Below are 121,896 nucleotides of genomic sequence, written 5' to 3'. Positions count from 1 at the left end.
ACCGGGCGGACACGTGGTAAATGTGGTCTCTTATGGTCAATCTTCCAATGATCTGCCTACAAATACGTCACAATGCTGCAGACACCTTGGGGAAACGACAGAAAGGGCAGGCTCATTCCTCTCGCATTCACAGCCATATAAGGAGACAATGGAAAATGGAGCCTCAAAAATCCTGCTCATTTCCTGGATGCCGTCTCATCTTGGTTTTGCCTGAAGCTCACGTTCTAGGGCACGCACAGAAAATATCTTGGTAGTTCTGGACACGTCAGAGTGTTTTCTTTCGAAAGCTATCAATTATATGCATAGTCGAGCATCTTTTTGTGACAAAATATCTTGTTTAAAACGGGAACGTTTTTTATCCAAAAATGAAATAGCGCCCCCAGAGCATCAACAGGTTAAGAGAAGGACAAACTAAACAAAATTGTTTTCATAGAAGACTGGCTTGAATTGTGAGGATGACTACGCCATTTATTTTCATCATGCGCAAAATCTATTGCTTTTCTACATTTACATTACATTTAAGTCATTTGGCAGACGCTCTTATCCAGAGCGACTTACAAATTGGTGAATTCACCTTATGACATCCAGTGGAACAGCCACTTTACAATACTCAGTTGCAAAATGTATTTTGTGATCTATTTAATAAACACAAGAAACTAGCAAAATGAACAAGTGTGGCAGTATAGCAGGAACAGCATCATCTAGTGGTCAAAGGCTGGTATTGTCACAATTTTATTGGTTGGTGGTGGCGGGGCACAATGCAGATAGCCCGGTTAGCCAATGTGCGGGAGCACTGGTTGGTCGGCCCAATTGAGGTAGTATGGACATGAATGTGTAGTTAGTGACTATGCATATATGATAAACAGAGAGTAGCAGCAGCGTATAAAGAAGGTATGGGGGTGCACACAATGCAAATAATCCGGGTTTTCATTTGGTTACCTGTTCAGGAGTCTTATGTCTTGGGGGTAAAAACTGTTGAAAAGCCTTTTTGTCCTAGACTTGGCACTCCGGTACCGCTTGCCATGCGGTAGTAGAGAGAACAGTCTATGGCTAGAGTCTTTGACAATTTTTAGGGCCTTCCTCTGACTCCGCCTGGTGTAGAGGTCCTGGATGGCAGGCAGCTTAGCCCCAGTGATGTACTGGGCCATACGCACTACCCTCTGTAGTGCCTTGCGGCCGAGCAATTGCAGATCCAGGCAGTGATGCAACCAGTCCGGATGTTGCTTGCCTCGAAGCGAGCATAAAAGTGATTTAGCTCGTCTGGTAGGCTCATATAGCTGGGCAGCTCGCGGCTGTGCTTCCCTTTGTAGTCTGTAATAGTTTTCAAGCCCTGCCACATAAGACGAGCGTCAGAGCCGGTGTAGTATGATTCAATCTTAGCCCTGTATTGACGCTTTGCCTGTTTGATGGTTCGTCGCAGGGCATAGTAGGATTTCTTATAAGCTTCCGGGTTAGAGTCCCACACCTTGAAAGATGCAGCTCTACCCTTTAGCTCAGTGTGAATGTTGCCTGTGATCCATGACTCATTTCTATGAACAGGGGGAAATAACGACCAGTTTCACAGGGAATATATTACGTGGTTTGAAGAAGCAATAAACCGACGCTTCATACTACTTGTCAGACACAGAGAACTGATACTGCATACTGGTTGTTGGGATGGGATTGGCTGGGTGAGAGGGTTCCGTGGGTGGATTTTGACCATTTTTATTGGATGTCATACTTAATGATAGGAAAAGTTTGGTCCAAATTGGATGTTAGGTACTATATTGATTTAATATTATCTGAATCATATTATTTAAATGGACAATTTGGGTACAATCAATTAGCTTCATTCATCTGGGCTCAAAATACATGCCAACAAAATGATGTTTCTGGAATGCCAATCTTGCCTGTTTCTAACAGGGTCGGCAGTGGTTAGAGCGTTGGGCCAATAACCGCAAGGTTGCTGGATCGAGTCAACGAGCTGACAAGGTAAGAATCTGTCCCTCTGCCCCTGAACAAGGCAGTTAACACACTGTTCCCTGGTAAGCTGTCATAATAAATAAGAATTTGTTCATTAACTGATTTGCCTAGTTAAAAAAAGTTTAAATTAACTTCAGAGATGCTGGGTGTCAAGAACAAGTGTTAATGTTTCTGGTTCTAAGTTTGTTATTTAAAAGAAAATGCTAGCTCCCTTGCCAAGCTTGCCTTCTTGGTGGTGCTTTCTGGCTTGGGCATCGAGACGCACCAATCTTCCAGGAAAACAGGATAACAGCAGGATACGCTGGTTAGGGAGAGCAGGAGAGAGAGCAAGGGAGGGAAGGGAGAGTGAAATGAGTGCAAGAGCGAAATGAGTGACTAGAGAGGCAAGCAGAGAAGAGAGAGCGAGGAAAGGAAGAGGCAAACAGAGAAGAAAGAGCTGGGACAAGAGCAAGTGAAGGAGTGAGCTGCAAGAGGCAGAGGGAGAGAGAAAGAGCCATAAGCGGAACAAAAAAATAGATCGCAAATGTGAATGAGTCAGTGAAGAGATGAGAAAGAGAGAGAGAGAGAGAGAGAGAACACATTGTGAGAGCAGTGTGAGACCTGGAGAGGGTGGCACACATTTTAAGAATGAGAGTACTTCTCTGCTTTCTGCGCAGAACTGAACTGAATCTCAGTTAGCTTTAATTTGCAGAAACATGTGCTTCTGAGAAACATTCAGAGAGACTGGACGTTAGAGGAAATACAGGAGAGAATACGCATTCTACTCCCTTCACTCTTTTTTTTTCTTCAGTTTTTACTCCAATGAGAGCGATTTTTAGGCTGTTCATTTAGTGTTTAACAACAAGCCAAGGAATTTGGAGAGAGCGGTATGGGGAGCAAGGAGGAGGTAAATTCAACAGCTTGTGCTTCAAAGTTTTAATTGTAACACATTGTAAAGTCTTGCATTTTTATGACGTTATATACAGTATATGATGATTGTGTATGACTGTGTAGTTGTGTGTGTGCGTGCGTGCACGCACAGTGTAGTGCATGTGTGAGGGGACGGAGCACAATGACGACTTCAAATATTGTCAATCAGCTTCTAACATTCATGAAATACTGCATAAGTAATGAATCAGAATTCAGAGGCCATGTGAAGTCTCAGTCGGAAGTAAGAGTCCAACCAGTGCTTTAGGAAAGGGGGATACCTAGTCAGTTGTTCAACTGAAATGTGTCTTCCGCGTTTAACCCAACCCCTTTTGAATCAGGGAGGTGCGGTGGGCTGCCATAATCAACATCCACGTCTTCAACACCTGGGGAACAGTGGGTTAACTGCCTTGCTCAGGGGCAGAACGACAGAGTTTTACCTTGTCAGTTTAGGGATTCGATCCAGCAACCTTTCGGTTACTGGCCCAACCCTCTAACCACTGGTATTGAGTGAATGGGGATAGCTAAAGGGAAAGGGTGTTACCTAGTCAGTTGTACAACTGAATGCATTCAACTGAAATGTGTCTTCTGCATTTAACCCAACCCCTCTGAATCTAGTGATAATTAGCTTGTGATTTTGCATTTGTGATGAGTGCACCAGGGATTGATCAGTTGGGCAACAATCTGGACAGGGTGGATTTTACATAGCTGGTTCTCTTGAAAAAGGATACGATCAGATTCGTAATTACTTGCTTCCTCCTTTTGTTCTGTCCTTTCCCTCGGTATTCCTCTTGGTGCCAACCCTAAAGAGCTGCATAGTGCAATGATGGCTGCTTACGCAGTCACAAAGACAAAATCAAGGCAGTGGTTTCTATTCCTGGGCATTTCACGTGTGTCACCACTGAGCAGAGCTATACAAGATTAGTCCACTGCATTCTGTGATCATGTGTTCTGTCTAGAGTTCAGGTGCAGAGGTGCCAATGCTAGCGGGTCATAAGGGACTGTGGGTCGTGCCTTTCTCAACATCATGCAGAGGCAATGGGGGAGAACTTGTAACGTGAATGTCGTCACACCATTATACTGTCCCTGATACATAGTGCCTTACTGCTTTTTGAGGTTGGTTCGATTATTAAAAAATAATCCATTTTTTATTTCGTTTTGGTTTAAAAAAATAAATAATAATAATAAAAACATACATTATGTAATAAAGCTTTTTAATGGAAATTCCGAAAGCCACAAAGAGTGAATATCCAATATCCAAACATTGAAAATATTAAATTGTCAGGTCCACTTTGGGTAGATATCAATAGGAAATTACAATGAAATAAGAAAATATTTAACTTCCTTAAAGTCATCATCTCATCTCTGCTCAGGCAGTAGCAGTCTGTCAGCCAGACCATCTAACGTCATCTCTGTGCTCCCCATACTGTACTGTCTTTAGCTAGCCTGCCTAAATAGCCTACGCTGCAGAGCTGTCTGACGAAATCATTTTATTAGTTATTCAATGTAGATAAGGCATACTTTCACCAACTGTCTCTGTCCCTCTTGTCATTGTGATCCATCTCCTTCCGAAACGAAAAAAGCTGGCGCAATGGATTATGGGATTGTACTTAATTACCACGTTTCTGAGCTGAACTACACTACATGACCAAAAGTATGTGGACACCTGCTTGTCGAACATCTCATTCCAAAATCAGGGGCATTTAAATGCCGTTGGTCCCCTCGCTTTGCTGCCATAACAGCTTCCACTCTTCTGTGAAGGCTTTCCACTAGATGTTGGAACATTGCTGTGTGGACTTGCTTCCAAGCAGCCACGAGCAGTAGTGAGGTCGGCCACTGATGTTGGGCGATTAGGCCTGAATCACATTAGCCCTGGCTCATCCCAATGGTGTTCAATGAGGTTGAGGTCAGGGCTCTGTGCATTCCAGTCAAGTTCTTCCACAACGATCTCAACAAACCATTTCTGTATGAACCTCATTTTATGCTGTCGTGGAAATTTCCTGTATTACCAAATCATGAGAGAGCAAACCACACAAAGTCAGAGTTATCATAAAGTCCATCTTTAATTATATGAGCTTTACCATAGCCCTGTGACTCTCAGATCAATTCAGTGTCCATAAATGAATTATCTGAGAGTGTCAACATAATGGCAACTGAGATCCTTTATAGCAAAGATCCACCCCCTAGTCGACATGACAAACCACAGGTCTTAGGAAAACTGCACAAAGGAAGAATTTTACTTGAGAGAGGAGCATCCCATCGCCAGACGATATTTAGCTATAAATTATCGTTCAGTTTGCCCTCTTCGACATCTCGACATCTCTTCCTATCTCGTTCTTGGTACCATTTAGGACCAAAACATTACCTTTTCCAATGGAATGTATCCATTGTCAATTTCTAGATACTCCCATCCCAAATACAACCCCCCCCCCCCCTCCCTGGACAAGCTCACGGAGACAGTGAGCCTCCAAGGCCATATACTAAATCAAGATAAGGGCAACCTCAGAGGGGACATGTAAATAGTTAGACACATTCCCATAAGAAGACAAGCCTAACCTCTCCCCAGTGGGAAAAGTAAATGTTCTCACATAAACTTACTTAAGAAAATTAATAAAACATCTTATTCATAAATGTTACCTAAAGGATTCTGATTCTGCCACCACAGTGCATGGGGGCATTGTCATGCTGAAACAGGAAAGGACCTTGAAGCACATAATCATTGTATGTTGTAGCGTTAAGATTTCCCTTCACTGGAACTAAAGGGCCTAGCCTGAACCATGAAAAACGGCCCCAGACCATCATTCCTCTTCCACCAAACTTTACATTTGGCACTATGCATTCGGGCGAGTAGCGTGCTCCCATTTCAAGAAGCTCTCAACAAACAGTTATTGTGCTGACGTTGCTTCCAGAGGCAGTTTGGAACTTGGTAGGGAGTGTTGCAACCGAGGGCAGATGATTGTTATGTGCTACGTACTTCAGCACTCGGCGGTCCCGTTCTGTGAGTTTGTGTGGCCTACCACTTTACGGCTGAGCCGTTGTTTCTCCTAGATGCTTCCACTTCACAATAACAGCACTTACAGTTGACCTTTGGCAGCTCTAGCAGTGCAGAAATTTGACGAACTCTTCAGTAAGGCGCCATTCTACTGCCAATGTTTATCTATGGAGATTGCATGGCTTTGCTCAATTTTATTCACCTGTCAGCAACAGTTGTGGGTGAAATAGCCGACTCCACTAATTTTAAGGGGTGTCCACATACTTTTGTATGTATAATGTATCTACTCCATTTTAGAATGGCCATCTTGTGACTATCCCACTACTACGAACACCAACATCTGAAAGTGAGCCTTTTTTATACTTCAAACATCCGCTCTATGGGGACCCATAATTATTCTATGGACTTTCTCTTCTGAATTCTCTGCCATTGAAACAAGCAGTCCCTACTGTACATACTGTCCATACAGTGTTCATACGCACTGTACATAGGGCTTAAAAAAAAACAAATTCTGTGTTTCGTGAGTAGCAAAGTTACTTTGCTGATCGGGAATGTGTGTTCATCATGTTTCAGGTCTGCAAACCGCCAGCAATGATGAGGGAAACCAATTGTTCCCTTAAATATGTACTCTTTCTCATAACTTCATCTCAACACTTAGACAATGTTTTTGTGTAGTATAATGATGAATATCTGGTCACAGCTTGAACGATTTTTCATTATGTAAGGCAGAACAACACGTTTGCATGAATTAATCCATGAATTTCTTTGCGTTTTCAGCCTTCATCCTTTGCCTAAACACAATTAATCACCGATTTTATTCTTTCCCCCAAAATAGTTTGGGAAGAATCGGTCGGGGCTGAGGGCTTGAAAGACCACCATTCTTCCTCTTTTATAGTACGATGTGCAGTTGCAAATCCCAGATAGCGGTGCACGGCTTGCCCATGAAAAATAACAGACAATGGCAGCTATAAAAAAATCTTTGGCATTTTAATGTGTGAGATTTATAGCCTTTTAAGTCCTCTAAGTCCTCCTTGATACGAGTGGATGCTGAGCCAATTAATAATAAGATAATAACAATCTAATTTCACTCCCACATTCCATTGCATTTGTTTCGACTCCTAGTCTCTTATCAATGGCATGTGGGGAACATACTATATCATACTCATAGTGTATACCCACAATAATCACTTGAATTATATCCCTTATGTTAATTGTAATCCTATGATTCCCAAAAGCACAAAGCTAAACCTGCTGATATACAGATCTTTATGTTAGATTAGTATGATGTTACGTCCAAGGAGGCACATAAGTTATATAGACCATGCACCGTACAGCCAAAAACAGGGGCCTCAGTTTGCCTCAAATATCTCCGATACAAACCTTGCCTGAACAGATTAAATCAGCCTCATACTAGCATGCGTGTTGGGCTCTGGAGGCATTGCTTTAGCATTGTAACAAATCATGCATACAGTACACTACCCTAGCTAGCTAACATACTCTTCGTGCTCTGAGATTATTGCTTTTTAGCATTGTAACAAATCATGCATACAGTACACTACCCTAGCTAGCTAACATACTCTTCGTGCTCTGAGAGCATTGCTTTTTAGCATTGTAACAAATCATGCATACAGTACACTACCCTAGCTAGCTAACATACTCTTCGTGCTCTGAGAGCATTGCTTTTGCAATGCAACCTAGGTTATTTGGGAGATTATTCTGCTAGGAAGGTTGTTTGCACAGCAGGTCTGTAACGGTGCAGCTAAGCGTGCAGTCAGGTCCGTAACGGTGCAGCTAAGCGTGCAGTCAGGTCCGTAACGGTGCAGCTAAGCGTGCAGTCTGGAGGTGTACGGAAAACATATTAGGAACTTGTCTGGCCAGTCTAGTCTGGTGTCACCTGGGTTGACCCTTTTTACGGAATACATATTAGGAACTTTGTCATTCCTCCTCCTGAGACCTCCTCTAGTCATGTCTCAATCCTGCATTAGTCACCCAGACTTGACTAATGCTGGATTGAAACTTGAGTAGGGGAGGGGTGACGGTTGACGAGTGCACTGTTGAGACATATCTAGGGGAGGGGTGAAGTCTGAGGAGGAGGAATGACCGTTCCAAATATGTATTCTGCAGGGATGGGATCAGTCCAGGTGATGCCAGACAAGACTGATCATTGATGAATCTCTTGCAGTCTGGCTGCGCTGACACACACACACACACAGCCATGATCCACCATCCATCTGGGGCATATTTGTGGCCAAATGTGGCTCAGGTGGTAAGAGCATTGCGCTGTCAATGCCATGGGCATGGGTTTGATTCCCGCTGGAACCACCTTTAACCTAAGAAGCTCTTAGAAATGTATCACATAGAGCAGTGATCATCAACGAGATTCAACTGGGGGCTGATTTTTTTATTTTTTTTTTTTTTTCCCAAGAGTGGATGGGCCGGAACATAATTACAAATAAACAGATATAACATTTGACAAAAACATGTATCTTTTCAAACCGTGCTTACATTTGTATACGATCACATATACAGTATCTCACAATTATGTGTGGGAAAACTTTGCAACCGAATCCCAAAACTAAAATCACTTGGAGCTGATTTGCTGATCTTTTTTCAGTGTTTTATGTCCAAACAACAAATCAGCCACCAGTTGGGGAACCCTGACCTTAGAGAGACAATTTTTTAACGTCAGCATGATTAGGCACTTATGCACAAGATAATTCTAATTGTTCAGTCGTTGAAGTATAGCAGCCTGCTTACAACCCATGTGGGTTTGATTCCTGAATTATAATACTGAAATTATTATACAAGTAATTTAGCAGATGCTTTTATCCAAAGCAACTTTCAACTTTCAACTTTCAACAGCAAAATTTTCTTTCAACTTCTTACAGATAGTCCCGCTAGTGGGACAACTTACGGTGAAACTGGAGGGTGCGTAATTCAAAAGAAATAATTATAAATATAATGGATTTTAAACATTTATGTACATATACATAGTCTTATATCGGTTGAAAGCTTACATTCTTGTTAATCTAACTGCACTGTCCGATTTATAGTAGCTATTACAGCGAAACATGCCATGTGATTGTTGGAGGACGGCGCCCCACATCAAAATATTTTTCCATCGGCACAGGTTTCATACATTCACTTATTAGAATAAAATATTCACTTACTTTTTGAAAATCTTCCTCTGATTTGTCATCCAAAGGGTCCCAACTATAACATGTAGTGTCATTTTGTTAGATTTAAAGAAGGATTTTATCTCAAAAAGTCAGTTTAGTTGGCGCTATCGATTTGAGTAATCCACTCGTTCAACTTGCAGAGAAAGGAATCGGAAAATCTACCCCCAAACCTTGTTTCAGCAAGTCAAAATTACATTTCTATCTACTCCTCAGATCCCCTAAAATGTCATCAAACTATAATATTTCTTACGGAAAGAAGTATGTTCAATAGGAAACCGATTTTAGCAGGTGCGTAGTGTCAACATGGCACGCGCAAACATGAATTTCCAAGACTGTGTCCCTCTACTAAAACTGTTATTTCTTATTTGTTTTTGAAGTTACAAGCCTGAAACCTTTAACATCTACTGCTGACACTCTGTGGAAGCCATAGGAATTGCGTCCAGGGAGCTAAATTTCAATGTGACCTTTCTCTTGAATGTCTGAGGATGGTCTCTCTCTCGAACAAAATTCTGGTTGGTTTTTCTTTGGATTTTCTCCTACATTATTTTAACATTTCTACAAACTTCAAAGTGTAAACCGGGCTGGCAAAATGCTGGCCCCATCCATGAGAGGCTATTGATAAAACAGATTCATTAATGATGCCCAATCCTCTCAGGGATTGATGTATGGCTGTTTGCTGGAATGAGGTCAACATAGCAAGCTTGTTTATGACTGGCCTCATTGCTCTTGTCAGCAGCACTGTGCCAAATACCTGTTTTGTGTCTTAATTGGCACCCTATTCCCTACATAGTGCACTACTTTTAACCTGAGCCCTATAGGCCCTGGTTAAAAGTAGTAAACTATTTAGGGAATATGGTGCCATTTGAGACATCATTCTGGATGCCTGAGCAATGCTAATTAATGCAAATAACTGGACAGTGAGAAGAGTATGTTTGCAGTACCCCTTTTGTTTCCTTAAAAATAAGCTGGCCTCTCAACTGTATTTTTGCATAACATGTAACTAAAGGAATAAGCTAAGTCTAAATGATCAGGATTGAAAAGTTTGAGTGACTTAAGAGGGGTGATGATGTGTTGATGTTTGGTTGGATAAAAGTTTCAAGAGAACTGATTCTTGAAGAATATGTATTTAAAAAAGCTTTACTCCAATGTTTGTAAACAACAAATGTAAACAAACACTGTATAACCTCAAAACATAGTTCAAATTATACATTTGTTTGTTGAGGAGGGAAATGCTTGACCCATGCTCTTACCACCTGAGCCACATCGGGACACAAATATGCCCCAGGTAAATGGTTGATCATGGCAATGTGTGTTTGTGCAGCCAGCCTGCAAGAGATACACCATGGGATTCAGGCTCCGAGTGGCACAACGGTCTAAGGCACTGCACCTCAGTGCTAGAGGCATCACTACAGACCCTGGTTTGATTCCAGGCTGTATCACAAGCAGCCGTGATTGGGAGTCCCATAGGGCGGCGCACAATTGGCCCAGCATTGTCCAGGTTAGGGTTTGGCCGGGGGAGGCCGTCATTGTAAATAAGAACTGACTTGCCTAGCTAAATAAAGGTTTAAAAAAACGTTATAATAATAATACATTACTCAAGCGTGCATGTCACAGTGGCTTTGTTTAGGTGTATTTCAGGCACACACAGACAGAGAGAGAGAGAGTGGGTCTGTTGGCAGAGTTTTTTTTATTGTGATGTATTTTACAGAGCCAAAGGGCCCATAATACATATGTCAGCTGCAACGAAGGCCGTGCTTAAACATAAATATGTCTGACTGCATTACTTTATCTTAGTCTGCTAATTTGGACATGGACGGTGTAGGAAGTAGGGTGCCATATGGGAGGCAGGTGTTTTCTTTCCCCATTGGATCTATACAGCCTGAAGGCAATTTAGTCTTCGGTGGTACTGATGGAAATTAGAGGGACGATATTAAAGTGTGCTTTGTGCATTATATGTCAGATCGAAGCCCTCGTGGGGGGGGTTTGAGGCTTTTAACTCGGGCAGCGTCCCCTCTGCATATCATCAAACACCCAAGAACAAAGTCTGCTGATTTTAAACCCCTCAAAAGATCAAGTGGAGAGGCTTTTAAGTGAAAATTAGTGAGGTGTCTGAAGTGAAGGTTAAGACGGGATACATCCACACTGCTGAGGAGATGTGGTTGGTCACTCATCTTGACATGAAACAGGGCCTGATTGTGGATGAAAGGTGTCATACTAAAGCAGGGATTGGACCGAACCAATGCATTTGGAACACAGCCATTTTTAAGTGGTATGCATTGTACAGAATATGACGTAGTGCACCTTTTGGTGGCACATGCAGATATTATCATTGACATTTTAGTTGCATCAGGATTGATTCAAATGATTATGATACTGTCGCATAACGCAACATGTCTGTTGTATCCATTTCCCTCAATCCTTGTCAGTATTGGTATGAAACCTTATGGCCTTTCTCTTCAATCACCGTGGGGGTGGAAAACGTACAGTGAGTAGCCTACTTTTCTGAGAGTGTGGTACAGTTCTATCAACTGGCGTTTCCTCACTTACACAGCCAACTCACAATTTATTTTCATCATTTTTTGGCTCAAACTTTTAAAAGACGAAACTCGACACTAAAGGCTATCCGGGTGACATCACTAAAATATATTTATTTGTGGATTTGTCCCAAATGGTACTCTATTCCCTTTGCACTAATCTTAACCAGAGCCCATGGGCTTCATAAGATATAGAGTGCCATTTAGGATGCAAAAGTATTTCACCCCTAAGTCATGTAACCAAATTCTTTGTCAGTCCCAACCTCTTAATGTGGCTCGTGATTGTCTGGCTCTAGGCCATCTTACAATGAGTTTATTTCAGCCTTATTTTAGCCATAAAGCAAATGCTAAAAATATAGATGAAAGAGAATGGCTAGGCAATAGTGAAAGAGCAACTATATGTAGCAGTATAGCTTAAGTCCCTCTCCTCGCCCCAACCAGGGCTCGAACCGGGGACCCTCTGCACACATCAACCACAGTCACTCACGAAGCATCGTTACCCATCAACCACAAAAGTCTCAGAGCAAGTGGCATCACCGACTGAAACACTATTAGCTCTAGCCATTTCACATCGGCCACATATACACAGCTGCTACTGTATGCTATTACCGTTTGGAAGATGCTAAATTAAATAATCTGACTCGATTTTCTATCACCATGTGAAACTGATTATCTTCATACACCATGAAGCATCGGTCTAATAGGTCATGATGAATACAATCAGACCATTTTCAGTAAAGGCTTTGCATTGTTTGTAGGCTGTGTGTTTCAAAAGGTCTTCATTATTTCGACTGCTTCTATTTCAAGCCATTGGGATGGTGTGATTAGTAAGGAGAAGGTATTATGCTCTGAAAAGGTGGATTTTAATGAACAACTATAGTACGCTACCGAAAAGTATCTCTGAGTTGTGAATAAGTAGCCAATGACATCATGAATAGCCAAATTGATAACTGCATTTGCGTCATTTGCTGTTACATGCTTGCTTGGCAGTGGCACTTTCTCTCTTCGTGGGACAAGTGGGACAGACAGACAGCCTCCTTCCGAAAAGCAGTAGGCTACTCGGAACTTTCTTTTAAGCCTGCTAAATTAACTCGGAACTCGAGATGCCCCGTTTGAAAGCGAAAGGCAATTCTGATTGCGTAGAGCGCATGCCAATCTAATGCGTTAACACTGGAAATGTATGAGCTTTTAATGCCGAAAATGCAGGGAATATCGTTGACAAAAGGATAAATCACGAATTATAGTTTATTTCTAATATACAACGTTTAATAAATAGTTGATAGTATATGCGTTTACTTGTGATTGATACAACCTACGTTTAATTTGTCAAAACTTCCCCCCCAAGGCTGTGCGTGGACACAAACGAAAGGAAATGTTAAAGCCATAGCAGATTATGGCTGTGACAATGTTTTGAAGGGGGAATTTGACAGCCGAGTCCATGCCTGGGTCTGAAAAGGTAGGAACGCGGATAGCAGGCGAATTGTTTTCCAACGCATGACATGTTGGTGTTTTGGGAAAGTTAGACATTTTTACAGCGTGGCTTTATGTCGTACCGTGGGAACTGGTGAAGCTTTTCTCCACTGGTTTTGTATGAAATACAGTAATTCACACACAGTATCTAATTTATTTGACATACTTTTCCAGTAGTATTACTTTCCTTGCATTAAACTGTTATATTGCGATATTGAATGGTCATATTTGTACATGAAACCTTTAAACATATGCAAATAAATAGTTTAAAATGTTAAAAGGCGAATAAGCAAAAATGGGCTAAGACCGGCAGTTGATAACACTTCATGTCCACCAGATGCGTCAAACCCTCTGTTCCAGCGGAAATCACGTATTGTCAATGGAGCAGGTGAGCAACGCCTGAGCAACGCTTCAGGTGATGAGGCACTAGGCCGTGGTGCATTTTATGTACCACATGAGTTCAGTATTTGCACCTCATTGCGTTGCTGTACCACGCAGTGGTACAAACTGAACTGTACACAGACTCCAACTAGGTAGTTTTAAGCTCAAGTATGGAAAATGTTGGCTAGACATCTGGCAAAACAAAATGCATCTGTTGGACATCGGGTGTAAGAATAGGGTACATTTATTTTTTTACTAAGAATACTTATTTAGGTGAGAAATGTGATTGACAGCACACTATGGTAGTCAACATATTGTTTAATTTAACCACATTTCATGACCCATTGGGGTTAATGAATCAATATTCAGACTTTGAAATGTTATTAAATATTCATTTTTGGACATACATAATTACCATAATCAGTCCTTATTTAACAATGCTTTCCTACCGATGAAAGTCATCTAAGCAGGCCTAAAGTCAATTCTGTAATATTATTGAAATGAGTAAAAATGCTATGCAAATTGCAATTCTAACATGGCATTACTTGGCATGACCTTCTTTTGACTTCTCAACCGTCTGGTAGAGCTCTGTTATTTCCAAAATAAACAACAAGTTGAAAAAAACAACAAAGTAATTGGAAGTTGAGATGTTAGTAATAGGAACGTATGTGTTTTTCAATTGGCAATTGGCAATGCTTATAGTTACAGTATAACAATGTGAGATGGAACACATTCTTGGCATTGTCAAAAAGAAAGTGTGTCACCTGGTAACATTTTGAACAGGGACTCAGCTATGGTTAAGTGTAGGATGTTAGACTATGTAACTTCTACAATGCCTAAAATAACACCAACACTCATTTTATGACAGTTTGATTTACACACCATGACCATGTATGCATGTTTTATGGTACAATGGCAGGCTCTTTTCTGCTGACTTTGCTGTTGTTGGTGCTTTGCTCTTCCTTTGACGGGAAAATGTGCACATTGACAGGAAGTAAAAGGTCTGACCCTTATTCTTTCACAGTGTGTCTTCTGATTATCTCTGTTGCTTTTCTTGTTATGTCCCAGACTAACTATGATTCTATGCCTCATAACCCTATAGGCAACTGTAGACCCTCTATATCTTTAACCTACTATTGAGTTCAAGTTATCATCTTTGTTCTCTTTCTTTCTGTTAGAGACCCATTCATTTCACTTTCATTATGACTTTGTGTAAATGGAACCTTTATCATTCTTAGTAAGATTTAACAGGGATTCTTTCCTGTCAGGCATCGCTTTGAAAATGAAGAATGGTTTAGGTTTCCTTAAAAGTATGTTTTTTTTTTTTATAGGGTTTCCTCAGACCACAGGACTTTTTCTTTTCACTGTCCCTAAACGTTTTAATTTTAGGACCTTGACCAAGTACCATCTTTCTGTTTATGACTCAAGAGACCAGGTTTAAGTTCAACTTTGAACAATCAAAGTAGACTTTTTTGTCAAACTGATGTAGTTTTGTCTTTGCCTCATGTTAACGGTTGATCCATATCATCGAAGATTCCGTTGATGTATCAGTTGAGCAGGACTGTAGTGGCATTGTATCCGTGGCCATCTTGTGAAGCCGGGAGCTTCCGAGGTGAGCTGGGAACAGGCTTCTCCTGTGTAGCCAGTTACCTGAGCCTATGTGAGGTAGGAGACTGAGTCAGGCAGTGGACATTCTAATATGAGGTGCTGACAGACAAATTGACCTGGGCCAATCATAAAGCGTCTCAGAGTAGGAGTGCTGGTCTAGGATCAGGTCCGCCCTGTCCATGTAACCTTATTCATTGTGAAATGTAAAGGCTAAATTGATCCTACTCCTACTCTGAGACACTTGATACATGCGGTCCCAGGGGTGAGTTTCCCGAAAGCCTTCGTAGTAGATGAAGTTGTATGTTATTTCTCTTGATGACCCAGACACAACATTTTTCATTTGACAAATGTCCCTCCTCCACTCACAGAAGATCAATTGACCATCAAACATTGATTTTACAGATTGTGGAGAGGCATAACCTAGGCCTACTGCACTACCTAGCTAGATTGCACCTGGTTACAGAATGAGGCCCCTACCACACTTCCCTCTGCTTTGCGGCCCATGTGATGTGAGCCTCAAGCAAACCTTCTCAATAAAAGCTTACATCCTTGTCTGTCACCTGAAAGAGCTTCTTTGTGTCCCAAGCAAACACTAAAGTGTACTGTATATGCACAGGGTTCAGTACAGCTGTTTTTATCGAAATATCAAATCATTTCTGGGTAACAATTAAGTACCTTACTGTGATTGTTTTCAATTTAAATGGTAAGAAAAAATAGCTTCTTAGCAAAGATACATTTCTCAATCAAGAATTTTGATAGGACTGTCTGGGAGTGATCTGAGTGGGAAGGGGAAGACTGACAATGTCGCCAGACAGGCCAAAACTCCATCCCACCAGAACAGGCAGACATTTCAGGTGGTCTTTTCAAACCCTTTTACACTAAAAGGTAATTATCATAATTTTCACAATTTCACAGTATTATTCGAACCTCATAGTGTTGAAATATACACTCAGTGGACAAAACATTCGGAACACCTTCCTAAAATTGAGTTGAACCACTTTTGCCCTCAGAACAGCCTCAATTCGTCGGGGCATGGACTCTACAAGGCGTCGAAAGCGTTTCACAGGGATGCTGGTCCATGTTGACTTCAATGCTTCCCACAGTTGTGTCAAGTTTGCTGGATGTCCTTTGGGGGGTGATACACACGGGAAACTGTTGAGCGTGAAAAACCCAGCAGAGCTGCAATTCTTGACACTCAAACCGGTGCGCATGGCACTTACTACCATAACCCTTTCAAAGGCACTTAAATCTTTTGTCTTGCCCATTCACCAACTGAATGGCACACATACACAGTCCATGTCTCAATTGTCTCAAGGCTTAAAAATACTTATTTAGCCTGTCTCCTCCCCTTCATCTACACTGACTGAAGTGGATTTAATAAGTGACATCAATAAGAGATCATAGCTTTCACCTGGATTTACCTGCTCTTTCCATGAGATAGACTGACTCGGTACATACAGGAAAATCACGTTTTTGACAAGAGAGAAAAATAGCGCGAGAGAGATTTGGTGTCTGCTCTACAGTGTTGTGGGAGTGAGATTGATAGGGGTAGGCTAACTACCTGCGCTACAGATATTGTGCCACGTGTTCTTCGACCGAGATTAAAAAGCAGAGGTTGTTGTTTGGTTTGACTGCTCTGCGGTTCCAAGTCAAATATTTGAACTTGACCTACAGCTCCACAGATCAGGGCAGAATGGCTCCTTATTCAGCCTGCATGACTTAAATAACTTCAGCAGGACTGTATAAACACAGCCAGGTGCTTTTTTTCTTCACCTCGTTAGATGCACATTGTGCGGCCAGTCTCAGGATGTGTCCCAAATGGCACCGTAAAGGTATTAGGCGGTGAAAACAACACAATGTAACTCCAAGTCAATCACACTTCTGTGAAGTCAAACTGTCCACTTTTGAAGCAACACTGATTGACAATAAATGTCACATGCTGTTGTGCAAATGGAATGGACAACAGGTGTAAATTCTAGGCAATTAGCAAGACACCCCCATTAAAGGAGTGGTTCTGCAGGTGGTGACCACAGACCACTTCTCAGTTCCTATGCTTCCTGGCTGATGTTTTGGTCACTTTTGAATGCTGGCGGTGCTTTCACTCTAGTGGTAGCATGAGACGGAGTCTACAACCCACACAAGTGGCTCAGGTAGTGCAGCTCATCCAGGATGGAACATCAATGCAAGCTGTGGCAAGAAGGTTTGCTGTGTCTGTCAGCGTAGTGTCCAGAGCATGGAGGGCGCTACCAGGAGTCAGGCCAGTACATCAGGAGACGTGGAGGAGGCCGTAGGAGGGCAACAACCCAGCAGCAGGACCGCTACCTCCACCTTTGTGCAAGGAGGAGCAGCTGCCAGAGCCCTGCAAAATGACCTCCAGCAGGCCACAAATGTGCATGTGTCTGCTCAAACAGTCAGAAACAGACTCCATGAGGGTGGTATGAGGGCCCGATGTCCACAGGTGGGGGTTGTGCTTTACAGCCCAACACCGTGCAGGACGTTTGGCATTTGCCAGAGAACACCAAGATTGGCAAATTCGCCACTGGCGCCCTGTGCTCTTCACAGATGAAAGCAGGTTCACACTGAGCACATGTGACAGACGTGACAGTCTGGAGACGCCTTGGAGAACGGTCTGCTGCCTGCAACATCCTCCAGCATGACCGGTTTGGCTGTGGGTCAGTCATGGTGTGGGGTGGCATTTCTTTGGGGGGCCGCACAGCCCTCCATGTGCTCGCCAGAGGTAGCCTGACTGCCTATAGGTACCGAGATGAGATCCTCAGACCCCTTGTGAGACCATATGCTGGTGCGGTTGGCCCTGGGTTCCTCCTAATGCAAGACAATGCTAGACCTCATGTGGCTGGAGTGTGTCAGCAGTTCCTGCAAGAGGAAGGCATTGATGCTATGGACTGGCCCGCCCGTTCCCCAGACCTGAATCCAATTGAGCACATCTGGGACATCACTTATGTCATGCAATAAAATGCTTATTAATTATTTAAAAATCATACAATGTGATTTTCTGGATTTTTGTTTTAGATTCCGTCTCTCACAGTTGAAGTGTACCTATGATAAAAATTACAGACCTCTACATGCTTTGTAAGTAGGAAAATCTGCAAAATCAGCAGTGTATCAAATACTTGTTCTCCCCACTGGATATATACACTGCTCAAAAAAATAAAGGGAATCCCCACTGTATATATACGTGTGTGTATGTATGTGTGTGTGTATATATATATATATATATATGTATGTGTATGTGTGTGTGTGTATATATAATTTGTAATAATGACAATTATTAATGACTTTTATTTTAACTTAATATAATACATACAATATAATACAGAAATATAATCAATATAGTCTCAAATAATGAGACATATTCAATATGGTTTAAATAATGCAAAAACACAGTGTTGGAGAAGAAAGTAAAAGTGCAATATGTGCCATGTAAAAAAAGCTAACGTTTAAGTTCCTTGCCCAGAACATGTGAAAGCTGGTGGTTCCTTTTAATGTGAGTCTTCAATATTCCCAGTTAAAAGTTTTAGGTGTAGTTATTATAGTAATTATGACAATTTCTCTCTATACCATTTCATTTACCTTTTAACTATTGGATGTTCTTATAGGCACTTTTAGTATTGTCAGCCTAATCTCGTGTGTTGATAGGCTTGAAGTCATAAACAGTGCTGTGCTTCAAGCATTGCAAACGCAGGAAAGTGCTGTTTGAATGAATGCTTACAAGCCTGCTACTGCCTATCACCACTCAGTCAGACTGCTCTATCAAATATTAAATGATAGACTTAATTATAATATAATAAACCCACAGGAAGATGAGCCTTAGGTGATTAATATGGTCAAATCCGTAAACTATCATTTCAAAAATAAAATGTTTATTCTTTCAGTTAAATGCGGAACTGTTCCATATTTTTTACACTGGGTGGCATCCCGAAGTCTAAATATTGCTGTTACTTTGCACAACCTTCAATGTTATGTCATAATTATGTAACATTCTGGCAAATTAATTACGGTCTTTGTTAGTAAGAAATGGTCTTCACACAGTTCGCAGCGAGCCAGGCGGCCCAAACTGCTGCATATACCCTGACTCTGCTTGCACAGAACGCAAGAGAAGTGGCACAGTTTCCCTAGTTAAAATAAAATCATGTTAGCAGGCAATATTAACTAAGTAATATTGTCTGCTAAAATGAACTAAATATGCATGTTAAAAAATATATATTTGTGTATTGATTTTAAGAAAGGCATTGATGTTCATGGTTAGGTACATTGGTGCAACGACAGTGCTTTTTTCGTGAATGCGCTTGTTAAAATCATCACCTGTTTGGCGAAGTAGGCTGTGATTCGATGATAAATTAACAGGCCCGGCATTATATGCAATGCAGGACAAGCTAGTTAAACTAGTAATATCATCAACCATGTGTAGTTAACTAGTGATTTATCTTAAGATTGATTGTTTCATACTAGCTAGCAACTTACCTTGGTTCCTTGCTGCACTCACGTAACAGGTGGTCAGCCTGCCACGCAGTCTCCACGTGGAGTGCAATGTAATCGGCCATAATCGGCGTCCAAAAATGCAGATTACAGATTGTTATGAAAACTTGAAAGCGGCCCTAATTAATCGGCCATGCAGATTAATCGGTCGACCTCTAATTTGGGCTGCAATCCCATGGATCTGTTTTGATGGTAGTTCGCACACATAGGCCTATGTCTCTTTGTGCGCTGGGCTTTATTTGAAATGACTTTGAAATAATTGAATTATCGCACAGAGGTTGTTATACCTTTTTCAGTTACTCTTTTATGGATTAAAGCATTAAAGAAGGCCATCCTGTTGCTGGAGCAGAACCATTGAAAGCTTTTTGACAAAGTGAAGATTTGTATTATACTGTACATATATTTTTTTTAAAGCTACATTCTGGGATTCGTTTTTTAGGAAAATGGCAGCCCAGCCACCTGTTCTGGTATACAGCTGAGGGGTAGGGCTGGGGATATGTACACTCCCCTACGTTTTTATTTGGACAGTGAAGCTAAAACGTTTAATTTCTCTCTCCACTCCAGCATTTTTGATTTGAGATCAAATGTTTCATATGAGGCGACAGTACAGAATTTCACCTTTTAAATGAGGGTATTTTCATGCATAGGACCATCTGTTTTACCATTTAGAAATGTTTAGACAGTTTTCAACAATTTTCCATTCCGAAAATTAGGAATAAGCAAAAGCTTTGGGATTGGCAAAGGACCGGACCAAATCTGAACCAATCATAGACGTCTATGTTTCACAAGTCTAGACAGTAAAGTAGAGTACATTACTGAACAGTACAGTAAAGTTAAGAACATTCTATGTTAACCGAATTGCAAGTCAAATATTACATTACTATGTTTTCACCACATCCTGTGATCACAACAATAGATGTTGCGCCACAGACTAATTTGAACTTGAAGCATTGTGTTCAAACTGAGAGATCTCTTTTCAACATTTCATATTACATTAGATGAGGGAATCTTATCTAATACCGAATCTGTAAGTAACCTGGAATGTGGATCAAAGGCTGTACACAGATGGAGTTTTTAACAAGCTTTTCAAGTTCAACACAAGTGGCATGATCAGTATGAAAAGTGGATACAGAAAAGAGGAATAAAGTTGCTGGATATTGGCGGGAACTGGAACAAGCTGTCGTGTGTCAATCCAGTGCATCCCAAACCCAATGGGCCTCATCTCGTCACGGTATCTCTGTGCATTCAAATTGCCATTGATAAAATGCAATTGTGTTCATTGTCCGTAGCTTATGCCTGCCCATACCGTAACCCCTGCTCCACCATGGGGCACTCTGTTCACAACGTTGACATCATCAAACCGCTCACCCACACAACGCCACAGATGTGCTTTATTTATATTTTTGTTCAGTAAATAAATATATACCTTATACACTATATGGCTAAAGTATGTGGACACCCCTTCAAATGAGTGAATTCAGCTATTTAAGCCACACCCGTTGCTCATAGGTGTATCAAATCAAGCACACAGCCATGCAATCTCCATAGAAAAACATTGGCAGTAGAATGGCCCGTACTGAAGAGCTCAGTGACTTTCAACATGGCACCGTCATAGGATGCCACCTTTCCAGCAAGTAAGTTTGTCAAATTTCTGCCCTGCTAGAGCTGCCCTTGGCAACTGTGCTGTTATTGTGAAGTGGAAACATCTAGGAGCAACAACGGCTCAGCCACGAAGTGGTAGGCCACACAAACTCACAGAATGGGACCACCAAACGTAAAAATCGCCTGTCTTTGGTTGCAACACTCACTACTGCGTTCCAAACTGCCTCTGGAAGCAAAGTCAGCACAAGAACTGTTTGTCGGGAGCTTCATAAAATGGGTTTCCATGGCCGAGCAGCCGCACAAAAGCCTAAGATCACCATGAGCAATGCCGAGCATCAGCTGTAGTGGTGCAAAGCTCACTGCTATTGGACTCTACAGCGGTGGAAACGCGTTTTCTGGAGAGATGAATCACGCTTCACCATCTGGCAGTCGGACGGACGCCAGGAGAACACTACCTGCCCCGATGCATAGTGCCAACTCTAAAACTTGGTGGAGGAGGAATAATGGTCTAGGGCTATTTTTCATGGTTCGGGCTAGGTCCCTTCGTTCCATTGAAGGAAAATCTTAACACAACAGCATAAAATGACATTTTAGATGTTCTGTGCTTTCAACTTTGTGGTAACAGTTTGGGGAAGATCCTTTTCTTGTTTTAGCATGACAATGCCCCCGTGCAAGAAGAGTTCCATACAGAACTGGTTTGGTTTGTCGAGATTGGCCTGCACAGAGCCCTGACCTCAACCCCATCGAACACATTTCATATGAATTGGAACGCCGACTGAGAGCCAGGCCCAATCGCCTGTTATAGCAGAAAAGGGGGGGACCAACTCCATATTAATGCCCATGATTTTGGAATGAGATGTTCGACAAGCAAACTTTTGGCAATGTAGTCAAAGGTTTGGACACACACTCATTCCAGGGTTTTTCTTAATTTTTTACTAATTTCTACATTGTACAATAATAGTGAAGACATCAAAACTATGAAATAATTCATATGGAATCATGTAGTAACCAAAAAAGTGTTAATCAAATTCAAATATATTTGAGATTCTTCAAAGTAAATCACTGATTGCATTGATGACAGCTTTGCACACTCTTGGCATTCTTTCAACCAGATTCATGAGGTAGTCACCTGGAATGGATTTCAATTAACAGGTGTGCCTTGTTAAAAGTTAATTAATGCGTTTTAGCCAATCAGTTGTGTAGTAACAAGGTAAGGGTGGTATACAGAAGATAGCCCTATTTGGTAAAAGACCAAGTCCATACTATGGCAAGAACAGCTCAAATAAGCAAAGAGAAATGACAGTCCATTATTACTTAGCCCTGAAAATTTCAAGAACTCTGAAAGTTTCTTCAAGTGCAGTAGCAAAATCCATCCAGCGCTGTGAAGAAACTGGCTCAAGAGTACCACCACAGGAAAGGAAGACCCAGCGTTCCCTCTGCTGCAGAGGATAAGTTCATTAGAGTTACCAGCCAAAGAAATTGCAGCCCAAATAAATGCTTCACAGAGTTCAAGTAACAGATACATCTCAACATACACTGTTCAGAGGAGACTGTGTGAATCAGGCCTTCATTTTTAAATTGCTGCCAAGAAACCACTACTAAACGATACCAATAAGAAGAAGATACTTGCTTGGGCCAAGGTACATGTGTAATTGACATTAGACCGGTGGAAATCTGTCCTTTGGTCTGATGAGTCCAAATTTGGCGATTTTTGGTTCCAACCGCCATGTTTTTGTAGGTGAACAGATGATCTCCGCATGTGTGGTTCCCACTGTGAAGCATGGAGGAGGAGGTGTGATGGTGTGGGGGTGCTTTGCTAGTGACACTTTCTGTAATTTATTTAGAATTCAAGGCACACTTAACCAACATGGCTACCACCACATTCTGCAGCGATACGCCATCACATGTGGTTTGCGCTTAGTGGGACTATAATTTATTTTTCAACAGGACAATGACCAAACACACCTCCAGGCTGTGTAAGGGCTATTTGACCAGGAAGGAGAGTGATGGAGCGCTGCATCGGATGACCTGGCCTCCACAATCACCTGGCCTCAACACAATTGAGATGGTTTGGGATGGTTGGACCGCAGAGTTAAGGAAAAAGCAGCCAACAAGTGCTCAGCATATGTGGGAACTCCTTCAAGACTGTTGGAAAAGCATTCCAGGTGAAGCTGGTTGAGAGAGTGCCAAGAGTGTGCAAAGCTGTCATCATGGCAAATGGTTGCTACATTGAAGAATCTCAAATATATAATATATGTTGATTTGTTTAACACTTTTTTTTGGTTCCTACATGATTCAATATGTGTTATTTCTTTGTTTTGATGTCTTCACCATTATTCTACAATGTAAAAATAAAGAAAAACCCTGGAATGAGTAGGTGTTTCCAAACTTTCGACTGGTACTGTATATTTAAGCAATAAGGCCAGAGGGGGTGTGTTATATAACCAATATACCACGGCTAAGGGCTGTTCTTATGCACGATTTACCGCAGAGTGCCTATATACAGCCCTTAGCTGTGGTATATTGGCCATATACCTCAAACCCCAGAGGTGCCTTATTGCTATTATAAACTGGTTACCAACATAATTAGAACAATACAAGTAAATGTTTTGTCATACCCGTGGTATATACGGTCTGTTATATCACGGCTTTCAGCCAATCGGCATTCAGGGCTTGACCTACCCAGTGTGTGTGTGTGTGTGTGTATGGACAGTATAAGAATAGAAAAGGTCTGTGTAGGAGTAGTTGACTAACATACAGTATATACACATAAAGTGGGTAAATCAGTAGGTAAACATGATTTAAAGTGACCAGTGTTCAATGACAATGTAAATGGGGCAAGGCAGTTTCTAAGGTGCAGGTTAGAGTACCGGGTGGTAGCCGGCTAGTAGGTTCGGTGCAGGTTATTGAGCGGAGGACAGCTAGTGGTGACTGTTTAACAGTCTGATGGCCTGAAGATAGAAACTGTTTATCAGTCTCTTGGTCACAGCTTTTATGCACCTGTACTGTCTCCACCTTCTCGATGGTAGTGGGGTGAACTGGCCATGGCTCGGGTGGCTGAGGTCCTTGATGATCTTCTTGGCCTTCCTGTGACACCGGGTGCTGTAGGTGTCCTGGAGGGGAAAGGCAGTGTCCCCCCGATTGATGTATTGTGCTGACTGCACCGCCCTCTGGATAACCCTGGGATGCGGACGGTGCAATTGCCTTTCCAGGTGGTGATACAACCTGACATGATGCTCTCAATTGTGCATCTGTAGAAGTTTGTGGGGGTCTTAGGACCAAAGACAAATGTCTTCAGCCTCCTGAGGTTAACCCTTTGACAAGTACGAGCACATATTTGTGATTATGGTTGAGTGGTCCTTGCAGCGTACCATCGCTAATACTGTATGTGATTGGAACAGTAGCAACCGAATGTATGAAGCAACAAATGTGTCTAAACAGCATTGTCTAAAAAGCATCTTGACAATGTTTTGTACTGATGGGAAATAAAGATATTCACAACTTTATTCCTCAATTTCACCTTTTTATTGTAAAAGATAAATATGAAATTCATCATCCAATCATCACACGGAACACAGTCACACCCAAATTCATTCCTTAAACCAGTCTAAATAACAGGCTGCGCTGACAAAAAAACAAAACACAAGTTAGCGACTTAACAGCTAGACTTGTTTACAATGCACCACATCTCTGGTGAGCACAAGGTAGGAATGTTGTTTAGACAAGAGATGCGTGTCAGCTAAGCTAACAGCAGCTAAATTCTTTATGATGGCAGCCATGTTTGTTTATGTTTGACAAGCGAAAACTCCATAATCTCAGAATGCCATTCACTATAAGACGCAAATAAAGAAAGTCAAAGTCGGATGCGCCCATTGCCCCGAAAATATGAACTTAGTTTAGCCCCTTTTCAGTATATCACAAGTCTTCGATGTACTTGTGACAATGTATACAAGAGTACATAAACAAGTCGTTTACAGTTTTTGACAAATTACCTCACAGATCCTCACCCCAAATACTGCCTAGTCTAACCTTAGCGCGAAAGCTAAACAGGGTTGCCAGATTTGGATGAAAACATTTTAGGGGGGTTTATGGGGGGGTTCATTTCATTTGTGGGGAGCTGTTGTGCCTTCTTCACCACACTTTCTGTGTGAAGGGAACATTTCAGGTCGTCAGTGATGCACGCCGAGGAACTTTAAGGTTTCAAATCAAATCACATTTTATTTGTTACATACATATGGTTAGCAGATGTAAATGTGAGTGTGGCGAAATGCTTGCGCTTCTAGTTCCGACAGTGCAGTAATATCTAACAAGTTATCTCACAAATTCATAACAACTACCCTATACACACAAATGTAAAGGGATCGAATATGTACATATAAATATATGGATGAGCAATGGCCGTGCGGCATAGGCAAGATACAGTAGATGGTATAGAGTACAGTATATACATATGAGATGAGTAATGTAGGATATGTAAACATTTTTAAAGTGGCATTATGTAAAGTGACTAGTGATACCTGTTATTAAATCCATTTTTTAAAGTGGCCAGTGATTTAGGTCTGGATGTTGGCAGCAGCCACTCTATGTAAGTTTTTATTTATAAACATTTTTATTTCACCTTTATTTAACAAGGTAGGCCAGTTGAGAACAAGTTCTCATTTACTACTGCGATCTGGCCAAGATAAAGCAAAGCAGTGTGACAAAACAACATCACAGAGTTACACATAAACAAATGTACATTCAATAACACAAAAGAAAAATAGAAAAATCGATGTACAATGTGCGCAAATGTAGAAGAGTAGGGAGGTAAGGCAATAAATAGGCCATAGAGGCTAAAATAATTACAATTTAGCATTAATACCAGAGTGATAGATGTGCAAGTAGAGATACTGGGGTGCAAAAAAGAGGGTAAGTAATAATGTGGGGATGAGGTAGTTGGGTGGGCTATTTACAGATTAGCTTTGTACAGGTACAGTGATCGGTAAGCTGCTCTGACAGCTTCAGAGATTTTTGCAATCCATTCCAGTCATTGGCAGCAGAGAACTGGAATGAAAGGCGGCCAATGGAAGTGTTGGCTTTGGGGATGACGAGTGCAATATACCTGCTGGAGCGCGTGCTATGGTGACCAGTGAGCTGAGATAAGGTGGGGCTTTACCTAGCAAAAACGTATAGATGACCTGGTGCCAATGGGTTTGGAGACAGTGAGGGTCAGCTAACGAGAGCACACAGGTCACAGTGGTGTGTAGTACATGGGGCTTTGGTGACAAAACAGATGCCACTGTGATAGACTATATCCACTTTGCTGAGAAGAGTGTTGGGGGCTATTTTGTAAATGACATCACTAAAGTCAAGGATCAGTAGGATAGTCAGTTTTACGAGGGTATGTTTGGCAGCGTGAGTGAAGGAGGCTTTGTTGCGAAATAGGAAGCCGATTCTAGATTTAATTTTGGATTGGAGATGCTTAATGTGAGTCTGGAAGGTGAGTTTACAGTCTCTAACCAGACACCTAGGTATTTGTAGTTGTCCACATATTCTAGGTCAGAACCGTCCAGAGTAGTGATGCTTGTCGGGCGGGAGGGTGCGGGCAGCAATCGGTTCGAGAGCATGCACTTAGTTCCACTAGCGGAAGGAGTGTTGTATGGCGTTGAAGCTCATTTGGAGGTTTGCCTAGCACATTATCCAAAGAAGGGCCAGATGTATACAGAATGGTGTTGTCTGCGTAGAGATGGATCAGAGAATCACCAGCAGCAAGAGCGACATCATTGCTATATACAGAGAAAAGAGTCGGCCCAAGAATTGAACCCTGTGGCACCCCCATAGAGACTGCCGGAGGTCTAGACAACACGCCTTCTGATTTTACACACTGAACTCTTATCTGAGAAGTAGTTGGTGAACAGGCGAGGCAGTCATTTGAGAAGCCAAGGCTATTGAGTTTGCCAATAAGAAAGTCGGTGATTGACAGAGTCGAAAGCCTTGGCCCGGTAGTGGCCAGTTAGTGATGGCTGTTTAACAGTCTGATGGCCTTGAGATTGAAAAAGCTTCCGTTTCTCTGTCCCAGCTTTGATGCGCCTGTACTGACCTCGCCTTCTGGATGATAGCGGGGGGAACAGGCAGTGGCTCGGGTGGTTGTTGTCCTTGATGATCTTTTTGGCCTTCCTGTGACATCGAGTGCTGTAGGTGTCCTGGAGGGCAGTTTGCCCCTGGTGATGCGTTGTGTAGACCGCACTACCCTCTAGAGAGCCTTGCGGTTGAGGACAGTGCAGTTTCCGTACAAGGCGGTGATAGACCCGACAGGATGCTCTCGATTGTGCATCTGTAAAAGTTTGTGAGGGTTTTAGATGACAAGACAAATTTCTTCAGCCTCCTGAGGTTGAAGAGGCGCTGTTGCGCCTTCTACATCACGCAGTCTGTGTGGACCATTTCAGTTTGTCCGTGATGTGTACGCCGAGGAACTTAAAACTTTCCACCTTCTCCACTACTGTCCAGTCGATGTGGATAGGAGGGTGCTCTCTCTGCTGTTTCCTGAAGTCCACGAACATCTCCTTTGTTTTGTTGATGTTGAGTGAGAGGTTGTTTTCATGTGCAGTGTAATGGCAATTGCATTGTCTGTGGACCTTTTTGGGGCGGTATGCAAACTGAAGTGGGCCTAGGGTGGCAGGTAAGGTGGAGGTGATATGATCCTTGACTAGTCTCTCAAAGCACTTCATGATGACAGACGTGAGTACTACCGGGTGACAGTCATTCAGTTCAGTTAATGTGTTTAGCTTGTCTGGAAGCAAAACGTTGGTGTCCATGACGTGGCTGGGTTTTTTTAAATTCTGTAATTGCCTGTAGACCATGACACGTACGTCTCGTGTCTGGGCCATTGAATTGTGACTCCATTTCGTCCTTATACTGCCATTTAGTTTGTTTGATTGCCTTGCACAGGGATTAACTACACTGTTTATATTTGGCCATATTCCACAACCTATTTCCATGGTTGAATGCGGTGGTTCACGCTTTCAGTTTTGCACAAATGCCACTGTCTACTCACAGTTTCTGGTTGGACTAGATTTTAATACTCAGTGGTTACATCTCCAATGTACTTCCTAATAAACTCACTTACCGAGTCAGTGTATAAATCAATGTTATTGTCTGAGGCTTCCCGGAGCATTTTCCAGTCCATGTGATCAAAACAATATTGAATCGTTGATTCCGATTGGTCAGACCACCTTTGAATGGTTCTAGTCACTGGTACATTCTGTTTGAGTTTCTGCCTATAGGGCGGTATGAACAAGATGGAGTTGTGGTCGGATTTTCCGAAGGGAGGGGCGGGGGAGGAAGGAAGTAGGAGTATCAGTGGTCCAGTGTTTCGCTCGAGCTGGTACTGCAGTCAATGTGCTGGTAGAATTTAGGTAGCCTTGTTCTCATATTAGCTTTGTTAATATCCTCAGCTACAATAAATGCAGCCTCATCATATCTGGTTTCCAGTTTACATAGAGTCCAGTGAAGTTCTTTCAGGTCCGTCGAGGTATCTGCTTGGGGGGGATATACATGGCTCAGACTATAATCTAAGAGAATTCTCTTGGGAGATAATGCAGTCAGCATTTGATTGTAAGGAATTCTAGGTCAGGTGAACAAAAGGACTTGAGTTCCTGTGTGTTGTTATTGTTAAACCATAATTTGTTAATCGTGAGGCATACACCCCCGTCCTACTTCTTACCAGAGAGATGTTTGTTTCTATCGGCGCGACGCATGAAGAAACCCGGTGGTTGTACCGACTCTGACACCATTTTCCGAGTGATCCATGTTTCCGTGAAACAGAGGATGTTACAATCTCTGATCTCTCCCTGAAAGGCAACTCGTGCCCTAATTTTGTCTACTTTGTTGTCTAGAAACTGGACATTGGCAACTAATATTCTTGGAAGGGGTGGGTGGTGTGCTCGTCTTTTAAGTCTGACCAGGAGGCCGTTCTGTGCAGAGACACCATTGTTTTGGGTCGGCCTCTGGGATTAGATCCGATGTCCAGGGTGGAGGTCCGAACAAAGGGTCGGCCTCTAGGATTAGATCCAATGTCCAGGGTGGAGGTCCGAACAAAGGGTCGGCCTCTGGGATTAGATCCAATGTCCAGGGTGGAGGTCCGAACAAAGGGTCGGCCTCTGGGATTAGATCCAATGTCCAGGGTGGAGGTCCGAACAAAGGGTCGGCCTCTGGGATTAGATCCAATGTCCAGGATGGAGGTCCGAACAAAGGGTCGGCCTCTGGGATTAGATCCAATGTACAGGGTGGAGGTCCGAACAAAGGATCCGCTTTGAGAAAGTCGTATTCCTGGTCGTAGTGCTGGTAAATTGACATCGCTCTTATATCCAATAGTTCTTCCCGGCTGTATGTTATAACACTTAAGATTTGCTGGATGAACAGCAAAAAAATAATACATAAAAATTTTTTTACTGCATAGTTTCCTCAGGGCTTGAAGCAAGGTGAGCATCTCTGTCGACACCATCTTGCTGTATTGTTTTGGAGAGGTTTTTTACCCTCTCCACAGCGGCCCCGTCAATGTGGATGGGGCCATCCTTTCTCTGCTGTCTCCTGTAGTCGACGTTTTAGCCTACAGAGAAATGGCAGGTTCTCCCCCTCAGGACCACTGATGATAGACGTGTCTCACTTATCTTAGACTTTGCATTCCAAATGGCACCCTATTTCCTACATACTGTGCTACAATTGACCAGGGCCCTATGTAGGGAACAGGGAGCCATTTAGGAAGCAGCAAGAGATTAGCCTCCCATCACAGGGGCATCAACAGTATTTTGCTCTGAATCGTCTCCCTGCTGGGAACGAGAGGAAACCAATCCCAATAACAAAGTCCTGTGCTCCCTGTGCGTGTGCGTATCTGCATCATTTAGTTTATCTGAGTGTATAATTGTGAATGGGAGCTGTGAATACTTGCATGCATGTGGCTAAACCATACTTAGCATACAGCACCCTTTCACTTTACTCTGACCTCTAGGCCATGGCTGTGATACCAGGGACTAGAGCAAGGGAGCCCTGAAGAGAACTCATCTAAGTGGGCTAAGAACACGCTGTGGCAGCTGGTTCAGAAATGCACAAGACCTCAATCCATAGAGCATAGATACCGGAAAGGATAACGACACAAGAAGATGCTATACTGATACTGTATACTCACTCTCACTCTGGACAAATCAGTGAGAGAGGCTCTCTCCACCTACATTAGTACAGCCCAGGAAGCATCCTGCCAGGCACACATTCCCTCTCTCTCTCTCTCTCATCCTCCCTGGATAGACGTGTCCGCCTGGGCTGCTGTATTCCTATATGAGCCAGTTGTCGGTGGGACAGAAGATCATGACCGAGACCCTCCGGCTCCCCTCCTTCCAGGTGCAGGCCCCGGGGGACTGGCAGACCCCGGATGGAGACCCAGGATCAGAAGCCTCCGCCGGGGGAAAGGTACCCATTGCGGGTGGTGCCTCTTCCGCCCTCTCCAGTTCTGTCACGCCGTCCCTCCGCCGCAAGCGCTTCAAGATGCGGCGCATGAAGAACGTGCAGAGCGAGAGCAGCGTGACCCCGGCTGTGTCTGCAGCGGCTGCCACTATGAGGTCAGAGGTCATGAGTAAGGGCCAGGGATCGCACTCCTTCTCAGGGGGCATGGAGTACTTACAGCTGCCGTCCATCGAGATTACACCATCCAGCGACGAGGACGCGGCAACCACCTGGTCCAACTGCTCCACACCCAGCGCTTCGCCGCGACGCAAGCGCTTCCTGCTGCACCGCTGGCTGAACGTGCGTGAGAAGAAGGATCACTACAGTGAGAGCAGGTAAGTTTCCCCTAGGTACAGATCTATGATGTGCTTCCCTTCCCCAATCTTAACCATTAGTGTGCAAAACTGTGTATAATGTAAAATACAGTGGGTTACCCATTAAGTGTTAGACATAAAGTTGGGCCAGCTTAAGGCACCCTTATGCATAAAAGTGTAGTTGGAACCATGTAGAAATGGAATCATATCAGAACTATATCAGAATGCCTCTTGTCCAGTTAATTGTATTGATTGTGATCTAAAAACTGATCCTAGATCAGCCCTCCAACTGATCTCAACGCCTTATGAATGCAGGACCTGGTCTGTAGTGGAGAGCTGGAATCCAGTTTGTTTTTCTTTTATCTTTGTGCATAATCCTCCTGCGAAGAAAATGACACCTACTTCTATCAAAGTTGATGTGGTTTGTTGATTTCTACAGCTTCCATCACTTGTTCACTTGAACAAGCCCCTAATAGTGATTAGTGACACGAAATAAAACTGCACTTAGTGGTTGAAGTCCTCAATGGGACCCTATTTGTTTATTGAATCTCCATCCCAGGTTTGTGTTTCTCATATATACCAGCTGTTGACGTCCACATTTGATAATATACATGTTCTGTAAACAGGTTATTTTCACCCCCAAGCTTATCTTGACTAAATAGGCACCTTGAAATGTTACATAACATGCACAGTGCAGAGTATGAATTGCATTATAAATTAAACCAGGCCCATGATACAATGCATCATCAAACAGCAGGAAATGGAGGAGTGCGCTTAAGAATAATGGATACAAATGTTTTATACATACAAATGCCATTGCTGCCAGAGTTTGGTCTTCAGTGAATCTGGATGATATGCACAGCACTGGAATGCAATAATACACCGTTTGGGAAAATAAATGGGTTGTATTGTTTTTAAATGGGGGTTTATGTTCACTATTGGAATTTGAAGTTTTGGCCTTTTGTATTTTATTAGCATAATATAATGTTAATTGCCTGGAATTGCCTGGTGTCTGTTACTAACTGCGTCTAAGTTGAAAGTGCATATTTTTGTTTTATGAGGACTATTGACTACTACAGTATTGTCCCTGGCTGTTCACTACTTTAAAGGATGGAAGATTTCTACCACTTGTAGCACTGGTTTGACTTTGATGACTAACCAAATCCCCTACTAAATTTTGTTAAGGCTGTCACAAGAGATTAGGTGAAACTGATCTCTGACTGCACATTACAGCCATTCTAAGAGACAAAGTGAGAACTACAGTCCATGCTTATTACTGTGGATAGTTCTGGAGTTGACCAATGTCCTAGTCCCATTGATATGTACAGCCTTACAACTGAGAGCTAAAGGTAATGGCTGTGTCCCAAATGGCACCTATGTAATGCACTACTTTTGACCAGGGCCCATAGGGTTTTGGTCAAAGGTATTGCACTATATAAGCAACAGGGGGCCATTTGGGACAAAGCCCATGTAGAAGTGCCAGGGGACAGCTGGAAGGAGTCTACAGGGCTATATGAAATATTCATAGCCAACACTGCTTTCTGAAGACCTGGCCTACGTCCCAAATGGCACCCTATTCCCTATATATTATACTACTTTTGTAGCCCCCATATGGGCCGTGGTCAAAAGTAGTACATTCTATAGGGAATAGGGTACCATTTGAAACACAGCTCTGATTTGCCTAATATAAAACAGTACTGCTGCTTATGTAGCCCAGTCAGCCTTGAGTTTCCAGTGCTCTGACACATAGCCTGGATGGCAGATTCATGCACCCACGCCTTATTGTTGTCATGGCAAGTCTTGCCAAGTTGGCTATCGCAGAAACCGCCAGGCTGCTCTGAAGGCATATTATTTGCTATGAGATGTGCCACTTTTCTGTCTCACTCTTTCATGTGGCACATGTAAGGCACATTGCGGTTGTGGCACTCTTGGTTATGTGAAGAGGCCTATCCGACCAATGGAGGCTCGTCTTTTGTTGATGTAGTTTCCGTTGTTGTTGATTTTGTCTGGATGCCTTTTTGACAGAAAATATCCCCACTGTTTTTACATACATGTTGCTGCCTCAACACTGGCAACAATGCATGGAAATACTTTCAATAGAACGAATTATAGCTTAGTGACTAGACGACCAGAGATACAGGATATGTCTCTACATGCCGGTTTCCCGGACACAGATTTAATACTAGTTCTAGACAAGAAAATGTTCCATGGATATACTTTTTAATCCAGGATTAGGCTTCATAGGGCCAGCAGTTTTTTTTCTTCCTCACTTGACCAACTAGCCACTCGACCCCTAGCAATAGGCTACTATAACTAGGGACTGGAGTCTTTCCTAGTCAGGTCACATTCAGGAACAACTCTTAACGTAACCATAACATACTTAACCTCACATTGCGTTCACATTGGCTAATATTGACTCAAACCCGCTTTCCTGATGTGGCATTTGGAAGCAATGCTTGGATTTTGAATCCAAGCATTGCTTGTGAGAAAGACCAGAGTGAGAAAGACCCGATCATGTGACGGAGAGCCATGTGAGTGACAGGTGCTTCGGCACGCAGCAGGGAGAAGGGAATTATGTGATTTATATTCAGCCCACGAGCACAATGGCCGCTGGTCGCAAAAGGCATGGATTTTTTTAGGGGGCATTACAAAGGGGATGCAGGACAGGAAATTCGAGGCATTTAACAAGTGCTTGTCAAATTGTGAATGAGAGGCTGATGAAGTGTGTACAGCCTGCGCAAAAAAAACTAAGCAGAGCTTGTGCTTTTCATGCAACTTAAAAAAAAGCATCATTAGAGTGGCATCTTGCAGCCTTGGAATGTATAAAAATCTAAACATAGAGCCCAATATTTGTATTACAACTTAAGTTCAATAAATAATTCTAAATGAAGCATATAGGAATACCTGTTTCTTTGTTAACTGCTCAACACAGAATAGTCGCATGTGCACACTCCCTCAAATCGTTTAGAGAAAATATATTTTCTATTTTATTCAGCTATATTCAATTGTATTCTTCATACTATAATATACTATAGAAGAATGCCACAGAATTCTAAGCAAACCTTGTCTGCTAAATGAACTAGTGTAGCCCACAGACATATGTCATAGCCATATCAGGGCCTAACATAAGGACAACTCAGAGTATGCAATTCTGTTCTTCTGAAATAGACTACATTTTCGTCATGTCATGTATCTCTAGACCTGTCTAAAATAAATAGTGGATTTATTGTGACGGTGTAGGCTATATTACATGGATTTATTAGACTTGTAGATGTTCCAAAGGTCTGCATCAGTGGTTTGTAGGCTCTGCGGGGAAGCCAGGAGATGCTACATTGTTTAACAAGGGACATAAATAAAGGGGTCATAGCTTTTCACCTGGATTCAACCTGGTCAGTGTATGTCATGGAAAGAGCAGGCGTTGTATACTCAGTGTAGCTTCAAAGCATGGTTAAAACTATAATTTTGACCTCATAGATGGCATCCATAGCTCTTTCTGTTGAGTTGTTACATTTCATTTAACTCTGAACTTTTCTAGTTGTCTCACACACTCACACACACACAGACAGATCTCTGCCGGTGTGTGTTAAATAACATGTATTACTCTCTAACACTGTACTGTGTTTCTCAGCAGGGAGAGCAGCCTACACAGCAGCCACGAGGAGGACTCCGCTCGCTTCTTGACCCCTCACAGTCGGGAGGAGAGGTGGGTAACACTGTGTGTGTGTGTGTGTGTGTGTGTGCATGTACTGTATGTGTGACTGCATACTGTGTGCATGCATATATGTGTTAACATGCATGCTTGTGGGCAGCTAGGTGAATGTGTGCAATGATAAAGCAAATGCAATGTCCATGTGTTGCTCATGAAGACTTTTGGAAGGCACTATGTTTTACATCTATCGCCTATCAGACAATTTAGCACAACTTGCTCGCGTGCAAAGAGATGTGGTGAGGATGATGTGTGAGGTGATAATTCCACTAGAGGGCAGTTCTTAACCAAAACCCTCAATGGAGGTCTACTTCACAGTAGTGCAGGGTGAGAGTCAAGGAGAGAGCGAGAGAGAGGGGACGTGTGAGAGAAATGATGAAGGGAAGATAAAGTGATGAGGGAGGGAAGGAGAGAGAACCAGAATAAGAGGGGGAAAAGGGAGAGGGGGACTGTTTTAAAGAGGGGTGTTAAAATGCTCAATTTTAAAGGGGAGGTGTTAAGTAGATGTGAAACGTGCCCGTTTTTTTTCACACAGCACAGCCTCAGAGAATTCCCCCCTTTTTTCACACAACACAGCCTCAGAGAATTCCCCCCTTTTTTCACACAACACAGCCTCAGAGAATTCCCCCCTTTTTTCACACAACACAGCCTCAGAGAATTCCCCCCTTTTTTCACACAACACAGCCTCAGAGAATTCCCCCTTTTTCACACAACACAGCCTCAGAGAATTCCCCCTTTTTCACACAACACAGCCTCAGAGAATTCCCCCCTTTTTCACACAACACAGCCTCAGAGAATTCCCCCTTTTTCACACAACACAGCCTCAGAGAATTCCCCCTTTTTTCACACAACACAGCCTCAGAGAATTCCCCCTTTTTTCACACAACACAGCCTCAGAGAATTCCCCCCTTTTTTTCACACAACACAGCCTCAGAGAATTCCCCCCTTTTTTCACACAACACAGCCTCAGAGAATTCCCCCTTTTTCCCCCTTTTTTCACACAACACAGCCTCAGAGTATTCCCCCCTTTTTTCCCACAGCACAGCCTCAGAGAATTCCCCCCTTTTTTTCACACAACACAGCCTCAGAGAATTCCCCCCTTTTTTTCAATCTCTCTCTCTCTCTCTCTTTCTTTCTCTCTTTCTCTCTCTCTTCTTTCTTTCTCTCTCTCTCTCTCTCTCTCTTTCTTTCTTTCTTTCTTTCTTTCAGTTTGATCTTCTCACACTGAGCACAGGTGACGTTGAATACACTAAAGATTCATTATGTCCACAACATAGCAAAACATTTCAAAATGCTGTGCAACAGAAAACTAAAATGAGTTTCTTATTGAACTGTTCGGAATATCACCACTCCATTTCAGACTGTATACTTCAGTTTCCTGCCTCGGGAGGACCCCCTAGCTGATGCTGATACAGGACTTCAGTTTCCTGCCTAGGGAGGACCCCCTAGCTGATGCTGAATCAGGACTTTAAAATGGCAAAGCAACTTTCACCCCCACCCCCAAAAAATCTATATCAGATATTTTCGCAAGAATTGCATTTATTCTTACCACCATCTGTGGCGAGAACACACTATTAATTTACGTCAATGGATGGCATATAATGGTGTAACGTCGTCTCTGTGCGCTTGCAGGTGTAGTAAGCTTGAATTTGAAATGGTATGACCTCCCAAAAAGGCTTAGCACACGCCCCCAGCAGCCCCCTGAGGGGTGTGCCTGCGAGCTCATTCCATTGAACTCAGGTCGGGAAAACATCAAAGGTTCCAACCCACCCACTTTAAATAGACATCCACTCCTCAGGTCATTTTGGCCACTGTCCCCGTCAGCATCACAATGTGCCAGTGTAACAGTGTAGTAGACAATAGATGTCAAATTACCTAGAAACACCAACACAGATACATTTTCAATGAAGCTCCTTGAATTATTTCTCCTCTTATCCCTTTTCTCATTAAACCCAACCAGTCTCCACTATATCCAACCAGACAGGTATCACTAAATCATTTATATATACACTAGATGTTTTGAAGCCACCTCTCCTCCATCTTGGCACTCCCCCAACTCTGTAAAAAATATTTAGGAAGTTATAGAAATGCATTTATTAATGTCTACTTTGGTTTTTGTCACTTGTATTATATTACAGACACCTTAATGCATACTTTTAATTATAATGTGAGCTAAATAAAAAAAAATATATGCAAACATTTTCCTTTTAAAGTATAATTTTTTGAAATTACTGATGTTACTGTCCCCACTACAACAAAAACATACTTAAATACATGTAATTTTGTCTTTGAAACATTTTATTGAAATACTATAGAATTCCATTCATTCCTATGGAGGACTGCACATTCTGGGAAGTGCCAATATGGCCTACTAGTGGCATCAAAGCCTCTCATTGGCCAATACATAGCATCAGCCATCCAGGGTTTTTATACATCATTGGTATCACTCAGTGGCTCACTGAGGCTAGATACCCATCTTTTATCAGCACTGGCCAGCTCACTAACAGACCGCCTGGCACACTGATGCATTTATTTATGGTCACGTAACCTTGAGGCTCCTTCTCTGGTGTGAAGCTACGGCTAACTATCACGTTAATGATTTATAACGATGCAAATGTGGTCTTGCTAGACTTTAGCATCCCCCTTGAAGGCGTTTTTCACAGTCGCCCTGAGAGTGAGTAAGTGAGTGTGTGTGTTCTTGTGTGTGACCTAATTTAATGCTCACGGAGCTAAGAAAAAATAGATATCTTTATGCTGGCTGTGGCTGTGCACCTGTCTGTGATGTTGTAAAACGGTAACAAGATAGAGTATTTGGGCTGGATCTTGTTACTCACATACTCATCTCAGATATCTTCAGGCCTCGGTTCAAATACATTTGGTATTCCAATGTTGTTGTTTTTTATACATATTTTCTGATATATATTTTTTTTATACTGCTCAAGAGATTAATCGGACTGGTTGGTGAACATTTCGCTAATGAATACGTATTTTTTTTAAAATATTTTTTGTATTCGAACCCGCATCTGTTGTGATGCTTCTAGCACTGCGATCCACTGCCTCAGACCATGGTGTACTGGGCGGTACTCACCACCCACTGTAGCGCCTTACGCTCGAGTGCCTTGCAGTCGTTGTACCAAGCGGTGATGCAGCCAGTCAAGATGCTCTCAGTGGTGCAGCTGTATGACTTTTTTTGAGGATCTGAGGGTCCATGCCCATGTTGTGTCCTCTTCACAACTATGTGGGTGTGTGGACCATGTTCATTTCTTAGTGATGTGGACACTGAGGAACTTGAAGCTCTCGACCCGCTCCACTACAGCCCCATCCACGTGGATGGAAATGCAAAACTGACACAAGATAAGCATCTAGGAGGAACTTCACCCTAGATCTCGACTCTCACTGTAGGGAAAAGCAGTCTAGGTTCCTAACAACTCATTGGAGTATTTCATTCAATTAGACGCTAGGCAATCTCTCCGGATGCTTATTTTACTCACACTGGGTCATACAGTATGTCACTTCACACAACAACAGAACACCTCGGTCCCCGAACACACCAGTTGCCGATTGGTGTCACGTGACTCGTGTTTTTATTGAAAGCGCACAGCTAAATTAGCTATTTTTGTCAAGGAATGTGATTCAAGAAATGTGTACTTTTCCATCTAATACATTTGAGATCATTTTTTGCCAATATTTTATGGAGCCGACAGCCACAGCAGCGGGTATCGACTGCACATGGCGCCCTGGTGGGGGAAACCCTGCTACGTAGAAATGTAGCACTTTGCATTCAGCAACGTCACGAGTCGGAGAGCTAGGCTACCAGCATCACTTTGCTCGTTGTATAATTCCTTCTGGTCTATACGCGCTCTTCTCCTCTCACCGTTTCCCTTCGATTGTGGACTTCAGTGCACAATACAACATCTGTCTCTGACCAGGCGCAAAAACCTCTCCAAGACAAACCTTCATACCATGAGTATTAACCGCCACACAGCCTGCATCGTTGTCACCAACTAACTAGAACTAATGTGTTATTAAAACAACAATCCAATCCATGTGTACAATAAAGCAGTACAGTGTACAGCAAGCAGTTTAGCAGTTACAGCAGCGGGCCCCGGTGACAATAGATTTATAAAACCAAAAGCTTACCTTGACTTGGAAGAGTTGCAGTGTTGGACATCCTTAGCCAGCTAGCATTCCTCTCTGTTTGAGCCAGGTTGTTGAAGTAGCTGAATTAGCTAAGTAGGTGAAAGGTCAACTATGAAGAAGAAAAAATACTATGAAATATAGCTACCTCTCACTCTCTGTTGCTTCTCCTTCATTTTTGAAGAAGTTAATTTGTTCAAAACTGTTCAACTATTGTCTTTCTCTTTGAGTCAACTACTCACCAAACTTTATACACTGCAGTGCTAGCTAGCTGTAACTTATGCTTTAATTTCTAGATAAATACTCAGAAATCATGTCCGTTCATACTGCAAGAGCTCTGTAAGGTTGGAGGGCTTCCTCCGAAAGTTGTCATAATTACTGTGTAAGTCTATGGAAGGGGGTGAGAACCATGAGCCTCCTAGGTTTTGTTTGGAAATAAATGCACCCAGAGGAGGACGGAAAAGCTAGCTGTCCTCCGGCTACACCATGGTGCTACCCTACAGAGTGCTGCTGAGGCTACTGTAGACCTTCATTGCGAAAGTGTGTTTTAATCTGTTATTTGTTGACATGAAGATATTTAGTATAGTTTTATCTAAAAAGGATAACTTTTTGAATGTTTCACTATTTTTATTAAATTCACTGAGTGGGATGGTCCTCCCCTTCCTCCTCTGAGGAGCCTCCACTGACACACACACACACACACACACACACACACACACACACACACACCCAACCCCCTGCATTACTTAACACCTGCAGGAACTGCCCTATGGGGGGGGACATTGAGCACTGCACACACTCCCTCATAGTTAACTCCCCAGATCCTATCCCCTTCTCCCTTTGCTCCCCCTCCCCAGTGGACAGCTCATTAATTATGTGGTGAATGTCTAGGCAGGCAGGCCGTTCCCATGGGGAGAATCATCCACACACTGCACATCGGGCTATAGCTACAGCCAGGTATACAGGTACAGGGTACTATACGCCAGCAGAGCTGAGCAGAGCAGGTGGAGAGAGGCAGAAGACGGAGAGAATCAGGAAGTGGGTCACCTTAGGAGAGGGCAGAGAGAGAGAGTGAGAGATATAGAGGAGCTGAGAGAGTGTTTGTGTGAGCGAGAAATTGATAGAGGGAATGAAATAGCGGTAGTGGGGTACTAAGGGAGTGTGTGTGTGAGATAGTGAGAGGGAGTTAGGAAAGATATTAGGATGCTTTTTGGAATCTGGAGAGAAAAAAGACATAAGATCGCCTGAGGGATGCATCTTTATTAGATCAAAACCTGGCGCATGTTCCGGACCCCCCTGTGTCGGCACCACCAGACATCCGGTTTTGGGCAGGGGCTCCATTGACCAGGAGTGACAGCTCTGGGGGGTAGGAGGACAGTCACCATGGTTCAGAGTGGCTCGCTAAGTAGTCAGATCTTCTGTGGCCTTGGGGTCAGGCAGGGCTGGGGGGGTTCACTGAGGAGGAAACTGGCCTTCCGCAGGGTCAAGTGAGTAGCAACCCCCCATCTCTCTCTTGGTCTCTCTGTCTCTCGCTCTATCTTTCTTTCTGCTATGGGACCCACAGGACTAGCACATTTTTATCCCAGCCCAGCATTGACCAAGCGGATTCAACTCATCGAGGGCTCGATGGTCAGTGGATGAGTTGAATCCAGCGGGTTAAGTGCTGGGCTGGTACAAAAACGTGCAGTTGGGTGGGTTCCCAGGACTGAGGTTGATGCATTACTGATTTGTGGCACAGAACAACTCACTTTACTGGACTGTTCTGAGGCTTAGACCTATGGTGTTTGTTCAGAGAAAGCTGTTCAAGTGATGCTGAGTGTATGTCTACCTTTCTTTGTGCAATGTATTTGCTGTATTATCAATATATTGTTCTTGATGAGGTGAATACAAGTTGTTGTTGAGCCATGAACGATAGTTAACACAAAGACGCGTGCTGGTATTGTGTTTTTATTGATTTGTGGTTTTACTACGTAGACGCACCGTACCACAAGATGTGGACAGAGACTACAAAGGTGTTTTGGATTTGAATGAGCAGGTTCATATTAGCTCATGGCTGTTGTGTTATTGTTGTATATGTGTTGTGTGTACTTAATGATAGTGCACCTTGATAAGGGTCTCTACCAGGTCATTTGGATATGTCAGTCACAGTTTAGTTATAGGGCCGGGACAGAAACCAGTGTCGCGATACTCAAAACACGAAGCAGATTGACCTTCTTTAGGAAAACAGCGCGAATGTTGGAAACCAAAACTTCATTGTGTTGTCATCCAGAGTCACGTGCATTTATTTTCCAATCTATAGCACACAATATTTTACATACAGCTGTTTTGTTTAAGGACTAAAGAGTTTGGTCTGCTTCGTGTTTTCATTTTCGCCCATGGAAAGAAATATTGTGATACTGGTATTGTTACAGCCCTAATTATTTACATTCGATTGCCGTGGTGTCCTTTGTGACTCAGTTGGTAGAGCATGGCTCTTGCATTGCCAGGATAGTTTTTTTATAACTCTAAAACATGTCATTTTGCTTTCCTACAGGTTTGACACTTTAGTAAAAAAAATTATAATAATCCCTGTTTTTTTTTTTTTAGTGCTGAGAATGTGCTAAAAGATAGTTGCTGAATCATGACTTCTGCTCCAAGGTGGTGAAAACACCATTGTTTTAGCTGCCGGACAAACTACCTCTCATTGGGTGAAGACTATTCAGCCTTTTCAATTTGTCGAGCTGGCTGTTTCTGGTGTTTTGTAAGGTCCAGGTGCTGTTTCACCTTGGACGACCTAAACGTACATGTTTGTGAGTGTTTGAACATAGTCTTGTTGATAGGCAGAGCCGTGCTCGTCAGAGAGAGAGAGAGTGTTCATAGTGGAAGCACCAGAATGGTTATTCAAAGTTGAAGTAATATTTTATTACAATTGTAGAGCATGCGAGCCCACCTTCCAGTATGTCTGTGCGTTGTATTAAGGTTATCTGTGGCCTTGTGTACCACATCACAGGAATGGGAGCTGGTCACAGTACACATGCTACACAAGGTGCAGCTCAATAGTCTATAATAGTCTCCTCCTTTCCTTCATCTGCCCTGATTGTTAAAACATTTAACAGGTAAGAGCAGAAGGCGTTCCCGGTTGCTTTCACCTATTCTGGCTTTTGTGATCTGTGCAGAATGGAATAGAATGGAACTGTATTGTCCATTGTAGGGAAGAGCAGTAAAACCTGAGAGGTAAACCGCATGGGACAAACTAGAGTGAGACCCAATGACAAGGTAAAAATCTGTCGTTCTGCCCCTGAACAGGCAGTTAACCCACTGTTCCTAGGCCGTCATTGAAAATAAGAATTGGTTCTTAACTGACTTGCTTAGTAAAATAACAAATAGAACATTATTTTTTTGTTATATTATTCAGTCTCCTCAAACAGTCTTATAATCATGCATCCCTGGATCGACTCTGAAAGTGCTCAAGACTCGCCAACACAACACAACATCTGACTGAACCCTATACAGCCCCTGCCATCCAGGGTCCCCAAAACCTGACCTATGACCCTTTGACCCTTTGACCTTAAGTGTCAGCCACCGGGCCTCAGAAGGAGAGAGGGAGCTCCGAGGTGAGGTTTCCTGTAGTTACAGATCAGCCTCCCCTGCCCCCCCACCCCCCCCACCCCCAATCCTAACCTTAATCACCAGTAGGGAAAAATCTAAACTGACCCAAGATTATTGTCTAGGGACAACTTAACCCTTAACCCTAGATGCTCAGGAGAGAGGGACAGATGAAAGGAGACACCCTGGCCTTTGGCTCCCTCTTCTGGGCCAGACTGTCTCACACATCAATACGTCATCACAGGAATAGGAGCTGGTCACAGTACACATGCTACACAGGGTGCAGCTCAATAGTCTATAATAGTCTCCTCCTCTCCTTTCCTTCATCTGCCCTGATTGTTAAAACATTTAACAGGTACGAGCAGAAGGCGTTCCCGGTTGCTTTCACCTATTCTGGCTTTTGTGATCTGTGCAGAATAGAATAGAATGACACTGTATTGTCCATTGTAGGGAAGAGCAGTAAAGCCTGAGAGGTAAACTTCATGGGACAAACAAGAGTGAGGCCCAATGAAAGGAAGTCGCTTAGAGAGATAGCAGAGAGAGGGGGGAAGAAAAGGGGTAAGAAAAGGGGGGAAAATCAATGAAAAGGTCAAACCAATGACATTTAAAGCCATAGAAGAAGCAGTGCTTCAACAGAGACCCTCTGAGATGCTGCGCTCGCTTGATGTTGAGACCACACACAAGTCGTATCTTTATACACTAGAAAATACCTTCACAGAAAACAGGGAACACGGTCTAATCATTTTCAGTTGTGCTGAACAGTAAAGGCCATTTTTACATTAGTGTCCATTAGGGTGCCCCTAATTAGTTGACTGGTCGATTGTTTGGTCGATCAAGATTTTTTGGGGGGTCTAGCGGTCTAGTATCTATATAGTATCAGTCAAAAGTTTGGACACACCTGCTCATTACAGGGTTTTTAATTTATTTGCACACTCTTGACATGGTGAGAAAGGAAGGTTGAGAGGGTGAGAAAAGCAGAACCAGGCCATTGGTTTGTTCTCCTCAGCTGATCTAATTGGTCAAGCCCCTTTGAAAAATGCCCCGACACACTTATATGGCACCCAGATCCCTCTCTCGCCAGTGAAACAGAGATTTCCAGGTGAATTACACGAGAACTAGATGTGTGTGTGCGTGTGAGAGAGATTGCATAAGTGTGTGTCTCTGTGTCTCGTATGTGTTTGAGAGAGAGCAAGAGCATGTGTACAAACGTGTGTGTGTGTGCATGTCTCTGTGTGTCCACGGCTCTCTGTTCAGAGGTCAAAGTGTTGTTTGGAGGCTCTGAGGAGGTAGAGGGATGCAGCAGCAGTGAGGTGTCATATTACCATGTCTGATGATTCATCACCACCCTACTGCAGAATGCAGCTGACCAGGCTGATCTGAATCCCTCTATACACACACACACAGATACAGATACACACACAGATACACACACAGATACACACACACACACACACACACAGATACACACATACAGTGCCTTTGGAAAGTATTCAGACCCCTTGACTTTTTCCATTTTGTTACGTTACAGCCTTATTCTAAAATGGATGAAATCAACAAAAATCCTCAGCAATCTACACACAATACCCCATAATGTTGAAGTGAAGACAGGTTTTTAGACATTTTTGCACATTTATTAAAAATTCAAAACAGAAATACCTTATTGATATAAGTATTCAGACCCTTTTCTATGAGAATCGAAATTGAGCTCAGATGCGTCCTGTTTGCATTGATCCTCCTTGAGATGTTTCTACAACCTGATTGGCGTCCACCTGTGATAAATTCAATTAATTGGACATGATTTGGAAAGGCACACACCTGTCTATATAAGGTCCCACAGTTGAAAGTGCATGTCAGAGCAAAACCCAAGCCATGAGGTCGAAGGAATTGTCCTTAGAGCGCCGATACAGGATCATGTCGAGGCACAGATCTGGGGAACAAAAACATTTCTGCAGCGTTGAAGGTCCCCAAGAACACCGTGGCCTCCATCATTCTTAAAGTTGACAGTGAATGTCAGAGCAAAAACCAAGCCATGAGGTCAAAGGAATTGTCTGTAGAGCGCCAAGACAGGTTTGGGTCGAGGCACAGATCTGGGGAAGGGTACCAAAACATTTCCTCTGCATTGAGAGGTCCCCAAGAACACAGTGGCCTCCATCATTCTTAAATGGAAGAAGTTTGGAACCACCAAGACTCTTCCTAGAGTTGGCCGCCCGGCCAAACTTAGCAATTGGGGGAGAAGTGCCTTGGCCAGGGAGGTGACCAAGAATGGGAGAAACTCCCCAAATACAGATGTGCCAAGCTTGTAGCGTCATACCAAAGAAGACTTGATGCTGTAATCACTGCCAACGGTGCTTCAACAAAGTACTGAGTAAAGGGTCTGAATACTTATGTAAATGTGATATTTCTGTGTAGATTGATGAGGGGAGAAAACAATATAATCAATTTGAGAATAAGGCTGTAATGTCAAGCGGGTCTTACTATCTTCCGAAGGCACTGCACCTACACAGCACACATAGGCTCATAGAACTTATACAGGCAAAAACACAGCCAGGCAAAAGCTAAGAGGTTTAGAGGAGAAAGAGTTAAAGCTCCGGACAACTGTTCACGTTTCTCTCTTTCTCATGCTGGCCGATCACTTTCTTTTCATGTCTTTCGCTTAACTCTCCTCTCCATCTCACACTACTTCCCTCTGCCTCTCCTCCCCTGACTTTGATGTGCTCATTTAGATGAAGGTGCTAGATAGTGTATAATTAGGATGCTAATTATAGCCTTCCAGAATTACTAATGTCTTGGTAGCTTCACTTTAATGTGTTAGTTAGTGTCGTGAGAGAAACTGTGTGCTGTGCTGAGTAGTGACAACTGGAGTAAGGTGGAGTTTCCCCTAGATGCTGACCTTGGGTCAGTTTTGTATTTCCCTAACTAATGGTTTAGGTTAGCGGAGGCTGACTGGCGGTGGCTGATCCTAGATCTGTACCTAAGGGAAACTTCACCCTGTAGAAGTGACAGCCTTTCTATGGGAGGCCCAGTACAGATTGTAGAAGAGCATGCTAGGCTAAGGGATTAGCACCACAGCCTAGCGGCTCGGCTTCGGATGCTAACCGAGCCTGACAGACACGCCTGTCACCTGACCCCTCACGCCGCCTACTCATTGGATGACCGGTATCAAGCAGCATGTGGCTAAAAATACCAAATAAGGTGATAGAGGGGAAGGAGGGTCAGTGTGAGGCACTCTGGGGCCTGGCCCTGTGAGCTCTGGCTGTGTGTGTGTGTGTGTACCTGTGTGTGTACCTGTGTGTGTACCTGTGTGTGTACCTGTGTGTGTACCTGTGTGTGCACATGTGTATACAAGTATGTTAGTTTTGTGTTTTTTCCCTGCTGTGCTGCTCAAAGCACAGGAAGCTGTGTGTGCACAGAAATAGCTGTGTGTGTGGGGGGTAGCGCTGGGCTGACAGTGAGCTCAGCCACGTCACCAGAGACCAACTTAGGAAGAAAACAGACCCACATCAGGACTACAATTACACTGTACAGCAGCACTGTAAGCTGGCAAGACATACAACAGTTCTGCCCGGACCACACATCACCCCAAAAGACAGGGGTTCGATTCACAAGTCCGCCCCGAGGGCTCTCTCTTTCTTCCCTATATTTCGTATTGCATCAGTTTCCCTCTCTTCACTGCTGTCTAAAGTTAATAATACCACTTTAGTGTTACTGGGGCTAAATGTAACCCGGATCAGTTGTTACAGGTAGGACAGCATTGTCTTCACAGGAGTTTATACAGCCTTGGTACCAGTGGAATGTTTTTTTGGGGACGTTCAAGTCATCAGTCAATGTTGCTAACTACAGTATTCATACCCCTTTTGTTGTATTACAGCCTATATTTAAAATGTATTAAATTGAGATTTTGTGTCAGTGATCTATACACAATACCCCTTTGTTGTGGCAAGCCTAAATAAGTTCAGGAGTAAAAATGTGCTTAACAAATCCCATAATAAGTTGAATGAACTCATTATGTGTTCAATAATAGTGGTTTATCATGATTGTTGAATAACTACCCCATCTCTATACCCCGAACGTACAATTATCTGTAAGTTCCCACAATAGTTGTGAATTTCAAGCACAGATTCAACCACAAAGACCAGTGAGGTTTTTCAATGCCTCGCAAAGAAGGCCACTGATTGGTAGGTGTAAAAAATACAAAAAATGAAAATAAATAAATATAATATCAATACACCCCGTCACTACAAAGATACAGGCGTCATTTGAGATTAAGGAGAAGAAGGAAACTGCTCAGGGATTTCACCATGAGGCTATTGGTCATTTTAAAACAGTTACAGAGTTTAATGGTTGTGATATGAGAGAACTTAGGATGGATCTTCAACATTGTAGTTACTCCACAATATGAACCTAAAAGTAAAAAGAAGGAAGCCTGTACAGTATTAAAAATAATACTGCAAAATATGCATCCTGTTTGCAACAAAGCACTTAAGTAATACTGTAAAAGAAATATGGCAAAGAAATTAGCTTCTTTAGTCCTGAATACAAAGCGTTATGTTGAGGAAAATCTTTTTAAGTGGGAGAACTTGCACAATTGGTGGCTGACTAAATCCTTTTTTGCCCCACTGTATCCCGAAAGCATGATGGTTTCCTAAGTGCACAAGGTAACAGAAAGGAGCAAGGTGGGTAGTAGCTAAGTTGCTCTGTAGGAAGGTATTTATAAACTACAAAATCAGATCTCTTAAATGTTCTTTGGGGCTACCTATAGAAGAAAAACAACAGCACTTGGTTCCATAATCTGCAATAGGTAAGCAGCTTGGTTTGAAAAAATCAACTGTGGGAGCAATTTTTAGGAAATGGAAGACATACAAGACCACTGATAATCTCCCTCGATCTGGGGCTCCACGCAAGATCTCACCCCGTGGGGTCAAAATGATCACAAGAACGGTGAGCAAAAATCCCAGAACCACATGGGGGGACCTAGTGAATGACCTGCAGAGAGCTGGGACCAAAGTAACAAAGCCTACCATCAGTAACACACTACGCCACCAGGGACTCAAATCCTGCAGTGCCAGACGTGTCCCCCTGCTTAAGCCAGTACATGTCCAGGCCCGTCTGAAGTTTGCTAGAGAGCATTTGGATGATGCAGAAGAAGATTGGGAGAATGTCATATAGCCAAAAACGTGGACATAATGGTAAATCAAATCTCCATTTACTGTGCTCAATTCACGTGCTTCAGCTCACAACAAAGGTTGCCATTAACATGCAGTATGGGGTTAGTGGACTGATTCAGAAAGTGTGGAAACTCGTGAGAAGTGTTAGGAAGAGTACATTGAACACGGAGGAAAGTGACAGATTGAAAGTGACAGGATAAAACAGTAAAACAAACTAATTACGCATGATTGCGTTTTTGTTGAAGATGTTTGAGACACATTGTAACAAAAAAAATCGTCTACCTCCGATTATGAAAAACTCGCCCTAAACAAAGTGCGTTGGCTACAGTTCCTGGTGGAGGTACTGACACTACTCGCTGACACCACCGATAATATACAGAAAGAGTTGGGAAACCTGGGCGTAATTCTCCCTGCCGTGTTGGAAGTAAAGAAACTGTTGACTACCGTGTCTCAGCTCATAGACATTGACTGAGGTCTTCACTCGGTAAAGGCGGTACTATAATGATAAACATCTTGTCCTTGGAACCGTCCTGGACCCCAGGTTTAAAACTGAGTGGGTGATAAGGGATGAGCTGGTAGAGAGATATCCTCTTGAAACTCTAGGGGCGCAAATTCATTTTTGGATGAAAAACGTTCCCGTTTTAAACAAGATATTTTGTCACAAAAAGATGCTCGACTATGCATATAATTGATAGCTTTGGAAAGAAAACACTCTGAATTTTCCAGAACTGCAAAGATATTGTCTGTGGGTGCCCTAGAACGGGAGCTACAGACAAAACCAAGATGAAACGGCAACCAGGAAACCAGCAGGATTTTTGAGGCTCCGTTTTCCATTGTCTCCTTATATGGCTGTGAATGCGAGAGGAATGAGCCTGCCCTTTCTGTCGTTTCCCCAAGGTGTCTGCAGCATTGTGACGTATTTGTAGGCATATCATTGGAAGATTGACCATAAGAGACTACATTTTCCAGGTGTCCGTCCGGAGTCCTCCGTCGAAATTGGTGCGTCTTTTTCAGCTGCTGGTATTTTTCCATGCGATTCTGAGGGGAAAGCAGGCTTCCACGAACTGCATATCAATGAAGAGATATGTGAAAAAACACCTTGAGGATTGATTCCAAACAACGTTTGCCATGTTTCGGTCGATATTATGGAGTTAATTCGGAAAAAGTTTGACGTTTTGGTGACTGAATTTTCGGTTCGTTTCGGTAGCCAAATGTGATGTACAGAACTGAGCGATTTCTCCTACACAAAGATTCTTTCAGGAAAAACTGAACATTTGCTATGTAACTGAGTCTCCTCATTGAAAACATCCGAAGCTCTTCAAAGGTAAATGATTTTATTTATTTGGTTATCTGGTTTTTGTGAAAATGTTGCGTGCTAAATGCTACTCAAAATGCTAAGCTAGCTTAGCATACTCTTACACAAATTAGTGATTTGCTATGGTTCAAAAGCATATTTTGAAAATCTGAGATGACAGTGTTGTTAAGAAAAGGCTAAGCTTGAGAGCAGGTGCATTATTTTCATTTTATTTGCGATTTTCAGAAATCGTTAACGTTGCGTTATGCTAATGAGCCTGAGGCTTTATTCACAATCCCGGATCCGGGATGGGGAGTATCATGAGGTTGTCGGAAGCAACCTCCTTGTGAAGGAAACCGAGGCAATCAGCGCGCCTCCGTGCGAACAGCACCTAACCCGGCCCCTGAGCAAAACGATGTGCCCAAAATACCTTGCATGTTCAGCTCCTACTTCATTCAGCAGCAGCGTTCCTCTCTTGACACGAGAGAAGAGGTATGAGAAGAAACACAGACGAGGACGTTATCACCTTTTGAAAAGACAACTCCTCATCCCTGCCCCGCCTGGAAAAAGTGGCCCATAGGGTTTTTAGCATCCCCAGTGGCTCTGCATGTGTGGAGAGGCTGTTCTCCGCTGCTGGCCTGCTCTCCAGGCACCATGGCATGAGTCTGAAGCCACAGACTTTGGCCAAACTCAAAGTGAATTCAAAGGCACTGTAGACTGAGCCTAATAAGGCATGTTTCATTTCATTTTGATTTAATTCTAAGTCATGCTTCACAATGTATTTCTTCGTAGGTTATAGCCTTGAAATAATAGTCTAATATTCCCTAAATAATTGATTTTTGTTGCTTTTTAGACGACCTGTCTGGCTCATGACCTATTTAGTGTTTATATGCTGTTTAATATTACATGTAGCCTAATTGAAATGATGAGTGCTTCTTACAGTCAACTTTTACAATTATTCATAGAGAAACAACGAACATTTATGTTTTGAGTCCATGTCAATGGTTAAATCACATCAGAATAACATTTTTTTTAGGTCTGGAACTGACACACTTTGATTTGTGAGTGTAATTCCCCTTTAATTGCGCAGCTACTGTAGCAAGAGAGGAATGTGTAGATCCTGCGATGTTTCTGCTGGTAGGTCACCTTCAGCAGCACATGTAATGGCAGAGTTTGCAAAACAATCGCCACCCAATTGATACAAATAGTAATTATATTATACTGTCAGGTAAGCCTACTTTGCAGTTAGCGTTTAATTGAGAACGTTTTTGGGGCAAGTCTTTCGGTTTACCCACAAGACGGTTATCATTAGCATCGCTAACTGACTAACGTTACATACAGAATGATAGACAAACGCGCGCACTAAACAGACAGACAGGAGCAATATCGCTGGAAAACATTTTTTTAAGCCAATTTGCCTCGATAAATAAAGGTTAGATTTTAAAAAAGTAACAAAAAAGCCAATAGTGGCTAACCAGGCGGGGGATAATGTCAATGTGGCTTTGATTAGATAGTTGTCGGAAGCTTTATGTTTATGACAAAAATGAATGTACTCTCAGAATCTATTGGTAAATTAGATATTGCTGTATTTCACTTTCAATATTTCCTAAAATGTAAAAAAAAAAACATGTTTTCACTTTGTCATTATGGGGTACTGTGTGTAGATGGGTGAGAAGTATTTAAAAATATATATTTTGAATTTCGGCTGTAACACAACAAATGTGGAATAAGTCAAGGGGTATGAATACTTTTCTGGAGGCACTAGATGTCAAATGAATACAAATCCATTATCAATGTATAAAACAATAACAAAGAACATAAAAATACAATCATTTTCAAACCCACTTACTGTCATGTCTTTTTCAAATATATATATTTAAAGCGCAGTAAAATGTGTTTTGCCTGTTGGTGCTGTCCATGATGCTGAAGGGGGTAGTCTGGGAAGGTTGAAGTTCAAAAGGGGTACTTGGTTGTAAAAAGTTAGGAAACGACTGTGATGGAGTAATTACATGGTAGACTATACATACAGTACATCATTGTTGCAGTCTTCTCAGTGGAATCGACCAGACTAGCAACCTTCATACTGCTAACCTTTTACCAGATCATGATGGCTTGCCTTCATAAATCCTGAATGTCTGTGACACGTGTCATTGGTTTTGAGTGCTTTGATTTCCTGTGTCATCGTGGCACTTCCTGAGCCTGTGGCATCTGGGGAGGTTTCCATGACAACAGGCCCATTCGTGGCACCAGTGTATTTTGGGTAAGGTGACTCAGCAAAACGTGACTGTAGCAGAAAAGAGAGAAAGAGAGCAAGTGGAGAAAAAAAGGGAGGCAGCCCCAGTGCCCACTGTCACTCACTCACTCACTCACTCACTCACTCACTCACTCACTCTCACATATATATTTAAAGCGCAGTAAAATGTGTGTTGCCTGTTAGTGCTGTCCATGATGCTGAAGGGGGTAGTCTGGGAAGGTTGAAGTTCAAAAGGGGTACTTGGTTGTAAAAGTTAGGAAACGACTGTGATCTCTCTCTCGTACTCTCGTTTTTTTTTTTTTTTCTTTGGCCTGCTGGAGTATAGTGCAGGGAGCAAGGCTAATTTCTGTCCCAGAGCTCAACCCAAGTGAGGAAGGAGTTTGAATATAAAATTGGCACTTAAGGTTCCTGTTGATTTCAACAGAAACACAAGCTTTTCCAAATGTGCTACCAGCATGTTGCATGAATGCAGAAGTACAGCGTATCATAGGATTCCCAGATGTACCCAGCTTGGAAATTACTAGCATTTGGCAACCCTATCCATGACCTGTGGTGTTTTTAGTAGGATGAAATGTTCAGAATGTTGTAGATAGAAATACAGTGCCTTCAGAAAGTATTCAGACCCCTTGACTTTTTCCACATTTTGTTATGTTACAGCCTTATTCTAAAATGTATTTAAAAAAAATTTAACTCATCAATCTACACACAATACCCCAAAATGACAAAGCAAGAACTAGTTTAAAAAAAAACAGAAATATTACATTAACATAAGTATTCAGACCCTTTACTCAGTACTTTGTTGAAGCACCTTTGGCAGCGATTACAGCCTCGAGTCTTTTTGGGTATAATGCTACTAGCTTGGCACACCTGTATTTGGTGAGTCTCTCCCATTCTTCTCTGCAGATCCTCTCAAGATCTGTCAGGTTGGATGGGGAGTGTTGCTGCACAGCTATTTTCAGGTCTCTCCAGAGATGTTCGATCGGGTTCAAGTCTGGGCTCTGACTGCGCCACTCAAGGACATTCAGAGCCACTTCTGCGTTGATTTGGCTGTGTGCTTAGGGTCGTTGTCCTGTTGGAAGGTGAACCTTCACCCCAGTTTGAGGACCTGAGTGCTCTGTAGCAAGTTTTAACAAAATGTTGGAAAAAGTCAAGGGGTCTGAATACTGGAATTGTTTTTCGAAATTTTTACAAATTAATTGAACATTAAAAGCTTAAATGGATTGAGTCAATAAGTATTCAACCCTTTTGTTATGGCGAGACTAAGAGTAAACATTTGCTCAACAAGTCACATAATAAGTTGCAAGGTTCCTTCCATTGAGCAGTGAATTGCAAGCACAGATTCAAGCACAAAGACCAGGGAGGTTTTCCAATGCAGCGTCCAAGAGCAAGAATCGCAGAGATTCAATTCTTGACGCCTGAAGCATGCTTTTATCTTGTGAATTTAAATAATGAAAAAATAATTTGATTTAGGTTGCATATGGCCTCGACCATACACCACTGATTAATTTACCAAGATTTATGAAGTCATGAAGTTACAACTAGTAGCTAGCAAGCTACATTGACTAGCTAGGTTCACAATGTAAACAACTTGTGTAGTTAAAGGATCATCTAGTACAACAGTTTTAATGAGTACTTGTAAAGCATTAGACCAAAGCTATTGTACTTATGCATAAGCGGTGATTATGGTACAGTACAGTAGGGGAAAACAGAATTAAGATGGTCTTCTCTCCACTCTCGAAACAATGCGCTCTGTGTAGCAAGTAGTGCATGACATTGACACAACGCTGATGGTAAAGAAACACAAAGCTTATAGTGGAGCTGAAGTTTTACAGTCTAATTAATACATTTCATATATGCTATCGCAAAAATAATAATTTGGTAGTGTTTATGAAGGTCTTTGTTAACATTTCAAAAATGATTCTAATAACACAATAGCATTTTCATTCGTTTTGTTACTAAAGCAACCCTGTTACTTGGCAACCCTGTTCATGGAGTGCCACAGGTACTGCAGGATTTTGTCCCAACTAGGCGCCACACCTGACCAACTGAGCTAATTGATCAGTTCAGTGGTCCCTCAGTAAAGCAGTGAATTTCAACACAAATTCAATCACAAAGACCAGGAAGGTTTTCCAATGACACGGAAAGAAGGGCACATAATGTTATTGGTGATGGGGGGGAAAAAAAGAGAGAGAAAAAAGAAGAGCACGGTGAAGTTATTAATTACACTCAGTCGCTACAAAGAATCAGGCATCCTTCCTAACTCAGTTGCCGGAGAGAAAAGAAAATGCTCAGTGATTTCTCCATGAGTGTAATTGTGACTTTAAAACAGTTACAGAGTTCAATGGATGTGATCGGAGAAAACTAAGGATGGATCAACAACATTGTAGTTATTCCACAATACAAACCTAATTGACAGAGTGGGAAAAAAGGAAGCCTGTACAGAATATTCCAAAACATGCATCCAGTTTGCAATAAAGCACTAAAGTAAAACTTTATGTCCTGAATACAATGTGTTATGTTTGGGGCAAATCCAACACAACACAACTGAGTACCACATCATATTTTAAAGCAGCATCATGTTGTGGGTATGCTTGTCATCGGCAAGGACCTGGGAGTTTTTGGGGGGGACAAAAAGTCCTAGAGGAAAACCTGTTTCAGTCTAATGTGTTGGTCATTACTGAGACGTGGTTCAGGAAGAGTGTTTTGTACACTGATGTTAACCTTACTGGTTGTAATTTTTTTTCGGCAAGACAGATCTTCCAAAGGTGGTGGAGTGGCAATCTTTACCAAGGAACACCTTCAGTGTTCTGTTGTCTCTACCAAGTCTGTCCCCAAACAATTTGATTACCTGGTTTTATGCCTTAAGCTTTGTTGACTGTTGCTGTGGTGTTATTGTCCACCATCAGCACCGACCTGTACCTTACCTGCCCTAAGCTCTCTCCAGGACTCTTACACTAAGTATGCATTTGTCCTGCTAGCTGACCTAAACTGGGACATGTTTAAACCACCTGACCAAGTCCTAAATTCCTCAATCTTTCTCAGATCATTACCAATCCCACAAGTTATGACTCCAAACACCAAGAAAAGGCTACTCTCCTTGATGTTATCACAAATAATCTTGATAGGTATCAGTCTAGTGTCCACATACAATACCTGTTCTGCCAATCACATTTTGTTAATGATCCCCAAAGCGCACACATCCCTGGGTCGCTCCTCTTTTCAGTTTGCTACAGCTAGAAACTGGAACGAGCTCCCAAAAAACCACTCAAACTGCTGTCTCGTACAACTTTATGTAGTGTTCTGCTGTCTCTCTCGTCGTGATGTGTGTGTGTCCCCGCAGGAGGCTGTTTGCGACTAAATGGTCACAGTCTGGAGCCCTGGGTTAGTATTGTGGATGAACAGAGAATACATAGAGTAGGCTGCATGCAGTAAGTGTCAAACATGGACATTTAGAAGTTTGAGAACTTTGGACTATAAGGTTCTATCTGCATTTCTGCATTTTTTTATTGACATAGCCTTTTTCTGTTCAATGTTCTCTACTTATATCGTATTCTAAATACCCCAATTCATGTTGTTAAGTTACAAATAATACTGGATAAAACTTATACCAAAGCGGGTCCAGAACTTTAAAGACAATTATCTCAGTATCCTCTTATAGTCCCAAGCTCACGAGTATTGACTGACAACAAATGGGATTTATCAAAGTGAAAATGTGAGTTTCAGAAATTCTCAGCCACAGATCCATACAAGCACCGCATAATGGAGTACAATTAACATTAGGTTTCCCTCATTCTCACTAACACACACACACACACACACACACACACACACACACACACACACACACACACACACACACACACACACAGAGTGTGCTTCATCTATCCTGCATTAAGAGATTAGAGTGCCAGCTGCTAGGACTGACTGAGCCTGAAGTTTGTAGCCACACACACACACACACACACACACACACACACACACACACACACACACACAGAGACTGTAATCCTCAGAGATTCCGGACTCTAACAGACATGAGTGGGTGTGCGTGCGTGCGTGCATGTGTGTGTAAGAGAGGGGGAAACCGTGCTGTTCTGTCGGTGGGAGGAGCTAAGCTCGTAGGGAGCAAGAGGGGATTGGATCGGATGTGAGAGGAACAGAGCATGCCCAGTAGATCCCTCAGCCCGGAGAGGGACTCAGCTCTGCATTCATCTGCAGAGTTTGAGAGCGAGAGAGAGAGTGAGTGAGTCTGCTGCATATGGGAGAGTGCATGTGAGCAGCTGCCGCCACCTTACTTTCACTCACACACAAACTTACACACACTCTTGCTCACACACATCCACAGACACAGATGAGGCTGAAAGCGGACGAGACAGGCAGCAACAGAGGACAGCTTTAGTAGTGCTAGGGCTAGCGTTAACATTGTAGCATTTTGAGCTAGTTGAGCCCCCCTCTCTCCCCCTCGCATGGGCATTGCGGACAGGCCTGGGGCCCCAGGACTACCCCCCCTGTTGCCACTCAACATGCCAAGGAATGACTGGCTGGCCGAGTGGGGAGACCTCGCTATGGGCATTGGACAGCAACGCTGCTGCTTATCTCTGCACTAATGAAGGGCTTCAAGCTCGCCTGGTAAGACTACTGGCAATATTGGTCTGTATGGGGAGACACTGATGATAGGGGGAAGAGGAGGAGGGAAAGGAGGGGGGTCAGGAGGAGTAGCTGGGTACTTCCCTGCCCTAACACACTGTTTGTTTCCTCCATCCTTCCCTCCTCCCTCGTTCTCTCTCTCACACCATCTGTCCGTTCCTGCCATCAAGGGAGGGAGCTTTTTTCCCAGCTTGAGCCCTTTATAATATGGCATCCTTGAAGAGAGCATCGTATTCCTCTCCTCGGTTCACCTCTCCTCTCATCATGCTCTCCTCTTTTCTCTTCTTCACGTTTTTTCTCAGTTCTCCTCTCCTTGGTTTTCTTCTCCTTGATTAACCTCCCATACTCATCTCATCACCTCAATGCTGTTTTCAGTGTTTCTGTGTGCGTCTCCCTCATCCTCTCTGTCTGATATTTTTAGTGCTGGCCAGGCCTCCACAGATTGTTACAGTAGGGAGAGAGGGAGAATGCAGCAGCAACAGAATGGCGTACTGAGACATCTTTCTTTCCCACTCATGCCCAGCCATTCTTCTGCAGTGTCCCGAAGCCAAATTGGGCAAATTCACGTTTCTCCACCTAATTTTAGATCTCCGCGTCTCACTCCCCTCCCTGCTTTTTGCTGCCATAGAAGCTGCGGATGTGCAGTAGTTTTGAATACCCCAGGTTGACATATGTGTGTGTGTTTTTGTTTGTGTGTGTGTGTGTGTGTGCATGCGTGCGTGCATACCTGTGTTTGCATTTCCTTGTGCTGGTGTGTGTATGTACGTGTGTGTGTGTACATGTTTGTGTGTGTGCACATTTACTTGCAGGCATCGGCTACCGCGATTTACGATACATTATCCCTCCCTATTGGTGTCTGCAACTGACCCGTTGTCTGCAACTCTAGTGTAGCCAGTTAGCCACAGTCAGCCACCAAGGCTAGCATGCTAACTGGAAATCGCTGACTGGCTAACAATACAACACTACTACTGGCAGTGACCGACACGGCAATGTTTCTGCTGCAGTCATTTAGCTGTGGCTCTGTGCCACGGTAAATTCATTGCCGCCACTGTAAAAAACAGAATATGGAACAACAAACATATTTTAAAGATGCTAAAACAGTACACATTGACTCTTCCTCTGCAAACAAAACGAGTAAAATCTGACAACCCCATAGTAGAATGGTTTATGTCGGCTTGTTGTTGTGTGTTCTATTGCGAGATAAATCTTCTTCTCGATTGAAGTTTCGAGGTCCATGAGGAGGGGAACATGCATCCTAATAAGCAGTCAATGCACACGACTCTTTGTGGGGAAAACAGCCTTTTTAATGGCGGTTGTTAAAAAGAGGGGGATCCCAGCTTTCCTTTACTGAATGAGATTTATTTCTCAACTCCACCATTTTACACCCTGAGGTTTTAGAAGTGCTGAACCATGACATTAAAGTCCCGTGAGTGTATAGAGGAGAGTGGGGCTAAATGGGTCAATTCTAGGGTAACTTGGGGTTAAACACCACCCTACCTCAAAATACAATTTTGGGAGACAGATGCCATTTGTTGTTGAACAAGAGTAGTGGCAACCAGGGATTTTTAAAAACATTTTGGAGGGGGTGACATGAAGTGGTTTCTGTGAGAAGTACAGGCAGGGGGCGTAATTTCACAAGTTACCCTAACAGGTAGGCCAACTTTTTATTCACTGTGTTTATGCAAGTTAGGACACTAACTAGTTAAAAGATCATATTTGGTATCCAGCTAAGATCCCAAATGTAACCCCTTGCTTCAGCCTATTTATTGATAGGCACTATGCTGTGTCAGTGGAGCTACAGGTGATCATGCTTATGGCTCATAGCATACCTGATCATTTGGACCATGCATGGTCCAATATGTTAACATTTTTTTACAAATCATTTTACCAATATGTTATTGGGTTAATTTCTGGAAATTCTATTTTAGATGCTGTCAGCATACTTTAATTTTCATTCATTTTGACGTGGAAGGTCCTTTTTAAAAAGTCACCCGAACAGAGCCCTTCCCAAAGCCCTCCTCCTTTCCCCCCCACTGCTGCAGATGTTTCCAGAGGGAAAATTGTGACAGTTAGGCATTTTAGCGATATTCCTTTATTTATTATATAAGCCGTGTGTATGCCCTTTTTTTTTTTTAGATTTAGCGAAACAATTATTCGGCGGATGGTAGGGGAGGGCTTATTTTTTTCTCTGACCGGCGGTAGTGGATTCAGATTAGGATGACTCAGTGGTTTGGGTGGATGGTGGATATGGACCGTCGCCAGGGATGGATGGGGTGTAAACAGGTTTGGGATCAGAAAGCTTTTGGCATTATAGGAGTGGGGTTATGCAATATTGATGGCTTAAGAGGGTGAGTGTTTTGGCATTTGGTTTAGTAATGATTTGCATGATGAAAACTAATAACCCAGGTGGGTTCTTTCCCAACAGGCAAAAGTGGTTGAAATAATATAATAATGATGTCATTTCAAAAATCATTATCTCACTGGGTAGAGTAGGGCAGGTGACCGTATTACCACCACATCGGCAGTCATGAGTCATGACCGCAGTAAAATTCTATGTGGCCCTGAATCTCCTCTTATGCACTCTGGACATGTGCTAGTAGTACCCAACTCGTGAATGATTTTCAGGTTGCTAATGGCCTGGTACTCAGGGCTCTATTGTCCCTCTAACCACTCTGACATCAATGAAAATGCAATCGAAACGCTTATTCATACGAATGTGCCTATATATGAGCCCAAGCCCCCAAAAATACCTGAATCAAAATAATGATTGTGCCATTTTACAATACATAGCCTGCCACATATTACACATAGCAGAAAAACATACAAAATATACTCATTTAAGATACTATATCTCTGTCTCTGTCTCTCCATATATATACATACATACATACATACATGCATACATACATGCATACATACGTACATACGTACATAGGTATACATACGTACATAGGTATACATACAAAGGTATGTGGACACCCCTTCAAATGAGTGGATTTGGCTATTTCAGCCACACCCATTGCTGACAGGTGTATAAAATTGAGCACACCACCATGCAATCAACAGACAAAGATTGGCAGTAGAATGGCCTTACTGAAGATTTCCAACTTTCAATGTAGCACCTTCATAGTATGCTACCTTTCCAACAAGTCAGTTTGTCAAATGTCTGCCCTGCTAGAGCTGCCCTGGTCAACTGTAAGTGCTGTTATTGTGTACAATGGGTGTATCAAATCTTGAATACTGATTGATTAAAACCGCATTCTAACAAAATGTATCAATGTTCATTCGAGTTGCCTCTTCGTTAATTCTCCTGCCCCCACAAAAAAAAACATTGTTTGAAAAAGTAGATTTTCAGCCCGGACCTAATATTCTAAGAGTTGATTCCGGTTGCTCTGGCCCAAGTTTATATTTTGCACAACATTGTACTCTGTTTGATAAAAACGCATGGTTGTGGCTGTGAGACGGGCACCAGTATCCCTCACATAACTAGAATGAGATCCTCTTTCTATGATCTCTCTGCTCGGATACACATGAGCCTGCAACTCATCTCTCCAGTGTAGCACTTCATCATTTATTTCCTTATAGAATCGTGCGAAGGGTTCTGAAGGAGCTGCAGCACCCCTGATGAATTGAAATACATTTGCCAAAGTTATAGAATAACTGCTCTCTGTTCAGAAATAAATGAAATCATTTAGAATAGCCTACCATGAGAAGGCCTATAATTTAGCCACAGATGATCTATCAATCTTTTTTTAATAGCCTAGCTGTGGATTGTAGCCCAATAACAAGGAATAGTCTGTCTATAGTCGGGATGCACAGCAAATGTCAGTGAAAAAACTCTATGCAGGCAATACGGGCCTTTTGCAATATTTCAAATACAATCCAGGGAAAACACAGGTTGGAAAGCAAATGGCTGAAAAGAGAAGAATATGCTTTAGACTACCAAAATGCTGAATTTCCAAATATTGTTTTACAAAGTTAAACAAGAGAGGGGCTTTTGGCGCAAGCGCATCGGCTATCACCAGCGAGTGAGCTGCCCATCATTGGGTGATATAGTTTCTTCCTCATATTGTAGCCTACAATATGTGTTACCACACACCTAGGCATAGACTATTGTTGGATTCAAGACAAGATAGTTTTTATTGAGCACAGGTTCTCAGTTTGTCAGTGTTAAAGTAGCCTGTCATTTCGATCATTTGTGTGGTATTAAAAAAGATTCTGCCAAAGTCTCCAGTAATGTAAAATGACATAGAATTGCAATCGTTTATAAAAGGCCAAATTCTTTATAAAAGGCCACATTTTTCACGCACCCGAGGCTACTAAAAATGTTCCCCATTTGTGCACCTTCTGGAAGTACCTCTACTACACTGCTCTATGCCACTACGCAAATGCGACAATATCATGTAATGCTTTATAGTAAAGGTGATATTTGTTTCTCATGCGTTGAGGTACCTCAGAACTCCCTAGGTCACCACCCTCTCATGCTTGCTTTTTGCACCTCCCGATTGACAAATTAATCGCTGTCCCTGGGCCTGTCACTGCCACTGCGCAGGGCTGCCCTGAAAGACACGCCTTCCCATCTACCCCAAGGAGCAGTGAGGGAGAGGGGGAGGAAAATATGAAGGGAGAGAGAGAGAGGGTGAGAGAGAGACGGAGGGAGGGGGAGAGATGTGGTAGAGTGAGAGAGAAAGATATAGCGAGACACTATATAGCCCAGGGAGCAGGAAGAGAAAGATGGGGAGAAAAATAAGCAGAAGTGTCTAGAGAGACAGAGTTGGACAAGGGAGATCAAGGTAGAGAGGCGTAGACATGGTAGAGAGAAGAAGAAGGACAAGGAGAGATGTACAGTGGTTGCGAAAAAATTCACCCCGCTCCTATTTTGTTGCCTTACAAGCTGGAATTAAATTGTGTTTTGGGCAGGGTTGTATCATTTGATTTACACAACATGCCTACCACTTTGAAGATGCAAAATGTTTTTTAATGGGAAACAAGCAAGAAATAAGACAAAAAAACTGAACTTGAGCGTACATAACTATTCACCCCCTCCCCCCAAAAAAACTTTGTAGATCCACCTTTTGCCGCAATTACAGCTGCAAGTCTTTTGGGGTATGTCTCTATAAGTTTGGCACATCTAGCCACTGGGATTTCTGCCCATTCTTCAAGGCAAAACTGCTCCTGCTCCTTCAAGTTGGATGGGTTCCGCTGGTGTACAGCAATCTTTAAGTCATACCACAGATTCTCAATTGGATTGAGGTCTGTGCTTTGACGAGGCCATTCCAAGACATTTAAATGTTTCCGCTTAAACCACTCGAGTGTTGCTTTAGCAGTATGCTTAGGGGCATTGTCCTGCTGGAAGGTGAACCTCCGTCCCAGTCTCAAATCTCTTGAAGACTGAAACAGGTTTCCCTCAAGGATTTCCCTGTATTTAGCACCATCCATCATTCTTTCAATTCTGACCAGTTTCCCAGTCCCTGCCAATGAAAAACATCCCCACGGCATGATGCTGCCACCACCATGCTTCACTGTGGGGATGATGTTCTCGAGGTGATGAGAGGTGTTGGGTTTGCGCCAGACATAGCGTTTTCCTTGATGGCCAAAAAGCTCAATTTTAGTCTCATCTGACCAGAATACATTTACATTTAAGTAATTTAGCAGACGCTCTTATCCAGAGCGACTTACAAATTGGTGAATTCACCTTCTGACATCCAGTGGAACAGCCACTTTACAATAGTGCATCTAAATCATTAAGGGGGGGTGGTGAGAAGGATTACTTATCCTATCCTAGGTATTCCTTGAAGAGGTGGGGTTTCAGGTGTCTCCGGAAGGTGGTGATTGACTCCGCTGTCCTGGCGTCGTGAGGGAGTTTGTTCCACCATTGGGGGCCAGAGCAGCGAACAGTTTTGACTGGGCTGAGCGGGAACTGTACTTCCTCAATGGTAGGGAGGCGAGCAGGCCAGAGGTGGATGAACGCAGTGCCCTTGCTTGGGTGTAGGGCCTGATCAGAGCCTGGAGGTACTGCGGTGCCGTTCCCCTCACAGCTCCGTAGGCGAGCACCATGGTCTTGTAGCGGATGCGAGCTTCAACTGGAAGCCAGTGGAGAGAGCGGAGGAGCGGGGTGACGTGAGAGAACTTGGGAAGGTTGAACACCAGACGGGCTTCGGCGTTCTGGATGAGTTGTAGGGGTTTAATGGCACAGGCAGGGAGCCCAGCCAACAGCGAGTTGCAGTAATCCAGACGGGAGATGACAAGTGCCTGGATTAGGACCTGCGCCGCTTCCTGTGTGAGGCAGGGTCGTACTCTGCGGATGTTGTAGAGCATGAACCTACAGGAACGGGCCACCGCCATGATGTTGGTTGAGAACGACAGGGTGTTGTCCAGGATCACGCCAAGGTTCTTAGCGCTCTGGGAGGAGGACACAATGGAGTTGTCAACCGTGATGGCGAGATCATGGAACGGGCAGTCCTTCCCCGGGAGGAAGAGCAGCTCCGTCTTGCCGAGGTTCAGCTTGAGGTGGTGATCCGTCATCCACACTGATATGTCTGCCAGACATGCAGAGATGCGATTCGCCACCTGGTCATCAGAAGGGGGAAAGGAGAAGATTAATTGTGTGTCGTCTGCATAGCAATGATAGGAGAGACCATGTGAGGTTATGACAGAGCCAAGTGACTTGGTGTATAGCGAGAATAGGAGAGGGCCTAGAACAGAGCCCTGGGGGACACCAGTGGTGAGAGCGCGTGGCGAGGAGACAGATTCTCGCCACGCCACCTGGTAGGAGCGACCTGTCAGGTAGGACGCAATCCAAGCGTGGGCCGCGCCGGAGATGCCCAACTCGGAGAGGGTGGAGAGGAGGATCTGATGGTTCACAGTATCGAAGGCAGCCGATAGGTCTAGAAGGATGAGAGCAGAGGAGAGAGAGTTAGCTTTAGCAGTGCGGAGCGCCTCCGTGATGCAGAGGAGCAGTCTCAGTTGAATGACTAGTCTTGAAACCTGACTGATTTGGATCAAGAAGGTCATTCTGAGAGAGATAGCGGGAGAGCTGGCCAAGGACGGCACGTTCAAGAGTTTTGGAGAGAAAAGAAAGAAGGGATACTGGTCTGTAGTTGTTGACATCGGAGGGATCGAGTGTAGGTTTTTTCAGAAGGGGTGCAACTCTCGCTCTCTTGAAGACGGAAGGGACGTAGCCAGCGGTCAGGGATGAGTTGATGAGCGAGGTGAGGTAAGGGAGAAGGTCCCCGGAAATGGTCTGGAGAAGAGAGGAGGGGATAGGGTCGAGCGGGCAGGTTGTTGGGCGGCCGGCCGTCACAAGAAGCGAGATTTCATCTGGAGAGAGAGGGGAGAAAGAGGTCAGAGCACAGGGTAGGGCAGTGTGAGCAGAACCAGCGGTGTCGTTTGACTTAGCAAACGAGGATCGGATGTCGTCGACCTTCTTTTCAAAATGGTTGACGAAGTCATCTACAGAGAGGGAGGAGGGGGGGGGGGAGGAGGATTCAGGAGGGAGGAGAAGGTGGCAAAGAGCTTCCTAGGGTTAGAGGCAGATGCTTGGAATTTAGAGTGGTAGAAAGTGGCTTTAGCAGCAGAGACAGAGGAGGAAAATGTAGAGAGGAGGGAGTGAAAGGATGCCAGGTCCGCAGGGGAGGCGAGTTTTCCTCCATTTCCACTCGGCTGCCCGGAGCTCTGTTCTGTGAGCTCGCAATGAGTCGTCGAGCCACGGAGCGGGAGGGGAGGACCGAGCCGGCCTGGAGGATAGGGGACATAGAGAGTCAAAGGATGCAGAAAGGGAAGAGAGGAGGGTTGAGGAGGCAGAATCAGGAGAAAGGTTGGAGAAAGTATGAGCAGAGGGAAGAGATGATAGGATGGAAGAGGAGAGAGTAGCGGGGGAGAGAGAGCGAAGGTTGGGACGGCGCGATACCATCCGAGTAGGGGCAGTGTGGGAAGTGTTGGATGAGAGCGAGAGGGAAAAGGATACAAGGTAGTGGTCGGAGACTTGGAGGGGAGTTGCAATGAGGTTAGTGGAAGAACAGCATCTAGTAAAGATGAGGTCGAGCGTATTGCCTGCCTTGTGAGTAGGGGGAAGGTGAGAGGGTGAGGTCAAAAGAGGAGAGGAGTGGAAAGAAGGAGGCAGAGAGGAATGAGTCAAAGGTAGACGTGGGGAGGTTAAAGTCGCCCAGGACTGTGAGAGGTGAGCCGTCCTCAGGAAAGGAGCTTATCAAGGCATCAAGCTCATTGATGAACTCTCCGAGGGAACCTGGAGGGCGATAAATGATAAGGATGTTAAGCTTGAAAGGGCTGGTAACTGTGACAGCATGGAATTCAAAGGAGGCGATAGATAGATGGGTAAGGGGAGAGAGAGAGAATGACCACTTGGGAGAGATGAGGATCCCGGTGCCACCACCCCGCTGACCAGAAGCTCTCGGGGTGTGCGAGAACACGTGGGCGGACGAAGAGAGAGCAGTAGGAGTAGCAGTGTTATCTGTGGTGATCCATGTTTCCGTCAGTGCCAGGAAGTCGAGGGACTGGAGGGAGGCATAGGCTGAGATGAACTCTGCCTTGTTGGCCGCAGATCGGCAGTTCCAGAGGCTACCGGAGACCAGGAACTCCACGTGGGTCGTGCGCGCTGGGACCACCAGATTAGGGTGGCCGCGGCCACGCGGTGTGGAGCGTTTGTATGGTCTGTGCATAGAGGAGAGAACAGGGATAGATAGACACATAGTTGACAGGGTATAGAAGAGGCTACGCTAATGCAAAGGAGATTGGAATGACAAGTGGACTACACGTCTCAAATGTTCAGAAAGTTAAGCTTACGTAGCAAGAATCTTATTGACTAAAATGATTGAAATGATACAGTACTGCTGGAGTAGGCTAGCTGGCAGTGGCTACGTTGTTGACACTACACTAATCAAGTCGTTCCGTCGAGTGTAATAGTTTCTACAGTGCTGCTATTCGGGGGCTAGCTAGCTACCTTCTTCCATATGTTTGGGGAGTCTCCCACATGCCTTTTGGCAAACACCAAACGCGGTTGCTTATTTTTTGTCTTAGGCAATGGCTTTTTTTCTGGTCACTCTTCAATAAAGCCCAGCTCTGTGGGGTGTACGGCTTAAAGTGGTCCTATGGACCAATACTCCAATCTCCGCTGTGGAGCTTTGCAACTCCTACAGGGTTATCTTTGGTCTCTTTGTTTGCCTTTCTGATTAATGCCCTCCTTGTCTGGTCCGTGAGTTTTGGTGGGCGGCCCTAATTTTGGCAGGTTTGTTGTGGTGCCATATTCCTTCATTTTCTCACTGTGTCATCAAGGACCCCACACGCCAGCCACAAGCTATTCACTCACGGCAGCCACAAGCTATTCACCATTTGAGGTCTGATACCAACAGGTTGAGAAACAGTTTCTATATACAACCCATCAGACTGCTGAATACTTGAACTGGACTGATCACCTGCTCTCTGCAACTTAGCACACATGCACTTACTCACGCACACACCCACACAGATACATGTGTAAATATTGGACTACAAATTGTGCCTTCCTGTATTTTATCAAATTAATTGAAGCAATCAAATCAATCTTTGCCTCAGCAATGTAGCACAAATGAATGGTTCTGACATTTGAGTTTGGGGTTATAAAGTGCAAAGAATATGCACAGAAAATAGTTGTATAAGTAAAGGATAATTATCAAGGGGCTATGCGTTCTGTGGAAAATAATGCACGACGTGGAAGGTGTGCCACAAGGCGCTAGCAGAGTGCCACTAATCTTATTTTCCAGAGAATGCATAGAGCCCCAAACTGATTATCCCGCTTATACCACAGCTATAAATGTGTTCAACAACCATGGAAGTAGCTAGCAAGTTTACTATAGCTACAGAAGTTGCCTTGGTAACCAAACATCAAACTTGCTAGCTTATCTAACCAAACCATCAGTCCTGCTAGCTTATCTAACCAAACCATCAGTCCTGCTAGCTGATCTAACCAACCCGTCAGTCCTGCTAGCTGATCTAACCAACCCGTCAGTCCTGCTAGCTGATCTAACCAACCCGTCAGTCCTGCTAGCTGATCTAACCAAACCGTCAGTCCTGCTAGCTTATCTCACCAAACCGTCAGTCCTGCTCGCTTATCTAACCAAACCGTCAGTCCTGCTAGCTGATCTCACCAAACCATCAGTCCTGCTAGCTGATCTCACCAAACCATCAGTCCTGCTAGCTGATCTCACCAAACCATCAGTCCTGCTAGCTGATCTCACCAAACCATCAGTCCTGCTAGCTGATCTCACCAAACCATCAGTCCTGCTAGCTTGCTATTATGAAAATGGAATGAAAAAATGCCAATAATTATTTCAATTCGACTTCTGCTTTCAAAAGCAGCTCAAACATATTGTAGAACATGTAAGAATGAACTTCATAGCCACTGAATATTGTAGTTCATTATGAGTGCTTCAAGCCAATCAGAAACAAGTATTCAGCAAGGCAATGGTATAAGAAAGAAGTATACAAGGCTATACAGCCTATGCATCTACTATATATGACCGCTTTAGTATAGTGTATTGTTTGTCCACGAATCAGAGTTCATTTGGCTGTGCTGTGTGGTCATCTAATAGAATTGATTGGACAGAAAGCCTACATTCCACAATCTTGTTAGTCCTGTTTTTTGTCTACATTGTAACAACTTGATTATTCTATTGGTCTTAAAACCGATGTTAAGCCGAATCCTGGACTAAGAATTTTGAGTGATTCTCCAAAGAGTTTGCTTTTTAGTCCAGGCTGTCCCTTGATGTTTATACTAAAGTACTGAGGATATCACCACCAATTGCACATATTCCGTATCTAGATTGCTTTTCTATCTAGATTTAGAATTTCTACCTTTATTTAACAAGGCAAGTCAGTTAAGAACAAATTCTTATTTTCAATGACAGCCTAGGAACAGTGGATTAACTGCCTTGTTCAGGGGCAGAACAACAGATGTGTACCTTGTCAGCTCAGGGATATGATCTTGAAACCTTTCAGTTACTAGTCCAACACCCTAACCATGATGCTACCTGCCTCGTAGGTATTCTGTCCAATTATTTCATTGCCATACTAATCCTTGATTGAAATGTTACTTCACTCTTAGCCATGTTGTCCACTTTGTCTCTCACTCATTTCATCAACCTTCTGGATAGCAGCAAAGAGAAAACACAGACAGTGTATCTGTTATACAAGTATGTGTTATACTGACCTATTCGAGATTTACCAAAAGTAGATTATCTGTTTGTTTTCAGCTTGGTCAGGCGTGGAGCTCTACGCTTGCTCACAAACACATACACACATAGTCTTGTATAACTAACCTTGTGGGGACACACAATTCAGTCCAATTAAAAATCCTATTGTCTCTAACCCCTAAATCAACCCTAACCCCAAAACCTAACCTTAACCCTAAACCTAACCTTAGCTCCTAAACCTAAAACTAACTCACTTTGTGGTGATAAATGATAATGTAACACCACTGCCTACCTGGGCTCGAACCAGGGACCCTCTGCACACATCGACAACAGCCACCCTCGAAGCAAGGTCACAGAGCGAGTGACATCACCGATTGAAATGCTGTTAGTGCGCACCCTGTCTGTGTGTCTGTGTGTCTGTGTGTCGTTTCACATCGGTTACACTCTGTCCCTGTGTGTCTGTCTGTGTGTCTGTCTGTCTGTGTGTCTGTCTGTGTGTCTGTCTGTGTGTCTGTCTGTGTGTCTGTCTGTGTGTCTGTCTGTCAAGTGTTTTCCAAAATGGCAGAGGAGCCAAAATGCCACAGAGAAAATGATTGCCCCCCCAGTCATCACACAGTTCACTATATTATGGCAGCTATAGTACAGAGCCTTGAAAAATGACCTCCCATCTACATGATATATTCCGATACGGCCCGCGATTGGCTAAATTTTGTCTCGCTCAGCATCAAGGTGCTCTCTGATTCTATGATTTGTCTCGGTGTGCTGTGCACTGCAGTCTGATTGGTTGTTTTTGGCTCAGGCTACATGGCGCTATGTGCAATCAGCAGAATAGTCCCTTGGGGATTCATATTCTGTGTTACTCCACAGAAAACTATTTCTATAAGGCACAGAGAAAGGTTGTTAATGTCAAAGTTGAAGCTATGCACTGTGAATAAAGCATAGCATACTGTAGTGTGCCATGTTTCAGTTTTTAGACTAGAACACAGAATTTAATAGAACAAATGTATGGGGACATCTGTTCATCGAACATCTCATTCCAAAATCATGGGCATAAATATGGAGTTGGTCCCCCCTTTTGCTTTCCACTAGATATTGGAACATTGCTTTAGGGACTTGCTATGAGGGCACAGGGCGAGACCCAGATGTACATGGTTTGAGTCTCTGGTATTTATTATAATCCAAGTGGCAGGCAAGAGAATGGTTGTGGACAGGCAAAATATCATAACAAGGTCAGAGTCCAGGAGGTAAGAGTGGCAGGCATTATGGTCAGGCAGGCGGGTTCAGAGTCAAGGCAGGCAAGGGACAAAACCGGGAAGACTAGCAAAAGAGAGAATAGAAAAAGCAGGTGCACGGAAAAACATGCTGGTTGACAAGACAAGACGAACTGGCAACAGACAAACAGGGAACACTGGAATAAATACCCAGGGACTAATGGGGGAAACGGGTGACACCTGGAGGTGGGTGGAGACAATCACAAAGACAGGTGAAACAGATCAGGGCGTGACACTTGTGTCCATTCAGCCACAAGCATTAGTGAGGTCGGACACTGATGTTGGGCGATTAGGCCTGGCTCACAGTCAGCGTTCCAATTCATCCCAAAGGTGTTTGATGGGGTTGAGGTCAGGGCTCTGTGCAGGCCAGTCAAGTTCTTCCACACTGATCTCAACAAACCATTTCTGTATGGACCTCACTTTGTGCACAGGGGCAATGTCATGCTGAAACAGTTAAGGGCCTTCACCAAACTGTTGCCACAAAGTTGGAAGCACAGAATCATTGTATGCATGTCACTGTATGCTGTAGCGTTAAGATTTCCCTTAACTGGAACTAAGGGTCTAGCCTGAACCATGATAAACAGCCCCAGACCATCATTCCTCTTCCACCAAATTTTAGAGTTGGCACTAAGCATTGGGGCAGGTAACGTTTTCCTGGCATCTGCTGAACCGAGATTCGTCTGTTGGACTGCCAGATAGTGAAGTGTGATTCATCACTCCAGAGAATGTGTTTCCACTGGTCCAGAGTCCAATGGCGGCAAGCTTTACACAATTCTAGCCGACACTTGGCATTGTGCATGGTGATTTTAGGCTTATGTGAAGATGCTCGGCCATGGAAACCCATTTCATGAAGCTCCCAACGAACAGTTCTTGTGCTGACGTTGCTCCCAGAAAGCCGTTTGGAACTCGGTAGTGAGTGTTGCAAGCGCTATGTGCTTCAGCATTTGGCAGTCCCGTTCTGTGAGCTTGTGTGGCCTACCACTTCACGACTGAGCCGTTGTTGCTCCTAAACATTTCCACTTCACAATAACAGCACTTACAGTTGACTGGGGCAGCTCTAGCAGGGCATAAATTTGACAAACTGACTTGACGGTGCCACGTTGAAAGTCACTGGGCTCTTCAGTAAGGCTATTCTACTGCCAGTGTTTGTCTATAGAGATTGCATGGCGGTGTGCTCAATTTTATACACCTGTCACCATTGGGTGTGGCTAAAATAGTAGAATCCACTAATTTGAAGAGGAGTCCCCATACTTTTGTATATATAGTGTATTTCCACCAACATTAATAAAAAGGTGCCTCTCGATCCCAAACTCACATTTTCTGGAGACTTGTGGGAGGAGTACTGATGACGTTGCCCACTGTATGCACTTTCGGGAGCGTGATTGCGTCCATACTGAGGAGAGATCCCCACACAGTGCATCCCTGGCCACCTCCTGAAGTGGTCAGCCAGATCAGAACACAATCAGACCACAAAGCCACTTTTGTGCATCTAGACCCATCTTTTCAATGTGATCTTCATATTCTGTTAGCAGAAGTCGCATGTAAATGTCAAGTGTAGACACGACCAGAGGTAAACGTGTTAGCGAGAGAAAGAAAGAGAGTGCTTCAGGACACACACACGGTTGCTGACAGGATTCAGTTAGATGGACGGCCCACAAAGACAATACTCAGATGCAGAGATGCAATTAATCCTAGACTAGTACACAGTTTTTTTAACAATGTCATTCACAAACACAGGCCTACTTCACTTGGGTCGGGTTCATTAGGGCACACTGTAGCAAAACCTTTTTCTTGTTGGACCTTAGTCCCTTCCTATTTCAGACCATTTTCTCCATTTAGTGCCTATTGAACTTGACCTGCTGAAATGAGTTGTTCAACAAACACTAGGTTCCATGACACCACAGGATGATACTATTATGAGAAATCTGCTTGGTCATCCAGGAGCATATCTCAGCAGTCTACAGTGGCTTCCTCTCCTGGTCTCCCAACGAACAGTTATTGTGCTGACGTTAATTGCCACTTCAGGGCTGAGTCGTTGTTGCTCCTAGACATTTCCACTTCACAATAACAGCACTTACAGTTGACCGGGTCAGCTCTTGCAGGGCAGAAATTTGACAAACTGACTTGTTGGGAAGGTGGCATTCTATGACAGTGCCACATTGAAAGTCACTGAGTTCTTCAGTAAGTTCATTCTACTGCCAATGTTTGTCTATGTAGATTGCATAACTGTGTGCTCGATTTTATACACCTGTCAGCAACGGGTGTGGCTGAAATAGCCAACTCCACTAATTTGAAGGGGTGTTTCTATGGGCTTTCATAATGTTTGACCTTATGTTTTTGATTGACACAAAAGTTAAAATAACTTGATTTGTGAATGTGATGAACTGAAAACCAAATTATCTGGAGGTCTATACCTCATTTATTGTTGAGGACCTTTGAAATGATACTTGATCACACATGTAATTCAATTAGCTTGTTTAGGGTGGATTTAATGAGCTGAGATAAGGAAATGTTCGGAGGAAATGTAAAGTATATTCACCAATGACAGCACAAATTGGAAAATATAGATATTTGTAATGTCTTGGGATCTCGCTGGTCCCCAGGGAACACAGACTTAGAATCCAACTGCTTGCTTTCTCTCAGCAGGCAGCACTATTAGCCCCACCAAGGTCGTGATCATAAGGAACCAACTGGAAGAAAGTGGTCTTGTCCAATAAGAATCGATTGTTTTTGTTTTCTGTTACGAAACATTTTGAAATGTTTTCTATTGTGTGCCCTAATGAACATGACACAAGAGTAGGGTTGCAAAGGGAGGGTATAGTATCTTTCAAGGATTTTATGTAATCCATCACATCTAGTAGACCTTTTGGGTAATTCACATTATCACAGTTGTCTGTATTATCTCGGGCCCTTTTGTTGGCCTTATCGCATGTAAAATATCTTTAATAATTATATAAGAAAAATATATATACACACTACCGTTGAAAAGTTTGGGGTCACTTAGAAATGTCATTGTTTTTTAATGAAAAGCAAATTTCTTGTCCAGTAAAATAACCTAAAATTGGTCAGAAATACAGTATAGACATTGTTAATGTTGTAAATGACTATTGTAGCTGGAAACGGCTGATTTTTAATGGAATATCTACATAGGCGTACAGAGGCCCATTATCAGCAACCATCACTCCTGTGTTCCAATGGCACGTTGTGTTAGCTAATCCAAGTTTATCATTTTAAAAGGCTAATTGATCATTAGAAAACCCTTTTGCAATTTTGTTAGCACAGCTGAAAACTGTTGTTCTGATTAAAGAATCAATAAAACTGGCCTTCTTTAGACTAGTTGAGTATCTGGAGTATCAGCATTTGTGGGTTCGATTACAGGCTCAAAATGGCCAGAAACAAAGACTTTCTTCTGAAACTCGTCAGTCTATTTTTGTATGCATAGATACATAAATATTCCATAAAGAATCAGCCGTTTCCAGCTACGATAGTCATTAACAACATTAACAATGTCTACACTGTATTTCTGATCAATTAGATATTTTAAGGGACAAAAAAATTTATTATTTTAAATTTTTATTATTGTATTTTTTTTCCCCTCTTTTACTCCCCAATTGGAAGTAGTTACAGTCTTGTCTCATCTACGATGCAGTGCCTTAGACCACTGCGCCACCCGGGAGGCCCAAAACAACAAGGTCATTTTTAAGTGACCCCAAACTTTTGAATGGTAGTGTATTTTATGACAAATCTGTCAAACATTTTCCTGATTATAAACCATCAATTTAGTGAATACTATAAGAGTTCCTTGACAAGATGGTTTGAGGTGAGGAAATCGCAGCTTAGTCAATGAATGAACATTTTTACAAATGTATTTTTAATTTATTTAACCTTTATTTAACTAGGCAAGCCTACACCGGCCAAACCCAGACGAGGCTGGGCCAATTGTGCGTTGTCCATAGAACATTCTTCCAAGAGTCTGGATGATCATCCAGGTACTTCCAGGTGCTTTTTGGCAAACTTGAGTCAACTTTTTGGACGAGATGGGTCATATTATGTCTGGCGAAAACCAAACACTAAATTCCACAGTAATAACCTTATACCAACGGACAAGCATGGTGGTGGTAGTGTGATGGTTTGGGGATGCTTTGCTGCCTCACGACCTAGACGACTTTCCTCAATAGAAGAAAACAGGAATTCTGCTCTGTATCAGAGAGTTCTACAGGAGAACGTCAGGCCATCCATCTATGAGCTGAAGCTGAAGCGCAGCTGGGTCATGCAGCAAGACAATACCTACACAGTGATGTAAGAGACTGATCAACAACTACAGGAAGCATTTGGTTGATGTCATAGCCGCTAAATGTGGCACAACCAACTATTGAGTGTAAGGCGGCAATGACTTTTTCACACAGAGGAATTGGGTGTTCCATAACTTTGTTAATTAAATAAAGTATTTGTTTATTTGTTCACTCAGGTTCCCTTCATCTAATATTAGGGTTTGGTTGAAGATCTGATAACATTCAGTACCAAAAATATGCGAAAAATAGAGTAAATCTGAAAGAGGGCAAATACTTTTTCGCGGCACTGTATATGGACCCAACATTGAAGAGCCATTGTTTTTCCACAGAATTAATAGCATTATTGGTAAAATGACAGAAGGAAATGTAATCATTGGGGGGCAATTTTAGACAAGTGCTGGATGGATGTTTAGATAGGACAACTTTTGCTAAAATAACCCCTAGGGACCAGCTGGCTGTTCACATGTTGATAAAATACTTGGGCTTGGTGGATATATGATGTCTGCTGAACCCAAAAGGAGTTTTTCTTTCCTTACTTACTTTTTCTTTCCTTACAGCCACGGATCCCATTCTAGAATACATTTTTCCTTATTTCTAGCAGAAAATGTGATGAGCTGTAAGATAGGAGCCATTTCTCTAACTTACCATGCCATAGTGGAATTTGAAATTGAATGACAGTGGGAAACGGTCAGAAAAAAGTAGGCGACGATTAAACACATTATTATTATTACAGGATGATGAATTTGAGAGATCGGAGTATGGGCTCTACTGAAAATGCTGGGTATGGTATGGGTAACTTCAAAGGCCTTTTTAAGGGGGAAGATGTTCAGTTTGTCTTCTAAAATAAAGTATAGGGAAAGCTGATACACTAGAACATTAGATACATTTATTTGAGAAATAACTTCTTTTTTAAACTATTCTACGATTTTGTTGAAACATATGTGAATTGAAATTTCAGCTTGGTGTGATGTACAAGGCTGAATATGTTATTTTTTTTAGGATGAGAATCAACTTTTGTGAAGGAGGTGAGGAAGTAGGGAAACTTTAAGTGAGCCAACTGAAGAAAATAGTCAAATCTTGGTCGACCAAAAGTCCTTTGTTCTTTCTACTAGTCGATTGGTCGAAATGTTAAAGCGTGTTCTCCTAATATAGACACACTATGTGTTTTAATCAAATCTACAGTGGCAAGAAAAAGTATGTGAACCCTTTGGAAATACCTGGATTTTTGCATAAATTGGTCATCAAATTTGATCTGATCTTCTAGGTCATAACAATAGACAAACACGGTCTGCTAAAACTAATAACACACCTTGTAAACATTCTCAGTGCAGGGTAAAAAGAGTATGTGAACCCTTGAATTTCATCACTGATTGACCCTCCTTTGGCAGCAACGTCAACCTCAACCAAACATTTTCTGTCATGAGGAATTTTGGACCATTGCTCTTTTCAAAACTGTTTCAGTTCAGCAATATTCTTTGGATGTCTGATGTGAATTGCTCTCTTGAGGTCATTCTTCAGCATTTCAATTGGTTTGAGGGCAGGACTCTGACTGGGCCACTCAAGAAGGCATATTTTCTTCTGTTGAAGCCATTCTGTTTTTGATTTACTTCTGTATTTTGGCCTGTTGTTCTGTTGCATTACCCAACTTCTGTTGAGCTACAATTGGCAGACAGATAGCCCAACATTCTCCTGCAAAATGTCTTGATTAACTTGGGAATACATTTTTCTGTCGATGATAGCAAGCTGTCCAGGCCCTGAGGCAGCATAGCAGCCCCAAACCATGATACTACCTCCACCATACTTTACAGTTGGGATGAGGTTTTGATGTTGGTGTGCTGTGCCTTTTTTTCTCCACACATAGTGTTGTGTGTTCCTTCCAAACAACTCAGATGTAGTTTCATCTGTCCAGAGAATATTTTGCCAGTAGCGCTTTGGAACATCCAGGTGCAGTTTTGTAAACTTCAGACATGCAGCAATCTTTTTTTGAAATCTTGGCATCTTCCGTGGTGTCCTCCCATGAACACCATTCTTGTTTAGTGTTTATGTATTGTAGACTCATAAACGGAGATGTTTGCATGTTCCAGAGATTTCTGTAAGTCTTTAGCTGACACCCTAGGATTCTTATTAACCTCATTGAGCATTCTGAGCTGTGCTCTTGCAGTCATCTTTGGAGGACGGCCACTCCTAGGGAGAGTAGCAACAGTGCTGAACTTTCTCCATATATAGACAATTTGTCTTACCGTGGACTGATGAACATCAAGGATTTTGAGATACTTTTGTAACCCTTTCCAGCTTTATGCAAGTCAACAATTCTTAATCTTAGGTCTTCTGAGATCTCTTTTGTTCGAGGTATGGTTCACATCAGGCAATGCTTCTTGTGAATAGCAAACTCAAACTTTGAGTGTTTTTTTATAGGGCAAGGCAGCTATAACCAACATCTCCAATCTCATCTCATTGACTGGACTACAAGTTAGCTGACTCCTGACTCCAATTAGCTTTTGGAGAAGTTATTAGCCTAGGGGTTCACATACTTTTTCCAACCGACACTGAATGTTTAAATAATGTATTCAAAATAGACAAGAAAAATACAATAATTTGTGTGTTATTTGCTTACGCACACTATGTTTTGTCTATGGTTGTGACTTGAATGAAGATCAGATCAGATTTGATTCCATAGGGTTCACATAATTCTTCTTGCCACTGTATGCATTGAGCTTGTCTGATGCTTTAACTGAAATAAGACACAAATGCCTCAAGAGGGCGCCAGAGATCTAGATAACCAGAAGGGAAAAAACTTAACCTGTCCCAACCATCCTCCCGCTTCTGCTGGCTTTCGCAGATTCTGCCATTACTCTCCTGAAGTTGCTGGTAATAGGCTACATGAGGAGTCGGCAAACTTTCTCATGTCGAATGCCAATTTATCTTACCATTTCTACTGATCTGCGGGCCAGTTATGGTTTTCATATAAACATTTTAAATTAATTTAATTTATATTAATGTTTTCATATCTCAAAATCATTGTCATGTGGTAAATCAGGATTCTATCCAAATCTAAGTGATAATTAATTAACCTAAAAAGTAACTTCTATTGCCAACTATGTAAAAATAGCATATAAAGCCAACAAATAAAAACATTGCAGCCTGCAGGTAGAAAATATCCTCATAAACATAAATATTCTTTAAATCACATTGGCTACACATGGCCTGTCTGCAACGACCTTAAAACATTATATCAACTATTAACTTGGGTTCGGCCTGAAGCTCCTTGCAACATTGTATAAAATATTCGGGGCCCTCAGAGTTTCCTGCACCAGTGAGCTCAGGACAGACAGAGATAGCTGGAGACTATTTGCGCAAGGAATAAGAAGTAATCAGGTCTATCTATTTTATGACGTTTACACTGGATCAGAGCATGCCATTTTTCCAATTCCCTCTGAGTGGTTATCGAAAGGGAGAGAGCTGGAAAGATTTTTCAAATTCATGTAGGAGTTGTTGTCATTCTTAATGGATGTAAAAACAGAGTTAATTTGCTTGCTGTTTGAGGTGGAGAACATATTACTTTGAGAAGTTCCACAGCACATTAGTGGTGGTGCATTAACCCAATCAGAAATACCATCATCAGCAGCATACCACCCTGCATACCACTGCTGGCTTGCTTCTGAAGCTAAGCAGGGTTGGTCCTGGTCAGTTCCTGGATGGGTGGCCAGATGCTGCTGGAAGTGGTGTTGGAGGGCCAGTAGGAGGCACTCTTTCCTTTGGTCTAAAAAAATATCCCAGTGATTGGGGACGCTGCCCTGTGTAGGGTGCCGTCTTTCTGGTGGGATGTTAAACGGGTGTCCTGACTCTCTGAGGTCATTAAAGATCCCATGACACTTATTATAAGAGTAGGGGTGTTAACCCCGGTGTCTTGGCTAAATTCCCAATCTGGCCCTCAAACCATCACGGTCACCTAATAATCCCCAGTTTATAATTGTCTCATTCATCCCACCCTCCTCTCCCCTGTAACTATTCCCCAGGTCGTTGCTGCAAATGAGAACGTGTTCTCAGTCAACTTACCTGGTAAAATAAAGGATAAATAAATAAAAAGATCCCCCAAATGGGCACATTTATACAGTATGCCTACATTTGGGCGCAGGCCAGGTAGCCTATAGGCCTACTTCTATTCGTAATCAGGTGTGCGTCTGTACTCAACATGGATAGGAGAGCTCTAAACAAAAGTCAATGACTAAATTTACAAACTCTTAAATGGAATGAAATGAGCCAAAACGAGTTTCTCACAAGTGTAGCATAGGTTGTGCTCTCTGCAAGCAACGGTGTCCACTCCGACAGTGAGAACGATAAAAGACTGGAATAGTAATATATTGAATGCGTTAACAGACATTACCGTAACCAAACAAACATTGTAGATTCCAAATGAAGTGGTAAATGTACTGCTGGTGATATATGTATGATATATATATATATATATGTATGTGTATGTAATGGGGAATTGACAGACACTAACAATCAAACGCAAACATTTTACACAATGCAGTTATGAAGCAATGAAAGTGCACAAATTGGCAGGAGAGAGTTCATTCTGGAGAGAGACGTGCATTGTGCAGCCACACTCCCCTTCTTCTTAGACTGTACCGTCCCGCGGTCTCCGCAATGGGTTAGTCTCGAAGACAGCTGTCTCTTGTGCCATAAAAAAATCTCGGTCGACCAACAGCCTATCGACCAAACAATTGACCAGTCGAAATAATTAGTCGGTCCTGTATTCAGGTCCGAGGGAAGCTGTAGAGTCTAATGCAATGATCTTTCAATCAAAACGGGGAGATCCTCGTTCTTCTCTAATGCCTCTAATACTGATGTAACCTTTGGCTCTCTCTATAAAGGTTAACCCAGAGATTCAGGGAGTCATAATGGGGGGAGAGAAACATCAATTGTTCTTATGCTGATGACATTCTGTTGCCGATTTCTTTTCTTTTTTAAACATGTGCTGCCAAAACTGTGGCGATATTTTCTGTTATTTCCAGGTATGAGGTTAACTGGCATAAAACTTAACCTAGGCCAGTGTCTACAATATGCCCATCAGCCACGGTTACCCCTTTTGATTTCAAAGGGATGTAGTCAGGTATGAAGTATCTGGGGATTCTACTGACACCAGAGTTAGATAAGATGGTGGATATCAATGTGCTTCCAGTACTCCAAAAAAGTAAAACAAAACACAGTGGAAGTTATTAAATCTTAGTTTATGGGGGGAAAAATGTATTCTATTAAAATAATAGTTGTTCCTAAGTTGTAATTATCTTTTCAATGAGGCTACCAATATGCTTTCCATCATACAATTTAAGCAGTGTGACGGCATTATTAAAGGCTTTATATGGGAGGGAAAAGACCACGCTTCAGTATGCAGAAAAGGCATGCCCCAAAAGAGAGAGGAGGTTTAGGTCTCCCAGATGTGATAGTGTACAAATGTGGCTTTCGAGCTATCCAGAATGGCTAGGCACTGGAGAGAGGAGGTTGAGGAGAGATGGGTTATATTGGGAAGTGGTTTGACGGCTCCTCTCGGGGCGTTACACATGCTATCCCAAAAAAGAGCCAATGATACAGCTATTCAGGGCATAAATCCAATTCCAGGCCATTATATAGCAGTATTGTTGTCAGTACATACAAGGACCAGAGTCTCCGGAAAGACAATATATGACTATGAATATATAGACTACTATGAATATATAGACAAATATATGTTTCTGTATGTTATAATCCTGCTAGTTCTATTAGGAAACAGTCAATAATGTGGGACAAGGTAAGAGAAGGGGTTCATGCTCTGGGAGACCTGCACAATAATTAGGTATGTGTGTCACTTGAAGAAATTGGGAATAAGTATCAACTTTGTGATCACGAGGTATGGAGATATATGCAAATTGAAAGCTGTGTGTCAACACTAGGTGGTGCCATTATGTCATAAGGCAACAATGTTGTAGAAGGTATATTTTCACTACCAAGCTCTGTACAATCAGCTTCTTTATATTACATAAAGGTTAATAATGACACCTGTGTGAACTTGAGAATTATCTGGCAAGGGGATTTACAATGCAAAAGGAGATTAAAAAAAGACAGGGTTGTATATTATTTCAAATATTGGGCAAAATGTCAGAGAAGCCAAGGGAAAAGGTATACAATCGATGAGGAACTTTCAATTATATTTCACTCCCCTAAGGTTACAGAGGATGGGTTTGCCACAGGACCGATGTGTGTTGACTGTGGGAATGCCCAGTTGTGCACCATGGGAGACAGCCTTGGATTCCATTTACCGAGGTCACCAAGACTGTCCGTTGAGTGACAGGTCTGAAATAAGAGGGATTCACTTGACAGAATTACAAATATTATGTTTAGGTGTTGTGTCAGTGTCAAGGCTGGTCCTGAAACATTGGAAAAGCTTTAGTGAGCCTGTGTTCATGGAGTGGATGCATATGTTGACAAAAACAACAACATTGGAAAAGCTTTAGTGAGCCAGTGTTCATGGAGTGGATGCATATGTTGACAAAAACAACAACATTGGAAAAGCTTTAGTGAGCCAGTGTTCATGGAGTGGATGCATATGTTGACAAAAACAACAACATTGGAAAAGCTTTAGTGAGCCAGTGTTCATGGAGTGGATGAATATGTTGACAAAAACAACAACATTGGAAAAGCTTTAGTGAGCCAGTGTTCATGGAGTGGATGCATATGTTGACAAAAACAACAACATTGGAAAAGCTTTAGTGAGCCAGTGTTCATGGAGTGGATGCATATGTTGACAAAAACAACAACATTGGAAAAGCTTTAGTGAGCCAGTGTTCATGGAGTGGATGAATATGTTGAGGGCCCTTTTGGGAGTGGATGAACATTGGATGAAATCATGTTGGAAAAGAGGCTGGAGAAAAATAGTACACACTCCCAAAAGATATGGGAATGATTCTTGTGTTTTCTTGAGGGCACATAAAAGAATATCATGGACATCAAATAGCATATAATTGAACAGGAAAACATCTTCCTGTGTATTTGTGTTTAATGCATTGGTTGTTTTATGTTAAAAATGAAAAAGATTGAATCAATTGTCTATACACATTTTTTTTTCTCTCAACCAGTTTCACCTGTAATGCTTTTCCAACAGTCTTGAAGGCATTCCATCACATGCGGAGTACTTGTTGGCTGCTTTTCCTTCACTCTGCGGTCATCCCAAACCATATCAATTGGGTTAGGTCGGGTGATTGTGGAGGCCAGGTAATCTGAAGCAGCACTCTGTCACTCTCCTTCTTGGTCAAATAGCCCTTACACAGCCTGGAGGTGTGTTGGGTCATTGTCCTGTTGAAAAACAAATGATAGTCCCACTAAGCGCAAACCAGATGGGGTGGCGTATCGCTGCAGAATGCTGTGGTAGCCATGCTGGTTAAGTGTGCATTGAATTCAAAATAAATCACAGACAGTGTCACCAGCAAAGCACCCACACGTGTCACACCTCCTCCTCCATGCTTCACGGTGGGAACCACACATGCGGAGATCATCCGTTCACTTACTCTGCGTCTCACAAAGACATGGCGGTTGGAAAAAAATCTAATTTCTAATGTCCATTGCTCATGTTTCTTGGCCCAAGCAAGTCTCTTCTTCTTATTGGTGTCCTTTAGTTGTGATTTCTTTGTAGTAATTAAAACATGAAGGCCTGATTCCCACAGTTTCCTCTGAACAGTTGATGTTGAGATGTGTCTGTTACTTGAACTCTGTGAAACATTTATTTTGGCTGCAATTTCTGAGGCTGGAAACTCTAATGAACTTATCCTCTGCAGCAGAGGTAACTCTGGGTCTTACTTTCCTATGGTCGGTCCTCATGAGAGCCAGTTTCATCATAGCGCTTGATTGTTTTTGCGACTGCACTTTAAGAAACTGACCTTCATGTCTTAAAGTAATGATGAGCTGTCATTTCTCTTTGCTTATTAGAGCTGTTCTTGCCATAATATGAACTTGATCTTTTACGAAGTTGGCCTATCTTCTGTATACCACCCCTACCTTGTCACAGCACAAGTGATTGGCTCAAACACATTAAGAAGGAAAGAAATTATACAAATTAACAAGGCACCCCTGTTAATTGTAAAATATATTTTGATTTGTTTAACACTGTTTAACACAATCATATGGCTTGGGGGTAGAAGCTGTTAAGGACCTTTTGGACTTAGACTTGGCCCTCTGGTACTGCGTGCCATGCGGTAGCAGAGTAAACAGTATATGACTTGGGTGGCTGGACTCTTTGACAGCTGTTTGGGTCGTCCTCTGACACCGCCTACTATATAGGTCCTGGATGTCAGGAAGCTTGGCCCCAGTGATGTACTGGGCCGTACGCACTACCCTCTGTGGCACCTTATGGTCGGATGCCGAGCGGTTGGCATACCAGGCATTGATGCCACTGATCAGGATGCTCTCGATGGTGCAGCTGTGTAACGTTTTGAGGATCTAGGGATCCATGCCAACTCTTTTCAGTCTCCTGAGGGGAGAAGGCGTTGTCGTGCCCTCTTCCCACCTTTCTTGGTGTGTTTGGACCATGTTAGTTTGTTGGTAATGTGGACACCAAGGAACTTGAAACTCTCGACCAGCTCCACTACAGCCCAGTCAATGTCTACAACAGGCACAAGCCAAACATACCTTAAGGAAGCTACTGCCACCTTGTGGTCTGGAGTATTTTAACAAGGCTGTTTGGCCTTTGATCTGTGCTTTGTGAACATCAAAAGGTTTACTGCCAAAACTCTGGGCAGAGGTGCTAAGTACCTCTCGTCAGTCAGTATCCTTGGTGTGTCTGAGGCTATAGGCCCTGTTCCAACACTTGCTTGTTGTTCCAGAACTGGAACAAGTCTCTGAATGTCCTTGAGTGGCCCAGCCAGAGCCCGGACTTCAACCCGAACGAACGTCTCTGGAGAGACATGAAAATAGCTTTGCAGTGACGCTTCCCATCCAACCTAACAGAGCTCGAGAGGATCTGAATGGAAGTAACTCCCCAAATACAGGTGTGCCAAGCTTGTATCGTCATACCCAAGAAGCCTCGAAGCTGTAATCGCAGCTAAAGGTGCTTCAACATAGTACTGAGTAAAGGGCCTGAAAACATATGTAAATTTATTTTTCAGTTTTTATTGTTAATAAATTAGCACAAATTTCTAAAAACCTGTGTTTTGCTTTGTCATTATGGGGTATTGTGTGTAGATTGATGAGGAAAAAAAATATTTAATATATTTTAGAATAAGGCTGTAACGTAAGAAAATGTGGAAAAAGTTAAGGGGTCTGAATACTTTCCGAATGCACTGTAGATCAACCAAAGGTCACAGCTTCCTCTTTCTGAAAACCTTGTCAGTCTCATTTCAGAGTCGGATTATCTGGCTTGTTTGTTTGTTGTCCTACTTTGTACCGGCTCCCCCTCTCTTCTTTAATTTCTTCTGGGCTGGGAAGGATTGTGGGGTGAGGGGATAGAGGCATGGAGGGATGAAGGGAAAACGCGGGAGTCATGTCAAAATGCTCATCAATTCCCCTCAGGGCTGACACATGGGGCTAGAACCGTCTCCTCATCTCTCTCTCTTTGCCTCTAGCACTATCTCTCTCTCCCTCTCTCTCTTTCTCTCCTCCCACTCGCTCTCTCTTCCTCCAACCCTCTCTCCACCCGCCCCCTCTCTCTCTCTCTGTGGATTTCCAAATGCACAGTCAGTCTTCAGTTATCCTGATGTGACCCTCTGAACATGAAAAGGTGTCCTTCCTTCCTTTCTTCCTTCCACCACTTGAATGGAACCCTGACTTAAGTGGTTCTCGTATTGGTTAGGCCCACACTCTTTCCCAGTGCCAAGATATTACAAGCTAAGCAGTGCCCTGTTACCCATTTATTAGTGTACACCGTAGCAAAACGTTTTGCAACTGGAAGTGTTTTGGTCCATTTTCTTCCAGTTGGTATCTAGTGAATACAGTATGACCTCTCAACTGTGTGATGCTGCAGATAATTACGGTTCTATACCAAATCATTGGTTCTATCTATACCTAATTACGGACTAGTACTATTTCCAATGCGACCTCTAATGTATACTGACTCTGTGCTTGGATACACAACCTGTTGGAGCTTTCCTAACCACATGCCTCATGGGATAAATCTGAACATTAAGGCATATCTGAGCACTTAGTGAACAGACTATTTGTTTTTCCTCCACTGTCCTTGTGCAAACCGAAGCCTAGTAACCTGGAGGCCTGATATTATCTTTTCCACAAATAAGCATTTCTGTATCAAAACAAAATAACATGCCATATATAGCTGGAGTATATCAGCCTCCACAAAGGATCATTGTGTCCTTGGTCTCATAACAACAGTGATAGACTTCATTGGCAAACTGATGGTGTTAATGTTGCAAAACTATGTCTATGTGTGAGAGAAAGGAGAGGAGAAAGGTTGTGTGTGTGTTTGGATCTGTGTTTGCACATGCATGCGTGTGTGTTCTTGCATTCGTGTGTGAAAGACAGACCAAGGGGGATGATATGAGGAGAGGGCAATAAGAGGAGAATAGTGAGGGGTTGTTGTGGGTGTGTGTTTGTTTTTGGGGAGGGGGATGGGCTGACCGCGAGGGTTAAGTGACGTCAGCCTGCACGGCTCCATTCATAAACAGCCTGAATAATTGAGGGGCTGGCCCCGGAAGCCACGCTGCACAAACAGAAGCCATTATGCAAAGCAGCTAGCATCGGCAGACATCTCTCCCCAGCCTCAGCATCATCCACATCATAGAGAAAGAGAGGGGGAGAGAGATAGGGAGGCAGGGAAAAGGCATGTAACGGAAGCAGGGAGAACGGGAAGAGCGTACAGGAAGCCAAGGAAGGATAGAGAGCGAGAAAGGAAGAAAGAGAAGAGTGAAGAGGCTTTGCAGCAGCCAAAGAATGTGCCTGTGAATCCCTCTACAGAGAGAGAGGAAAAGAGAGAGAGAGACAGAGGGTGGCCATGACGGTGTTGATTTAGGGTGTGCTCCACTGGTTGCAAGTGATATCGGAGGGCTAGCTGTCGTCTGTCTAACCGAGACCCCGCACACGGGCCCCTCTGTCTGGGATGCAACGGGAGGCGTTTGCCCCCTCTCCATCCCCTCTCTCCCCTTCGGCTACTCTCTTCCTCTTCGTGCTGATCGCTGAGTGAATTAATGAATGAAGCAGGTGGAAGTTGATCAGGCGGGTTGAGTCCTTCATGGCTGCCAGGTTAGTTCTTATCATTGCTTGGGGGGTAATTCACGTTAGCATCCTCACCTTGCAATGTCTAGTAGAAATGAATAGGAGGGCTAAAGGGGCTACTTAGCTTGATCTAGGCTAATTCTAATTGGGGCGTCCAATGATAGAGGAGACTGGTTACCCCGCCTGTAGACGTGCTGGGAATGAAAAACCCACCGTCTCTTTATTGCCTTATCATTCCACACCAAAAGGCTACAGCTAATATGGATCGGTCATTCTATTGTTTATTCTTCTCTCTGAGTGGGGCTGGGGAGTGGTGTGTGTGTGTGTGTGTGTGTGTGTGTGTGTGTGTGTGTGGGGGGTGCGGAATGACAGGCAATGATGATGCGGTAGGTTTTTCATTCCCCACACGTCAAGACACAAGGTAGTCCTGTGTAGCTCAGCTTGTAGAGCATGGTGCTTTAAATGCCAGGGTTCTGGGTTTGATTCCCACAGGGGACTAGTATGAAAAAACTATACAAATATATGCATTTGCTACTGTAAGTTTCTCTGAATAAGAGTGTCTGATAAAATGACAAAAAAATGTATTAAAAAAAATCTCTCTTCCATCATTGATTAGCATTAGCCTAGCATGAGCTAATTAGCCATGTTAGCCCCCCTCCTACTCATTTCTACTGTACAGTGCAAGGTGAAGATGCTAACGTACATTAGCTACATGGGTTTCATTGAGGAAACGATAACATAGGGTTAGGGTTGCCTGCATGTCCAGGCGCTTTGGGATTAAGTGTCTGACTTTAGGGGCAATGTGTTTTCATCAGAGATCAATCCAAGTGAATGCTTTACCATTCTGTAGCACGGTAATAATTTGAATAGCCAAGAGAATCTCTTCCCATATTGATATCAGCTCAATTTATGCATCAGTAGCATATGCGTCCAGGCTTGTCGGTATGTATTGGATGGAAAATCACCATGTTTTGACACATTTCCTTTACATTTTGACATGTTTTAAGAATGATAACTCATTGTCTTTGCATTCCTCAATTGATCCATCCCACTTAGCTATATATAATGACTCTGTTAACCCAAAACATAAACCATCCTTCCAACATTTCAGTGCCGTCATTATAAAATGTAACCTGTGCTGACGGGGTCTTGTTTTCAAGACCAGGAGTATGACCTCGTGCAGAGTAGCTTGACCTGTGTGAATGATGGTGTCATTTGACACAAGGCAACAATGTGGGTGGGGGATATGTCTTTCTATTGACTAGTGAAGATGTCCTATGCTGGATAACTTGTTTCAGCTGTTGATAAGTCATTGATAATAATCAGCAAAAATGGTTAAAGTTTTGCATTAAGATATAAGGGGAACATAGCTATATTCAATCAAATTCACATGTTGATTTAAAACTTATGTTTAACCCTTTCTTGACGGGATTTGTCAAAAATTGTGTGACATAAAACCCTACTTTCCGGTCCTTTCCGGCATTTATTAATCAGTTAAATTAGACATTGAACTTGAACCCCGTGAGACTCCTGGATTGAGTGTGCTTTTTTTCATTGAGATCTCAGAAATGCAGTGTAACTACGTAACATTAAGTGTCTCCTTATGCTACTCGGTGAAAACAGTTCTCATGGGCGCACAAATAACCCGAATGCATGCGATTGCAATATCGAGTGCTTCTCTAACCGAAAGAGTTACCTTACCTACAGCAGATACTTAGAACCTAAATCGAAATTGTCAACGTGATTGTTCAGTAATTATGGATAATACGTGTTGGATACGCATTTGGTGTCGAGCTGTTTAAAATTACGCCGTGATATTTTCACACCTCATCATCTGATCCTATTTTGTGAATGACGGTCAAGTAGCAAAGAGCTGGCGTTAAAACAACCGCCCAAGTGCTGGGAAAAATGGTGATAGAGGAATGTCCAGAATATTTTGGTGTCTCGTTCATTACGCCTGGATCCACATTGGATCGAATATCGAATGAATGTTGATCGTCTTGTTGTCTGCTTGATTTACAGCAGGGTCTCGTTAGAGCCCAGACAAACCTAGTGGCTTCCACACAATATGATCTAGTCATGAAATAACTTGACAAACACATTTTGGTTTCCATGTTACACCTGCAATTTTACAAGGGGTGTGAAAGTAGCCTACTTGAACTTAGAGCTCAGAAATTGAAGTACATTCACAGCCAAGAGAATGACACAAATATACATTTTCACCCAGTCTGCTGCCTCAGTTTGTATGATGGCAATTTGCATACATCTCCAGGAAAAAAACATCAGGGACAGACTGATATTCTGCAAGAGGTACAGGCCCACAGGGCTCTGGTACAAAGTAGTGCTTTATATAGGGAATAGAGTTTGAGACACATTCGCGGTCTTTACTTGCAATCTTCCATATTGTACCAGACAGTATACCCAAAAGGGTATCCTATGCCCTCCCTCTCTCGTTTGTTGGAATCTGTTTGCTTTTTCTGCCTGACACACAGACACACACACTCTGCTTCAACAATACAGTCTGCAACTGTGGAGAAAGAGGGAGAAGGAAGGAGTGAGGGATTTAAAAAACAAAAAAGTGTGTGTGAAAGGGGGTGGCAGGACACTCCACAGGGGAACATGGCGTGGGAGCTTACTGTTGGTATACATACATACATACATACATACATACATACATACATACATACATACATACATACATACATACATACATACATACATACATACATACATACATACATACATACTGTGTGTGTGTATATGTCTAATATATATATATATTAGACATATACACACACACAGTATGTATGTATGTATGTATGTATGTATGTATGTATATCCATCTCTATCTATCTATCTATCTATCTATCTATCTATCTATCTATCTATCTATCTATCTATCTATCTATCTATCTATCTATCTATCTATCTATCTATCTATCTATCTATCTATCTATCTATCTATCTATCTATCTATCTATCTATCTATCTATCTATCTATCTATCTATCTATCTATCTATCTATCTATCTATCTATCTATCTATCTATCTATCTATCTATCTATCTATCTATCTATCTATCTATCTATCTATCTATCTATCTATCTATCTATCTATCTATCTATCTATCTATCTATCTATCTATCTATCTATCTATCTATCTATCTATCTATCTATCTATCTATCTATCTATCTATCTATCTATCTATCTATCTATCTATCTATCTATCTATCTATCTATCTATCTATCTATCTATCTATCTATCTATCTATCTATCTATCTATCTATCTATCTATCTATCTATCTATCTATCTATCTATCTATCTATCTATCTATCTATCTATCTATCTATCTATCTATCTATCTATCTATCTATCTATCTATCTATCTATCTATCTATCTATCTATCTATCTATCTATCTATCTATCTATCTATCTATCTATCTATCTATCTATCTATCTATCTATCTATCTATCTATCTATCTATCTATCTATCTATCTATCTATCTATCTATCTATCTATCTATCTATCTATCTATCTATCTATCTATCTATCTATCTATCTATCTATCTATGAGACATAGAAGGAGGGAGGGTGAGATGAGGCGCCAACCCCTGCAGCAGAGCAGCTGTTCTCTCAGCAACCATGAAGAGGGTTTAGTGAAGTTTTTACAATTTTTATTTATCCTTTATTTAATTAGGCAAGTCAGTTAAGAACAAATTCTTATTTACAATGACGGCCTACCAAAAGGCAAAATGCCTCCCGTGGGGACATTGGCTAGGATTCAAAATAAAAATAAATAAAATCATAAATATAAGGCAAAACACACATCACGACAAGAGAGACAACACTACATAAAAAGAGACCGAAGACAACAACATAGCAAGGCAGCAACACATGACAACACAGCATGTTAGCAACATGACAACAACATGGTAGCAGCACAAAATATGGTACAAACATTATTGGGCACAGACAACAGCACAAAGGACAAGAAGGTAGAGACAACAATACATCACGCAAAGCAGCCACAACTGTGAATAAGAGTGTCCATGATTGAGTCTTTGAATAAGAAGATTGAGATAAAACAGTCCAGTTTGAGTGTTTGTTGCAGCTCGTTCCAGTCGCATACGGGTGTTGTATGTGGAGGATGAGGGCTGCAGTAGATATCTCAGATAGGGGGGAGGGGGGAGTGAGGCCTAAGAGTGTTTTATAAATAAGAATCAACCAGTGGGTCTTGCGACAGGTATACAGAGATGACCAGTTTACAGAGGAGTATAGAGTGCAGTGATGTGTCCTATAAGGAGCATTGATGGCAAATCTGATGGCCGAATGGTAAAAAACATCTAGCTGCTCGAGAGCACCCTTACGCACCGATCTATAAATGATGTCTCCATAGTCTAGCATGGATAGGATGGTCATCTGAATCAGGGTTAGTTTGGCAGCTGGGGTCAAAGAGGAGCGATTACGATAGAGGAAACCAAGTCTAGATGTAACTTTAGCCCATGCTGAGGGAAGGACAGTGTACCGTCTAGCCATACTCCCAAGTGCTTGTATGAGGTGACTACCTCCAGCTCTAAACCCTCAGAGGTAGTAATCACACCTGTTGGGGGAGGGGCATTCTTCTTACCAAACCACATGGCCTTTGTTTGGACATGTTCAGAACAAGGTTAAGGGTAGAGAAAGCTTGTTGCACACTTAGAAAACTTTGTTGTAGAGCATTTAACACAAAATCAGGGGAGGGGCCAGCTGCGTATAACACTATCATCTGCATAAAAAGGTCAGCGATAGGCCTGGCAATGATAGGGGCAGTAACCTTAAAGAAGAAAGGGTCTAAACCATCTGGACCAGATGTTTTTTGGGGGTCAAGTTTCAGGAGCTCCTTTAGCACCTCGGACTCAGTAACTTCCTGCAGGGAGAAACTTTGTAGCGGGGCAGGGGGAAAAGAGGGAGAAGCATCGGGGATAGTCGCATTAGAAGGGGTGAGAGATGAGGAAATGTTGGACAGACAAGGAGGCATGGTTGAGTCAAATAGGAATCCTGACTTAATGAAGTGGTGATAAAAGAGGTCAGCCATGTGCTTCTTGTCGGTAACAACCACATCATCAACATTAAGGGACATGGGCAGCTGTGAGGAGGAGGGTTTATTCTCCTAGTCTTTATCCGTTTTCCAGAACTTCTTGGGGTTAGACCCACAGAGAGAGAACTGCTCCTTAAAGTAACTAACTTTGGCCTTCCATATAGCCCGAGTGCACTTATTTCTCATTTGCCTGAACGATAGCCAGTCAACCTGAGTATGCTTGTGCCCAACCTTTCGCCAAATGCAATTCTTCAGGTGGAGTAACTCTACAAGATCACGGTCGAACCAGGGGCTGAACCTGTTTTTAATTATCATTTTTTTATAGGGCCACTGAAAATATCAAGGAAGAAGATCCAAGTGTCTTTGACAGAGGGGATCAAGCTGATTCGATACCATTTTACAGAGGCCAGTTCATGAAGGAAGTCTTGCTCATTCACGTTTTTTAGCATGCGTCTATGACAAATCCGGACAGGTCATTTCACTGAGCAGACCATTGAGTGTCACTGTAAAACATTGATCACTAAGGTAATTACAGAAAACACCGGACTGATACCAATCAGGATTATTTGTGAGGATAACATCAAGAAGAGTAGCATACCTTGTGGGATTGGTAATAATCTGATAATAATCCATTGCTTTAGGACTTGGTCAGATGGTTGATGTCACAGTTTAGGTCACCTAACAAGACAAATGCAGTCTTAGTGAAATGGGCCAGGGGAGAGTTTAGGGCAGGGAAGTTAGTGTACTCTTCACTGAGCTAGACCAACATGGCCAAAAGAGCCTTAGTTGCCTGATGTCAAATGAAGTACACTGAATCTGCCAGACCCTAAACCTGAAGGTCTGGAACCGTGTTCATAAAATATCTTAGATTGCTGATCTAGGATCAGGTCTCCCCTCTTATTCATTATGATTTAAAAGGCAAACCGATCCTTGATCATCAGTCCTACTCTGAAACGCTTTATGAATAAGTGCCCTGGAGAGAAGAGACTCTCTACTGGTCTGGATATGACATCAGTTAGTCGATAAAATTGTCCTCTCTCGTCAAGGACAGAGTGCCTCATCGATGTGCTCTGTGGTATTAAAGACCAATCTTTTCCACTGGAGGAAGTGAACAAATTATTGTAATTAGGGGTTTGTTGCTTTCTTTAAATTGTCTGATGGTCAAACAACTCAACTTCCAAGATCTTTGTAGATTGAAAGAAATAAAAACAATTGCACATTATTCATGTCGAGTACACATTTGCATCTCAAGAATTCAGCCCAAGAGTGCTGTGAGTATCACAGAGGTTAAGCAATCATTTTAGTCATTTTCTCTCACTCACTTCTTCTCTCTCTCCCCAACAGCACTGCTAGCAATTCGAACCGGAGCACGCCCACTTGCTCGCCCGTCCTGCGCCATCGCTCTCGCTCACCCACGCCCCAGCAGAGCCTGGAACCCAGTGGTGAGAACATGGTGGAGAAGGGCCACTCGGACCCCTCCTCTGACAAGGACAAGTCACCCTCCACCATAGAGCAGGTGGTGCAGCGCACCTACAGTCAGTCGGTACACTCCACCACACGCAGCCACGGGGCAAGAACTCCAAGGTGAGCATGTGTGCCTGGACCAAACACACACTGGACCAAACACACATTCATGGGCCAAAACACAATGGTGTATTGGTGGAGAAAATGTATGTAGTAACACGCTCAATTGATTCAAAGCTTAAGGTAACATACCCATTCCAGAAGTGCTTCCCTCCATCTCAGACCTGTTGCCCTAACTTAGTTTAACTTCTTTGGTAATTAGAGAAACCATCATGCCCTGGTCTGGACCCAGGTGCAAGTATGGACATGATACAAACACATAACCATCACATGACATCTCTAGCCTCTCTAGCCCCACCCAAGGCATATCATCACACACTTTCTCTGCCTTTTAATCAAATCTTCACTATAAAGTAGTTTGCCTTTTAGGACTTCTGATCCGCTGTACCTAAAACTAATCCACACTCTCACAACAAAAGCAACAGCAGCAATCTTTGTACAAATGGTATAATTGATTACTTTCTCCCAACTGTAGAATATACTCCAATGCGGGTTGTCAGAATGAAATTGACAAGGTCCATCTGTAAAAATATCTGCCATTCGGTAGTGGATTTTGAAAACATGCATCTTTGTCAAGTACTCAAGTAGAGTACATTCGGAGAGTATTACAGCCTTATTCTAAAATGGATTAAATAAAGCATTTTCCTCATCAATATACACACAATAGCCCATAATGACAAAGCGAAAACAGATTTTTAGACAGAAATACCTTTGCATAAGTATTCAGACCCTTTGCGATGAGACTCAAAATTGAGCTAAAGTGCACCCTGTTTCTATTGATCATCCTTGAGATGTTTCTACATCTTGATTGGAGTCCTGGACACCCGCCCAAAACTGAGCAATTGGGGGAGAAGGGCCTTGGTATGGGAGGTGACCAAGAATCTGATGGTCACTCTGACAGAGCTCCAGAGTTCCTCTGTGGAAATGGGAGAACCTTCCAGAAGGACAACCATCTCTGCAGCACTCCACTAATCAAGCCTTTATGGTAGAGTGGCCAGACGGAAGACACTCCTCAGTAAAAGGCACGACAGCCCGCTTGGAGTTTGCCAAAAAGCATGTCACGTCTGGAGGTAACCTGGGACCATCCCTACATTGAAGCATGGTGATGGCAGCATCATGCTGTAGGGATGTTTTTCAGCGGCAGGGACTGGGAAACTAGTCAGGGGAAAGATGAACGGAGCAAAGTACAGAGAGATCCTTGATGAAAACCCTCTCCAGAGTGCTCAGCACCTCCGCATGGGGCGGAGGTTCACCTTCCAACAGGACAAGCACACAACCAAGACAGCGCGGGAGTGGCTTCGGGACAAGTCTCTGAATGTCCTTGAGGGGCCCTGCCAGAGCCCGGACTTCAACCCGATCGATCATCTCTGGGGAGACCTGAAAATAGCTGTGCAGCAATGCTCCTCATCCAACTTGACAGAGCTTGAGGATGTTTGATAAGAATGGGAGAAACTCCCCAAATACAGGTGTGCCAAGCTTGTAGTGTCATACTCATGAAGACTCGAGGCTGTAATCGCTTCCAATTGTGCTTCAACAAAGTACTGAGTAAATGGTCTGAATACTTTTGTAAATGTGATAAGTTTTCTATTTTTAATACATTTGCAAAAATGTCAACTTGTTTTTGCTCTGTCATTATGGAGTATTGTGTGCAGATTGAGGGGGGGGGGACTTTAAATCGCTAACGTAACAATGTGGAAAAAGTGAAGGGGTCTGAATACTTCCCGAATGCACTGTATATCATACTAAGGTTCTTCTCAACCTTTTTCATATCCCATTCCATGCTGATGTTGCCTCACTTCCACTCTCAGGAGTTGACTGTCCGTCACTGCTTTTGTTTGCCATGTTTACTTTTGAGACGTGGTTGCTACATTTCTTCACCACCTGAACAATCATAAAACCCCCCACAAGCCAAGTCTGTAACTTGAACCGTTTTAGTTCCTTGTATTTGTTTTCTGATTTTCTTTGTTCTTCTTCTCATGCATGCTAGTCTCACAAGCGACTTTCCAAAGTAAGCATCACTCTTTTTCTGGTTTTTCTCCTCCCTCCTTCAAACATCGTAACTTTCCACTATCCCTGCGATAAGCTACTTGTTTTTCCTTTATGCCACCCTACATTATGCTGAACTAACGTGCACCTCTATCCTGTCTTTACCTATCCTACCCTATACAATCCCGCCCTACTCTACCTGATGAGACTACCCAAAACTCTCTATGCTAAGCTATGTTAGCCTTATCTAGCGTACCACTTACTAACCAACTATATTAGCCTACCCTTGCACTGACCTGATCTCATCTCCCGCATGCCATGCTAGCTAGAAGCGTTAACTCATAATGTACTTTTTATGCTGCTAGAGCAGATGTTAAAATGGTGAACCATGGTAACCGGAATCCCTCAGACTATTCAACATTAACCTAAATGACTGTTGCTCATCTTTCCATGCCTCGATCACACTGCATTATCCCATTCTACCTTAAAGGTACACTCATCAATATGATGTCCTCATACAGCGCTGGGGGCCACTTCCTGTTTACAGACAGAATTCAAATCTGCCCAGGCTCTTTTCAATATAGGAACTCCCTTGAGACATGTCCATCATACAAAGCAGGGTCAGGTCCTGCTCACAGACATTAAAAAAACAACTGAACTCTAGTGATCTTTAAGCAGGAAGTGACCCCGCTTTGGCGTCAAATTGCAGTGTACCCTTTTAATCCACCTGTATCAGGAACAGCAAAATCAGCAAAAATATACATGGAAGAATATGACATATTACAATTGAAAAAAATAATTTTCACTGGAAATGTAGTATATGTCAATTACTTGGATTTAGTTTCTTTACAGAACACGTTTATTTACAGACAATTAGCCTACTTAGCCAAATTATACCTACAGCAGGCTACTCTTCTGCAAAAAAATGAAGTTATCGAAAACAATTTTAATGAATTACCACATTGTAAATAAAAGTGATACGTAATGCAACATGTGTGATAGGCAATTTAAATAGCGCTATAAACAAAGCACTCTGATTCTTTGGTTAAGATAAGGACATCCAAATAAATAATAATGTCCGCTATTCACAGCATAGGAAATGTTACTCTTCACTCCCAGCCTACCCACAAACAAGATTTAATAAAAACAATATAATTTGTGCAACTTTAAATAACTACTACAATACAATATCAATTTACATTCAAAAAGTCTCCTCCCCATTTTGTTACATTACAGCGTTATTATAAAATAGATTCAATACTTTTTTCCCCCTCATCAATCTACAAACAATACCCCATAATGACGAAGCAAAAACAGTTTGAGAGATTTTTTAAATGTATTTAAAATAACAGAAATTACTTTTTTACTTTTTACAAATGTATTCAGGCTGTGTGCATAGGGTCATTGTCCTGTTGGAAGGTGAACTTTCACCCCAGTCTGAGGTACTAAGCGCTCTGGAGCAGGTTCTCATCTCACTGTACTTTGCTCCGTTTATCTTTCCCTCCATCCGGACTAGTCTCCCAGTACCTGTCGCTGAAAAACATCACCACAGCCTGATGCTGCCACCATCATGCTTCACCGTAGGGATGGTATTGGCCAGGTGATAAGCGGTGCCTGGTTTCCTCCAGACGTGAAGCTTGAAATTCAGGCCAAAGAACTCAATCTTGGTTTCATCAGACCAGAGAATCTTGTTTCTCATGGTCTGAGAGTCCATTAGGTGCCTTTTGGCAAACTCCAAGTGGGATGTCATGCCTTTTACTGATGAGTGAGTAGCTTCCGACTGGCCACTCTACCATAAAGGCCTGATTGGTGGAGTGCTGCAGAGATGGTTGTCCTTCTGGATGGTTCTACCATCTCCACAGAGGAACTAGACCCCTACAGGGTAACCATTGGATTCTTGGTCACCTCCCTGACCAAGGCCCTTATCCCCCAATTGCTCAGTTTGGCCGGGCAGCCAGCTCTAGGAAGAGTGTTGGTAGTTCCAAACTTCTTCTATTTAAGAATGATGGAGGCCACTGTGTTCTTGGGGACCTCTCAATGCAGAGGAAATGTTTTGGTACCCTTCCCCAGATCTGTGCCTCGACCCAAACCTGTCTTGGCGCTCTACAGACAATTCCTTTGACCTCATGGCTTGGTTTTTGCTCTGACATTCACTGTCAACTTTGGGACCTGTGTGCCTTTCCAAATACTTGTACAATCAATTGAATTTACCACAGATGGACTCCAATCAAGTTGTAGAAACATCTCAAGGATGATCAATAGAAACAGGATGTACCTGAGCTCGAGTCTCATAGCAAAGGGTCTGAATACCTCTATGTAAATAAGGTATTTCTGTTTTTATATTTAATACATTTGCAAAAATGTCTAAACCTGTTTTTGCTTTGTCATCATGGGGTATTGTGGGTAGATTGATGAGGAAAACGACTGTCTACTTTCCGGATGCTCTGTCGTTGTCTAGTGTCTACAGTTCAGGATGATTTCCTTTTCCCCTCTTGATAAGAAATGTTTTATTAGGACAAGTAAAATCATTAATGGATTTAATAAATTGGAAATGAAAAATGTCCTACACCATGATTTCATTCATACAGTGTTTGGGTTGGTTCGTTGCCTTAATAGATTTAGGAAATGAAATACAATATTTCAGTTGTTTGGAATGATTGTCAAAGAGAGAAATCGCCCTTCGCCTGCTTAAATAGCAAGATTAAAATGTTCCAATGATAATACCCACCAGAAAGCAAAATCGTCTCGATAAATGTTAGTTGCAATCAATCAGGACGAGAACATAACCCCAACATCCGCGTTATGGAGCGGTACATCAGTGGTTGCAATTGAGATCAGCTCTGCGGGTGATTTTAGAGCGTATTGATGGTATAACGAGAGATCAGCTGGTGATAACCTAGTGGCCATCAGTGGTTGCAATTGGCTCAAGGAGTTTACTAAGAGTCTATACTAAGACTTGGCTATACTAAGGGTATACTAACGTATACTTGGTTGTGACCATACGGCCTTTGTTATCTTAACCTTCTTTCACTTCTCTTGACCTTGCCTAACCCCTTCTCATGGTTGTGTTCATTAGGGCACGCAACATAAAATGTTTTAAAACGTTTTGCAACGAAAATGAATGTTTCTTATTGAACAATGCCAGATAGTCCCTGCCGTTCTCAGTGGGTTCTCTTCTGTTTTGTCCCTAATGAACATGACCTAGCCTTCCTACCCTACTCTAACACTCTTTCCTGACAACCTCATGATCCCCTATGTGGCCCTCTGTCTGAAATGTTCTGTGTTACAGGTACTGAAGTTGCCCCTAGACGCTGATCTTGGATCAGTTTTGTATTTTCCCCAATAATGGTTAAGGTTGGGGGAAGCTGATCCTAGATCTGTACCTAGGGGAAACTTCACCTCAGAGCTACTGTTCATACTGTTTCTTCACTTTGATGGAGTACCACGCTGTATGAGTGAAGTCTGTTCTGTGGTGTTTTGTAGCATTGCTGTGGTACCAGGACAGACCCCGAGCATGAGTATTTGAAGGCATGTACGCACACACACACACACATACACACAGATGCACCGCACACTACTTCGCCTCCTACCAACCACCACTGACTTGTAATACTTTCTGAACAAGCTAACATATGGAAGTGGAAAAGTTTAAATTTATATTTTTGGGGTGTTTTGACACTTTATTCAGACAGTGATAAAAATGATGTGGGGAGACAGGAAAGTGGGAGAAACCGTGTAAAGAGTGGATGCAGGGATTGGTCTCCAGTGGGAAGTTGCACATGTGACGTGTGCCAGGGAGTGTTACCGGTACACCATGGCTCGGCACATAGAAGGGGGAAAAGTAATAGACATTCACCGTTGGTCACTGTCCTCTTAGTTGGAGGAGCACACACTCGCCACACACTCATATCTTCAGCCTCTCCAGCCTCTGAGTTAGAACAAATGGGACGCAAGGAACATAATCGACAGCCTCAAACGGGCTTGACTCCCTTTTGGAACACCATAACAGCTACCGACAAACCCTCCACATTCCAACTCTGTCATTCCTTCCAGTATATGTCTTAATGTATGTAATATGCAGTGCCTTCAGAAGGTTTTCACACCTCTTGACTTTATTTACATTTGGTTGTGTTACAGCCTGAATTTAAAATGATCTACACATATTACCCCATAATGTCAAAGTGGAATTGTTTTTACAATTGAGTCAATAAGTATTCAACCATTTTGTTATGGCAAGGCTAAATAAGTTTTAGAGTAAATATTTGCTTAACAAGACAAATATGTTGCATGTCAAATAGTAAGGTTTAACAGGATTTTTAATGACTACCCCATCTCTGTACCCTTCAGTCAAACAGTGAATTTCAAGCACCGATCCAACCACAAAGATGATGGAGGTTTTCCAATGACTCACAAAGAAGGGCACCTATTGGTAGATGGGTAAAAAAACATTGAATATCCCTTTGAGCATGGTGAAGTTATGAATTACTCTTTGTATGGTGTATCAATACACCCAGTTATTACAAAGATAGAGGAGTTATTCCTAACTGAGTTGCTGGAGAGGCAAGAAACCGCTCTGAAATTTCACAATGAGGCCAATGGTGATTTTAAAACAGTTGCAGAGTTTATTGGCTGTGGTAGGAGAAAACTAAAGATGGATCAACAACATTGTAGTTACTCCACAATACTAAACTAAATGACAGAATGAAATGAAGGAAACCTGTACAAATATTCCAAAAGATGCATCATGTTATGCGTATGCTTGTCATCGGCAAGGACTAGTGTTTTAGGATAAAAAGAAATTGATCTGAGCTAAGCACAGGAAGAAAAAAATAATGGGCAAATATTGTACAATCAAGGTGTGAAAATCTCTTAAGAGACTTACCCAGAAAGACTTAAAGCTGTAATCGCTGCCAAAGGTGATTCGACAAATGTATTTATTCAGTGGGTTGAATACTTATCGAATCAAGATAAATTCATTTTTTTATTTTCAATGAATTCAACAAAAGAAAAAGAACATTTCTTCCACTTTGACATTACAGAGTATTTTGTTTAGATCGTTGACACAAAAAAAAGATACATACTTTCCGAAGGCACTGCATGTCTGTGTCGTCTTAACTCTCTCGTCTCTCATTTGCATGACCGCTTTTGTCTGTGTGTTTATTTTCTTTCCAGTATGACAGACTAAAACAGATTAAAGTAAGCTCTCATCTTTTCTTTAACCCTCCATTAGCCCTCTGAAACCTCCAAGACCCTCTTAATCTTGACCCCTGCTTGTGACCATAGTTCACCTCACCGCCGAGCTCAAACCTACTTGTCCTTGGTTCAGTGTGCTCCAAACATGAATCTCTTAGCGGGTGTAACTGGTTACAATGAGGTCATTATGACGTCATGGTTAGGTTGCGTACACCTTGTTGCATATCCACTCCCTTTTCATCTTTGTTTCTTTATTGGGGAGGTATTGAGCAAAATGAGATATAGGGAGAAACAGAATTGAAAGTTGCAGGGCAGGTTTTACAACCCATGCCCAGACAGGCAATAGATCATCTGGTGTCAGCAGCACTACCACTGGACCAGACCCCAGAACTTTTTTAGTCTTTCTTGACCTCATCATGGTTGTAACAGAGACCAGTTGGTTGTAGTCTGGTTATAGGATGTTTTCTCAACTACAAAACAAGTTCACAACCAGAAAAAATCATCAAAGGGATGTTGAAGTTCGGTTGTTTTATGTGTAATATGGATGATTAATTTGTTATAGAATATTTTTTACACAATTGAAGGCAGCTCGTTGTAAGCTGCTATCATAAGAGGCCTTCATACATACAGTTGAAGTCAGAAGTTTACATACACCTTAGCGAAATACATTTAAACTCAGTTTTCACAATTACTGACATTAAATCCTAGTAAAACTGAACTGTCTTAAGTCAGTTAGGATCACCACTTTATTTTAAGAATGTGAAATGTCAGAATAATAGTAGAGAGAATGATTTATTTCAGCTTTTATTTCTTTCATCACATTCCCAGTGGGTCAGAAGTTTACATACTAATTGAGTGCATTTGGTAGCATTGCCTTTACATTGTTTAACTTGGGTCAAACAGTTCGGATAGCCTTCCACAAGCTTCCCACAATAACTTGGGTGAATTTTGGCCCATTCCTCCTGACAGAGCTGGTGTAACTGAGTCAGGTTTGTAGGCCTCCTTGCTCGCACACGCTTTTTCAATTCTGCCCACAAATTTTCTATAGGATTGAGGTCAGGGCTTTGTGATGGCTACTCTAATACCTTGACTTTGTTGTCCTTAAGCTATTTTGCCACAACTTTGGAAGTATGCTTGGGGTCATTGTCCATTTGTGACCAAGCTTTAACTTCCTGACTGATGTCTTGATATGTTGCTTCAATATATCCACATAATTTTCCTGCCTCATGATGCCATCTATTTTGTGAAGTGCACCAGTCCTTCCTGCAGCAAAGCACCCCTACAACATGATGCTGCCACCCCCGTGCTTCACGGTTGTGATGGTGTTCTTCGGCTTGCAAGCCTCCCCCTTTTTCCTCCAAACATAACGATGGTCATTATGGCCAAACAGTTCTATTTTTGTTTCATCAGACCAGAGGACATTTCTCCAAAAAGTACGATCTTTGTCCCCTTCTGCTGTTGCAAACCGTAGTCTGGCATTTTTATGGCGGTTTTGAAGCAGTGGCTTCTTCCTTGCTGAGTGGATTTTCAGGTTATGTCGATATTGGACTCATTTTACTGTGGATATAGATACTTTTGTACCTGTTTCCTCCAGCATCTTCACAATGTCCTTTGCTGTTGTTCTGGGATTGTTTTGCACCAAAGTACGTTCATCTCTAGGAGACAGAATGCGTCTCCTTCCTGAGCGGTATGACGGCTGCGTGGTCCCATGGTGTTTATACTTGCATACTATTGTTTGTACAGATGAACGTGGTACCTTCAGGAATTTGGAAATTGCTCCCAAGAATGAACCAGACTTGTGGAGGTCTACAAATTATTTTCTGAGGTCTAGGCTGGTTTCTTTTGATTTTCCCGTGATGTCAAGCAAAGAGGCACTGAGTTTGAAGGTAGGCCTTGAAATACAACCCCATGTACAACTCCAATTGACTCAAATGATGTCAATTAGCCTATCAGAAGCTTCTAAAGCCATGACATCATTTTCTAAAGCCATGACATTCTAAAGCCATGACATCATTTTCCAAGCTATTTAAAAGCACAGTCAACTTAGTGTATGTAAACTTCTGACCCACTGGAATTGTGATACTGTGAATTATAAGTGAAATAATCTGTCTGTGATCAATTGTTGGAAAAAATTATTGTGTAATGCACAAAGTTGATGTTCTTACTGACTTGCCAAAACTATAGTTTGTTAACAAGAAATTTTTGGAGTGGTCGAAAAACGAGTTTTAAAAATGAGTTTTAACTTCCGACTTCAACTGTATCTAGGATGCTCTATATTCCCTACATAGTGCACTGCTTCTGAGTAGAACCCTATGGACTCTGGTAAAAAGTAGTGCACTATAGAGAATATGGTGCCATTTAGGATGCACACCTAGTCTTAAAGTCTACTACAATATCATATATGGACAAGATTTCTTCTTATCAATAATTGAACTTTTGAGTATCATCATTTTCCCCCAGTTATTAATATGCAGCCCATTGCTGCTCTCCTGTGGTGTATATGAGTATTGACTTTTATATTTACTTCTTACATACTTTTCTAAGGTTTTGTTAGCAGTGTGACAGGCTAGTATGTTATTCTGTATAAGTTGTGGAAGCTCTTTTGTGTGTGCACTAACCCATGTCTCATGTTTCTCATCTTTTTTGTCTCCTTCACCTTGATGTTTGTAACCACAGAAAAGCCAGAGCTGGTACAACGTAAGTCTCTACCTCTTCTCCGACCTCTTCTGGATTTTTTTAACTGTGTGTTGCATGTTTCGTTGACACAGTGGGTTGGAACAAGGCGCTTGCATTTGTGAGTTTGATTCCCACATTTTGTGTGTGTGCGTGAAGTTGCTTGGGATAAAAGCATCTGTTAAAATTACCATTATGACCATATATACAGTATTTCAATGTGATATGGGTAAGACAGGTCTTCATGTGGTCTGACTGCGTTGTACTTTGTCCGTTGATTGATGGCTGACTGTTAGGTATCATGCTATACCTCATCTTTTTTCGAATGCTGCTATTGGTTGAGCATGAGAACAGTTGTCATTTTTAACAAAGGATGAAAGAGTTTGAATTCTGTTGACTTGCAACCCAACCAACATGAAGCAAAAGGTGTGACACATTTTCCCATTTTAAACACATATTTCTGAGGCAGGCAATCTCATGTTGAATGATTTGATGTGAATGAATGATGTGCTGTATGGACACCTCACCTAGGCTACTTTGCTTCTTCTCCGTATATTATTTTAAAATAGAAGTCATGGGGGAACCAAATAGAGAGAACAGTTGCTATGCAGATTTGAAAAGACCTGCCTTTGAAGTACTTCCCCTACAAATGATCTATCAGCACATACCTGGTAATGATTACATTCATTATTCATATGAAATTATGAATTCACTTTTAATAAATGAAAATCAAGGCTCGTTTAAATGCCATTAAAGTAAACATGAACATTTCCTCAATTGCGATTCGCCTGGTGAATAGGGAATACACATTTAACAATGGAGTTGTCTCGTGGTATATTTCTCCCATGGGAAATGGAGAGAGATTGGAGACAAAGGACATTCAGTATGTTCTGTCATGTTTTCTGTGTGTGTATGTATGTGTTTGCATGCTTTTATGTCTGTGTATATATGTGTGTGTGTGTGCTGAATACGTTTGTGTATGCATATGACTGCAACCATGGCCTGTGTGCCCTTGGACTGCAGATAAGCAGTGAAGCTGACAAAAGGTCCATTGTGGAGCGATCAGTCAATCGCCCCACCACCCTCTGATGAATCAAGCTGACTTTTGTTCTGTGTATCAGGACTGCGTCCCAAATGACACCCCATTCCCTACACAGTGCACTACTTTTGACCAGTGTCCCTTGTCCCCTGGTCAAAAGTAGTGCACTATAGGGAATGGGGTGCAATTTGGGATGCCATCACTGAATGAGCCTGATCAATGCAGATACAACCCCATGACTAGAATTACCAGCCTCAGTCATTCCCACACCTGACTTTTTCTGTTTTTAGTTACCAAGTCTGCAGTATATTATATGAACATTACTGTGTATTTGAATTCTCATGAACTGTAAGCGCTGTGCTGACTATCAGTATTTGTCCAATAACAAATGCTTGTTTCTGTTGTCCGTTGCATTACAGTGTGCCGGATTTAGTTAATGCTGGTGAAGTTGTAGTGCGATGCACTTCCTGTTTCTGAATATCAACAGGAAGTGTGAATTAGCGAGATGTGAATTAGGGACATTGTTTTTTCAGTGTCAGAGGAGAGTTGAGTTGTTAGTCCATTGAACAAACATGGTAGCTTACATCTGAACTTGACATTTTGTGCTGTCTGTCACCTTTGGGCCTTTGGTGGTGTAGTAAGACTGGGTTTGCACTCCAGCAATGTTCTCCTCAGCAAAACATCACTGATGCTTGAGTAAAATGACAAATTCTGGCGTACACGGAAATCTCAGTGCTTCATGTGGTGTGCAGTGAAGTCACAAAGCAGAATTTTGCTAAGCCTCTTTGGAGCCTGTAGTGAGTGTTGGGTGTAAATCCAACCTAACTGGACTCCAGTGATTTACGGCGGCATGACTTGCATTCAGGTCAGTGTGTCCAGGTCATGCCTGATTGGATATAGATGAGGTGTGTCTGAACCTAACGGTCTGTAGTGGCTGTAAAACAAACCACATCTTTGGCTATAGACCGCAGTGTGACTGAGCAGCTGAGAAGCCATTTTAGGTATATTGTTATTTGTTTATTTACTAGGATCCCCATTAGCTGTTACAGAAGAAATGTCCCTGGGTCCAAAACGTCTTGTATTTCCTGTTTACAGTCTGTAGTTCGAGTTCAAGTTTTAATAGTCCTATGTACGGGATCCACGTGGATCCACCATCCAACAAAACATTTACAAGACAAAAACAATAATAAAATATAAGAATAGGAACTGAAGTAAATGGCTCAGTGAAATAGAATAAACAGTTTAGCATAAGTATGATACAGGAAGGCACAACATTATAGGCGACTTTATGAGGATAGGATACATTATGAGGATAGGATACATTATGAGGATACATTATGAGGATAGGATACATTATGAGGAAACATTGAGGATAGGATACATTATGAGGATACATTATGAGGATACATTATGAGGATAGGATACATTATGAGGATACATTATGAGGACAGGATACATTATGAGGATACATTATGAGGATACATTATGAGGATAGGATACATTATGAGGACAGGATACATTATGAGGATACATTATGAGGACAGGATACATTATGAGGACAGGATACATTATGAGGATAGGATACATTATGAGGATAGGATACATTATGAGGATACATTATGAGGATAGGATACATTATGAGGACAGGATACATTATGAGGATACATTATGAGGATAGGATACATTATGAGGATACATTATGAGGATAGGATACATTATGAGGATAGGATACATTATGAGGATACATTATGAGGATAGGATACATTATGAGGACAGGATACATTATGAGGACAGGATACATTATGAGGATAGGATACATTATGAGGATAGGATACATTATGAGGATAGGATACATTATGAGGATACATTATGAGGATACATTATGAGGATAGGATACATTATGAGGATAGGATACATTATGAGGATACATTATGAGGATAGGATACATTATGAGGACAGGATACATTATGAGGACAGGATACATTATGAGGATAGGATACATTATGAGGATAGGATACATTATGAGGATATATTATGAGGATAGGATACATTATGAGGATACATTATGAGGACAGGATACATTATGAGGATACGTTATGAGGATAGGATACATTATGAGGATACGTTATGAGGATAGGATACATTATGAGGATACATTATGAGGATAGGATACATTATGAGGATACATTATGAGGACAGGTTACATTATGAGGATAGGATACATTATGAGGATAGGATACATTATGAGGACAGGATACATTATGAGGATAGGATACATTATGAGGACAGGATACATTATGAGGATACATTATGAGGATAGGATACATTATGAGGATACATTATGAGGACAGGATACATTATGAGGATACATTATGAGGACAGGATACATTATGAGGATACATTATGAGGATAGGATACATTATGAGGACAGGATACATTATGAGGACAGGATACATTATGAGGACAGGATACATTATGAGGATACATTATGAGGACAGGATACATTATGAGGATAGGATACATTATGAGGATAGGATACATTATGAGGATAGGATACATTATGAGGATAGGATACATTATGAGGATAGGATACATTATGAGGACAGGATACATTATGAGGATACATTATGAGGATAGGATACATTATGAGGATAGGATACATTATGAGGACAGGATACATTATGAGGATACATTATGAGGACAGGATACATTATGAGGATAGGATACATTATGAGGATAGGATACATTATGAGGATAGGATACATTATGAGGACAGGATACATTATGAGGATACATTATGAGGATAGGATACATTATGAGGATAGGATACATTATGAGGATACATTATGAGGATAGGATACATTATGAGGAAACATTGAGGATAGGATACATTATGAGGATACATTATGAGGATACATTATGAGGATAGGATACATTATGAGGATACATTATGAGGACAGGATACATTATGAGGATACATTATGAGGATACATTATGAGGATAGGATACATTATGAGGAAAGGATACATTATGAGGACAGGATACATTATGAGTACAGGATACATTATGAGTACAGGATACATTATGAGGATAGGATACATTATGAGGATAGGATACATTATGAGGATAGGATACATTATGAGGATACATTATGAGGATAGGATACATTATGAGGACAGGATACATTATGAGGATACATTATGAGGATAGGATACATTATGAGGATACATTATGAGGATAGGATACATTATGAGGATAGGATACATTATGAGGATACATTATGAGGATAGGATACATTATGAGGACAGGATACATTATGAGGACAGGATACATTATGAGGATAGGATACATTATGAGGATATACATTATGAGGATAGGATACATTATGAGGATAGGATACATTATGAGGATACATTATGAGGATACATTATGAGGATAGGATACATTATGAGGACAGGATACATTATGAGGATAGGATACATTATGAGGATACATTATGAGGATACATTATGAGGATAGGATACATTATGAGGATAGGATACATTATGAGGATACATTATGAGGATAGGATACATTATGAGGACAGGATACATTATGAGGACAGGATACATTATGAGGACAGGATACATTATGAGGATAGGATACATTATGAGGATATATTATGAGGATACATTATGAGGATACATTATGAGGATACATTATGAGGACAGGATACATTATGAGGATACATTATGAGGATAGGATACATTATGAGGATACGTTATGAGGATAGGATACATTATGAGGATACGTTATGAGGATAGGATACATTATGAGGATACATTATGAGGATAGGATACATTATGAGGATACATTATGAGGACAGGTTACATTATGAGGATAGGATACATTATGAGGATAGGATACATTATGAGGACAGGATACATTATGAGGATAGGATACATTATGAGGACAGGATACATTATGAGGATACATTATGAGGATAGGATACATTATGAGGATACATTATGAGGACAGGATACATTATGAGGATACATTATGAGGACAGGATACATTATGAGGATACATTATGAGGATAGGATACATTATGAGGACAGGATACATTATGAGGACAGGATACATTATGAGGACAGGATACATTATGAGGACAGGATACATTATGAGGACAGGATACATTATGAGGATACATTATGAGGACAGGATACATTATGAGGATAGGATACATTATGAGGATAGGATACATTATGAGGATAGGATACATTATGAGGATAGGATACATTATGAGGACAGGATACATTATGAGGACAGGATACATTATGAGGATAGGATACATTATGAGGACAGCATACATTATGAGGACAGGATACATTATGAGGATACATTATCAGGATAGGATACATTATGAGGATACATTATGAGGATACATTATGAGGATACATTATGAGGATACATTATGAGGATACATTATGAGGATACATTATGAGGACAGGATACATTATGAGGACAGGAAACATGAGGACAGGATACATTATGAGGACAGGATACATTATGAGGACAGGATACATTATGAGGACAGGATACATTATGAGGATAGGATACATTATGAGGGCAGGATACATCATGAGGGCAGGATACATTATGAGGATACATTATGAGGATAGGATACATTATGAGGACAGGATACATTATGAGGACAGGATACATTATGAGGACAGGATACATTATGAGGACAGGATACATTATGAGGATACATTATGAGGACAGGATACATTATGAGGACAGGATACATTATGAGGATACATTATGAGGATAGGATACATTGTGAGGATAGGATACATTGTGAGGACAGGATACATTATGAGGACAGGATACATTATGAGGACAGGATACATTATGAGGACAGGATACATTATGAGGACAGGATACATTATGAGGACAGGATACATTATGAGGACAGGATACATTATGAGGATAGGATACATTATGAGGATACATTATGAAGACAGGATACATTATGAGGACACGATACATTATGAGGACAGGATACATTATGAGGATACATTATGAGGACAGGATACATTATGAGGACAGGATACATTATGAGGACAGGATACATTATGAGGACAGGATACATTATGAGGATACATTATGAGGACAGGATACATTATGAGGATACATTATGAGGATACATTATGAGGATAGGATACATTATGAGGACAGGATACATTATGAGGACAGGATACATTATGAGGATACATTATGAGGATAGGATACATTATGAGGATACATTATGAGGATACATTATGAGGATAGGATACATTATGAGGATACATTATGAGGACAGGATACATTATGAGGATACATTATGAGGATACATTATGAGGATAGGATACATTATGAGGAAAGGATACATTATGAGGACAGGATACATTATGAGTACAGGATACATTATGAGTACAGGATACATTATGAGGATAGGATACATTATGAGGATAGGATACATTATGAGGATAGGATACATTATGAGGATACATTATGAGGATAGGATACATTATGAGGACAGGATACATTATGAGGATACATTATGAGGATAGGATACATTATGAGGATACATTATGAGGATAGGATACATTATGAGGATAGGATACATTATGAGGATACATTATGAGGATAGGATACATTATGAGGACAGGATACATTATGAGGACAGGATACATTATGAGGATAGGATACATTATGAGGACAGGATACATTATGAGGATAGGATACATTATGAGGATAGGATACATTATGAGGATACATTATGAGGATACATTATGAGGATAGGATACATTATGAGGACAGGATACATTATGAGGATAGGATACATTATGAGGATACATTATGAGGATACATTATGAGGATAGGATACATTATGAGGATAGGATACATTATGAGGATACATTATGAGGATAGGATACATTATGAGGACAGGATACATTATGAGGACAGGATACATTATGAGGACAGGATACATTATGAGGATAGGATACATTATGAGGATATATTATGAGGATACATTATGAGGATACATTATGAGGATACATTATGAGGACAGGATACATTATGAGGATACATTATGAGGATAGGATACATTATGAGGATACATTATGAGGATAGGATACATTATGAGGATACATTATGAGGATAGGATACATTATGAGGATACATTATGAGGATAGGATACATTATGAGGATACATTATGAGGACAGGATACATTATGAGGATAGGATACATTATGAGGATAGGATACATTATGAGGACAGGATACATTATGAGGATAGGATACATTATGAGGACAGGATACATTATGAGGATACATTATGAGGATAGGATACATTATGAGGATACATTATGAGGACAGGATACATTATGAGGATACATTATGAGGACAGGATACATTATGAGGATACATTATGAGGATAGGATACATTATGAGGACAGGATACATTATGAGGACAGGATACATTATGAGGACAGGATACATTATGAGGACAGGATACATTATGAGGACAGGATACATTATGAGGATACATTATGAGGACAGGATACATTATGAGGATAGGATACATTATGAGGATAGGATACATTATGAGGATAGGATACATTATGAGGATAGGATACATTATGAGGACAGGATACATTATGAGGACAGGATACATTATGAGGATAGGATACATTATGAGGACAGCATACATTATGAGGACAGGATACATTATGAGGATACATTATCAGGATAGGATACATTATGAGGATACATTATGAGGATACATTATGAGGATACATTATGAGGATACATTATGAGGATACATTATGAGGATACATTATGAGGATACATTATGAGGACAGGATACATTATGAGGACAGGAAACATGAGGACAGGATACATTATGAGGACAGGATACATTATGAGGACAGGATACATTATGAGGACAGGATACATTATGAGGGCAGGATACATTATGAGGGCAGGATACATCATGAGGGCAGGATACATTATGAGGATACATTATGAGGATAGGATACATTATGAGGACAGGATACATTATGAGGACAGGATACATTATGAGGGCAGGATACATTATGAGGACAGGATACATTATGAGGATACATTATGAGGACAGGATACATTATGAGGACAGGATACATTATGAGGATACATTATGAGGATAGGATACATTGTGAGGATAGGATACATTGTGAGGACAGGATACATTATGAGGACAGGATACATTATGAGGACAGGATACATTATGAGGACAGGATACATTATGAGGACAGGATACATTATGAGGACAGGATACATTATGAGGACAGGATACATTATGAGGATAGGATACATTATGAGGATACATTATGAAGACAGGATACATTATGAGGACACGATACATTATGAGGACAGGATACATTATGAGGATACATTATGAGGACAGGATACATTATGAGGACAGGATACATTATGAGGACAGGATACATTATGAGGACAGGATACATTATGAGGATAGGATACATTATGAGGATAGGATACATTATGAGGACAGGATACATTATGAGGACAGGATACATTATGAGGACAGGATACATTATGAGGATAGGATACATTATGAGGACAGGATACATTATGAGGATACATTATGAGGATAGGATACATTATGAAGATACATTATGAGGATAGGATACATTATGAGGACAGGATACATTATGAGGATAGGATACATTATGAGGACAGGATACATTATGAGGATACATTATGAGGACAGGATACATTATGAGGACAGGATACATTATGAGGACAGGATACATTATGAGGATACATTATGAGGACAGGATACATTATGAGGACAGGATACATTATGAGGACAGGATACATTATGAGGACAGGATACATTATGAGGATAGGATACATTATGAGGATACATTATGAGGATACATTATGAGGATAGGATACATTATGAAGATACATTATGAGGATAGGATACATTATGAGGACAGGATACATTATGAGGACAGGATACATTATGAGGATACATTATGAGGATAGGATACATTATGAGGACAGGATACATTATGAGGATAGGATACATTATGAGGACAGGATACATTATGAGGATAGGATACATTATGAGGATAGGATACATTATGAGGATATATTATGAGGATAGGATACATTATGAGGATACATTATGAGGACAGGATACATTATGAGGATACATTATGAGGATAGGATACATTATGAGGATACATTATGAGGACAGGATACATTATGAGGACAGGATACATTATGAGGATAGGATACATTATGAGGATAGGATACATTATGAGGATAGGATACATTATGAGGATAGGATACATTATGAGGATAGGATACATTATGAGGATACATTATGAGGATAGGATACATTATGAGGATACATTATGAGGATAGGATACATTATGAGGATACATTATGAGGACAGGATACATTATGAGGATAGGAGACATTATGAGGATAGGATACATTATGAGGACAGGATACATTGAGGACAGGATACATTGAGGATAGGATACATTATGAGGATAGGATACATTATGAGGATACATTATGAGGATACATTATGAGGACAGGATACATTATGAGGATAGGATACATTATGAGGATAGGATACATTATGAGGACAGGATACATTATGAGGATAGGATACATTATGAGGATAGGATACATTATGAGGATACATTATGAGGATAGGATACATTATGAGGATACATTATGAGGATAGGATACATTATGAGGATAGGATACATTATGAGGATACATTATGAGGACAGGATACATTATGAGGACACGATACATTATGAGGACACGATACATTATGAGGATAGGATACATTATGAGGATACATTGTGAGGATAGGATACATTATGAGGATACATTATGAGGATAGGATACATTATGAGGATAGGATACATTATGAGGACAGGATACATTATGAGGATAGGATACATTATGAGGACAGGATACATTATGAGGACAGGATACATTATGAGGATACATTATGAGGACAGGATACATTATGAGGACAGGATACATTATGAGGATATGATACATTATGAGGACAGGATACATTATGAGGACAGGATACATTATGATGATACATTATGAGAATAGGCTACATTATGAGGATACATTATGAGGACAGGATACATTATGAGGACAGGATACATTATGATGATGCATTATGAGAATAGGCTACATTATGAGGACAGGATACATTATGAGGACAGGATACATTATGAGGACAGGATACATTATGAGGATAGGATACATTATGAGGACAGGATACATTATGAGGATACATTATGAGGATACATTATGAGGATACATTATGAGGATAGTATACATTATTATGGCAGGATACATTATGATGATACATTATGAGAATAGGCTACATTATGAGGACAGGATACATTATGAGGACAGGATACATTATGAGGATACATTATGAGGATAGGATACATTATGAGGATAGGATACATTATGAGGATAGGATACATTATGAGGACAGGATACATTATGAGGATAGGATACATTATGAGGACAGGATACATTATGAGGATAGGATACATTATGAGGACAGGATACATTATGAGGATAGGATACATTATGAGGACAGGATACATTATGAGGATACATTATGAGGATAGGATACATTATGAGGACAGGATACATTATGAGGATAGGATACATTATGAGGACAGGATACATTATGAGGATAGGATACATTATGAGGACAGGATACATTATGAGGATAGGATACATTATGAGGATAGGATACATTATGAGGATACATTATGAGGATAGGATACATTATGAGGATACATTATGAGGACAGGATACATTATGAGGATACATTATGAGGACAGGATACATTATCAGGACAGGATACATTATGAGGACAGGGTACATTATGAGGACAGGATACATTATGAGGACAGGATACATTATGAGGATACATTATGAGGATAGGATACATTATGAGGATAGGATACATTATGAGGATACATTATGAGGATAGGATACATTATGAGGATAGGATACATTATGAGGACAGGATACATTATGAGGATACATTATGAGGACAGGATACATTATGAGGACAGGATACATTATGAGGATACATTATGAGGACTAAATACATTATGAGGATACATTATGAGGATAGGATACATTATGAGGATAGGATACATTATGAGGACAGGATACATTATGAGGATACATTATGAGGACAGGATACATTATGAGGATAGGATACATTATGAGGACAGGATACATTATGAGGATACATTATGAGGATACATTATGAGGACAGGATACATTATGAGGATACATTATGAGGATAGTATACATTATGAGGATAGGATACATTATGAGGACAGGATACATTATGAGGATATGATACATTATGAGGATAGGATACATTATGAGGACAGGATACATTATGAGGACAGGATACATTATGAGGACAGGATACATTATGAGGATAGGATACATTATGAGGATACATTATGAGGATAGTATACATTATGAGGATAGGATACATTATGAGGACAGGATACATTATGAGGATATGATACATTATGGGGACAGGATACATTATGAGGACAGGATACATTATGAGGACAGGATACATTATGAGGACAGGATACATTATGAGGATACATTATGAGGATAGGATACATTATGAGGACAGGATACATTATGAGGACAGGATACATTATGAGGACAGGATACATTATGAGGACAGGATACATTATGAGGACAGGATACATTATGAGGACAGGATACATTATGAGGACAGGATACATTATGAGGATAGGATACATTATGAGGATAGGATACATTATGAGGATAGGATACATTATGAGGATAGGATACATTATGAGGATAGGATACATTATGAGGACAGGATACATTATGAGGACAGGATACATTATGAGGATACATTATCAGGATAGGATACATTATGAGGATACATTATGAGGATACATTATGAGGATACATTATGAGGATACATTATGAGGACAGGATACATTATGAGGACAGGATACATTATGAGGACAGGATACATTATGAGGACAGGATACATTATGAGGACAGGATACATTATGAGGACAGGATACATTATGAGGACAGGATACATTATGAGGGCAGGATACATTATGAGGGCAGGATACATTATGAGGACAGGATACATTATGAGGATACATTATGAGGATACATTATGAGGATAGGATACATTGTGAGGATAGGATACATTGTGAGGACAGGATACATTATGAGGACAGGATACATTATGAGGACAGGATACATTATGAGGACAGGATACATTATGAGGATACATTATGAGGATAGGATACATTATGAGGATAGGATACATTATGAGGATACATTATGAAGACAGGATACATTATGAGGACACGATACATTATGAGGATAGGATACATTATGAGGATACATTATGAGGATAGGATACATTATGAGGATAGGATACATTATGAGGATAGGATACATTATGAGGACAGGATACATTATGAGGATACATTATGAGGACAGGATACATTATGAGGACAGGATACATTATGAGGATAGGATACATTATGAGGACAGGATACATTATGAGGACAGGATACATTATGAGGACAGGATACATTATGAGGACAGGATATATTATGAGGATAGGATACATTATGAGGATACATTATGAGGATACATTATGAGGATAGGATACATTATGAAGATACATTATGAGGATAGGATACATTATGAGGACAGGATACATTATGAGGATAGGATACATTATGAGGATAGGATACATTATGAGGATACATTATGAGGATAGGATACATTATGAGGATACATTATGAGGACAGGATACATTATGAGGATACATTATGAGGATAGGATACATTATGAGGATACATTATGAGGACAGGATACATTATGAGGACAGGATACATTATGAGGATAGGATACATTATGAGGATAGGATACATTATGAGGATAGGATACATTATGAGGATAGGATACATTATGAGGACAGGATACATTATGAGGATACATTATGAGGATAGGATACATTATGAGGATACATTATGAGGACAGGATACATTATGAGGACAGGATACATTATGAGGATACATTATGAGGATAGGATACATTATGAGGACAGGATACATTATGAGGATAGGATACATTATGAGGATAGGATACATTATGAGGATATATTATGAGGATAGGATACATTATGAGGATACATTATGAGGACAGGATACATTATGAGGATACATTATGAGGATAGGATACATTATGAGGATACATTATGAGGACAGGATACATTATGAGGACAGGATACATTATGAGGATAGGATACATTATGAGGATAGGATACATTATGAGGATAGGATACATTATGAGGATAGGATACATTATGAGGACAGGATACATTATGAGGATACATTATGAGGATAGGATACATTATGAGGATACATTATGAGGACAGGATACATTATGAGGATACATTATGAGGACAGGATACATTATGAGGATACATTATGAGGATAGGATACATTATGAGGATACATTATGAGGACAGGATACATTATGAGGATAGGAGACATTATGAGGACAGGATACATTATGAGGACAGGATACATTGAGGACAGGATACATTGAGGATAGGATACATTATGAGGATAGGATACATTATGAGGATACATTATGAGGATACATTATGAGGACAGGATACATTATGAGGATAGGATACATTATGAGGATAGGATACATTATGAGGACAGGATACATTATGAGGACAGGATACATTATGAGGATAGGATACATTATGAGGATACATTATGAGGATAGGATACATTATGAGGATACATTATGAGGATAGGATACATTATGAGGATAGGATACATTATGAGGATACATTATGAGGACAGGATACATTATGAGGACACGATACATTATGAGGATAGGATACATTATGAGGATACATTGTGAGGATAGGATACATTATGAGGATACATTATGAGGATAGGATACATTATGAGGATAGGATACATTATGAGGACAGGATACATTATGAGGATAGGATACATTATGAGGACAGGATACATTATGAGGACAGGATACATTATGAGGACAGGATACATTATGAGGATACATTATGAGGACAGGATACATTATGAGGACAGGATACATTATGAGGATAGGATACATTATGAGGACAGGATACATTATGAGGACAGGATACATTATGAGGACAGGATACATTATGATGATACATTATGAGAATAGGCTACATTATGAGGATACATTATGAGGACAGGATACATTATGAGGACAGGATACATTATGATGATACATTATGAGAATAGGCTACATTATGAGGACAGGATACATTATGAGGACAGGATACATTATGAGGACAGGATACATTATGAGGATAGGATACATTATGAGGATACATTATGAGGATAGTATACATTATGATGACAGGATACATTATGATGATACATTATGAGGACAGGATACATTATGAGGACAGGATACATTATGAGGACAGGATACATTATGAGGATACATTATGAGGATAGGATACATTATGAGGATAGGATACATTATGAGGATAGGATACATTATGAGGACAGGATACATTATGAGGATACATTATGAGGACAGGATACATATTATGAGGACAGGATACATTATGAGGATAGGATACATTATGAGGACAGGATACATTATGAGGACAGGATACATTATGGATACATTATGAGGACAGGATACATTATGAGGATAGGATACATTATGAGGATACATTATGAGGATACATTATGAGGATAGGATACATTATGAAGATACATTATGAGGATAGGATACATTATGAGGACAGGATACATTATGAGGATAGGATACATTATGAGGATAGGATACATTATGAGGATACATTATGAGGATAGATACATTATGAGGATACATTATGAGGACAGGATACATTATGAGGATACATTATGAGGATAGGATACATTATGAGGATACATTATGAGGACAGGATACATTATGAGGACAGGATACATTATGAGGATAGGATACATTATGAGGATAGGATACATTATGAGGATAGGATACATTATGAGGATACATTATGAGGACAGGATACATTATGAGGACAGGATACATTATGAGGATAGGATACATTATGAGGACAGGATACATTATGAGGACAGGATACATTATGAGGACAGGATACATTATGAGGACAGGATACATTATGAGGATAGGATACATTATGAGGATACATTATGAGGATACATTATGAGGATAGGATACATTATGAAGATACATTATGAGATAGGATACATTATGAGGACAGGATACATTATGAGGATAGGATACATTATGAGGATAGGATACATTATGAGGATACATTATGAGGATAGATACATTATGAGGATACATTATGAGGACAGGATACATTATGAGGATACATTATGAGGATAGGATACATTATGAGGATACATTATGAGGACAGGATACATTATGAGGACAGGATACATTATGAGGATAGGATACATTATGAGGATAGGATACATTATGAGGATAGGATACATTATGAGGATAGGATACATTATGAGGACAGGATACATTATGAGGATACATTATGAGGATAGGATACATTATGAGGATACATTATGAGGATACATTATGAGGACAGGATACATTATGAGGATACATTATGAGGATAGGATACATTATGAGGACAGGATACATTATGAGGATAGGATACATTATGAGGATAGGATACATTATGAGGATATATTATGAGGATAGGATACATTGAGGATACATTATGAGGACAGGATACATTATGAGGATACATTATGAGGATAGGATACATTATGAGGATACATTATGAGGACAGGATACATTATGAGGACAGGATACATTATGAGGATAGGATACATTATGAGGATAGGATACATTATGAGGATAGGATACATTATGAGGATAGGATACATTATGAGGATACATTATGAGGATAGTATACATTATGATGGATAGGATACATTATGATGATACATTATGAGAATACATTATGAGGACAGGATACATTATGAGGACAGGATACATTATGAGGATACATTATGAGGATAGGATACATTATGAGGATAGGATACATTATGAGGATAGGATACATTATGAGGACAGGATACATTATGAGGATACATTATGAGGACAGGATACATTATGAGGACAGGATACATTATGAGGATAGGATACATTATGAGGACAGGATACATTATGAGGACAGGATACATTATGAGGACAGGATACATTATGAGGATAGGATACATTATGAGGATACATTATGAGGATACATTATGAGGATAGGATACATTATGAAGATACATTATGAGGATAGGATACATTATGAGGACAGGATACATTATGAGGATAGGATACATTATGAGGATAGGATACATTATGAGGATACATTATGAGGATAGGATACATTATGAGGATACATTATGAGGATAGGATACATTATGAGGATAGGATACATTATGAGGATAGGATACATTATGAGGATACATTATGAGGACAGGATACATTATGAGGACAGGATACATTATGAGGACAGGATACATTATGAGGATAGGATACATTATGAGGATAGGATACATTATGAGGATAGGATACATTATGAGGACAGGATACATTATGAGGATACATTATGAGGATAGGATACATTATGAGGATACATTATGAGGACAGGATACATTATGAGGACAGGATACATTATGAGGATACATTATGAGGATAGGATACATTATGAGGACAGGATACATTATGAGGATAGGATACATTATGAGGATAGGATACATTATGAGGATATATTATGAGGATAGGATACATTATGAGGATAGGATACATTATGAGGATAGGATACATTATGAGGATACATTATGAGGACAGGATACATTATGAGGATACATTATGAGGACAGGATACATTATGAGGACAGGATACATTATGAGGATAGGATACATTATGAGGATAGGATACATTATGAGGATAGGATACATTATGAGGACAGGATACATTATGAGGATACATTATGAGGATAGGATACATTATGAGGATACATTATGAGGACAGGATACATTATGAGGACAGGATACATTATGAGGATACATTATGAGGATAGGATACATTATGAGGACAGGATACATTATGAGGATAGGATACATTATGAGGATAGGATACATTATGAGGATATATTATGAGGATAGGATACATTATGAGGATACATTATGAGGACAGGATACATTATGAGGATACATTATGAGGATAGGATACATTATGAGGATACATTATGAGGACAGGATACATTATGAGGACAGGATACATTATGAGGATAGGATACATTATGAGGATAGGATACATTATGAGGATAGGATACATTATGAGGATAGGATACATTATGAGGACAGGATACATTATGATACATTATGAGGATAGGATACATTATGAGGATACATTATGAGGACAGGATACATTATGAGGATACATTATGAGGACAGGATACATTATGAGGATACATTATGAGGATAGGATACATTATGAGGATACATTATGAGGACAGGATATTATGAGGATACATTATGAGGATAGGATACATTATGAGGACAGGATACATTATGAGGACAGGATACATTATGAGGACAGGATACATTATGAGGACAGGATACATTATGAGGATAGGATACATTATGAGGATACATTATGAGGATACATTATGAGGATACATTATGAGGATAGGATACATTATGAGGATAGGATACATTATGAGGATAGGATACATTATGAGGACAGGATACATTATGAGGATAGGATACATTATGAGGACAGGATACATTATGAGGACAGGATACATTATGAGGATAGGATACATTATGAGGATACATTATGAGGATAGGATACATTATGAGGATACATTATGAGGATAGGATACATTATGAGGATACATTATGAGGATACATTATGAGGACACGATACATTATGAGGACACGATACATTATGAGGATAGGATACATTATGAGGATACATTGTGAGGAGAGGATACATTATGAGGATAGGATACATTATGAGGACAGGATACATTATGAGGATAGGATACATTATGAGGATACATTATGAGGATACATTATGAGGATAGGATACATTATGAAGATACATTATGAGGATAGGATACATTATGAGGACAGGATACATTATGAGGATAGGATACATTATGAGGATAGGATACATTATGAGGATACATTATGAGGATAGGATACATTATGAGGATACATTATGAGGACAGGATACATTATGAGGATACATTATGAGGATAGGATACATTATGAGGATACATTATGAGGACAGGATACATTATGAGGACAGGATACATTATGAGGATAGGATACATTATGAGGATAGGATACATTATGAGGATAGGATACATTATGAGGATAGGATACATTATGAGGACAGGATACATTATGAGGATACATTATGAGGATAGGATACATTATGAGGATACATTATGAGGACAGGATACATTATGAGGACAGGATACATTATGAGGATACATTATGAGGATAGGATACATTATGAGGACAGGATACATTATGAGGATAGGATACATTATGAGGATAGGATACATTATGAGGATATATTATGAGGATAGGATACATTATGAGGATACATTATGAGGACAGGATACATTATGAGGATACATTATGAGGATAGGATACATTATGAGGATACATTATGAGGACAGGATACATTATGAGGACAGGATACATTATGAGGATAGGATACATTATGAGGATAGGATACATTATGAGGATAGGATACATTATGAGGATAGGATACATTATGAGGATACATTATGAGGATAGTATACATTATGATGGCAGGATACATTATGATGATACATTATGAGAATAGGCTACATTATGAGGACAGGATACATTATGAGGACAGGATACATTATGAGGATACATTATGAGGATAGGATACATTATGAGGATAGGATACATTATGAGGATAGGATACATTATGAGGACAGGATACATTATGAGGATACATTATGAGGACAGGATACATTATGAGGACAGGATACATTATGAGGATAGGATACATTATGAGGACAGGATACATTATGAGGACAGGATACATTATGAGGACAGGATACATTATGAGGACAGGATACATTATGAGGATAGGATACATTATGAGGATACATTATGAGGATACATTATGAGGATAGGATACATTATGAAGATACATTATGAGGATAGGATACATTATGAGGACAGGATACATTATGAGGATAGGATACATTATGAGGATAGGATACATTATGAGGATACATTATGAGGATAGGATACATTATGAGGATACATTATGAGGACAGGATACATTATGAGGATACATTATGAGGATAGGATACATTATGAGGATACATTATGAGGACAGGATACATTATGAGGACAGGATACATTATGAGGATAGGATACATTATGAGGATAGGATACATTATGAGGATAGGATACATTATGAGGATAGGATACATTATGAGGACAGGATACATTATGAGGATACATTATGAGGATAGGATACATTATGAGGATACATTATGAGGACAGGATACATTATGAGGACAGGATACATTATGAGGATACATTATGAGGATAGGATACATTATGAGGACAGGATACATTATGAGGATAGGATACATTATGAGGATAGGATACATTATGAGGATATATTATGAGGATAGGATACATTATGAGGATACATTATGAGGACAGGATACATTATGAGGATACATTATGAGGATAGGATACATTATGAGGATACATTATGAGGACAGGATACATTATGAGGACAGGATACATTATGAGGATAGGATACATTATGAGGATAGGATACATTATGAGGATAGGATACATTATGAGGATAGGATACATTATGAGGACAGGATACATTATGAGGATACATTATGAGGATAGGATACATTATGAGGATACATTATGAGGACAGGATACATTATGAGGACAGGATACATTATGAGGATACATTATGAGGATAGGATACATTATGAGGACAGGATACATTATGAGGATAGGATACATTATGAGGATAGGATACATTATGAGGATATATTATGAGGATAGGATACATTATGAGGATACATTATGAGGACAGGATACATTATGAGGATACATTATGAGGATAGGATACATTATGAGGATACATTATGAGGACAGGATACATTATGAGGACAGGATACATTATGAGGATAGGATACATTATGAGGATAGGATACATTATGAGGATAGGATACATTATGAGGACAGGATACATTATGAGGATACATTATGAGGATAGGATACATTATGAGGATACATTATGAGGACAGGATACATTATGAGGATACATTATGAGGACAGGATACATTATGAGGATACATTATGAGGATAGGATACATTATGAGGATACATTATGAGGACAGGATACATTATGAGGATAGGAGACATTATGAGGACAGGATACATTATGAGGACAGGATACATTGAGGACAGGATACATTGAGGATAGGATACATTATGAGGATAGGATACATTATGAGGATACATTATGAGGATACATTATGAGGACAGGATACATTATGAGGATAGGATACATTATGAGGATAGGATACATTATGAGGACAGGATACATTATGAGGATAGGATACATTATGAGGACAGGATACATTATGAGGACAGGATACATTATGAGGATAGGATACATTATGAGGATACATTATGAGGATAGGATACATTATGAGGATACATTATGAGGATAGGATACATTATGAGGATACATTATGAGGACAGGATACATTATGAGGACACGATACATTATGAGGACACGATACATTATGAGGATAGGATACATTATGAGGATACATTGTGAGGAGAGGATACATTATGAGGATAGGATACATTATGAGGATAGGATACATTATGAGGATAGGATACATTATGAGGATAGGATACATTATGAGGACAGGATACATTATGAGGATACATTATGAGGACAGGATACATTATGAGGATACATTATGAGGACAGGATACATTATGAGGACAGGATACATTATGAGGATAGGATACATTATGAGGACAGGATACATTATGAGGACAGGATACATTATGAGGACAGGATACATTATGATGATACATTATGAGAATAGGCTACATTATGAGGATACATTATGAGGACAGGATACATTATGAGGACAGGATACATTATGATGATGCATTATGAGAATAGGCTACATTATGAGGACAGGATACATTATGAGGACAGGATACATTATGAGGACAGGATACATTATGAGGATAGGATACATTATGAGGATACATTATGAGGATAGTATACATTATGATGGCAGGATACATTATGATGATACATTATGAGAATAGGCTACATTATGAGGACAGGATACATTATGAGGACAGGATACATTATGAGGATACATTATGAGGATAGGATACATTATGAGGA

The 121,896-nt window shown here is 41.3% G+C and overlaps 1 protein-coding gene across 1 annotated transcript; it reads left to right on the top strand.

Moving 5' to 3' along the window:
• The first annotated feature begins 2,521 nt into the window (after window positions 1-2,521).
• On the top strand, window positions 2,522-95,831 carry LOC135547888 (uncharacterized). Its single transcript, XM_064977101.1, has 5 exons — window positions 2,522-2,848; window positions 30,118-30,940; window positions 34,548-34,622; window positions 90,080-90,319; window positions 95,789-95,831. The coding sequence occupies exons 2-5, from the start codon at window positions 30,441-30,443 to the stop codon at window positions 95,829-95,831; spliced, it is 858 nt and encodes a 285-aa protein (XP_064833173.1). The 5' UTR covers window positions 2,522-2,848; window positions 30,118-30,440.
• Window positions 95,832-121,896: the final 26,065 nt, after the last annotated feature.

The sequence above is a fragment of the Oncorhynchus masou genome, chromosome 11 (genome assembly GCF_036934945.1).
Source record: "Oncorhynchus masou masou isolate Uvic2021 chromosome 11, UVic_Omas_1.1, whole genome shotgun sequence".
Classification (NCBI taxonomy): Eukaryota; Metazoa; Chordata; class Actinopteri; order Salmoniformes; family Salmonidae; genus Oncorhynchus; species Oncorhynchus masou.
Note: the sequence above shows the minus strand (reverse complement) of the source record. Positions and strands in the feature narration are given on the sequence as shown.

Excerpts from the sequence above, each read along its gene's own strand:
- LOC135547888 (XM_064977101.1), top strand. The coding sequence starts at position 30,441 with ATGAGCCAGTTGTCGGTGGGACAGAAGATCATGACCGAGACCCTCCGG. Across the intron at positions 30,941-34,547 it reads GATCACTACAGTGAGAGCAG|CAGGGAGAGCAGCCTACACA; the intron begins GTAAGTTTCCCC and ends TGTGTTTCTCAG. Across the intron at positions 34,623-90,079 it reads CCTCACAGTCGGGAGGAGAG|CACTGCTAGCAATTCGAACC; the intron begins GTGGGTAACACT and ends TCTCCCCAACAG.